General features: G+C 35.3%; 1 protein-coding gene, 1 non-coding gene and 1 pseudogene across 2 annotated transcripts; 2 read left to right on the top strand and 1 right to left on the bottom strand.

Annotated features, from left to right (window-relative positions):
* Positions 1 to 46,416: 46,416 nt before the first annotated feature.
* SCN2A (sodium voltage-gated channel alpha subunit 2) lies at positions 46,417 to 140,862 on the top strand. Its single transcript, XM_045842778.1, is given in 29 exon segments — positions 46,417 to 46,488; positions 47,430 to 47,575; positions 48,096 to 48,410; positions 49,285 to 49,403; positions 58,758 to 58,847; positions 59,569 to 59,697; positions 60,267 to 60,358; positions 61,237 to 61,509; positions 64,337 to 64,400; positions 65,931 to 66,072; positions 66,211 to 66,417; positions 67,761 to 68,048; positions 77,026 to 77,373; positions 81,890 to 82,022; positions 86,504 to 86,742; positions 96,691 to 96,864; positions 98,772 to 99,128; positions 104,405 to 104,884; positions 114,381 to 114,501; positions 118,321 to 118,475; positions 120,543 to 120,716; positions 122,293 to 122,415; positions 124,714 to 124,995; positions 126,418 to 126,471; positions 130,808 to 130,945; positions 131,304 to 131,408; positions 135,207 to 135,477; positions 137,075 to 137,509; positions 137,512 to 140,862. Coding segments are annotated over 27 exon segments (6,024 nt in total). The 5' UTR covers positions 46,417 to 46,488; positions 47,430 to 47,575; positions 48,096 to 48,143; the 3' UTR covers positions 138,276 to 140,862.
* On the top strand, positions 93,154 to 95,256 carry LOC123821445 (annotated as a pseudogene).
* On the bottom strand, positions 99,368 to 99,473 carry LOC123814483. The gene has a single exon (XR_006784923.1). It is a non-coding gene; the product is annotated as a small nucleolar RNA U13 (small nucleolar RNA).
* Positions 140,863 to 144,179: the final 3,317 nt, after the last annotated feature.

Genomic DNA, 144,179 nt, shown 5'->3' with positions numbered 1-144,179 from the left:
AATTTCAACCATACTAACATTTGTATAATAAGGGTGCTATAAGGAGAAGAGAAAGAGCAAGAAATTAGAAACCTATTTGAAAAAATAATTAAAGAAAACTTTCCTAATTTGTTGATGAAATTGACATATAAGTTCAGGAAGCACAGAGAGTCCCAAAAAGATGGATATAAAGAGGACCATACCAAGACATATCATAATTAAAATGCTAAGATTAAAGATAAAGAGAGAGAGAATCTTAAAAGCAGCAAGAGAAAAGCAGTTAGTTAACTAAAAGGGAGTTCCCATGAGACTGTCAGCTGATTTCTCAAAAGAAACTTTGCAGGCTATAAAGTATTGGCAAGAAATATTCAAAGTCATGAAAAGAAAGGATCCACAACCAGCATTACTCTACCCAGAAAAGCTATCATTTAGAAGTGAAGGACAGATAAAGATCTTCTCAGACAAGAAAAACTGAAGGAATTCATTAAGAAACCATGATTACATGAAATGTTAAAGATCTTATTTAAGAAAAAAGAAAATCAAAACTATGAACAATAAAATGGCAATCAAAAATTAAATCTAAAAAACAAATTAAGCAAACAAGCAGAATAGGAATAGAAGCATAGATATGAAGGACATTTTGACCATTGTCAAAAGGGTGGAGGGTCTCAGGGAATGGGTGAAATAGTGAAGGGATTAAGAAGTACAAACTGAAGACCTAGCTGGCATAACTCAGTAGATTGAGTGTGGGCTGGGAACCAAAGTGTCCCAGGTTCAATTCCCAGCCAGGGTACATTCCTGGGTTGCAGGCCATAACCCCCAGCAACCGCACATTGATGTTTCTCTCTCTCTCTCTCTCTCTCTCTCTCCCTCCCTTCCCTCTCTAAAATGAATAAATAAAATCTTTAAAAAAAGAAGTACAAACTGGTAGTTACAGAGTAATCATGGGATGTAAAGTACAGTATAGGAAAGGGAATAGCCAAAGAACTTATATGCATGAGCCATGGACATGAACAATGGTATGCAGATAATGATGGAGTAAGTGATGCTGGGTGGGACAGGACAAAGGGGGAAAATTAGAATAACTATAATAGCCTAATCAATAAAATATAATTTAAAAATCAAATATTAATTTCTTCTAGAGGGGCTCCCTGTAGCCAGTTAAGTTGACACATAAAGTTAACCACCATTCTTGCTTTTACCCCTAAAATTTAAAGTAATTTTGAAAACCAAGCTGCCAAAGTAAAACTGTATAAATCAGTGCCGTATATATAATATGTATAACACATATTATATATATACTTGAAAAAGTATGCATTATTGGTTTGTTGTTGCTAGCTAAATGAATGTCAACTCAAGTTGATTTCAGAATATATCTATATTCTCTCTCTCTCTACACACACACACACACACACACACACACACTATAGAACACATAGCTTGTATTTTACAATTTATTACAAAATATTCTAGATTAAATAAACATATTTAATAAAAATAAAGTTATAATAGTCTCCTCAAAGTCTCCTTCAAAGTCTGGCAAAAGTGCTAACATGAAATAAAAGTCATTCAATGGTATTTTAACAATTTTTTTCAGAACTCCTTTCAAAATAATTCAAGAACATAGTGTTGTAATTTCAACATTTATATAATTAACCCAAGATATTTATTGAATACCCATCATATTTCTAGCTTTCTTATTAGATCTTAGATGATATTTTAATCAAAGAATACATTATTGATTTCATACTGTATGACAGACATATTAATGAGAACATAGGAATCCACCCATAAAAATAAGTAAAATTTCCATGTTGCATTAATAGAAATAATGATCATAGTGTGTATCTAAGAGATTTATTCATTATTTGGCAAGTTTCTGTTGTGATACAGATAGTCTTTTATAAAGCAAGTTTATAGCAGAGAACAAAACAGATAAACATCTCTGCCTTCATGGAGTTTAATATTTTCCTTAGAGGAGGCAGACAATAAACAATATGTCAGCTAAGCTCTACAGGAGGAAATAAAAACAGAAGGGGTTAGGAGATAGTGTCACAGGTCAGGGCTAGCCTCAGGGAGGAAGAGACCCTTGAGCCATGACCAGAATTAGGGAGAGGACCCGAGTCATGAGGAATCCATGTAAGACCATTCCAGGCAGAGATCAAAAGGTGGAAACTTCCAGAAGAAGGAGCATCACTGGCATGTCTGAGTAACTGCAAAGAAACCAGAATGGTTGTAGTAGAGTGAGTGAGGGCAAGGGTAACTAGAGAATAAGTCAGAGAAGGAAGGGGGCCCAGCATGTTCAGTACATTGTTGACATTTGGACAGGCTTGACTTTCTTCTGAGGAAAATGGGTAACCACTGCAAATCCTATGATTTACAGTTTAATAGTATTACCCCAATTAATATATTAAGAATAGATATTGTTCCAAATCACTGGTTTGATTCTTGGGTTCATCCACTCTACTGTTGATTTCCTTTAAATTGTTCTTTATTTCAATTAGTGTATCCTTCTTTCTTGATGATTTTTTATGCTGTTGAGGTCCTCACTAAGTTCCTTGAGCATCCTTATAACCAGTGTTTTGAACTCTGCATCTGGTGCATTGATTATCTCCATTTTGTTTAGCTCTTTTTCTGGAGTTTTGGTCTGTTCTTTAATCTGGGCCATGTTTAGCAAAGTCAGAGGGAAAAGTAGAGAAGGAAAGTAGTTAAGAAGATATTGCAAAAATACTTAATAGAAATAATGCTGGCTTATATCAAGATAAAACAATAAAGCAGTGAGTTAGATTCTGGATACATTTTGAAGGAGAAGGTAACAGTATTCACTAAATGATTAGATACAAAGTTTGAAAGTAAGAAAAATGTCAATGACATTAAAGTTTTTATCTAAATTATTGAAAAGATAAAATTGCTATTACCTGTGATAGTAAATACTACAAGAGATGCAGAAGCTCATTTTAGACATGTTAAGCTAACATGGAGAGAATGTTGAATGCCATTTGAATACAAATCTGAAATTCAGGAAAAAAGGGCCAGGCTAGAACAATAATTTGGAAATTGTTAAAGACTATTTTCTGGGGCATATTGGTGTTCAAAAGTAGGACAATGGAAGAGAAAACTAGCAAACAACACTTAGAAGAAGGAATCATGTGTAGATAGGTTAGAATATAGAATGGTCCACAGTAAAGAAAAGTGAAGAAAATATTTCAAGAAGGAAGTAAGCAATGTTTTAAGTGCTTTTTAATATTATAATTGAAATTACATTACTGAACTAAGTATGAAGAAACTGGATCAGGCACATGACAAATTATCCTCAAATAAACATTGTGTTATTTTATGGTTTTCTTATTCTGCTGATCCTGGTCAGATCTGGCTGATCTTAGCTGGATTTGCTTGTTCACCTGCATCAGCTCTGACACCAGCTTGAAGCTAGTTACTTGTGGAAGTTCACAGCTGAAAAACCTGTCTCTGCTCTGTGTGGTCTCATTTCTTCCACCAGGCAGACCCAGACTCATTCATATGGTGATCAGAGAGGGATCCAAGACAGTAAGCAGAAACAGTAAAAAATGTTGAGGCCTAGACTTAAAAGGGAAATCGTATCACTTCTACTGCATTCTATTGCTTAGTCATGAGGTCAGCCCAGATAAAAGATGGCAAAATAGTGTCTACCTCTTAATGGTAGTCACAGTGCAAAAGACATGAATATAGGAAGGAGAAAAGGATTGTGACAATATTACAGTGAAACTACAGTGATTTTGACAACATATTAAAAATTAAGAATGCAAATATGTTTCATTACTATTCAAAAGGTGTCACTTATCAATATTGAATTCCCTGTTTTATGATTAGTCAAAAGTGAAGTTATATGCTGGAAGTGAATATATGAAAAAAAAGTTTTAGGTAATTACCTAGTTGCTGACATCAATTGATTTTATGTCACACAATCCTGTGGTTCTCAGACAGGATTATTGTATCTGTAGGAGCATGTGGTAGCATGACGGAAGGACACAAAATCCCAGGAAAAAATAGAGACATCTTCCTAAAAGTTAAAATTCACCTGAAAAAATAATAATAAAATATTATTTTAAGAAAAATATTTAAATGTTATATAAATTATTATAAAATCCCCATGATTTTAATAATAAAGTGTGACTTTGATGATCTTTCATGTCTGTGGCATCTCTGGCTCTAGTTTTGGGCCATTAAAAATGCTTTGCTGGAAAATTTTCAAAAAGTTATCATAACTTATGTGCCCTGGTCTTGTATAACAGTATCCTATGTTTTTGCTGAAAACTTAAGTGATAAAATACTTGAGTGTGCATATTTAAATAATTTGATATGTCAAATCACTATATTTATTTGTTCAGTCTTAATAATATATTTTAAACACAATATAAACATATCTTAATAGTATTGTAGAAATAGGAGTAAGGTAAAATTTAAAGAACCACATTTGTTCCTCTGACTTGCTTGTTGATTAACTCTGGACAAGCTACTGAAGAACAGGCTTAGATATCCTCATCTGCTAAAAGGAGGCACTAAATGCTGGAAAAATATATGTAATATAATTTTAACTAGGATAAAATTAAGTACTTTATAAAAGATTTAAACAAAGTGTGACTAATAATCATATTTTTATTAAATAGGTTCATCAGCATTATAGCTTCTGATCAACATGCATACTAGATATTCTATAAATAAAATATTACCTAAATGTTTGTATCTTAGATACTTTAGATATTATGACTTATTCTGGATGATTTGGAACTTTTGAAAATGAAATTTATATCAAATATTTCAAAGATAGCATTTCAAACCAGTTTAAGACAAAATCCCTTGAGTTCTGGAGTTGGTTTTCAGCACCATGGACAGAGCTGCAGCGTTTTGGCTGTAGCAGCTAATGAAAGACTTTGGAATATCAAAACACTAGGGAGAATTTTAGTTCATACACCTGTCTGATATATTTACCCAATGAAATATTACTCAGCCACATAAAAGAAGAAAAAGTTATGGTTCTCGACAGTGTGGAAGGACCTGGAGAACATTATGCTAAGTGAAATAAGCCACTCAGACATACTATGTGATTTCACTCATGTGTAGAAACTAATGAACAAAATAAATGAACAAAGTACATACAGGCTCATGGAGAGCAGGATGACAGCTATGAGGGTTAGGGGTGTGGATGGATTGAGCAAAAAGGAAAAAGGACTCATGGTATTGACTATATTGAGTTGATTGAGGGATGAGGGGAGGAAGTTGGAAGAGGATATAAAGGGAATAAATGGTAATGGATAAAACACAATAAACATAAGCTGTTAAAATTTTTAAAAAGAAAAAATATATCACAAAACATAAGCTGATGCGTGTTTTAACTAAAGGAGAACATGGAGAAAAATGTTCTCTCATTGGTCAGAAGGAAAAACTGAGCTTGAGGAGACCCAGAGCATGAGGTCCAAAGTTACCCAGTGGGTCAAAGGCAAGAGCTGAGGTCTTCTGACTTCCAGCCCAGATCTCCCCTTCTGTGACCTTCCACCACTTCAATGCCCAAGGCAACAAGTTAGAAAAGTGACATTTGGATCCTGAATTGAGAACAACAGGGCTCTGTTTCAATCTTTTATGTATACATGTATATATGTATATACATGTGTATTCCCCTTTATTACAAAAAAAAAGACTTGGGAGAATTTTAGTTCATACATCTGTCTCCAAATTTGAATGACATTTAAAAAAAATGAAAGACTGTCTTTTTATTTCAAAATTTTAAGAATAAACCAGGGTTTCACAGTTGACCATAGAGAAATTAATTTAAAATATTTTATTGATTGCATAATATGTATGCTCAATTAACTCCTGTTATTTACTAAATGCATTCTCATTATAATTTTTTCTTATTCCCCTAGAAAGATATAACTACACACTGTAGTATACAATAATTATCAAATTTCATAGAGGGTGTAATTTGATAGCTGTATAGTTTGAAATACCTTTAAAAGCTGGGTTTGATGAAAGATTTTCTAGTTTGTCTTTTAGTAATTTCATTGTCCTGTATTGGCTCTAACCTTCAACATCCCCCCCCAAATAAAAACAGTAACATCATCACACAGAATTTTTCTATAAACAAAACCTACACAACTTCTCCTCAAAAAGCTATCCAGTAAAGACAAATTTGACATCTGAATTACTTTATAGTGGATACATATTATTTTTACAGATGGTAAATAAAGTTAAATAAGTCCTAAGACAAGCATGAAATGTTTAATGATATATGAAAAGCTTCCATTTAAATATAAAGTAAATAAATGTAACTAAATTCTAAAAGTAAAATCACATATTTTGAAAATTAATACCCTAATGTTTCTTAAATGTTTAATATACAGTTAATTAAAGTAGTTGATTTAAAATACAGTGGAATTATGGACTCTACACCACTTCATGAGACATGCTAAATGAGGCATTGTCAAAGGATCTTGAATGGCTATGGTTCCACTTCTGGCCAGGAGATGGAGCTATCATGTAAGACGCCGCCTTACATTTATTTATTTATTTATTTCAATGTAGCATGCTGCTTTCTAACAGTCAGTGGATACCACCGAGCGAGTGTCAGCACAGAAAGCTAAGGCAGAAGCAGAGAGGGTGCTGAGACCATCGTTTCCTGTGTTTTTTTTTCTCTTTCTCAGTGAGGATGGAACACATGTGAGATTTTACTTTCTGCTAGTCGGAATTCTGAAGAATTGCCTTGGAGACTATTATATTCAACATACGTATGGATTCTGTGCTATGATATACAATTTCCTTTTTTCAGGTAAGCCATCATGATTCTACCTTTGACCTATCGAAGAATTGTTATTTATGTTCATGAAAATGTTTAAAATAAAACATGTGCTTTGAAAACTTGGATTCAGATCTAAAAGATTCAAAAGCTCTAAATCTAGCTATTCTGTGTTTATAAATCTCCCTAAAATGAAATGAGCTCCAAATCCAGCATGCTGTATTTTAATATTTGTTTGACTTTCTGGCCTTCAGTGTCCATCTGTGACTACTTGTGTGGCCTTTGAAGGTAAAGCTTTCAAAGTGAAGACTGGGTCTCCCTCTCGCAAGGAAAATAACTGCTCCTTCATGCAGTGAACAAATTGTAGAGATGTAATGAAGCAGATTAACATGGCAGTGGCTTTGCCACAGCCCAGAGCTGAGCATTCTGAGAGCAGCCTCAGAGGCATGCCACTTCCAGAGCCTAAAGGCCTTCTGAATCTTTCCTGCCCATAACAATGGTGTGGCTGATTTGTGTCTTTTTTCTCCTTTTTAGAAAAATATGTAAGTCATTTTTTCCCCAATGAATGGAAGATTTATGTAGTGTTTAATAGACTGGGAATGATAATACAGGCCTCCTCCCTTCAGCATAGATGTAAGGAGTAAACTGAAAATAAATTAATTGCTAAGAAATGGATTTCTGTAAGACCTTAGTGAATTTGTGATGATAGGACCGTGGCCATCAAAAATAGTTGATGTTGTGTAAGGCATTCAACATTTTCCATTATTTTTGGTCATGTGACTTTAGCTGTGCTAAAGACTGGAATGACTCAGGAGCTAGAAATCGCATGCAACAGCTCTGCTTCTCTCTGCTTCTTCTCATGCTCTCCCTTAAATCCTCTTTTCATTATTATAAAATTAATAGGAAGAAAGCAATATAGAAATTCTGCATTTAAAAATCCAAATTCCATTTAGATATATTTAAAATGAAATTTTAAATATTTAAACTTAATTTTGTAAGATTGTTTTTTAAAGCCTCATTCTCTTCTTGTTGGAAAGAGCTGTGTGTGCGTGTACGTGCATGTGTGGAGGTGGCAGGTGGCGAGGGTGCATCAGGACGTTTCTATCTCACTCAGCATTTTCCTGTAAAGAGGGAGCTGTGCTGTGTCAGAGGTTGTGAAAGCTGTGTAGAATGATTATATGGGATGGTATGAACCACCAAGAAAAATAAATCCGTTCTTTTGACATGTGGTATGTATAAAGAGATTTAAGTTTGATGTGTTTCTACATACATGGGAATTTCTAGAATCACAGATCTTTAGCATTTTTCTGTATCATCATTTAAAGAATAACAGTGAGAGATTAAGTGAATTTCCCAGAGCCACATACTAAATTAGAATCAGAGGCAAGGCCAGAACACTCATTGGCACTTTTCGATGCCTTTCTTTCTTTCTTTTTTTAAATTTAATCTTTATTGTATTTTTTACATGAACATTTAGTCCCCTTTCAATGTCTTTCATAGCAGTAACTCAGTTTACCTCTAGTGTGAATTTAAATGGCATACAGCAGGTGTGCTGAAAATGACTGTGTGTGCATTTGGGTAAATTCTATGAAGTACAGTTTCTTTCAGTGTACATGTTACTCGATGGCACATTGTATGCAGTGTTCAATTTTCTTAAGCAAGTTCCTTGACAAGATATACAAGAAAACTAAAACGCACCTATGACAACTCTCTGTTTCTTAGCATTCTTCTTCCTCCATTTGATGAGGTATATTATTCTACTCTATGCCCATGAGTGATACGCATGATTACATACCAGCTTGCAGCTCCATTCCTCCTGCCTAACAGAACAAATTCTTCATATCGATTAGTCTATCTACCCTTACAAGAACATTTATCATCTTGTGCCTTGTCCTTCCCTCCTTTTGTCTCTTGCTGGGCACAAGCTACACACTACTCCTTCTATATCTTAAGAAAGGAAAGAGATGAAAATGTACCACTCCCACATACAGTGTTTATGGAATACCACACACCTATCAAGAATTCTCCACTGTAGATACTGAGACATAAACAGGGGCATGGAGTTAAAATGAAAATCTGCATGTACATATAGTACTGTAGCACAAAATATTATAAACATGAAAAGGAAGATGAGAAAGTGGATGGGACAGGTATGTGAATACCTATCTTGTACCTGAGTGCTGTGTTATAGTTTTTGAGATTCAGAATAAGCCAATAAGAGATTCACCAATGGTGCATGAGGAGCTCAGAGTGAGTTGAGTATAAATAAATAAAAAGTTGTTTATTCCAAACACAAAGGTGAGGTAAGCAAATATAAGAAAATAAAGAACTATAGGGCATTTTATAGGGGAATTATAGATAATGTTAAAAATCCAATCTGATTGAAAACCGAGGGTAGTTTTTGGTTTTTTGTTTTGTTTTATAGGGCATAAAAGTAAGGATAATGAATTTGGCTTTTGATGTTATACCTTTGACATACTAACAAGTACACTCACATAGATATGTTCTATCTGGTGGAAATTTTATGTTTTAATTATATTAGATTAAAATATTAGATTAAAATATTAGATATTAGATTAAAATATAAAGCTGAATATATGGGTAAGTATGAAGCTGTGGAAAGAATTAGGTCACATGTAAATAAACATCTTTGGGGAATAAAAGTGGAGTGAAGGTGACTAGGGGTATAAATTTAAGATTAGGTGGGGTAAAACAAATCTAGGACAATTGCTAATTAACTGGAAAAGTAATGGGAGAAGTTGTAGGAATAACAAAGCCACAGGAGGCAAGGCAGGTAAGTTGATAACCAAAATATGGTCCAGAAATGGTAGAAAACCCATAATGTCATTGGTTAATAAGACAATAGGGTAGTAGCTGATGGACTTCATTATTATTAGGTCATGGGTGTATTTTAAAGGGCTTAGTAGATTTACAGAGACTGGGGCTCAGACTGAGGACTAAACAGGACTAAAACTGAAGAATAATTTCAGATTTTAAGACTTTTACCAGTGAAAGAAAGGAGATAACATTTTTTAATTGAGGGGTAACATATTGTTGAGGGAAAATTGATTTTAGTTGGGATTAGAGAAACCCCAGCTCCTTCATAGAGTAAGGCTATTAAGTCAGTAAAGAAAATTTTGTAAGGGAGAGAAGAAATAAAAAAAATAAATTGCAGTCTTACAGGAGATAAAAGAGGGAAGGTTCAAGAACATTTTTTCTTTGAGACAGGAAGATGCGGTAGGAGATGATATAAAGGAAAGCAGATGCAATTCACTTTAGGTGCCGTGTTCTTGGAAATTAAATCCTGTCTGTAAGAGAAAATACCTCTTCTATTTAAATCACTTGGATCCTCAGAAAAGGGTATTTGTAGCATATGGACTTTCTGGGAAAAATAATTTATCTTCAGTAGCAAAATACTTTCTAGCAGAGCACATTTTTGTCACTTTAATCCTTGAATTGGGAACTAATAACTGTTTTACATTAGCCTGCTTGTACATACTTCAGTTGCATATTTCTTATTCAGAATGATCTGTTTTCATAAGATTAGACCAACACATGTCTAGTATGGGTATCCAGGTTGATTATTAAGGTCTGGTTTGCCAGCATCTGAATTAGTTATTCAAGCTCTGGCCTTTTTCTCCATCAATTTCATTAGCACTTTCACAGGAAATGTATAAAAAGAAAAAGAAGTCAATTTAATTACACACTTCCTTCCCTAACCTCCTTTACAAAGCTTCCTTCCAGAAGTTCTTTTTCCTATTGACAGATCCAGAATCTTCCTGCATTTTTCCTAGAACCAATGTCTAAGCATCCCCTTGAACCCACATGCCACTGACTGGCAATGTAAGGCCTTAACGAACACTCAGGCATGATCAGGAATCTCTTTTTTCACAGACACATCTGTGAAATCATAACTGTTCTCAGTTCAGATTAACTCAGTTCAGATCAGAATTGGCAGAGAGAAATATCACTCCTTGTTTCTGTACCCAAATCTATTGGGCTGTATGGTGAGCCTCACACATTAGAGTGAAAAGGCAGAAGTAAGTATTTAGGTAGAAACACAGATAAAGATAAAGATAAAGATAAAGATAAAGATAAAGATAAAGATAAAGATAAAGATAAAGACACACCCCTTTTCTCGCCTCAGGGCTTACTGTGAGCAACACTGTAAAGTCAGACTTCCCCTTGCCTATCAGTGTCTGTCCTACTCTTCTTCCCCTGAGAGTCACCATTAGATATTCTCATAACAACCTTATTCAAGTACTAAGACTTGGATCAGATCATCTTTATGTCCCTTTAGGTCCCAGCTACTAAAATGTTAAGATGAAATTTAGATTTCATTTGTGTGGTTTTTTAAAGGAAATTTTGGGTCATGATTGTCAGCTGTGGAACTAAACTCATCCATTTCAGAACTTGATGTTTGTTTGTGTCCATCTTTTCTTGATCAGCAGTGTGGCACTTTAGGGGGTGTGGATGGGATAGCTGATGATCTGAAGCAGAAACACTAACTCAAGTTCAATTCTGTTAACAGCTGTTGTGCACCCACAAGAACATCATGAACAACACTTGGTACTAGAGGTGCTGAGGTATATGCTCACCATGCAGCAAGCCAGGCTCACCACTTCTCAGTTCAGAGTCCTTTCAAAGAACCAAATTCTGTGTTTGGTTTTGTTGTTGAGTGTCTTTGCAAAATATTTATTTTATAATTTTATAATAGGTTATAGAACCCTGAAACACCAATCCAAAAGAACTTAGTGCACCCCAATGTTCATAGCAGCACAATATACAATAGCCAAGGGCTGGAAGCAACCTAGGTGCCCATCAGTAAATGAATGGATCAAAAAACTATGGTACATTTACACAATGGAATACTATTCAACAGAAAGAAAGAAGAAGTCCCTACCCTTTGCAACAGCATGGATGGAACTGGAGAGCATTATGCTAAGTGGAAAAAGCCAGGAGGTAAAAGACAAATGCCATATGATCTCACCTTTAACAGGAACCTAATCAACAAAACAAACAAACAGGCAAAATATAACCAAAGACACTGAAGTAGAGAACAGGATGACAGTGACCAGAGGGAAGATGGGAGGAAATTTCAGAGGAAAAGGGGAAGGGTTTGCAAGAACAAGTATAAAGGACACATGGACAAAAACAAGGGGGGAGGGGTGGAAACGGGAGGGAGGTAGGAAGGGCTTAGGGGGTGGGCCAGGTTGGGAGTGAAAGGCAGAAAACTGTGCTTGAATAATTAAAATTAAAAAAAATTAGACATAAACAAACAAACAAACAAAAAAGAAGACACAAAGCAGGCCTTAGGATAATGTATTTCAGATTTCTACTCAAAACAAACACACTAAAAAGTATATATTAAGCTCTTCTAAAATTTCTTTTGAAAAATTTTTCTAAGGCTACAGCCACTTTTAACATCAATTCCAAACCACTGTCACATGCTACCAATAGAAAAAATATACATTTCCACTACTTTTTCTGATTTTATCACTTTTTATAAATTATTAATGCATTTTATTCAGGGTGCTTTAAATATTGGTGATAGTTATAAACAAATTTAACTCAAAGGGAAACTAATTAGAAAAAATTTAAGTATTTTAATTACACTTTGAATTTTAAAATACTATAGATTTGGATTTTGCTAACAGCTACTTCACATGTCTATTACCTTTAGAATATAAGAAATATGATTTCTATTTTTTTGCTTAAATACAGTAATACTAAGATTTTTGAAAAACAAGGTGGTGTATGTATGTTGGTGGGAAATCTTGCTTTGGAAGTCAAATTCAAAAAAGAAGACTCATAATGCCTATAAAGGCAAATAAGATCTTTAAACATCAAAATTGTAATTTTATATTATTTTGGTTTTAAGGAACATTAAAATTTTACATACATTTTGATGATGATAAATACCATTGACAATATACTAATACCTATTGAAATATTATTTTTATGTAGGGAAAATGGAATGCATTAAGAACATGAAATGGAATTATATTAAAACTCAAAAATAAAAGCTACTGACTTATCTCCCTGTAATTTTCATATATTAATGTCATCTCCTCTCACTGCCTTTGGGTTTAGAGGAATCAAAAGTGGTGGAAGCAGAGGTGGAGGTGGACTTTGCAAATTTTTCCTGGTAATATTCCTTTAAACTTTTAAGTCAAGAGCTTCATTTGGAAGAAAACATAATTGCTAACTACATTAATAACAAAAAAAATCTTTTCTAACATGTAAGGACCTTTTGTTATTTGTGAAAATTTTTGAAGAAATTGTTAAAGAATCATGATTATTTAAATATATTTTATCTCTCATAATATGGTAAAAGATTTTTAGTGTGAGAAAATTATTTTAGTTAACTTTTTTCTACTCATTAAAAATTATGTCCATTCTGGAATAAAATGATTTTAGGAAGCAATAACCCTTAAGAAGTGCTTTGAATTTTTTTAATCATTGTTACATTTTAGAACGATTGCCTTGTATTGGTGTCTGGGATCAGTTGGGATGATAATACACTTTCAGTATGAGCACATAATGGTGGTATTAACAAATAATATGCAATTATGTGATTGCAAAATTATGCCCTGGTACATTTTGCTTTGGGTGATGTGTATAGGAGAGTGACAATGGAACAGCAAAGACTTTATTAGGCTCATATGAAAGATAGTTTATTGTTTGGCATATCATAATAAATTTATAATAAGATTATGATAAGAGAAGATTAACGCTGTCTCTCCTCTCTGAGTAACTGATGTCAAAAGGTGGAACATCTAAGGGGGCAATTGCGACAGTGTCCTTATCAACCCAGCATTACCAGCTGGGATGTTTGCCTGTTTTTCTGAGTCTTCCCTGGATTGAACAGCTGTGGTGGTCCTGCAGTTGCAGGCAGCTAGGAGGTGCCAGAGAAGTTCTCACTGACACTGGCTGTTTCCTGCATCAGTGGCTCCAGAAGATTGGGAAAGCTAGTTGTATAAACAGAGTGACCATAAAGTGTATCACCTAAATCACAATGCGGTTTGTTAATAATTTCTCTAGAACAGGAGTGAATCAAGACTATCCCAAGCAAACTGTGATATACAATCACCCCGTTTCTAATAGCTGGAAAAGAGGAAAGTCAAAAAAAGGGCTATGCCATATTTTACATTTAATTAAACTACCTCCAAAAGTGATCTGTGATTTAAACTAGGTGTTTATGTGCTAGAAAGTTAAAATGTAAAGCAACTCGTTAAGTTAGATTAAGAGCATGAAAATAAGGAACCCAGTTACTGTTCTTGATAAATCCACCAACTGAAATCTCTAATGACTCTTATTAAATTCTTTTATCACCAAGAATACATAACTGTATGAATTTTGAGCCTAATTTCCTAGGGAAGTCAACTGTCTACAGAAACAACTATTTGAGTAAATATATGCTATTATTACCAACCTAGACTCAGAAGAAACCAAATGTGGGAAATCCTTTTGCACTTGATATAGTCTGTCCACAGACTTTTAGAAAAGGACCTACATTGATGACTTCTGACCAGTTCTACAACACATCCTGAGGTCCATAGCTTCCTACAGCCCCAGAAATTTTAAGGTTAAATGAGATCTATTAAAATAAAAGTAATCATTTTTACAAAACCTACAAAAATGTTCAATTCTGGCAACTTCAGAGACTGAATAAACATGAAACTCCTTTATCAACATCTAAAACTCAAGCTTAAACTAATACAACTGTTTTTTAAATACATAGTTAAACCCTGACTGGTGTGGCTCAGTGAATTGAGTGCTGGCCCACAAACCAAAGGATCGCCAGTTCAATTCCCAGTCAGGGCACATTTACTGGGGCTGAGTCAGGTCCCCAGTAAAGGGCATGTGAGAGCCAACCACACATTTATGTTTCTCTCCTTTTTCTCTCTCCCTTCCCCTCTCTCTACAAATAAATAAATAAAATATTTTTAAAAAATAGATAATACATACATACATATATACATACATGCATTCATACATACATAGTTAATCTCCTAATAAATAAAGGGAAAACTACAGTATTCAGAAATAAAGATGTAACTAAATTCCTGAGTGATAAACATGAAAGCTGACACAGGGATCTGGGGAGTAGAAGGGGGTTATATTTTATTTAGAATGTCTAGATTTTCATACAGCTTTGTTTTAAAGTCTGAGAAAATATACAGATGAGTTTTTGAACTTCGTAATGTGGAGAACTGAAACTGAGAACTGCTGTGTAGAGCACAAAGCCTCAAAGAGTTGTATTCTCACTGAAATAAGAGTTAGAACATATAATAGTCTTGTCCAGGAATTCAAGGACACTTTTACCTGTTCTGTCTTCTGGAGAAAAGTATTTTAGGAAGGGATGTACAGATAACGTCTTATAAAACTGTGCACCTGAAACTTACATAATATTATCGACGAATGGTATCCCAATATAGTTAATTGAAAATTTAAAAAAATGTTTTTAAAAGATTTAAAACTGTAGGATTTCTTCACATTAAGTGTAATTTGAATATATACTGTTCTATGAAAAGTAAGTCCTTGGTGTCTAAATTAATGTAGCAGTTGGTATCAGGCCAGTATCTTATTTATTTATTTTTTTTAATTGTAATTGACATACAATATTATATTAGTTTCAAGTGTACAACATAGTAGTTAGACATTTATGTAACTTATGAAGTATCTCCCTGATAATTCCAGAACCAACGTGACACCATGCATAGTTATTACAATAATATTGACTATATTCCCTATTCTTTACTTTACATCCCCATGACTATTTGGTAACTTCTAATTTGTACTTCTTAATCACTTCACCTCTTTCATCCAGAGGTGAAAACCCTCCCTCGCATCTGACAATCATCAGTTTGTTCTCTGTATCTATGAGTCTGTTTCTGTTTTGTTTGTTCATTTATTTTGTTTTTTAGATTCCACATACAAGTGAAATCATAGGGTGTTTATCTTTCTCTGTGTTTCTCTGTTTCACTGAGCATGATACCCTCTAGGTTTATATCTATGTTTTAGCATTTGGTAAGATTCATTCTTTTTATGGATAAGCACTATTCCATTGTATATATGTACCACATCTTCTTTATCTAGTGTTCTATCAATGGACACTTGGATCACTTCTACATGTTGGCTATTGTAAAGAATGCTGTAATGCACATATGGATGCATATATATTTTCAAATTAGTGATATGGATTTCTTTGGATAAATACACAGGAGTGGAATTTTTGGATAATAAAGTAGTTCTATTTTTAATTTTTTGAGGGAGCTCCATATTGTTTTCCACAGTGGCTGCACAAATTTTCAATCCTACCTACAGTGCACAAGGATTCCCTTTTCTCCACATCCTTGCCAATGCTTGTTATTTGCTGATTTATTGGTAATAGCCATTCTGACTGGTGTGGTGTAATATCTAGTTGTGGTTTTCATTTTCATTTCTCTGATAATGTAGACCAATATATTTTAATACTTGACAGAGGCAACTATAAAATAATGGAAGGTCATTTCCTCAAAACTTTAGATCTCAAGAAAACTTCACATAAACCCACAATTTAAAAAACTACTACATGAGAAATAAGCTATTGTATGGATATTCAGCAGACATAACAAAAAGATACAGAATTAACATCCCAGGAGCTTGTGATAATAAAATAATTAAAAATGAAGTATCAGTAAGCATGTTTCAAATTATGAAAGTGTTAAGAAATAGAAACAAAACTCTACAAACTAAAGATAGGCAGATATTGAAAAAGGACACCAGACTTTTAAATGAAATTAGTAAGAGTTAGCATTTAAAACTCAATTTATGGGTTAACAGATTAAATAGAACTAAAATAAGAAAAATTTGTAGATGTATATAATAATTTACCTAGAATTCATTAATGGTATTATTGATGCAAAAAGGCATAATATGTAGAACTAAGTTTCAAGAACACCAAAGAGATATTCTAGAAAAGATTGAGATAATGAGGGAGATTTGATATTTGAGAATAATAGCAGGAAAATTTCAGTACTGATGACAGACCTCTCTTTGGATAGGAGCATAAGACAGATGATGAGAATGTCTTCAAACCCAGACAAAATTCTTTAACCATTTGAGAAATTAATATTAAAAGTGCATAAAGTAGGAAATGTTACCTGGGTCAATTAAAGGAATCTGCCAGTAAGTGGCAAGAATGCACATCCAGTTGAAGAGACTAGACCAGAGAGTAATTGAAGAAGAACAGCAGAAGGTCCGGGAATGAAAGGAGGCATACATATGGACCAAATGGGGAGGTTCTGGAGCAAATTACCTGAAACTACTCACATGGTTTTATTGCTGAGCAAAACCTGAAGTACCCACAGCAGCAAAATGGGATTGGTCATAATTTTGGATAAGTTTCTTACTAAACTTTGTATTCTGTTTGTTGCTTTAAAATATTCATCATGACTTCTTTTGACATAGTAGTTCAGATTCTTACAATAAGAGATAAGACATGGTACAGTGGCAGACTCCTTTGTACCTTATACTGATCCCATTCCTATCGCTCCCTTCTCAGGTAACATCTATTTTCAATTTCATGCACAATCTTTATATTTTTAAGTTGTACTCCACAGAACTTGAACACACATATAATATGGAGCCCTGTTTTATTTATTTTAAAATTTTTATACAGTGGTATCATATTGCATCTTTCTACATTTTGCTTTGCTCTCAATATGGTATTTTTTTTGTTTGGCTTTTGTTTTTAGAATTGATCATTTTGATACACAGTCACATAGCTCAATCACTTCAACTGATGTGTAGTTTTACATTATATAAATGTACCAAATTATTTACAATCTCACAATGATGGATATTTAGGTAACCATCACATTTTTTTTACTTTTATTAAACAATGCTGCCATAAACATCTTTATGTATTTTTCTTCATTACATATGAGTTTGTGCAGGTAAGTCAATGAATTTCAAATACACCCTATTTGACAGTTTTCACCCCTTTGTTTTTGACTATAGTCCAAATAGTCAAAATTCCAAATTTCCACCACCAACATTATAATAATTATAATCTGCTTTATTTTATAGAAGGTAAACTTGGTATAGTATTTTGGAGAAAAGTAAATGGAAAAATTCTCAGTGAGACAAGACTTGAGATAAAACTTTCAATTCAAGGTCACCGTGAGACTTACACAAAACATCTTGTATATATCAGAGTTTACTTCAAGCTGATAACTTTAAGCATATGCAAAATTTCTAGCCTTTTGGTTCCACTTTTTTATGTTTTCCATGTCATAATCTACCTCTTTTTATGTTATGTACTCATTAACAAATTATAGTAGCTGTAATTATTTTTTATACCCTTTGACTTTTACATTACAATTAAGTGGCTAGCATACCACCATATTACAGTATTAGAATATTCTGAATTTGTCTATACATTTATCTTTACCAGTGCATTATATATTTTCATGTTTCCATGTTATTGATTGGTGCCCTTTCGTTTCAAGGTAAAAGAATTCCCTTTAGTATTTCTTAGAAAGCAGGTCTATTGGTGGTGAACTACCTCAGCTGTTGTTTGTCTAGAAAAGTCTTTATTTCTCTTTCACTTATGAAGGGTAAATTTGCTGAATAGAGTATTCTAGGTTGGCATTTTTTTCTTTAATTACTTTGGATATATCACCCCACTTGCTCCTAGCTGACAAGTGCACTGACTGCATAATTGAAGTTCCCTTTAGGTTACAGTCTTTTTTTCTCCTGCTGCTTTTAGTATTCCATTCTGTTCCTTGATATTGACATAATGTGTCTTGGGGAAGATCATTTGGGTTAAAATTATGGGGTGACTTATTAGCTTCATGAACTTGGATGTTCAAATCTCTTCCCAGGTTTGAGAAGTTCTCAGCCATTATTTCTAAAGATACGTTTTGTGTTCCCTTCTCCCTTTCCTTCTTCCAGAATTCCAATAACACACACTTTCTTTTTATGGTGTCCCACAGATTGCATAGGCTTTCTTCACTCTTTTCTTTCTTTTCTTCTAATTGAGTTATTTCAAGGGTGTGATTTTTATAACTCACAGATTTTTTATATTTGGTCTATTCTGCTGTTGATAATCTCTATTGCATATTTCATTTCATTCAATTGAATTCTTAAACCCATAATTTCTGTTTGGTCTTTTGCATGTACTAGATCTCCCTCTTGCTGCTCTCAGATGCCTGCCCAGTGACCCAGCTGAAGAGTAGGGACACTGTGTGGGTGCAGCACTCAGGCCAGTTCCAGGGGTCAGCAGGCTGTGCACTCCCAGGGGTTCCTGGGTGGATTTCCTGGTCTCCAGAAACCATTTGCTCTTAATGCCCTCTGTTATTTTTATTTGCTGCTGCCTCTATCCTCTTCCTTCCTCCAGTCATGAAACTTCCAATTTACTAGTCCAGAGTCTGCAAGAGAGTCTCTTTAGCACAGTTCCATATAAAGGGGGAAGCTGGGCATTCACTTACCCATCTCTCTTTCCCCTGAGGAGAACTCATGGCTGAGAAGGTCTCACTTAACTCTAAGCTATGCCACATTGGGGGTGATGTGATATGGGCAAAGGTAAGCTGTTCCTCCTACCCACTCCATTGCACCCCAACCTGGACTTCAAAGGCTCTCTTGTCTGTGGAGGATTTCCCAAGTCAGGGTTGTTCTGGTGCTCCCGGACTGTGGCAGAGACGAGCTGGAATCAGTCCACAGGCTTCTGCAGGGACCACAGCTGGTACTGAGTTCTATCTGCTTATTTCCTGATGCACAGATGGGTGAGATTCCTCCCAAGTCCCTTGACATATGGTTCTGGATTCCACAATTCCCACAGAGACACTTTTGTTTCTGGAATGATGTTGAATTTTTGTTGTTGAATGGAGTACAAAAATACAAGAGGTGTTTAATGCCACTGAGATGCTGACATCACTTTACTAAACTAGGATTTTGAAATTACCCAATTTAGCTCTTCTAGACAGTTTTCATGCATGTCTTCATCTAAATCTCTCAACTTAAATATTGTCCTTGTTAAAAGCCAATGTCTTTATGTAAAGAATGCTCTAACATAAATATACAATTTCATTATTAGAAAATATTTCACTTTCCACTCCAAAATACACTGAAAAAAGTTTCCACTCAATATATTTTTGTCCTCAATAGAATCCAGTGTTGCAGTGAAATTTTTTTATAATACCCAGTGCATTACACAATACATATGAACTTTTGTCCTAATTATATCCAATTTACATGTCATTTCTATTATGTTTTCTGACATTTTCATATGCAATGTCACACTTTCCTCTGTACTTCCCTTGCACCCTGCAGCTTTGTTATACTTGTTATATGTGGACTAGCCAGATATGTGTGCACTTGGGTCATCTCTTATGTGAAAATGTGCACTGTATAAGAACAGACGTTGTATCTTAAGTTCTACCAAGCTACGCAGCACCTGAATATACTGCCTTCCATAGGAGGTGATCAATACATCTGCTGAGCTCTAGTCATTTAAAATTTCAATCAGGATGCTATTTGAAATTTCTTACTTTCATGACATAATTATGTTCTACTTTAAGTGACTTGTTAAAATAGTTCTCAATGGTTTGCTTTAATATAACTGCCTTAAGTAGCTTTTAAATTTAGTGTCATAGCAGACTACCTGGTGATTTGTAAAAGGCATACATACAGCATACATAAAATTTTTAGAGAAAAATAATAGATATAATGGTGGGGATCTCTCTCTCTCTCTTTCTCTCTCTCTCTCTTTCCTCAAATCTCAACTGATTCATAAGAAATTTTCTTATTCCATGACTAACTTTTATAATCAATAACAGAATTAATCAACAGTAGTCATTCACATACATTTTATACACACACAGATACCCACAGTTTGTCCCATCCAATCATTATCTGTCTTCAAAAATTCAACCTAAAAAAATAAAATGACTTAGCTTCTATAAAAAGTAGTGATTTCAATACTGTTGATATCATGACTCAGGGAATGTGTATCTTATAGGATATTTCAAATCCTTAACTGCAGAATGGTTTACAACAACACCTTGCTCAGCCATTCAGTTTAACCTCTGATCCAGTGTAGTTTATCATTTTCTCCTGAGCTGGTTTCTCAAATTCTTGGCCTTGGTTTACTCTTCAAAAACATCTGTCCATTATTTAAGACCAAAAAGAGATGTAAATGAAACAAAATATATTTTAATAAATCAGTGTAATACATTGTAGAAGAAAATTTGGAGACATTCTAAGAAAGTCTAAGAACATTCTGAGAACATTCTAAGAAAATGTAAGTTGATTTTGTCTATATTACTATCTTAGTTTTTTTAACCTCTCAGTGTCCTTGATCTGTCCTTTCTAAACTTCATATTCATTTTTTTTCCTTATTTATATACCTGGTAGTAAAAAGCTCTTTCTTTCATGAAGTTTATAAAATTCTTCATGACCTCATGCAGGCTTTGAGAGGGCAATTTTGTTCTCATAATACGAGCAGCTGGACTTGTTTAAACACGACTTGACAGACCACTTACAGCTCAGTCAGGGGTTAGCCACATATGACCTTCTATAGGCTCTTTTGTTTAAAATAGTTGGGAAATAAAGAAGAATATTTTATGACATAAAAAATATATTATATGAAAATTGAAGGTGGGTGTCCATAAATAAAGTTTTATTGGAATATCCATGTGCATTTCTTCATATATTGCCCATCATTATTTTCATGCTCCTATGACAAAGTTGCATACTTGCAACAAAGATCTTGTACCCACAAAGCCAAAAACACTAAATGGCCATTAAAGGAAATGAGTTGCAGACTTCCAGTTTATATGCTGACATTGTAATACAATTGTAAGGTACAAGCATTCAACAGTATTTAACTTTCTGGAAGAATGATCTTCTACAGAGAAATTACAGATATAATCTATTAATTTCACCATTTTAGTTGATTCTTTTAGCTTTTCTAGGTATATAATTTTGTCTGTAAATAATTATAAATATAACCACTCTTTTACAATATTTGCTCTTAATGTTTTCTATAATTCTGATAAACATTTTCTCTTAGTTACATTGGCAGATTTTCCTGGAAAAAAATTAATAGTAAAAGCGTCTAGCTTTTTCCTAACTGTGATTTAAGTATTTATAATCTTTCACCACTAAAATATATTTTTATCAGTATTCATAATGTTATGATTTCACTGATATAAATTTGAATTGAGATAAACTTTAACACATAAGGAGATTCCTTTCACTTATTACAGAGGCCATTTATAATAATTATAAGTAAATGTGAAAATGCCTTTTTGTCATCTGACTATAGTTCATAATTTTTATTGATCCATTGACATACAATATTTCATTAATATATTTTCAATATTGCATCATTTTTGCATTACTATTTTGGATGATATTTTTGGAGCACTTTTAAATTAAGTAACTGATGAATTTTATGAGAGTTTTACATTACTCATTTGTGTTGTTGATTGTAGTTATTTGTTTTTGGTAGTTTTACTATCAAATTTATATATTTTCTCAAAAACCTTTTGAGCAATTTTCTATTTTTCTATGCTTTGACTCTGTTTTAAATTGTGGAAATAAGTGGCTTTTTAAGAAGTGATCAATAACTCATCTATGAAACCTTATCATTATTTTAAAATAGTTTAACATATTTTGCAATTCATTTCCTTATAATTTGCCTGGTCAAGTTTTCTACTTCTTATACCATTGTAACAGTTTCATTTACATACATGTTATTCATTTCATAGAGAACTCCAAAGATTTATAAAATTTAAAATACATTTTATAAGTTTAATGTTTTGTGCTCAAACAATGTGGGGTTAGGCCTACATATTTTACTTTCCATTGTTTATCAAGGTAGGATTATTTTGTTTGTTTAATTGTTTATTCATTTCCTTGCTGCTTTGTTGCTACATAATTGATCAGTTTTAGAAATTGTAAAGGAAAGTTTTCTCTGTATGGTACATTTGATTCACAGTTATTAAATTAACATAACATTATTTTTATTCAAATCTTCACTGCCTTTACTTTGTTTTCATATATATTCTCTCAAAAACTAAAAGAAACGAATTTATGTCTTCAACAATTATATTGAATTTGTAAGAGTTGCATTATACTGTACTATGATTAACTTTATAAATATATACCAATATATATTTATTAGAAGATTTACCTTTATAAATATAAAACTATCTTATTTATCCTTTTAAGTTATTTTTGGCTTAAAATAAATTTTGTCTCTAATAACATTGTAAAACCTACATTTTTGTTTGTATTTGCCTGATATATTTTGGCCCATTACTTATTTTTAATGTTGGCAATTTGTCCCATGCTTTTTTAAAATAAACAGCAGCTGTTCAACTTTTGCTTCGTGATCTAATTTGGTACTTTTTGTTATTCAATGTGAGCAAACCAATTCACAATTCATTACCATAAGTGTTAGGTATATTTGATCTTGCTTCTTGTAACCTGTTTTGTGGCTTCTACTTTTATTCTTTATTATTTTTCCCAACTTGCCTCTTGGACTCTGTCAACTGTATTTTTTTTGTTTCTTTTTTTCCCTCTGATTTTTCTAATTATTTGGAAAGAATATACAATCTTGTTTTCATTCCATTATTTTAAAAGAAATTGTCAGCATCACAAATGAAACAGTATCTATTAACTATTCCTATATAAGATAAAAATATTAAATTTTATTTTCCTGTCCAACTATGTGCTAATTTTTATTTTTTTAAGATTTTATTTATTTATTGTTACAGAGATGGGAAGGGAGAAAGAGAGGGAGAGAAACATCGATGTGTGAGAGATACATCCATATGTGCTAATTTTTAAAAATATAATTTAGGCCCTGGCTGGTGTGGCTGATTTTGTTGGAGCATTGACCCATAAATCGAAACATCGCAGCTTCAATTCCTGGTTAGGACACACACCAAAGTTGTGGGTCCCATCTCTGGTTAGGCCATATACAAGAACGCAACCAATGTTTCTTTCTCACATTAATGTTTCTCTCTCTCTTAGCACTGAAAAAATGTCATCAGGTGAAGATAATATATACATATATATATAGTATCTAAAATTTGCTATTTCATATTAATTTAAAGAATTGTTCTTTAGAAGTGCATTGTTTTATAACCATGATGACAACGATGATTTCAATACAGCACTGTGGGTTAACTCCATGTCCTAACTGAGTATTTTTGTATATTACAGTTTCCCATTCTTTCCAACTTTGGTAGGGCTGAAGTATACCTTAGAGTCATCTTTTCAGGAAGTGTACACTGATGATATATTTGCTTTGCTCTTGCTGTGTGACAATGTTTCTCTCACACCCTCCAAAGAAATGACAATTTGTTGGTACACAAATACTTTTCTCTAAAATTTCTTGTTCTTTTATTTTCTGATATCTAATATGAGGAAGATAAGATGCAACCCAAAGTTTGCTTGTGCTTTTTCTCTCTTTGGACACTAGCAATTTTTCACCATTGGAAACTTGAAGGACTTGTATCTTCATTTTTTAACCTTCTCTAGCTTAACAGGATATGTCTAGATTTTTGTTTATTTTGATTAATTTATCTGTTATTTGATGTTTCCTTTTATTTATAGACTCTTTGGATATAAAGATTCCATTCTATCTTGATATTTGAAATTATTACAACTACTATGTTTGGTTTGGTTTTTCCTTCTAAAATACATTCCTTAATTAGAGTACCTTCTGGGCTTTTGCATCATGTATCATTTATTGTTTTAATAAATTTGTGCCTCACTTTTCCCTCTTCTATCTGTGGAAACTTCTTGAGCTTGACTTCTATTTAGTGGATTTAATTTTCTGTTTTCAAATCTGCTAAGTTTGCTGTTCATATTGTACTTCTGAATTTAGCTATTTTTAAAAGTATCATTGCAGCTTCCAATTGGATTTACTTGCTAATTGTCAGCTTTGTGTTCAGGCTTAAAATGTCTTCTTAATCTTTTTAAATTATATTGTATTGATTATGCTATTATAGCCATCTTGATTTTCCCCTTTGGTCTCCCTCCACCCAGCACACTGCACTCCCTCAGGCAATCCCCGCCTTGTTCATGTCCAGGGGTCATGCATATAAGTTCTTTGGCTACTCCATTTTCTATACAGTACTTTACATCCCCATGGTGAGTCTGTAACTGCATATTTGTACTTCTTAATCCACTCACCTCTTAACCCATTCCCCCACACTCCCCTCCCATCTGGCAACCAACAAAACACTCTCTATATTCATGATTCTGTCTCTGTTCTTCTTGTTTGCTTAATTTGTTTTTTAGAATCAATTGTGGAGGGGTGGGGGGAAAGGCAGAAAACTGTACTTGAACAACAATAAAAAATATGTAGGTATAAATATATCATTAAAAAAGAGAATCAATTGTGGTTAGGTTTATATTATTTGCCATTTTATTGTTCATAGTTTTGATCTTTTTCTTAAACAAATCCCTTTAACATTTCATATAATAGTGATTTGGTGATGAACTCCTTTAGTTTTTCTTGTCTTCTTATTCTTAACTGGAGTAGTTTTTAACATTAGCATGTCCTTTTCTGCTACTTGTATGTAGTAATTCCAATTCCTAAGCAGATAGCTGCACCATTTATTAAAAACATGCCCCTTATTTTGAACAATGACATTTTTTTATATTTCTGGCAACTTTCCTGTTTTCTGGTGACTTTCCTGAACTCATCCTGACACAGAAAATTCTGTACTGTGTAACATGGGATTTGTGATGGTTTTATCAAGTTATCTTTAGTATCCCATAAACGTAAAAATCTTTTAGGTAGGAGAAACGTCTTTAAATTTCCAGTTATTATAACTTTGCCAGTTCACTGGTGCAGTGGTCAAAGGAAAATAAGAGTTAATCAAGGCAAGGACTGTGTAGGTTCAGCAGCCAGGACTGCATCCTCGGAAGTAAAGCATTATTTCCTGAATTCAGTTGCCTTCATGGGGAGCAGTATTCCTGTTCTTTATCTGGCATGGCCGTCTGCACCTGTTGTAAGCTGGGCACAGATTTTGCCATCTGGTGGACATCTCAAAAATATTGTTGAAATCTTCAGTGTCCTACTATTGCTGCAAAACATATTCTCTTTCCAGCCCTCGCCATGGGGTGCCATTGTAATTATTGTGTTCTACGGGCACATCTTCCACTTATTTCTGAGTTACAGTGATTGTCCTCATGCCCACAGCCCTGCAAAATCTGGCTTTCCTTCCACCTGCTCCTGCTGCAGTAATCCTAGAGAAAGACACTTAGGGCGTGTGCAGCTCTTTCTTCCTCATTCCCAACTATGACACACATTTTCCCCCTCAACTCATTTCAGAGTGTAAATGTTCTTTGCACTGCACCTGGTGGATGAGAAGGTGAATTGGAAGGAGAGGGATTAACTGTCTGTGATCAAGGGTTTTTAGCATAAACTAAATGCCTTCAAATCCTGAGATTATTCATGAATCAATAAAAGAAATATAATAGACATATTCAATGACTCTAATAAATATGTTTGTTTATTTGCTTAATAAAAAACAATTCTCATTTTCATCTTTCAGTTCAGATAAACTTTGTTCACTATTTTTTAAACATCATAGCTTATTTTTCTTTATAAATAACAAATTATTACCAGTGTAAAGAAGTAAGAAAATCAGCCCTGGCTGGCGTAGCTCAATGGATTGAGCGCGGGCTGGGAACCAAAGTGTCCCAGGTTCGATTCCCAGCCAGGGTACATTCCTGGGTTGCAGGCCATAACCCCCAGCAACCACACATTGATGTCTCTCTCTCTCTCTCTCTCTCTCTCCCTCTCTCTCCCCCCTTCCCTCTCTAAAAAATAAATAAATTAAAAAAACAACAACAAAAACAGGACTTTAAAAAAAATAGAAGTAAGAAAATCAGAACTCTGGTCCCAGATATGACAATAACTACCTAAACTGTTAAATTCTATAAGCTTCTATTTTATTACCATTAAAATGAAATAAGTGGGCAACATTCTTCCTGAAGTGCCTTCTAGGTCTATGTTTCTTCCAGTGTATATCAATACCACCATTGTTGATGACACCCTGTTTAAAAATGGAACCTGATCAACAAAACAAACAAATAAGCAAAATATAAACAGAGACATTGAAATAATGAATAGACTGATGGTAACCAGAGGGGAAGGGGTAGAAGGATAATGGGGAAAATTGGGGAAGGGTCATCAAAGAACAGGTATAAAGGACACATGGACAAAGCCAAAGGGGAGAGGATCAAGGGTGGGGGGCAGGGATGGGTGGGGTGGTGGGAGGGAGTGGAGGGTGGGAAATGGAGACAACTGTACTTGAACAACAGCTATAAAAAAGTTAACTGTTGAAATAAAATTACCATATCAGTCTCTCTATATATTAAAAAAACTATAGAGTAAATCAACAAGAAAGGATGCAATTATTTACTCATTTAAAAGATAAGAGGTTGCTCAACACTCCAGCTCTGAATTATTAGTAAGATAGAGATGTTAGACACTAAGTAAATACCAGTGTGCTGTTAAATGGTTTAACCTTGGGTTGGCACTATTAACTTTCTCTGAGCTATTAATTTTGAATTGTTTGCTAAAATAAAGTACACAAATTATTTCAGTGGTGGTACACATCTGTCAGGTGAGACTGATTCACAGAATGCCCCACATGAACCTTTTTGCTGCAAATTATCTCTAACAGAATATTTTTGCAGTTCTATCACCTCCTCTCACATCTTGCCTGAGCATTCCATCATTTAGTCACTCTGCATCACTGTGTAGGACACTGTGCTTTCATTGTTTGGAAAAGGAAAAAAGGATGATCTTTCAGTCACACTGAAGTGCTGGTTTGTGATAAATAGTAACTTCACTGTTTCTCTGCATAATCTGTGCAATGAATAATTGCACATAATCTGTGTCTTTTGTTGCTTTGGTTATCTCTCAAATGGAATGGCCTTTATTTTTTTACCTGCTAATTATTGAAAAATATCTCAATTGAAAAAATGTAATATAAGTTCTCAAAGTCAATGAATGTTTTACTCAGACATATATGCTGACTGAAAATGGTAGAAGGATACAGACTGTGGGTCACGAAATACCATGTACACATTTTGTTCTTCTGTGTGTGTGTTTCATGCCCATCTCCAATAATTGTTGGGATTTTTATAACATGCTCCCCCACCCTTCCTCTGAGGAATCAAGCTGCCTTCTGTTGAATTTTTAAATAAATGTGGCTTTTAAAAAGTTATTGGCTTTTTTGGTGAATCTATAATTTTGTTTTTCTTTAAATAAAAATTCCACTCACTTTTTATACTGGTTGACTGTTTAAAATGTCAAAATATTCTTTCTTAATACTATTTTTATGTTCATCCAGACTAGCAAAATTTAAATCAAGGAAAAGGTTTTTTACTTTTTAATTTCTTTTTAATGTAATTTTAAAAATATTTTATTTTAGTTAATAATTAATCTAATTTCAACACCCTGTCTGGAAATATTATTTTGCTTTTTGCTACAGAAAAAGAGTCTATAAGAGTCAAATGAACTGTGGAAATAGTCACCTATGCTTAAAAAAGCATATACCTTTGTAGTATCAAATGCTATATCTATTGTCCAATCAAACTTCACTCAATTTTTTTTCAAAAATTTATGTATCATGTATTAATGTAGAAGAACAAAATCTCATGAAAGAAGAGTAAGCCAAACTTGCCAAAAATAAAATAAAAAGCTTGCTTGCTACAATCAGTATGTTTGAATATTTAAAGTGCAATTTAAATGCTAGGAGGTTGTTGTCAAAACCCATGTTAATATTTTATTAATTTAGGTGGCAGGAGGTTTTTGCCACATGGGTTGTTAGATCTTGTCAGCATTTATAAGATCTAACTCTAAATACTTAGAGTTCCTACATGTGAATCAAAATGAACTCCAATGGCTTACCACATAAGATTATATGCTACATAGTATGTTATGCACAACTGACCATCCTTTTCCTTAACATGAAGGTAAGATAAATCTGCCACCCCAAAACTGTAGAGCCTGAGAATTTTGTTGAAATTACACACAGATCAATTATTGCAGACAAGGGCAAAAACTAGACTGGCTTTGAGGATTCTGTTCAAGGCAACACTTTTCAGTCCCTTATTACCAAGTTTTCAGTTTTAGAAGGGAGAAAGAATAACTTGTTTCTTATCTATTGACTTTATTACCATAGGCACAAAAGCACTGTTTATATAGGTAGCAGTGTACATAGCAGAATTACGTGGACTTAATTTTTTTTCTTTTAAAGAATCAGTTTGATTTCCAAAAACCATTCATTGTAAGTTTGTATCTGATGAAGAGATCCCAAAATCTAATTCAATTAACACCAGAGCAACTCAGAACTAAAAGAGATTTCAAAAGGTAACAAAGATCAGCTTTAACATTATACAGAAACCCATGGACATCATTCTTAAATCAAAAAAGAGAGTTTATTAGAGTCAATGCCTAAATACCTGCAGTTAATGGAACAGTTCATAGAGTATTGTAGTAATGGGACAGAATGTGAATCCTCTAAAAATATTGAAGCCGCACATGACTTCTATTTAGCATTGGAATGCTTTTTGGTCTGACCTATGGGCATGAATGTGTTATTGCTGAAATTCCTACCAAAATTTAACTTAAAGGGAACTATTGTGTAAGACTGTTCAGCATTCCTATGTCTGTCAGTACCCTTAACCTTAGCCCACACTTCAACCGATTCATTCAAATTTTTTTAATGAAATAATCAGAACTATTCATTGTCTATCATGCCCTCCTCTTCATCCCTGCAATTAAAACAAAAAATATTTATTCATTTTTGGAGATGGGAGCAGAGAAGGAGAAAGAGAGGGAGAGAAATATCAATATGTAGTTGTCTCTCCCATGCCCTATACTGGGGACCTGGCCCTCAACCCAGGCATGTGCCCTGAATGGAAATCAAACCAGTGACACTTTGGTTCACAGCCCATGCTCAATCCACTGAGCTACATCAGCCATGGCCCTGCAACATAATTTCCAACTGACTTGGGTTTCTTCCTGCAAAAGATTCCTCACTATTATCCTTGTTTTCAGTCTTCCTCTTGCTTCAATATCTCAGGGCAGAATAATTTTTCAACATAACTTTCCTTCTTTTTTCTCAATAAATATGAGTGCCTTCACATGAATTGGACTTCAAGGCAGATGAAGATTTGTGATGACTGGGGGGGCCCGAGAAGGTGTCTGCTTCCTGTGCATCAAGTCCCCCAAACAAGAACCTTGGAGTCATCTTAAACCTCTGTGTCTCCTTCTCCACCACTGTGCAGACCTTGCATTTTATTGAAACAACTTCAGAAATGCCCAAATCATCTCCTTACCTCATTGCTTGCCTCATTTTGCCCTTCATGCTTTCTTGTCTGAGCTCTTACAATAGCCTTTAATCTTACCTCCTGCCTTGAAGAGATTCATATTCTAGACCTCTTTCATAGGTACACAGTGATATCTAGGAAATAAACCTGATTGTGTTGCTTTTCTGAATAAATTCTCCAGCGATTTCCTGTGTCCTTAGTGTAAAATCCAGGTTGCCTCATTTGCACGTAGGCAACTCCATCCCATGGAGTTCACACTTCAGCATGAGGTTCTGCTGCACGTAAAGCCTGGGAGGTGGCAACGTTCACAATCTGACCTAAAATGAAGTCTTGACATTTTCACTCTGGAACAGGAAAGAGAGCCCTTATAGAGCTTTTACAGTTTGCACAGGTGATTTCAGTAACCACACACACATGACAGTAAAGAACTCAGACTCAGACCTCAGGTTACCCCTGTCCAAGTTCTGGCTTCTCTGCCACCACAGTGTCCCTGGGCAAGAGGTAAACCTCTTTGGGACTCACTTCATAAAATAAGGTTAATACTTGTTCCTACTTCACATGTTATTGTGAAGACTGAATTAGACAATACAGTGTACACATAAAATATTTAGTAGAGTACTTGGCTTTAATAGGATTTCCACAAATATTTGTTTTTGTTGACTAATCAAAAAATTTTGGTTATTAGGATGTTCTATTGTGTTACATTTTTGTAGTATTCAGTAGAAATTTTTCTTAATTTTAAGCCAAAGTTGACCTCCCACGAGGACATTATATTCTCTTTTATTCAAGTGGGGGGGTGCTAATTTAAGAGTGAGTGGTCCTATACATGTAAGAATTAAACCTAAATTTGTGTGATTATCAAGATTAAATCTCTATAATTTCCGTATTTTTATTATTAAGATATCTTCTGCAAACTACCAACAACATCCATCTATCAGTGACAATTCAAATAGCCTTATCATTCTTTCCTGAATTTTCCAATCCCATCTCTTCACTTCTAACATTTTAAAAATAATATCTGACACAGGAATTAGCTCAAAAGATTGAAGTGACCGAGTACATTTTATCTTCTTTGTTGTTAATGCAATTTAACTGTATTTTAATCCATTTACACTTTTTCCATGTACTTTATCTTATTCCTTTTGATTTCAAAGTTTAATAATCTCTCCTTTGTTCTTGACCCCATTGTGTCCTCACATTCCAAGAGAAAAATCCCTTTAAGGAAGTACTCTCTCTACACCTTTGATTTTTTAAAAATTAAATGCATTGGGGTGACATTGGTTAATAAAATCAGACAGGTTTCAAGTGTACATTTCCTTGATTTTTGATTCTCCCTTAACTCCTTTTGTTCTGCCTTCAGGCAAGCATGACCTTCTCATGTTGAAAAATGTGTGCTTTGGTTCTATTTGTTTTCCCTTAACAGTGCATTTCTTAAACAAGTTTTGTGCACCTAGTTTCTTTTTTCTTTATGAGCCACTGTTGCTTATTTGTTTTCACTGTTGTGCTAAAATTGTAGTTTGAAATATGTATTATTATTCTCATATTAATGTTTTCTAATATTTATTTTGTAACATACACTTTTCTTTTTGGTATTTCACTGAAAAAAAAAAAAGCTTCAGCAAGCAGTCATTGACTTTTGGCATTGTATTTGACACCTTCTCCATCTGGCTTCTATCTCCTTCCTTGACTAGATCTGCAACTTGATCTAGGCAAGAACCTCTGCTCCAGTTCAACTAATCTTTTCATTTACTACTGTCCCGGGCTACCTAGTTTTCTCTAGTAGGCTACAGGCAGACATGCTTGGGGCTGGCCTTTGCTCATGATTTCCCTTCCAAGTGGAATGTCCTTCCCTTTCAGGCAAACCTTTACAGTCCAGAGTAAGTTCCACCTCACCCAAGAAGCCTTTGTTCATCACTTCAGCCCCCAATGCCTTTAATTTTTTATGAATGGCAAGAGATAGAGAATAAATTCTTTTGGGGGCCTGGGAAGGGGTGATCAAAATATATAAATTGCAATCTTGCATCTGTTGTTTATTTGCTATGGCCACTGACATACGCTGGCTAAAAACTTAGTTCTTCCATCTTTAAAATAAAGTTATTCATACCTCCCTGATCTACCTCCTTAGATAGTTGTAAGTGATAAATAAAATAGTGTATATAGGCAATTTACCCTGGCTCAATTGGTTAGAGTGTCATCCTCATACACCAAGGTTGTGGGTTCAATCCTTGGTCAGGGCACATACAAGAATGAACAACTGAGTGCATAAATCAGTGGAACTACAAACTTCTCTCTCTCTCTTAAAATCAATGAATAAAAAAAATTAAATAAAAACATTTATACAATTTTTAAAATTCTATTCAAGCTTGACATATTATAAAAAGTCATATGTTGTTAGTTGTCTTGTCTTGCTTTGTTCTCTCATGCTGTTACTGTGTTACTGGGCTGAGTACATTTATTTAATTTACATATGTTTATTTTTACTACCCAATTAGGTTTTGAATTTTTTCTTTAATTTCCATGTGTTTATTTTGATTACTAAATTTGGTTTTAAATTCTTTTTTAACTTTATTATAGTGGTATTGATGGTGTTATGATCAAAGATTCAATAAGAGTGAAATTTCTTAGAGCTTACTATCTTAGAGGCATAACTGGGTTTGCACCTCCCAATAAAATGTGAATCCAGAGAAGCTTATAGCATATTTTTATTCTGGCCACTTGGAGATAATAAATTGAAGGTATCTGGTAGAAACTGTCTTCTGAAAGATGATCAGCAAGAGAAAAAACAAAGATGATTTGCTTGTCTCAGCTTGCCTAGGTCTGGCTTAGTATAGTCACACAGACTTATTAGGAAACAGGAAGTCAAAGAAAGGCAGTCACACTTGGGCTCATGCCACTTTTTAAATAGAAATACAATTTGCAAAAAAAAATATGCATTAGCTTAAGTTTTGACAAATATGTTGAATAATACTTATTGGATAAATATATTTAATTTGTTTTTTATTCATCTATTGATGGACATTTGAACTGTTTCTTGACTTTGACTAATATGGAAAAAGCTGCTATGAACATTCTTGCATAGGCTTTTTTCTAAGTTTGTATTTTCACTATTCTTGAAATTGCCAACAGACTGGATGAAAACAAGATCCAGTGACACTCTGTTTTCACCACACACATTTTAAGTATAACAATACAAGCAGGTTGAAAGTAAAAGAACAGCAAAAGATATAGCATGTAAACACTAAAAAAAAGGAAACTAATATGGTTATATTAGTATCAAGTAAAGTAGACTTCAAGACAATGAGTACTAAGACAGATTTTAAAAATTATCATTTTATAGGGTAAAAGGGCCTATTTGTAATAAGACATAACAATCTTAAATATGTATGACAAAATCATTGAATTCCAAAATAGAAGAAAAAATTGGCAGGGCTAAAATGAGAAATAGATAAATGCACAATTATTGTTCGAAATTTTAATAATTTTCTCTTGGGAGATAATAGAACAAGTAGAAAAAATTAGTGAAGATACAGATGACTTGAATAATGTTATCAATTATCAAACATGAGAACTTGATTGACATTTATAGAATATTACGACCAACTCCAGATTATATGTTCAAGTGTACAAGGAACACTCACCAAAGATTATATGTTAAGCCATAAACAAGTCTCAATTCATTTAGAGTATTTGACTACAATGGAATGAAATTACAAACCAATAATAATAAGCTATCTAGAAAAAGCCCATATTTTGGAAATTAAGCGACATATTTCTAAATAATTGATCCTTGGATCAAAGAAGAAATCATAATGAAAAGTAGAAAATGTTTTATAATGAATGACAATTAGAATAAAAAATGTTTTAAAAAATCTTGGTGTTCATGCCCTTTATCCATTCTATTCTCTCAGGAACTAATTAATCAAATTAACTTTCATTCTTTTTTAGAACTGAAGAAAGGGATAGGCAGAAAAGCAGACTGAAGGCTGAGAATTATAGAGATCATGCCCTCCATCAACCAATATTTTTATTTTTCTAAAATTGTTATTAAATAACTGCATCTTACTGAACTAATAAATATCCTTTCAATGTCAATAAACACAATGCTAAACACTTTGGCAATTTTCCCATAATAAATCCCATGTGGGAGTGTGAATGGTGCTCCCATTTCCATCTAATGAAGCAATAGCAGAAATAGTCTGGATACTGTTCATAATGACAGAGATTATAACTAAAGAATGAGTATTAGGCAATTAAAGAGTTGAATAGAAACCAAGGAAAGTTGTGAAATCTCTGTTCTGAGACCTGAGACAAAGAAATATGTCTCTGATTTTAGTTCAATTTTCAATAAATATAAGTGGTCTGACTAAATGATCTCTTGGAAATCCCAGCTTCCACATACAAAACCTACCCTTTTAGTTAGCGTTGGTTATTTTGCCAATGAGAGGGAAATTTTTGCTCAATGACATAAAGAAAAGTAGGAGGTCAATGCTATGTCAAAGTCATATCATCTGGCTTCCAGTCAAGGTAGCAGTGTAAGCAGACATGGGTTGCCTCTTTGCACAACCACATCACAATTAAAACTAAAATGTAAAACAACCATCACTCAGAACTGTCATAAACAGAGTTGAATGGAAGTCTGACAACCAAGGATTTAAAGAAACCACATCCATCTAAGCTAGTAGGAGGGGTGCAGATGCAGAATGGGCTGGTCTCTGACCCATGTATGGTGGATAAAAATCTGGGAGGGATATCTCAGGAGTGGGCAGGCCCAGACCCACATTGGGCTCCCCAGCCCAAGGTTCCTTTTGTAGGATCTTAAGTTCCTACAACTTCTGGCTACAAATAACAGTGGGGATTAAGTCGATGCAAGAAACGACTGGAGCCTCAAGCAGCTCCTCTTAAAGAACCCACACACAGACTGACCTATTCAGACTCACTCCTTCTGAGCTCCAGCACTGGGGTGCCATCTTGAAGGGCGCCAGTGGCATAATGGGAGAGACTGAAGTGTCTGGCATCAGGGTGAGCAGAGGCCATTGTCCCTTTTCTGATCCCTCTCCCAACACCACAGAGCCACCAATTGGCAGGCTGGTGCCATATTTGAGACTCCAAGAACCTAGCTAACATTATTTGACATGCCTTAGAGATCCTCAGAGACCTCACCCCACCCAACTTACGGGCCCATTCAAGCTGCCTTTCTATATGAATGGTTGATCTTGGCTCATGCTTCACAACTTCTTAAATCCTCTCAGACAAGCAACAGCTGGCCTCAGTGAACTCCAGGCCCAGTACTAGCAGCAGCCAGATTATTTTCACAGCTTAGCTATGTCTGGAAATCTCCAAGCCCAGCACAAGTAGCAGCTTTCTTACGTTGCTTTATATTTAGTAAGGGCAGTCCCAAGCAAAACACAGGTGGGGGCTGACATTGGTGTGCACCACCCAGGAAGCCCCATGGCCAGTGCATCCAGTGGACAGCTACAGACCATGTCGGAGCACCACCACACAGTCCCTGCACAACTCTTCCTCCACAAAGGGCTGAGGTTGGTGGTAAGTGGTCACACCCAAATATTGCAGCTGACTGGCCTGGGTAAATCCCTCCCGTTGATCTGCAAACATCAACCAAGGCTCAACTACAAGAGGAGGGTGTACTCAGCCCACACGAAGGGTACACCTTGAATGCCCAGCTTGGGTAATAGTGGAGGCTGTGCCACCGGACCCTATAGGGCACCTACTATATTAGGGCACACTACCAAGGCATGGAGTCAAAGGAGCTCTACCTAATACATAGAATCAAGCATGGGGAGGATGCTAAAATAAAGAGACAAAGAAATATGGCCCAAATGAAAGAACAGATCAAAATTCCAGAAAAATAACTAAACGAAATGGAGATAAGCAATCTATCAGATGCAGGGTTCAAAACACTGGTTACAAGGATGCTCCAGGAATTTAGTAAGGACATCAGCAGCATAAAAAATATCCAGTCAAGTTAAGGATACACTAATTGAAATAAAGAACAATTTACAGGGAAACAACAGTAGAGTGGATGAAGCCAAGAATCACATCAAGGATCTGGAACATAAGGAAATAAAATACAATGAATCAGAACAGCAAGAAGAAAAAAGAATCTGAAAAAATAAAGATTGTATAAGCAGCCTCTGGGACAACTTCAAGAGGCCTAATATTTATATCATAGGTGTGCCAGAAGGAGAAGAGAAAATGCAAGAAATTGGAAATCTATTTGAAAAAAAATGATGAAAGAAAACTTCCTTAATTAGGTGAAGGAAATAGACATTCAAGTTCAGTGAGCACAGAGTCCTAATCAAGTTGGGCCCAAAGAGGTCAGCACCAAGACACATCATAATTAAAATGTCAAACATTAAAGATGAGGAGAGAATCTTACAAGCAGCAGGGGAAAAGCAGAAAGTTATCTGCAATGGAATTCCATGAGACTGTCAATTGATTTTCAAAAGAACATTTGCAGGCAAGAAGTATTCAGAGTGATGAAAAGCGAGGACCTAAAACCAAAGTTACTCTATTCAACAAAGCTATCATTTAGAATTAAAGGGCAAATAAGTTTCTTCTCAGACAAATCTAAAAGATTTCATCATTACCAAGCCACTATTACATGAAATGTTAAAAAGACTTAAGAAAAAGAAGATCGAAACTATGAACATTAAAATGACAACAAACTCACAACTATCAACAACTGAATCCAAAAATACAAACAAAAAAAACTTAACAGGTAACCAGAACAGGAACAGAATCATGGGTATAGGTATCATTTGGAGGTTATCAGCTAGGAGGAGAAAGGGGGAGAAAGGGGAAATGGTGCAGAGATCAAGAAGCATAACCAGTAGGAACAAAGTAGATGGGGGTGTTAAGTGTAAAATAGGAAAGGGAGAAGCCAAAGAACTTACATGCACGAACCGTGAATGTGAACTAAAGGTGGGGAGGATTGGGGCAGTGAAGGGGAGTACCGAGCAGAAGGGAGCAAAGGGAAAAAAACTTGGGACAACTCTAACAGCATAATCAATAAAATGTAATTTAAAAGTAATATCTTCCAGTTTATAAGTTATTTTATTTGGAAGAATATTTTCTTTATAGAACTCAAACCAATCTCTCTTTTCTCTTTGTCTCTCTCTCAACCAAAAGAAATTTCAGTTTGCAATTTGTAATCATGATTTGAACTTTTCAAAACCCATATGAGTCATATCTTGCCTTTTGATAATTTTCAAATGACAAGGCTATTTTATAGATCAGTTCTTGCTTTTAATGATTTCAGTATATTTTGTTTGATTGGGACTGAAAATAATAAATGGGAAATGTCATCTGAGTACTAGCCTGGAAATGAATATGGAGAAGGCAAATGATCACATCACTGCGGGGAGGCAGTATGTTTTCCTGAGCCTTTTGCCCTTTTCCTTCCTCAAGCCTGCTGTTTTCCTGCTGTAGTTTGCAGATGAAATTGGTGAGATGGAAATCACATGATCTGACATATGTGGGCTTTGCATTTATGTACATGGTATAGAGCTGTTCAAAACTTGTAAGTTCTAGCCATACTTTTATAATTCATATAGATAGAGTTATATGGGGAAACTTTAAAATATAGATCACTTCTTTTCATTTAAAATTCCCTTTCTCCTTTTATTCCTGCAGGCAAAAAAACCTAATATTTTCATGATGTTAAGAGAAAGAAGGAAATAGCTTTGCCTAAAGTGCTTTGTCATTCAAAAATATTTTGCTTCAAATAATATGAATTCATTCTAAGAGGAAACTTGTGGATTTGACCAAAATAGGAATTATCTTCATCCTAAAAAGAGGAGGAATAGAAAGAGGAGAAGAAAAAAAAGGCAAAGCTAATGGGTCAAAGAGATTCAATGAACTTAGTTTTGGTCTCTCTAAAATGTGTTAGGAGTGTGAATAGCTGCCAGCATGTTAAATAAACAAGTGCATTTTTCACATGTCAAAACCAATATATATTTTACACATGAAACAAAACAAAAAGTTTTGTAGAATACCTGGTGTGTGGTTTATATCTCTTGGTGGTAGCATGTCTTTTTAAGACTGCATCATGGGACAAGAAGAATACCCATTTTATAATCTTTTAAAATTTCAACAACTAACCCTAGGCATTTTGATAGGCAAAATTTGGTTTGTCTGCTCCTCTGATGTTGAGCTGCTTCTATCTGCTAAATCTGGCTGCTGTACTCGCCATATCTATAATGCTGTTCTTGGGTCCACCCTGCAGACAGCCATACAGATTTAGACTTTTTCTGAGCAGCCAGGCATGCTATCCTGCTTTTTGCAATCCCCTTCTGTGCTCAGGCTCAAAATACTGAGAGGCAGTGAGTTTTCCTTTATTTCTGGCTCGATTGTTGCTTCTCAGGTCTGGCTTGGGCTCTGATCTTGACATTTATGTCACAGGTGTCACCGGTGAAACTGCTGGGAAACCAGATGGCAGGCCTAACTGAGGATGGCATCATCTGCTGCTGTACTCATTGCCCCTGCTACCTGCTTGTCTTTCTTCTTCCTGTTGATGCTATTGCCTCCTGTTGTCATTTTCATTCTATCAATGTTATTTACCTTACTGCAGGCCTTTCCAAGTGTGAATACCTTTCTGTACCTTTTTTCATGCATTCCCTCTGCTTGGAACCCTGCCATCCACAAAAGCTCCTGACTTGGCTGGCTTCCTTAAGTTCTTCGAGGGTTTTTCCTTAAATGTCACTTCCTTAGCAAGACTTTCCCTAAGCATCCTATTTACATTTACAACACTCTCCTCCTTCCCAACTCCCTAGCCTGATACTTTTTTTCTCGTTCTCTGGCATTATCTTTTCCTATAGCAGTTAGTAGGACTTGCTGTATTCTATGGTTAATGTACTCATGTAGAGTCTCTAACACTATGACACATAAAATATAAGTTTCATGAGGGCAGAGTTTTGTCTGCACTTGTCTGTTTGGTTAATTACTGTATTCTAAGCATCTGGGAAAATGCTGGCTGTTGGTTAGCACCCAAAAATTGTTTGGTTAAATGATAAACTGCATAGTGAGTTATGAAACATCAGACTTTTCTAGCTTCACATTAATTTTGCTTAGTACAATGGTATGTGTTGAAGAGCTGAAGGACATAGGGAAAATCAGATGAGAAGCATCTGCTATGTGTACTGGGTATTTTATTTATCTTTTTTAATCCTTACTGTAATCTAAGTCCTTTGTCCAAAGAAGCACAGCTAAAAATTGGTAGAGTAAGGATGCAAACTAGTTTTTATGGCTCCACAGTTGCAACCTTTTCCTTCAAAAGCATGGTGTCTACCAAATAATAGTAAGTCAATAAGAGTCCTTCAAAATGAATGATGTTTGCGTAAATCAAGTGTAGCTAGGAACAGAGTGCAAAAATGCTTGGTTAAAATGGAATCATTAAGTTAGCTCCTTAATAAGTGACAACCCCCCAAAAAGGAAATCTAAATCTACCATAGGTGCTGGTGGGGATTGACAGGAGATAAGAATGAAAAAGAAATTTGGAGGATTCTCTAAATGTTGGGGAGAGAAAATTTGTACTTTATATGTATGGTAACAGAGAATGGTTAAATCTTCTTGGGTAAGGAAACCAATGTAAGATTATTTATACTTTCCTTAAAATTTAACTAGACACAGTTTTGGAGATGAATTAAGCAAAAAAGGTATATATAAAGATTTATTCAGATGTTGACACTGCATTCTTTTTCTTTAATTATAATGAAAATTCAGAAAATGAAGAAGAGATTTTGTAAAGAACATCTTCCAGAGTCACTGCACCGGTAGAATTGATAAGATTCGGAAAGGCAAATAAGTGGATCTTGAACTTTTCAGGCTGGGAATCTAAGCTAAAGGGCAGAAACAATCATACCTGTGCATACGTGCATGTGGGATGTGTACGAATGTGGTGTGTGCATGTGTGATGAGTGAATGTGTAATGTGTATATGTGGGATATGTGCATGAGTGCATGTGTTATGTGTATGTGAGACAGAGAGGACATGCAGTGGAGAGAGTAGTCTGACTTTAGGTTAGGGGCATGTATTAGAAACGGTAAGGTAAGCTCAGACTATGGAGGTGACATAAATGTATACAGAAACAAAAACCTCAGAAGCTTCAAATTAGCTTGGCTTCATGACATGTAAGTTATATTGGAGAGTAAAAAGAAGAGTGTATTCAGGGAAAACAACAAGAAAGCCCCTGAATAAATAGAGTTACAGCTGTAATTCATTGATGATTTACTGGATGGTTTATCTCAGGTGAGGTACTATGCTGGATACTGTGGAAACCACAAAGAAAGATAAGCAAGATGAGATGGTAGGGGCAAGAGGCTTTGCATAAATAACTTTAATAAAACATAGAAATGACAAACCACTAAGGTATCTCTAAAAATACAAAACAACATCAACATTTATTAAATGTCAACTATGTCCCAATTATAGTGCTTCCTTTTTTCATTATAAATTTATTTCATAAAACTCAAAGCCAGCCTTCATTTCTACTAATGAGAAAACTGAGGTGCAGAAAGTTCAAGTCTGATCCCAGCAGTGGTGCACTAACCCCACACTAGAAAAGGTATGCAGGGAAACTAAGTTATTCCTGGTGGGTCACCAGTTTGTTTAATAGCAGTAAGCCTGTGCTGTTCTATAAATATCTTAGGTATAAATAGGGATCGAATGACTTAAAAAATCACATATTTAACACAACCCTTCTCAACTTCTGTATCATGTACATTTCTTGCTTCCAAGGGAAAATGGTACAATCAAGTGTATCTAGAATTTGAAAACAGACACTCGAGTTTAAATGCTGGCTCTGTGTGGCAATGGCAATAAACCAGAATCACCACTACATTAGAAAAGTGACAACACTACTTCTTTCACAAAATATTATAAGAAATAAATGACATAACTAATACCAAGAACCAAGGAGAGTAGCAGAATTTAGGTCCTGTTAACATAACATGAAGAAATACATCCGTGGTTTCTCATGCTGTCATTCTCTCATTTCTAGCTCTCCCTCTCCTGACAGACACAGGCGGGTGTGTGCACACACACACACATGCGTTTTGAATTTAGGACACTTTGGAATGTAGCTATTTTTTTAGCATTGTTTTCCATTCCGAAGGCCTTCTGCTTCTGGCTCTGCCTGCTTGTTTTCTCCTGAGGAAGATGCCCACACATTCCGATCTACTACCCCCCAGGGGAGCTCATAGGCTGCCTTGTTCCCCTGTTGAAGAGGGGGGACTGAAGCGGAAAGTTTTAGGTAGAAGTCCTCAGTGAAACAGAGGAATGAAGATACTTAGCTGGAGATAATATTTAGCATTTGGAACACATAGAAATATCTCACTCTTGTGGGGACGATCATACTTTGAGAAATCTTCCTCAACTGATGATTAAGATACAGAAGTGGAATTCTGTGATTCTAGTATAATCTAGCCATCAAAAACAAACTGACATGTAATAAGATTAGAGGTGGCCTTCCAGCTGATAATTCATTTAGGAAGGTTTGTAGTAGTTGTGGGTGTCTATTAACATACATTGCATACATCTGAAAATTAAGAAAGGATGTAGAAACACGTGACGAGTTTACCTGCAATAAAATAAAATGCTTTATAAGAATATAGATATATCTCATTATATATAACTTTTCCCCAGGAAAGTTGATTGTAAAGTGATCATTAGTACATTGAGTAATTTTTCAGGGATCATCATAACAACATTGGTATGCACTTCTATTAAAAACTGAATATTGCTCAACAAATATTATATGAATATGAAGTACTGAAAATAAGGGTTTTTATATTGTAAGTGAACCTAGCATTTTAGGAGAAATGACAGTCTATCTTAAAAGTCCACACTGAGTCTGTGCCTGCCTTTTCTGTGATGCTCTGTTCCTGATCTAGCGTGGAGAACCTGTCAGCCTGCTTGTGCAGAACGTTTTCCCTCTCATGGAAATTGTTCGCTACATAATTGACCTAGTAGATCAAGGTTTAGGAGTGAAGGATTTAAAAACACACACAGAAAGTGACGATCAGAAAGTTCATGAGAAAATAGACTTGAACCTATGGATTAAGAAAATTAGAAAAAAACAGAAAATAAATCTTCTGATAATATTTAGCATATCTTTTCTTAGTTTTTGATTTTAACATTATTCTAATATACTAAAGAAAACTAAAAATTACAATTGTAAAATAGGATGAAAAGATCAATTTCAGAGAAAAAGACATTCCTTAGTATTGCTCAGCTTCCTAACTCAGAAACAAAAGCCTCTGAGATTTTGAGCACTTATCCACAGTTATTAATTATAGTATAAACTATAACTACTTCTTTATCTATGAGATTAAATGAGCCAATAATTTTCTTGGTATGAATTTAACTTTAGAGTACTTATTATAAATGTGGATCTTTGTTGAAAGAGTCGTATACTATTTATTACCACATATCTTTCTTTTGCATTGCCTTATCTTTTATATAACTTTAACTACTATTTTTTGTAGATGTCATCATATGTAATAACATGGTTTAGTATTTCTTTTACATTGAAATTTACAAAATTAATTCTCCTTTTTTACAAGTGAGAAATGTAAAAGAAAGAAGGCATGGAAATGGCAACATAGAAATGTCAGCAAAATTTAGAAATCTAATTCTTAATGTTTTTTTCCTTTCTGACTACTTAAAATAATATTGTTTGTCTTTCCATTATTTATGGGTCTCCCAAATATAGTGTCTGGACTTAAAAATTTTGTATCACAAAATCTTCTGTCTGAAAAGTAGTATAACTGGATGAAATTTAAAAACCATGTAAAATGTCATTTGACATCCTCATAAAACATCAGTACAGCGTTAACAAGGATCAGAGGAAATGAAGGAAAACTAATGTGCTTGACTTCTGAAATTTTTATCCTGGGAAATCAGAAAAAAGAGAGTATGATTCTAATCTCAAATCTACATTTCACAGAAATCTTTTTAAGATGGAAACATATTCAGGTGTTCCTCATCTTAGGTCTTGCAGTTTTGAGAAAACATTTCCTGTTCACCCTTTTAAATATCCTAAGACATATTAACTGGCTTGGATCAATGGGAGAGAAAGAGGTGACCCTACAACTAATATATTATCTAAGTGTGTTTCTGAGAGTGAATGATACTGGGAAAACAGCTGAGAAGCATGGTAGAATAGTTAGAAATGGGGATTCTGTAGCCAAAAAACATGGGTTCAAATTCTGACTCTACAACTCACAGCTGTGAGGACTTATGCATGTTGCAAATTATTTAATTTTTGGTACCTCGGTTTCCTCATGTTTCAAGTGGGGATACTCTCGGTATCTACTTTATCATGTTGTTGCAAGAAATGGTTCTATTACTTTTTAAATAGTGCCCAACTAAAAGTTAAGTAACACAGACACTGGCCCCCAGTGTCCGTGGCATTATGGATGAGATACAAGACAAATTTACATGGACTACTGAGTCCTTTGGAGGAAAAGGGATGGCACGGCCACTCTCTCAAGGGGAGAGTGCACTGACCCTTACCTTGACAGGTTTTTATTGGGTTTCAATTTGCATAGGAATACAGGTAAAGTTCATTAATCATTGTCAGGCAGTAAGGATCAAACAATAGATATCATACAAAGAACTATGAGGGCTTATTCTGAGTCAGGGTCTGTTAGCTAAAGGGCTATAAAACTTTGGGAAACAAACTCATTTCCTGCTCAGACCCTTATCATTTAATTGAGAGCATTCTTAGCAAAGCAGGTTTCACAGGATTTTATATATTCTTTCTCAGGCCTGATCACCCAGGGAACCCGCCCTTTCCACCACAGGGCTACATCACCCTCTGTTATTGTTTCAGGCTTAAGTCAGGCAGGGGAAGTAAGGTACCCAAGAGATTAGGAGATTTCTCACAGACAGAATGAGGACTAAGCTATGTCAAAACTGAGGAGGAAGGGTCCATCACCCTTTGTTGCCCCCCAAGTCCTTCCCTGGGAGCCCCCTGTGATCCTGCCTATCTTAGATTGTTCCCCCCTTGGGGAATCTTACCCATCATTGGCTAACTGATCAAGCATTGGAGGCCATGCAGGGTGAAGTAAAAGGAGCAGAGGCGGCACCCCTGCCAGGGAGATAAGCTTTGTCTCCTTAGTGGCTTATGGTCTGAAGGTCACTCACTCAGCTTTAGCTGTGTGGGGGTTACAGCTTCTGAAACCAGGCAGGGAGGTTCCCAACAGTTAACACTATGTGTTATTATTATGCTTACTCTCCCTCAAAAATATATCTGACAAATCGCTTCATAAATTTTGAACTCCTTAATTAATTTTTTGAAATAGAATCTTTTGTGTAACAAGTTAGCCTATTGTTGAACATGTCTGTAAAAAGAGGCCAGAATAGTCATATATTTATTTAATAAATGATGCTAATGCTCACCATAGAGATTTGTGAACTATTTTTTTACAATAAGGCACATTCCTTTGGGGGAGGAATCTTCTAAATATCTTGCCTGATTTCTAAGTCCTAAATATGGAATATTAATGAAAATGGTGAAACTAGAACAAAGAAAGAAATACGTTTATATATCCTGATGTCAGAATGTTACCAAGTAGTGAGTCACTGCAAATGTAATGGACACGTGAACGCAAGTGGAAGAAGGTGCACTTGTTTCTGTTGACCAGTATCAGTGCCCCCTCTTCTAGTAGTTCTGCTTTAGACAAATGTTTTTGCACCACCATCACAACTGGATTGTCCATAGGTTTCAAGTGAGGTTTCCTCCCAGTTCCGAAGGTGGGACATTTATTTGGCTTAGGGAAAGCCAGTCAAAGCAGAGAGCATGGATTACCTTGGACAGAGTGACGACTGCAGGGACGGGCATGTGTTTCAACTGGACTCAGTGAGATACAACATGAGTTTTTTTGAGTATTTTTTCCTTTCAGGTTTAAGTCTGGGAAGTTGAGAGTCTGGAGCTGCTACAACGTCTTACTATAATGAGGAACAAATCTCTAGAAAGGCTATCACCACGGAAATCAGAGCCAGAGGATAACTAGGTGAAGGTAACATCAGTTGAGCTCCCGAATCATCCTCAGCCAAAAGCTTTCTGTAGACAATAAACCTGACCCAACGAATAACTGTCCTTCCTTCCTTTCTTCCTTCCTTCTTTCCTTCCTTTCTTCCTTCTTCTTTCTCTAAGGTCAACTTGAGTCATTCTTTTGTCTCTTATAACCAAAAGAAACTTGCTATAGTGACTAAAAACTTCTTTTTGGCTATATCTTCCCCTTGTTAATTTCCAACAAATATATAGTTAATGAAAGTGGGAAAGCTAGAAAATAGGCAAAAAATACCAATTTAATAATTATGACTTTTTCTGATTATCATTAGTACCACTGTTTGATTTTTACTTAATCTTTGTTTTAGGCTTTGACTGCATGAGCAGGTGTTTCTTTTTAAGCCTCAAGTTCACAGATTTTCGGTGTCAGACTTTGAGTTTGAATTCTGCCTGTATGATCTCAGGTGGCTTTTTCCTAACCTTGGTATGCTTGATTTCTTCAGTTTTCAAATAAGGACTATGAGCATGTTTATCTGACAGGGCTGTGGGGAGAATGAGACAATATAGCACATGCAGACATCTTAGCCTAGTCAGTGACTGGCACATAGTAAACCCTCAGATCTTAGCTATTAGTTGAAAGATTGGATTTAGGATCCCATGGCTTTTCCATGTTTTTTTTTTTCTGGTTGTTTTTCAGTCACTTAAATCAGAGATAAAATAAAATTGGTACCTCATTAGATTAATTTTACATCGAGAGAAAGCTAACTTGTGTAACACACAGGCCATCTCTTTGTTGAATTAGCAAAGCAGTTTATTGGATTTTAGATACTCAGGGGCTGAGCCCAAAGTTAAATCACTGCATGTAAGCCTTTCATTAATATAATTGCTGTTTTATGAGTTTTTATTTTTATCCCTTTGTTATTTACTTTCTTCTTACTTTTAATTTGAATTGCTTGTGTTGAATAAATGACCTCTGGATTAGCAAATAAAAAGCACGAACAGAAGAATTATTAGTTAACAAAGTGAAATCAGCAAGATCAGAGTTCCATTATTGAAAGCTTTAGGCTGCTTTAAACACCAGTTTCTATGCACACTGTGAGAGGGTTCTCTTATAGCTCCTCGCCCTCTGGTGGTAGTTATAAGAATGTCATTTTGTAGTCCCTGCACAGGAAATGCCTCTTCTTACTTCAATTACCAGAATCCCTTTACAGGAAGTTAGGTGTGGTCTTTGAAGAAGAATTAAAAAAAATGAAAAAAAGAAAAAAAGCATGATGGAATTTTAGCTGCAGTCTTCTTGGTGCCAGCTTATCAGTCCCAAAATCTGAGTATAAAAGATTCTGCAGTGGTAATGTTTTCATATTCTTATTGTGCTTATTCTTTGTGATGCTTCTATACCTTTACAGTAGAATCTTTGGGGGAATCTGCAGAGGACCACTTTCATTTTGAAACTGCTGGCTGCATGTTTTAGCATGTCTCTTTTATTAGAACATCCAAGCATGGCAGTTCTCTCTTGCACACCCCAGGGAGGAAACTGCCAGGCCTGTCTCCAGGCAAGAGGGCCTCTGGGGCTGGGTGAGGAAAATGATGAAGGATGTTTGCAGGCAGTGTGGTACTGAAGGCAGTCTGCTAGCTGGTGGCTGAAAGGTCCTACCTAGTCTATTGCAAAAAAAAAATGTGGAGATGGTACAGTGGCTTACGTTATTTTAGATTTCCCTGTTTGAGCTATCATGTTACAAAAGTCATCCAGATATTGATGAATTTTACTCTTAGGAAATGTACTTCATATAATTAAATAGCAATTCTCAGTCCTGTAGAGTGGGGGTTAAAATGGATAGGCATTTTGAAATGAAGGAAAAATAGATAAGTGATTGAATGGAGATGGCATTCCAGAGTCAAGATTTCGGTTGTATATTTTTTAAAGCATAGAAACTCCTGCCACTGATTCAGAGATAACATTTGGAGTGATTGGTGTGCTCTGTTGAGTTATAGATACAATCCAGTAAAATGTTATTGGAATACAGTAAACCGTAATTTATGTCATTGCAAAGACCAACATAATAGGAGTGCCTAAAGGTTGAACTATGTTCAACTGATAATTTTTTCAAATCCAAAGATGCTCTGTAAATTTTATGAAATGGGCACTATTTGAGAAAGTGGGCTGTCTCCACAGTATTTTTAAGGCACTGCATATGTGTTAATTTAAGAAGCAATTACACTAGCTAACAGCAGGTTCCTAAACCAGGGGTCCAAGCTCCAGACCTCTGACGTGGGTGACTTCCTGCCCAGGTTGGCAGGAGCTGGATCCCTTCCTGTGCCGCTCCCGAGCAGTTCCAAACACAACCCGGCATTCCCGCTCCTTCCTGCTCCCTCGTTTTCAAGCAGTATCCACCTGTGTTTCCTGGTATGTCAGGATTTCCAGAGCTTTTTACCAGGTGCGTTGATTTTAAATAAGCTCTTAAGGGTGGAAAAGTAGACCAAAGGGAGCATAGGGGAAAAAATAAATAGATACGTGCAAGATCCCTACGCAGCCCGGGTTCTACAATTTTGGGTGATGATTCATTTCTTGTTTTGGATCTCCGATATTTTTTCAGAAAGGATGTTAAAAAAGATGGCTGCCAAAATATTCACGCAAGTGAAACAACAAGCACAAACCAGTATCTTCCTTTTCCGAGATCTAAATCAGATATTTCCACTTCAAACATTTTGGGAGTGGGAGATGAGACTACCTCATAGGCATCTACTGAATACATTAGATAGATCTCCATGCAAGCAAGTGAAGGCATGCATGAGAATTCCCTGCATGCCACATACAGCCTCCTTACTAAAGTATTGTTACAGATAGTTTGGTTTATGTATTTTATGTCAATGTCATGCAATTGCCACAGTCACTTTTTTTCCTAATGACCATTGCTTTTTTCTCTCTCTTTTTCTCTTTGTCTCTTGTCTCCACAGTACTTTCTTATGCAAGGAGCTAAACAGTGATTAAAGCAGGATGAAAAGATGGCACAGTCAGTGCTGGTACCACCAGGACCTGACAGCTTCCGCTTCTTTACCAGGGAATCCCTTGCCGCTATTGAACAGCGCATTGCAGAAGAGAAAGCTAAGAGACCCAAACAAGAGCGCAAGGATGAGGATGATGAAAATGGCCCAAAGCCAAATAGTGACTTGGAAGCAGGAAAATCCCTTCCATTTATTTATGGAGACATTCCTCCAGAGATGGTGTCAGAGCCACTGGAGGACCTGGACCCGTACTATATCAATAAGAAAGTGAGTTCTTAAGTTGCCTTTACTTCCCCTACTTACTAATTGGTTCCAGGCTATTCCCAGGGATAGCCGGTAAAGAATGTTGTGTCTCCTCCTATCTGTCACAGGCAGCAGTAGGATGCTGGGTGGGCCCGACCATGGGAGGACTCCATTATCTTAGAAATTCTTTGGAACCTGAATTTGAACCTGCATTCCCAGGACAGGCAGAGAACTAAGGAGGCATCCTGCAGAGTGAGAACTGAGGAAGGGCAAAGTCTATACCTTGCAGCATGGTGAAGCAAAAAGTGAAAAAAGGAGTAAATTTTTCATATGTATGTTTTACATTTCCATGAGTAGTGTCTAAATGATTCTTTAAGCCCTTGAGCTCTATATAAAATATTTGGATTTTCAGCAGGGTTTTAGCTTCATTCATAGACTTTGCCCTTTCCATGGCTCTCCCCAGAAGATATACTAGCAGACAAATTGCAAGTGCCCAAAAAAGAGTTGGATCCAAAAACACACTTGGAAAACCCTGAAGTTCTTGTGAAAATATTTTTAACTGAATAAGTAATCACATTTTATGCTTTTCATGAATTATAATTATAGTTTTAAAAAACTGGTATCAAAACTTGATAAAGATGCTAAGAATTTCAATGGCATTGACTACAAATTTTCTTTATTTTCTTCTTTAAATCCCCATGTCACCAAATTTAGGAGAATTTATAATACTCAGAAAGAAAAAACACACCTATTATCATGTCATATGTTGGTAATTAGTATGTTACTACTTTATTTTATGAGGCTATATTTTTAAATAACGGTCTCACTTTCTTCCTAAAATGTCTTGATGTGTATTCTAAATCCTATTTTACATGTTGTACTTTTTTTTCTTTTTCAGACATTTATAGTATTGAATAAAGGGAAAGCAATCTCAAGGTTCAGTGCCACCTCTGCCCTGTACATTTTAACTCCCTTCAATCCTATTAGAAAATTAGCTATTAAGATTTTGGTACATTCATATCCTTTTTTTCAAATAGTCACTTAATATGATTTTGCTCTTGGACTGAATTACTGAACTGGGAATGTTTCCTTTAATATATGTGGTTGGTTGGCAATACCATGTACTCTTTTTCTTTCCTCTTACTCAACAGTTAGCATACTACAAAATAGGATCAGAGGTAAGTGAAGCAGTTTTCCTCATGCTCCAAGTATTTCTCCTCTTCCTGGCTCACTACTTCTTTCTTCTTTCCTCCTCTGCTCCCTTCTGAATTGCCTGCTACATCCAAGTCTTTTCTATGAATTTCGACCATATTACCAGGTTCTCCTATTACAAGTCTTCCTCTTAAAATTTTACAATGTTATGTAATGGGTAAACTTCATGAGCTAATATTCTTTACTGCTTCTATGTTTGGAAAATATTTACATAATCTGAATTACACAATTTTTTAGACTGAATTTTACTACTTTCTGTTTCTCATTTTAGCATTTGAAAGCTTTAGATTAGTAAATGTTTACAAGTATGACTGTGTACACTCTAGCCTTTTCAAATATTTCTCCAAATTCTATTCCCAATAATTTTCTATCTCCCTTCCTTTCTCCCTTCCTTCTTCCCTCCCTCCCTCCCTCCCTTCCTTCCTTCTTGCCTGCCTGCCTGTCTGCCTGCCTCTTCATTTTGTCATTTGTTCCTATGTTCTATTCAAGTCACAGGTCCTGCTACAATTATCTCTCTCCAAAGATTTAACACCTGTCTATCCATTTATATTCTCATTTTTTCTTCATTCTCCCTATTGGAGCAGCTACTACTTCCTAGAAATAGGACTGATGCCACCTTGGTGGCAAATAGTAATTTGATTTACTCCTGAAGGTTACATAGAGTAGTTGTGAATGATAGGTTTTATTCCAGGCAGGGACTGTGGTCTGCCTGACAGCCAGCCCTAGAAAAACTGAGAAAGCAAAGGTTTGGAAACCTGGGGCAGTGCCAGGCAGGGGCATTGCCAGGAAGAACACAGAAGCATGGGATAAGCACTGATGTGCATCAGGAACCAGAGTTAAGTTTACTGAAAGGGAAACTGAAATTTAAGCAAAGCCTCAGATAAGACAACTTCTAGTGTTGTATCTTTAGAACAGTGGTTGCCTGGGATTCCATGACATGGGCAGCCCAGGACCTGGCTCTAAGGCTTTCAGTGTAGAAGCTCATTGCCCCTAGCAGGCCCAGAAAATATTTGAATTAGATTGAGGTGCAAAATTCAGGAGGTGGGTTAGCATAGTACCCGGAAATTCATTTCAGTGTTGGGTGGAGGGACTGTTAATTATGTCCCCAGACTTGCCTACCATTTTTGTAAGTGATTTCTTCAGAGGCCTGGCATTCTAGAATTTAATCTCCTTCTAACCTTTAGTTCATTCTCCTCCCACCACCTCAAAGTTTTGTATGGACATCAACCTATTTCAATTTGATTATTTTTTACATTTTAAGATTTAATAATGTCTTCTGAATTAGCTAAAGCAATATGTTTCCTTATTGTTTTTTAAGTAAGAGAGCCTAGTTGTACAGGAGAAAAAAAAATGTCTTTAACTTAGCATCAGGAATGATTAATAAAGTTAAGATGTAGATTTGGGTCTCCTGAATTATAAATTGTGCTCTGTTATTAGGTTTCAAGTATTTATAATGTGTGCACTAAATAAAACATTTCATTAATTATTTATATATTTTACAAATAATTATATACCCCCTATGTCAACATTATTTTTACATGCGATTATGTGAAAACAGAGACTTAGTCTAATGTTTTGTTCAGAGTAGACACTGGTAGAGTCTAAGTTGAATAAATGACTAATGAACCAGAAGTTAGAGAATCAGATGCAAAATGGAAGCTTTAAATAGGTCAGAGAAACATATTTTGTCCTGAATCTGAATGATGAGGTGGAATTAAGAAAACCCGATATTAAAGAAAAAGGCAGCTTTTTGTTTTAAAAATGTTGCAAGGAGATCTTTGAGAATATTATGAAAGCTATAATCTCCCTTCCAAAAAATCTTGGGACATTAGGGAACCCAAGAATATTAATGTAAGCCCTCCTAAAAAGGGAAATCCCGAGTGGTAGAGGAGGAGGGCAGTTTCAAAAGTTCTGATCCGAACACTGGGGACATAGTTCATGCTGGGGGTTTCTCCAGGAATCAAGATACAGCTTGAATCTGAACCTTGAACCTGAACCTGAACCCTGAACCTGAACCTTGCTCCAAGGAAAACCACCAAGGGGCAAAGTTGTTAGAAGGCCTGCAGCACTGCAAACTGAACTGCAAAGGCAGCCAGGTAGACCTATTAATATCTGCCCAGTGATTGACTCCCCCAGAAGCTTCTCGACTGGTTTATAGCCACAAATATCTTCCAATGTAGAAAAGGTAGATTTTAAAAAATCTCTACTTTCCTGAATTAAAACATTTCAGATTATTTCACATTGGAATGGAGATAATAAGAGAAGAAAAGGCAGGTAGTCTAAGATAGATAAATTTTTCATTATTTCTGTGATAGTGGTAGGCTTGATAAAAGATCCTAGTAAGCTTTGATATATATAATACTGTACAGTTTGCAACAGATTTCCCCAATGGTTTGGTGTTTTATTTCTCACAATGCAAACCCTACGCTGAAATCTTGATTTTTCTGCCTTCAAGCACAGTGCTCTTTTCAGTAAATTAAAAATGCTTAAGGGTAGTCACAGTGGGTCACACTCAACCACAGGACAGGTTGAGAGATCATTGTCTATTCATTTTATTAGTTGATAAACCAGAAAATAACCACTTACAATAAAGAAATTTGTATTTTGAACCCAGACTCATATCTCTATTCAAAATGAAAATTCCAACATGTTTTATGAAGAACTGTTTTCATTAGAACTTGACGTATATCAAATTAACTTTGGTCCTTGATTTTGACAGAATAGGTTATGTTTACTGTATTTTTGGCAGGGTATATTTTGAAAACTGAAAATGCTTTTGCTGTGCCTAGTGTCTTATTTTGATAGTTACATAATATATGGTTATAATTTTTAGTTATAAAAAGTTTAAAATGATCTATCATCCTTAAATTTTCAATCAGAGTTTTAAATATGTTTCATGTCAGTTTTTATGCTTTTAACTTCATATGCACACTCTTTTCCATTTTGTGCTCATTATTCATTTATATGTTGATTTGCAAATATTTACTGGGTACCTACAACATGGCAGATGTTCTTCTAAGCATTGGGGGGCAACGTTGAACAAAACAAAGTCCCACTCTCATGCAGTCACATTGATGTGCATGTGTGTATTTGAGAAGAGAAAGATAATAAAAATAAATCATATGTCACCTAGTGATCAGTGCTATTAAGCAAAATAAAGCAGTATAAAAAGAGAAGAGTGGCAAAGTCCTATTTTAGATCATATGGTCAGAGAAGTTCTCTCTGAAAAGATACCCTTTGAACAAACATTCAAAGGGTGTGAAGGAGTGAGATGGACACTTAGAGGAAGAGTAAATGCAAGGGGACTAGCAAATATGAGGGTGAAGTATGAAGGTGGAGGTGAAACTGGGGTGTTCAGGAATCAGCGGGGAGTCCAGTGTGACTGCAGCAGAATCGGAAAGGCAGGGAGTTGGAGGAGGAAAGGTCAGTGAATGTGGAGGTCAGGGACTGGAGTTGCAGGCCATGGAGAGGACACTGAATTTACTAATGCAGCAGGAAGAGATGACTAAGGGGTTTTCAGCAGGAGTATGCCATGATCTAACTGGCATTTTACAAAGTTCACCCTGCTTCCTAGAGAATAGCATGCATGGAGGGAAGGTGTCAAAACAAAAGATTGGAGGTCTACTGCCCTTCTGAAGTCAAAAGATGCTGGTAGCTTGGACTGTGGTAGAAACAATGAAGATGGCTAAATGTCATCAGATTTAGATGTATTTTGCAGAAGAGCTGACAGGTTTCATGGAGCAATTGGATGTAGGATATCAGGGAATGTGCAGAGGTAAGGCTGAATCCAAGTGTTTAGTCTGGTCAAGAAAGAAAAACGAAGTTTCTGTTAACTGAGCTCAGGGTGACTTCCAGTGCATCAATAATGGTGAGTAAAATCTAGAGCTCTGATTTGAACATGCTATCTTTTAGATGCCTATTACACATTCTGTGGAGAGGTGAGAAGTTAGATGAAAATGCAAGTTCAGGAATGGGTTGTACTGGAGGTATGACTTTGAGAGATGTCAGTGTACGGATGGTATTTAAAGTCATGAAAGAGACACTCCAAATCACACAACTAATGCAGAACTGGCTGTCATTTACACAGGGGAGGAAAATGAAAAACAGCTTTTGCTATCAGGAAACCAGCATTCAAATGCCACCTCTGAGATTTATTTTTAGCTATTTGACCTTGGGCCAAGTCACTCCAACTGTTTTGAATCTCAGTTTCTCTGTCTATGCAATTGTAAGCATAATTTATACATCATTAATAAGAAAATGTATGAGAAGTCCCTAGCACCACAACTAGCACTTAGCAGATACTCAGTAAATGGTAGGTATGACAACTATTATTGGTAGCAGTAGCAGCCACTATTGCAAGAGTAGCAAAGGAAAACTCTCATATTGCTTAAGGAATTCTACAAATATTTCTGTACAAATCACTACTCTCTTAAAACTTGACTTGGCAAACAAAATGTTTATATAGCACAAGAGTTCAGAGCTGTAAGAGACCAAAACATTGTACAGCGAGTCTCATCTTTCTCATTTTGTAGATGAGTTCATTGAGTTTCTAAGGCTTTATTATATATCAATGGCAGAGCTAAAAACTTCAGACCAGGTCTTCTGATTATTAGCCTTTGCTTTTTCCATCCAACAGAAGAAAATCCATTTTTAAATCCTCAAGTATAATTTACTGGGGGTTTAAAAGTATAATGTCTGTCTCTGAATTTAAAAGGTTTTTATTGATTCCAGTTTATTGTTTCATTACATACAGAGTGAGCTTTTTAGCACATCCCAGAATTGTACAGTATCTATGCAGAAATTTAAAACTTCATGGTTGTCCATGCAAAGAACTATATAGGGCTCTGGAAAAGTGTGAGAACAACTTATAATATCTATTTCCCCTGCTTTAAGTGCTCAAAATTTGTCACATAATATCACATAGTTAGAACATTGTTAATAATAGAATGAAACAACTCAAGAGTTAACAATATATATGTAACATTTAGTTAATATTTCTGCTGACTCAGAAATAGGCACCAATGTATAGAAAGAGACCTATCTACACTGCTTTGAATTCTCCATTACTATGTTCAAAAAACTGCTAACATAAAACTCTTCTACCTTTAGTTTCTATATTTTTTAAGTTAAAAATTCCCCTGAGCGCTAGCTGTTGTGGCTCAGTGGATTGGGTGCTGGCCTGCGAACTGAATGGTCGTTGGTTCTATTCCCAGTCAGGGCACACTCCTGGGTTGCGGACCAGGTCTCCAGTTGAGAGTGTGCAAGAGGCAACCAATCAATGTATCTCTCGCACAATGATGTTTCTCTCCCTCTCCTTCTTCCCATCCCTTTCTTTAACAATAAATAAATAAAAAAATATTTTTAACCCCTCCTGAAACTTATGGATATTATATATCATTACAAAGTCTCTGAACAGAAGTTCAAACAATATCTTTCCCTTCCTTAAGAATGACAAAGAAATACTCTACATTTTATATTCAATTAATAAATGATTAATAATCATAAAAATAATTGTATCCTCTAAGAGAAGTAGTCATACTGTTATCTGCATTTATACAAGAAAACTGAACATTAAAGAATTAGAGTGCTTGCTGAAGCCCACATGCCTGGTAAGGGCTGCATCTGATCCACTTGCAGTTCATTGCTTTAAAGCTCACGCTGCTTCACCCTACCTAGGATGATGCAGAGTTGGGCATGCCTGTACTTCCATTATCCAGATCCCACACCAAGGGCCATAGTAACCTTTTTCAGTATAAACTTGGTCTCTCCTCATTATGTACACACAGGAAATATTTTAGATTTGCCTTGATAAAATAACATAGAGGCAGATGAACATGATACGATATAAGAAAAAGGTTCTTTTTAATCTATGAATTTCTTTATATAAAACATTAATAAAATATATTAACCTTTTCATTTATACTAACCTGTCAGTTGGCAAATCTAAAATATTTCCTGTGTGAAATAGCAACTGTTTAAGGGTGAACAGTGCAGACATTGTTTCTGCCCTTATTAAGTTAGCATTCTAGTAGAAATGATCAACATTAAAATTAGTCTTTGGAGGAATTGTATAAGATGCTACCAGATTATACAGCCCATATATCTAAATGTCAGGTGCTGTTGTGGGTAGCTTTCTACTAGAAATAGCTTCTAATCAGTATGCAGAATAGATTGAAAGGAACCAAAAATAGATTCAGAAAGATCCACTTAGAAGAAACTGCAATAATCTAGGTTAGACTTGATACATACCTAGACCATGTGGTAATGTGGGAATGCAAAAAAGTTGACTGGATCCAGAGATAGCAGGTAGCATTGACAGTGTTTGGTGCTGAGCTGTATGTGAAAATTCAGGGAAAGATAGAAATTCAAGATTGTGCCTTGATTCCTGGCTAAACCATAGGACATTTTATAAGATACAGAGGTGTCAAAGGAGCAGTTTTGTTTTGGGGGGCAGTAGACAGAGAGGCTGAATGAAATAATTTTTAGTTCAGTTTTATAACTCAAAATTAAATAATTTTGAAGTGTCAATGAGATCAACGCATGTGGATTTCATATGGACAGGCAGGTGCGTGGAGTCCAGAAGAGAGGTCTAGCCTGGAGAGAGACATTTGAGATTGGTGGTACTTGAGGCCATGTTTATTGATGAATTCTATTCTACTAGGATGAATACAGCAGCAGAGGAGGTGGGGATTGGTTGAGATAGTCTATGTCCTTCTTTTCAAAAAAGAATTACAACATTTTTAAAGATATGAAGAAATTGTTACCCATGAGTCATGAAGAAACCAAGGGATTGGGACCTTCTGAAGCAAAGGCAAAAGAACATTATGCATTGGAGAAGAATCATCTTTGTGATGACTACTAAGCAAGCAAGTCAAATAAGAATTCAAAATTATCCTTTCATTTTTAGTAACACAACATGGAGAGTTTTGTCTTCAGAAGGAAAACCACTAGGCTGAGAAAGAGGTAAACAGCTTTTTTTTTAAGAAGTTTGGCTATGGATGGAGAAAAAAGTTGGGACTGAAAGTAGTTAAGGAGGATTGTGGGGTACAAGAAGATATCCTCACTCTATCTCCCTAAGATAGGAGAGACAAGCAAGTTTTTAAAATTTTATTTATTTATTTTTAGAGTGAGGCAAAGGAAGGGAGAAAGAGAGGAGGAGAAACATCAGTGTGTGGTTGCCTCTCATGCACCCTCTACTAGGGACCTGGCTCACAACCCTGGCATGTGCCCTGACTGGGAATGGATCCCACAACCCTTTGGTTCTCAGACCAGCATTCAATCCACTGAGCCACACCAGCCAGGGCTGAGACCTAAGCAAGTTTATGTTGATTGGAAGAGGCCAATAGAGTGGGAGATATAAAAGATAAGAGAAGAGAGGTTTCTGAAGTATTTCGGAAGAGTAGGATGTGTCCAGAGTATGGATTCAGGGGTTGAAAACTTCTTCCATTGAAACAAAAAGGAAAAAGGACTGGTCCCAATACAGAGAGGTTTGTCAGTTTGAGGGTGGGGGTAGAGATATGTTATCTCTTATCTCAGAGACTTAGAAAATAAGGTCATCAGTTTGAGGTAGGAGGGAAGAAAGAAGAAGATTGGATGTCAGAGAAGCATGGAGAATATTTGAAATTATCTTTGCAGAGTAAGAAATGGAGCTAAGTGGAGAAATACAGGACCGTGTTGAGGGCCCTTGAGATTGGGAAGCATGCATTCATAATGGTGCCAGCTGGCCAAGGAGAGTGATTTTCTCCAGGAGGGCCTAGCAGGATAACAGATCTCCTTTGTGATCCTCTAGTTTCACTTATTAATGGCAAATCATCTTTAATTTTACCTACTTTTTGTTTGTTTTCAGCATTAAAGGAAAAATATATTTCTTCTTTGAAATGGTATTTTTCTGTATTCTCTAGGTTGTAGTGCCCTCACATGGCCAATCCAGATCACTCACATATGATTGTTTTCACATGCATGCCTTTGAATTAGCTGAGGATTAAGCATGTGCCATTTAGTTTGTACTAGTAAAAACGAAAAATCAATCATTGCTCTAACTAAAGCCCATTGTAGTGCACAGGTACTTTCTTTCTAGTTTAATGCCACACTGGCTACGCACTGTCCTATTTCACCACACTTGAAATTGTGTTGATATTTCGTTATGTGCAAGTAATGTGAAAATGTATAATAAAAGTAAAGAGTGAGAAGGGTTATGAATAGCTTCTATTTATTCTTAAAGATTTTTCTAATTGTGTCTAAATTTACATTGATAAAGGTTGTTCTTTTGCATAATTGCAACTGCATCCTTGTGCTTTCCATTCAATATAAAAGAAAGTCATTTCATTATCTGACTGCCAAACATTTTCTTAAAGAGTTTTGTTGTTTTTCAGAAAAATGAAGGGAATTGACTATTCCACAAAAGCAAAGTGAGTTGGAGTGAAACAAACTAGACATTTGCTATGAGTAGTGTTCTCTATGATTTAGGAAGTCAGAAAAGCAGTTTACTTAGCATTTACTGTATGTCAGACACATTAACTATATTGTAAAAGATATTTAACATTTTTTATCCTCACAGAAACCCTGTAAAATAGTTATTTTTTTCACTTTTATAGTGAAGTGAACCAAGGTTCAGGGAAATTAACAGATAATTTGGCCACAATTACAAATCCAACAAATGTCAACACTAATACCAGCCATTTTTTCTTACTATTCAGAATTTTATGAGTAATTACAGTATATTCTATACTCAGAAAGGATCTTGTAAAAGACATTTCACCATGGTGACCCTTAGAATGGAAGTACAATGCATTTATTTATTCACTTGAATTCTGTTGAATTTTTCATGCTTTGCATACATGCTGAACTTGCAGTTGTGGTTGAGTGAGTTGAGTCTGTCATTAAAAAAATTAAACTGGTAAATTATTTACTAATGAACGCATTGCTTTATATTTAATCTTTGTAATGACTAAAATGCACCAAATTGGCCTCAAAACAGTTGATGACTTGGCTTGACATGACCTAGATGTGGGGTTGTTGAGTGACAGAAATGGAAAAAAACCAAACTCACTAGTAAAAGGATAAGGGTGTAACAGCTCTAAACTTCATGGTGGCAAAGACATGGCAGTGCGTGAATGTGAGATTTTCCATTGAACTTTGTCTTCCTTGACGACACCCTACTTTATTCAATGTGCTCATTATGTGCACCATTCTTACCAACTGTGTGTTTATGACAATGAGTAATCCTCCGGACTGGACAAAGAATGTGGAGTAAGTAGAAATGTATCCTTTAATATTCTCATCCCTTTTTATTTCAAATTGTGCATTTAACAGCTTGAGACTCCAGCTTCTTTAACAAATCATACTAGCTCCTCCAAACCAGACAAGTTAGATAATAGTTGAAGTTCATTTCAAGCACTAATTACCTCTAGGTCCAAGTTTGCAGTGGTGATTCATTTAGCAGCTCAAATTATCACACTGGTTTGCTGGCAAATGTTTGTAGCTCTCTATCTTTCTTATGGGTCTCAGTGTCTTTTGAAGACCAGAGATTACTAATAGCCAATGATAAAAATTATACCTAGTTTGTATATTCCTTTTCTCATGGCTATTACTTTTCTATTTTATTTGTAGATATTTCATGTGTCTTAATAATGCATATTTTATTGAACACCACTACATCATTAATTATTGGATTAATACCTATTTGCTTCAATCAGACCAAAAACCAGTGTATTTTAGATAGTATCTTCATATAGAAACATATTATTCAGGTCTTCAAATTGATGTAGCAAATACAGTACTCATCTAGTTACAGTCAAAGAGAATGTCTTTCAAAATGTAATGTTTCTTTCTGTCATAAACCCTGCCTACACTCTACATTGTAGGGAGCCACTTAGAAACCTCTATTTTTTGTTGTTTAAGTTCCTTTTAAGATATTTCCATGTAAATTACCTACTAAATCTTTAATATGGGCTTGACTATTTTTTCTCAGGTATACCTTTACAGGAATTTATACTTTCGAATCACTTATAAAAATACTTGCAAGGGGCTTTTGTTTAGAAGATTTCACATTTCTACGGGATCCATGGAATTGGTTGGATTTCACAGTCATTACTTTTGCGTAAGTATTTTAATACATCTTCCATCCTGGAAGAGTAAGTCATTGGTGGGAGCCTACACTGTTTTTCTCCTTGGTGGCTTCCCTTGACAGATCAAACATTTTTCATACTTATCCTATGAATTTAAACTATTTTTCCTCCAATTAAATGACCCACTTTGGAGAAGATAGGAACTATCATGGTAATTATATGGCTGTCATTTCAGTTAGCACTGTAAAATAACAGTTTTCCAAGTAACAGAGATGATGATTGATGACAATGCCATTTTCCTCTTAATTGGGAAATCTGGTGGCAACACTCATTAAGGTTGAAAAGGTCTTAATGTAAGACCAACATAGGCTTAGATTTCCCTAAATTCTGAATAACTCTGATTTAATTCTACAGGTATGTAACAGAATTTGTAAACCTAGGCAATGTTTCAGCTCTTCGAACTTTCAGAGTCTTGAGAGCTTTGAAAACTATTTCTGTAATTCCAGGTAAGAAGAAACTGGTATAAGGTGGTAGGCCCCTTATATCTCCAACTGTTTCTTGTGTTTTGTCATTGTGTTTGTGTGTGAACTCCCTATTGCAGATATGTGACAGAGTTTGTGGACCTGGGCAATGTCTCAGCGTTGAGAACATTCAGAGTTCTCCGAGCCCTGAAAACAATTTCAGTCATTCCAGGTGAGAGCTGGGTTAAACACCGAGGCTGAGTTGAGCTGCGCTGGTGCTATAATCGCAGCTTTTGTGCATAAGCTTTATTGCTTGTCACCTATGGCAAAGAACTATGTAAAAAAGCAAGAATCAGTACATCACATTTTGGATGGATTTGATTCATTGCTTTTACTAGTTGCTTTCTTTAAAACTGTTCTAAATCAGCCTTTGAGTTTAACGAGTTTTTGCATGAAGCATTTGCAGTAACAGGCTACCTGGTCTGCATCCTGTAACATCAAGCTTTCCACATAGAAGCTAAAGTATGAGACATTCAAACTGATGCAAATTTGACCATTTAGGTCAAAGACTGGTAATTTCCATACCTCCAGGTAGATGAAAGAGCAAAGGATAGCATGAGTATTGCATGGGGCTCAGTTTTCAGATGTCTTCCTTTTCTAACCTATATTCAAGCTTGCAGAATTTGGAGACATATAACCTTATAATTCAGTTGACTTGATGATTTATTACTACTCTATTCATGCAGACTTTTCTAAAATCACTAAGAGGTTAGGGAGTAAGACATCTGCAAATAAAAGCAAAATATTTACAAAAGGTTGATGTCTAAGCATGAATAAAAAAACCATTATTTTGTTTTAAGGAGCATTTGGAAGTACACTTTAGTTCATTTCCATTTACAGTATTCTAATGAACATACAAGTTCTGCTTTCATTCATTTTCACCAGCTAGCAGGCTTTTCATGAAAATGTTATTCAATTGCAAACTTTACTCTAATATTCTTGGCATTCTGCATGACATCTTTATTTTCCAGGACAAGCTCATGATGTTTTTGTTGGTAAAGTAGCTATTAAATGGTGTATTTAAATTTCTCCCTCTGATTTTATTTGCAGGCCTGAAGACCATCGTGGGGGCCCTGATTCAGTCAGTGAAGAAGCTCTCCGACGTCATGATCCTGACTGTGTTCTGTCTGAGCGTGTTCGCGCTGATAGGGCTGCAGCTCTTCATGGGCAACCTGCGGAACAAATGCTTGCAATGGCCTCCAGATAATTCTTCCTTTGAGATAAACATCACTTCCTTCTTCAATAACTCATTGGATGGGAATGGTACTGCTTTCAATAGGACAGTGAGCATGTTGAACTGGGATGACTATATTGAAGATGAAAGTAAGATACACTCTTTTATCCATTAAGTTGTTTAGTCCTTTAAATATTAAAAAAACACATATTGGAAATTGTTTCAATTTTTATGTGAACCAAATGACTTAGACCAATTTAAGATAAATCAGTACATGTGATGCAGAAACTAAATGATATCTTACTTGTTTCTCTTTATCGGTCAATCAAGATGATAAAAGTTATCATTTGAAAATGTGTTATCTTTTCCAAAATCCATGTTGAAAGTGACACCATATTAAGCTGTATTCCTTTGGTACACACAGATCAGGAGTTTTCAATCATCTTAAATAAATCAGTGGTTTGAACTATTCAGAATTTTATGCTGAAATGTATTGTTAAGTAGACTGAGGAAAATTAACTTGGCCCTATTTGGTTGACTCAATATATGTATTGAGTCTATACCATGTATCTGGAAATAGAGAAACCATTCACCAAGATGAAACTGAATTTGTGTGCTCATCAGAATGTTCAGTGACCCCAATCCACCTATTAGCGCATTGCTGATGGAAATTGTTAACTCAAAACCTACCTCTATAAAATATTCTTATTCCAATAGATTCTTTTGGTGTCAGTCATTGTTTTAGATTTGTTTATCAGTATAGTTCGATTTTATTTTTAGGGATGGGCATCAAAATAAATTTATGATGCCATATACTTTAGTATTTCTTACCAATGAAACCAACCGCTCCATCATTTGGATTTCCACGTCCCACCCTCTCCATGTACAATTAGCTAGTCAACTTCCATTGATCCAATTGATACTCCGCTTGGGATACTTATTCTGAGGTATCTGTCATGGTTTTTAGAACCATATGAAATTTTATCCCTTCTCACATTGTATTAATATTTTAAGAGTTAGTATTCTTATGAAGAATACTTGTAAAGATTTATATTGGGGAGATTAAGATTTGTTGGAATAAATGAATAAACAAAACAAATGACTCCATTATTTATTAAGTTTTGAATTTATTAATATTATAATAACTGCACAATGATAATTTTTGCACATAAATATTTTCTGTATTTCTAATTGTTTCCTTCAGATGGATTTTTGTTAATAGAATATTGGGGAGTCAAAGGTATGACCAGGTTAAGGCTATGAAGTCAGTGTCAAATTGCTCTCCAGAGAGTTCAGACCACTCACTAATACTAACCTTTACCATATTTTAAAACCTTTTGGTAGAGGAAATGTGTATCCCCTTGTGTCTAATTAACACAGTAAAATTGTAAAGATATGTTTATTAGTATCAGCAGCATGTTACTTATTTATATAATATGAAATATTTGTTGATATTTTTACCCATTGTTCCATCAGGTGATACTATATTTTAAGGAATTCATTTCATTTATTAAGTATATTAACACTTTTTTGGCAAATATATCCTCCAGCTTGTTTTTCATCTTATCACTTGTTTTTGATGCCTGAGTGATTTTGACTTTTTTGGCAATAGCGTCATTAAGTTTTTAAATTTTTATCTATAGGTTAAGATAGAAAATAAATTTTATTTAGAGGGAATAAAAATATTCACCTAGATTCTGCATATAAAGCATCCACATATATATTCTACATTTAAAGCCCATATCTACATTTAATGTATATATTCTACATTATACATGCTTTATATCATATTAATACACTTGTTTTTAAATCTTTAAAAATCTAGAATTATTTTTGATATATGTTGTGAAGTAAGGATTAAAACTTTTTTACAAAATCATGACCCAAATTTCCCTGCATAATACATTGGCATATTCCTTGAATATAGACTCTAAGTATTCCTAAAAACAATCATAATAATTTTTGTGAGATATGTGTATGGTTTTTTTAAAGTGTGCATGTATGTGTTTCTACATGAATATGTAGATACATGTGCTCATGTATGTATATCTTGAGATCATCTTTGCAGCATATTAAAATTATATGTAAGGTATTCCATAAAAATAAGGACTAGATATAGTTCTTATATAGTTTATATTCTCTGAATATATATATATCCAGAGAAACAAGTTTATTTTGTTCATTTGAAAGATAGTAATCAAACCAAAACCCAAAATAAAACAGTTATTTACAGTAACATAGAAAGAGCAAATACCTAAGCCCACTTCTTAAAGGAAATTAAGTTAAAATTGGTAGGAGAATGATGCCTGAATCTATTTGAAATCCAGGCAAGCAGTATTTGTAAAGTAAAATTTTATTTTCATGAAAGCATTTAGAAGCAAGTAGGCTTACCTTTCTCTCACTTTTTTTTTTTTTTGACAAGAAGACAGCTTCAGTTTGGCACCTCTTTTTGAAGTATCTGAAGCAATTTGAGTTTCTATTTACAAAATGCTGATGTGAGAATGCTGTTATAATTATTCCTTCCAAAAATTTTAAAACCAATTTTCTAAATGTGTTTATTTAAAATGTAATAGTCAGCCCTGGTTGGAATGGCTCAGTGGATTGAATGCTGGCCTGTGAACCAAAGGGTTGTGGGTTCGATTCCCAGTCATGGCACATGCCTGGGTCAGGTCAGGACCCCAGTTGGGGGTGTGTGACAGGCAACCACACATTGATGTTTCTCTCCCTTTCTTTCTCCCTCCTTTCCCCTTTCTCTATAAATAAATAAATAAATAAAATATTTTTAAAATAAAATATTATATCCTGATATATATATATTATCATTCAATTATTATTAAAATATTTTTATTTAGCCAGATATATTTATTATTTTAGTCATTCCTTTACAGTTGAAAGTTACAAGCTTTATTGTCTAGATACAATGGCTAAAGTGTTTTGAGGGTTTTTTAATGATTCTATTCCTCATTCTTTAAATAGGTCACTTTTATTTTTTGGAAGGGCAAAATGATGCTCTGCTTTGTGGCAACAGCTCCGATGCAGGGTAAGTCATGTTTCATATTGAGTCCAGCCCACAGTGCTCCATCAGCTTCAATAACCTGCCACCTCCCACCCACCAACCCCTGCTCACTCTTCATTCAAAGCCCTTCATAAATTCTCCTTCATGCTGACTCTCAAAATAGCTGGGATAAGTGTGGGTTCTCACTTCCTTCACACACTCATGTGCAGTAATTATTTTTCCATACTAGGTCACAGCTGACCTTCCAAATTAGTCATTGGGAGATAAAAAAGCAGAACATATATACAAAAAGCTTAAGTTAGTAGAGTTTATAAGCATGTACTTTTATAACTGTGACGTTTTATCTACAGGGCGGAGCAAAGGTAGGTTTACAGTGGAGTATAGTGAGTACACAAAACTAAGTTTATTTTTGTATTATTTATTAATTATCATATTATTTTCCTTGTGAACAACTGTAAACCTACTTTTGCCCCACCCTATATGCTAATGTGGTCTCCATGGTTGACAGTGTACAATATCTGAGGTAATGTCAGATATATATCCTAGCCTACTGTAGCAATAGACTGGAGAGTTTGCATAGGTTCAAATCCTAACTCCACCATATAATATTACATCTCCTTGCCTTGTAGTTTCCTTATGTGATAAAGGGAACTACATTATCATTATATGTGATATAATTATAGGATGGCTGTAAGAACTAAATGGATTAGTAAATGTACAGCTACTATAGCACTCAATAAGTACTTTTCGTTGTTCTTTCCATGGAAGATGAAAGTGTGGATATTAGTAACTAATACTTGAAGCAAAATTCTCAGTGGTTAAAGGCTTTGCATTTGGCTCAGATGTGAAAAATTGTACTGCCTTTATTTTCAGATCACAGTGATAAGTAAAACAGACTACTTTTAATTCCTTGGCTGTACTATACTAAATGCTTTACGTACAATATCTTATTCAATGTTTGCATGTTTGTGAGACACGTTCTGTTATTAGAACTTTCTCACATATTAGGTGCCCGAAGATCAGCAAGGTTAGGAAACTTGCCCCAGATTACGCAGCCCAGAAATGTCAGGTACTATACTGAGTACAGGTCAGTTTCATCATCAGGGTCGTGTGACCTCTTTACTGTGAAGAGTTACTTCCTCCTTTCAGGGTTCCTCCACCGATCTTTTTTTCACCCCTTTTCTCTACTCACACACACACTTCTTTCTACCTCTATATATCTTCAGTGAAAATTAATTTTTTCTATGTAGACTTATTTTTCTGTTCATGTCCACCAGTCTCTAAGGTTATTAAACATGATATGACTGCTTTTATATGGAGATGTGATAAATATAGTAATGTCAATTATGAGTCATAGAGGAATTCACAAATAGACAATATACTCTGTTATTATGTAAATCAGTCCACATAGTGCTGGGTTAAATGCTGGGTAAGGTGAGAGAAATCTGCTTTCGCTGGTGTTGTATTAAACAGGAATTGGCATGTATAAACCAGAGAGACAGACAGCAGGCTTGCAGTTACTGACTTCCTCTCTCTGCTTTAACCTAATTTCAGCCAGTGTCCGGAAGGATACATCTGTGTGAAGGCTGGTAGAAACCCCAACTATGGCTACACAAGCTTTGACACTTTTAGTTGGGCCTTCCTGTCCTTATTTCGTCTCATGACACAAGACTTCTGGGAAAATCTTTATCAACTGGTGAGAACAGATAAAATTATTCTTCTGGGAAGCATGAAATACTGAGATGAAGAGAACTGCTCTAAAATACTTTATTGCTTAGAGTATGAGCTCGTAACGTACTATATAATGTAGTAAAATATCTCTTTTATTTTACAGACATTACGTGCTGCTGGGAAAACATACATGATATTTTTTGTGTTGGTCATTTTCTTGGGCTCATTCTACCTGATAAACTTGATCCTGGCTGTGGTGGCCATGGCCTATGAGGAACAGAACCAGGCCACCTTGGAAGAGGCAGAGCAGAAAGAGGCTGAATTCCAGCAGATGCTTGAACAGTTAAAAAAGCAACAAGAAGAAGCTCAGGTATAGTTAGCAAACATTGAGCTCTTTTGTGTTTATATCAATTCTTGGACCACACTGTTGAGGTCAGTGGCATTTAGGAAACAAAATCAGAAGTGGTTAAATTGACATTTGACATGTGTCATATGTGTTTGGTAAATGCTAGGAGCCTATTCGGTTATTTGGAGATTATCATTTTATTTTGATGATTACCATCAATATTAATGGCATCAAAACATGGAGATTTATGATTGCTTTATTGACACTTGTTTCTCCCTGTGACTGTTCACTTACCCAAGCTCACAAAGTAGTTAGACCAACATGCCCTCAATCAGAGTATTCTCTCAGTCTGGGGAAGAGGAATTAAGTCATAGTATCACTAGACTAAAGTAACTATACTAAAGTAGACTATAGTAACTATACTAAAGTATAGTTACTTTAGTATCACTAGAGGTGGGAAAGGTCAGAAAACTACAGTCAAACAGATTATTTTCTAGAGTCTGGAAAGAAAAATACCCCTTCAATGTTGATTTTCTATTTGAAGAGTATTTAAATGCAAGTTTGTGGATTGCAGAAGGAAAATACTGATGTGTGAACATAGTAAATCACTACATACTCTATTATATTTGCTTGACTTAATGGCATTAACTAATCCAATTGCCTGTTTTGGGGTTTTTCTTTGATCTTGATTACAGCTCTCTTTTAACACTGAGTATCCCAAATATGGAATCACAGCCAGATAAATAAAATATACTGGAGTTGCAACAACAAAATTGAATACTGCTTCTTTCCAGAAATTGGACTATCATAATTCACAAATTTATTCAGATGCCATGATCTGGGATTTTCTTATGTATAATCTTCAATATGTTTTTGTTGTGCATTTCTTAGTGTAGTGATTTAAATCAAAGAGGAAAAAAGTTCATTAAAATTAAACAATACTTGACATTAAATTTGGTAATTTAGACTGGCACTAACAGTCATTGTCAAGTGAAAGTGTGATCGATCAGGGTAAAATAGGAAACCTTTAATTCTTAAATTCTTTCCTCCTTAAGATACTGTTTAAATCAGAGAAAAGAATAATGTTATGACAGTTAAGTGCCTTCTTCATATTATTACATAATTAGGAAGCATAGTGTGAGGCCAGAACTTGAAGGTTTTGATCAGTTACATGTATCTTCCACTAGTCTGTTAATTTTAATTCTTTAATTGGTGTAATGGCAATGTATTGTTTTCCAAAATATGTACCAGAATGGAACATTGTTTTTCAAGATCATATTCATGATGCTAAAGGTAAATTAAGCAGCAACATGGACAGAGTTCCTGAAAGTTTCTATGCAGTCACCATTGACCTCACGCCCTTCTAGGCAGCAGCTGCAGCAGCCTCTGCTGAATCGAGAGACTTCAGTGGTGCTGGTGGGATAGGAGTCTTCTCAGAGAGTTCTTCAGTGGCATCAAAGTTGAGCTCCAAGAGCGAAAAAGAGCTGAAAAACAGAAGGAAGAAAAAGAAACAGAAAGAACAGTCTGGAGAAGGAGAGAAGGAAGACAGAGTCTGCAAATCTGAATCTGAAGACAGCATTAGAAGGAAGGGTTTCCGTTTTTCCTTAGAAGGAAGCAGGCTGACATATGAAAAGAGGTTTTCTTCTCCACACCAGGTAAAAATACTAGATAACATAAACTGCATTTTCACAACAAACAATTTTTAAAGGTATGCCAAAATTTGATAGAAATAAAACTGCTTTCCTCTTGTTGCAGAAAAGTCACTCACACGCGGGGAAGATGATGAAGCACAAACTTTATTACCCGGGGAGCGGGGCTCAGAGGGGAATTCTAAATTCTGAGCTGAAAAAGCTGGGTTAGGAGTCCTTTTTATATACCAGTTACACAGGCAGAAAGGGAGGGGGAACCAGCTGCTGAAAGCAAGCATTCAGAAGCAGGAGCAAGGTCAGTGGCCTTGAGATAACCAGCCGTTGCCTTGGTGATGACTGGTCAGCTTCTACAGTCCTGTGTGAAATTTTGCAAGTGTTACAGTTACAGAGGAACTTTTGGAGTTTTTCTTTTCCTGCCACACTCTGGGTGGCAGAATGCTTTTTGAATGGTAATTCAGAAGTGTTGTGACTGTGAACTCAGAGAATTTGTGAGTTTTACAATTATTGATGTAAAAGAAACACCTAAACTTGTAGAGAATTTTTATAAGAGTTAAATTGAGGACATATGTGGATATTGCAAGCATATGTTCAAGATACAGTCTTTCATATAAGTCAGCCTTCAGTCCCTGCTCAGATCACCTGACCTGGGCCTTGAGAACTGAAAGCACCGAGAAATAACAAGGAGGCAACACAGGTGACTGTGCTATTCACTTGCATTTTATTAACACAGATTTGCTCAGCTTTTATTGCAGATTTAATCTAAATGTATACTAACCTAATAACAATACTAATCAGAAATAATCAGCAATAACATCACATGAGAGAACTAGGGGATAACAAACTGGCATCCCAGAGTCTCAGTCTGCAGGCCTGGGAGACAGCATGGTGAGCAAGGGAGCCGTCAGTATCTTGCAAGAAATAATGTCCAAAACCAGGTGGGCAGCTGGGCAGGCAAAGTCCTCAGTCCAGCAGGAAAGGGTCTCTGGTGGCCAATGCCAAAAGAGATCAATGTGGCATGGAATAATACTCTGATGTGTGGAATTCAGCTACCTCAGCAGTGGTCTGGAACCTGCCTCAGTTATACTCTTGAGAGTTATGTACTCCACCCTTTGGAGTCTCTTGATAAGTGTCTTGGCACCTCTGATGGCAAGTGTGGACTTTCCCCAGGAGCCTCTCTGTGGGTGGTCCCACTTTGCAGACATGGCTGTTCTGATCACATGTGCAGATATCCTAGGTGTATCTCCTTGCCAGATGTGTCTAGCATGACTTAGGTAGTTTCCCCTAGAACCAAAGTTTCATGGCTGACTGGCAGCCATCTTAGTTGACATGAGTGACTCCACTTTGTTTTATATACTTTATGCTGTAGTAACCAGATCATTGCCATTTTACTGGTCCTGTTCTCCTCTGTGGAGAAGCAAGAGTTCACTTGATTCTGAGAATAATCGTTTTGCAGTTTCTTTCATGCACTTGAATTAAGGAAGGAACATAAGGAAGACTACATAAAGGTGGGAGAAAGCAAGGTGGGGATCATATTATAAACTAATTAAAGTTATGTGCTCTCATAATGTAGAAGAAGGGTTTTGAAAGGGTGATCAGATATTAGGATGAAGAGTCGGAAAGGGGGCCATTTCAAAAGTGCGTTAACTTAAATGCACAGAAACAATGGACAAGGCCTGCTTACAGCAAAGATAAGCCTTTTATTAAAGAAGTTATATGCTTGGAGCATGATTACAACCCAGATCTGCCCAATTAGAAATGTGTGATCAGATCACTCTGTGAAGTTACATTCCATAGATCCCCTTTTCTTCCACACAAATTTTGGACCCTAGGAAAGCATTTTTAGAGCATAAATTCCACTGCATATGGGAAGGTTTGTGGTTTTGAGGTTTCATTAAAGATTCAAACATCTTGGAACAATTCTCCATGTAAGAAGGTATCAGTAGGTGTTTCCCTACCCTTCTTAGCTACTGTGCCTAAACTAGGTGAACTGAGGGTTTTCTGAGTGGCAGGTTCTTAAAAGAGATCTGTGAATTCTTTCAGACCATCTGTGGGGCTGTTCCCATCCACGTGCAAACTTCATTTGAAGAGTGCTTTTTTTTAATTTACCAATTACAGTTGACGTACAATATTCTATTAATTTCAGATATATGACCAAGCAATTAGACATTTATATACCTTATAAAGTGATCATCCCAATAAATCTAGTACCCATCTGACGTAATATATAGTTATTACAATATTATTAACTATGTTCTTTTTGCAGTCCTTTACACCCTCATAACTGTTCTGTAACTACCAATTTGTATTTCTTAGTCCCTTTACCTTTTTCATCCATCTCCCTAGTCCCCCTCCCATCTGGCAATTGGCAAAATGTTCTCTGTATCTATGAGTCTGTTTCTGTTTGGCTTGTTCATTTATTTTGTTTTTAGATTCCATATGTAAGGGAAATCATCTGACATTTGTCTTCTTCTCTCTGACTTATTTCACCCAGCACAGTCCCTATAGCTCCATACACTTTTTGCAGAGGGCAAGATTTCATTCTTCTTTATGGTTGAGTCATATTTCATTGTATATAAGCACCATTTCTCTTTCGTCCATTCATCTATTGATGGACACTTAGGTTGTTTCCATATCTTGACTATCATAAGGAATGCTGCAATAAACATATGGATGCATATGTCTTTCTGACTTAGTATCTTGGGTTTTTTTGAATAAATACCCAGAAGTGGAATTGCTTCTGGGCCTTTTTTGTCTCTTATTATGTAGTCTTTGTTTTAAAGCCTATTATGTCTAATATAAGTACAGTTATCCAGCTATTCCTCTCCCTCCAAACCCCATTTCCATTTTCATGAAATATCTTTTTCCATCCCTTTGCTTTCAGTCTGTGTGTCTTTCATTTGTAGTAAGTCTTTTGTAGACAGCATATGTGGGGTCTTTTTTTTTGTCACCCACTTAGCCACCATATGTCTTTTGATTAGATCATTTACTCCATTTGCATTTAAAGTAATTATTGATATATATATGTGTTTATTATCATTTAATTATTATGTGTGGGGTACACAGAGACCAGATATTGCTTGCTTGAAAGGTTTTAGGAAACTTGACAGAATGAGCCAAAACAGACCATTTGTATGGAAAAGTCACTGGAAATGGCTTGGATGGACCCAAAATTTGGGTGGGGTCTCAGGGAATCACCAGAGAAGGCTAAACTCTGTTAGCAAGGTTGATGGGGACTCAGATACAGCACCTGCCTGCCAGCTCTGTGAGGGAGAGGGCTTGGCAAAGGAACAATAGCTTCTGCCAACACTTCTGTTTGGGAGAAAACTTCCCTTCCAACTCTCGTTCTAATGCCAAACAATTTGATTCCTCCCTGTATGTCTCTGGCACCTTTCAAACTGCTGCCCCAACACCGGAGCTCAGAGTGACTGAATCTGAGTAAGTGTGTGTCTGGGCCCTTTATAAGGAACTAGGACTCCAAGGTCCCTCCATCTCACTCAGCCACAGTCACCACTAGTTACAGCTAGAAGTTGTGGGGACTTCTTTTCCCAGGACTGGAAGCCTAGGCTGGAAGTTCTAGTGTGGGCCTGGGACCCCTCACTACTCAGAGAGGACCACCATCACTGAGATATCCCTCCCAATTATTGAACACCACATGTGGGTATCAGTCGAACTCATTTTGTGTCTCAACCCTCCTTCCAGTCTTGATGTGGCTTCTTCTTTAAGTCCTTGGTTATAGGACTTCTCTGTTCAGCCAAATTTCATGCAGTCCTCAATGATGATTTTTCTAGAGTTTAGTTGTAGTTTCAATGTAGTTGTGGGAGGTTTGAGTGCTGTGTTTACTAGGCCACCCTCTTGACCCGGGAACCTCCTGAAGACTGCATTCTTCATGCCCCCTTCAAGGGGAACCAAAGCAAACTTTTTCTACAAGTGTAGCCAAAATTCCTACATAGCCAGGCACTGAGAAATATTTATGATACTAAATGAACAGTGGTGTTTAATTGCACTTGATTTCTGTCTCATGTTTAACATGGGACTGACATTGAAAGAATACTGTGCTTTATATAGTAAATATTCTCTGCATACCTCTGACTTATGTACCAACACAAACTGTTGAAACTTTGAAATTTAGGGTCTTTAATTGTCTTTGAAATGACTAAGAGAATAATCAGAAATACAGTTTCTCAGAAGACAATTTCACCAGTAGTGAGACCTTAATATCTATATAACAACAATAACAACTAGAACAACAACAGTGACAGCAATGGTCATGGCTACACTTACATAGTGCATTACAGCTTGCAAATATAAACTCTGAACCCCTCATTGCAGCCTCGGTAGGAATCATAACCATCATCTCCAGTCTGTAGATGTGAAGGGAATGGGTGGGCTGGTTTCTTCATTAAGTGCATATCTTATGCTTGGCATTCCTTTCCCACAGTCATAATTAATGCTAACAGCTATGCATAGTGTTATTTTCACTATTTTTTAGGCTCAGTGAAGTTAAATAATTACCCAATATCATATAATTATTAAAGGTTGAGGTGGTATTTAAATTTAGCCTGACACAGAAATTCTTTAAATTTCTACTTTATCCTAAATAGGATATCCTAAAGGAAAGGTATCCTTTCCTTTATCCTAAAGGAAAGGATACCTTTAAAAATGGATAACAAAAGTTAATTTCATTTAAAAGATACATATATTTAGGACTATACTTGCTCTTCACACATTTAGTAGTGTATACAGCCTAAACTTATGTTTAATATGTGTGAATATTTTATAGGTCAGTCTGATTCATTCTAAGTCCAAATAACATTATGAAATAAATTAAAGGATTAGTGGGTTTAAGTTAATATTTAAAATAGAATTTGTTTTTAAGTAAATACCAACATGTACTCATTCTCATTCATATTGTCATAGTCACTGTGATTCCATCAGCAGACATTAATCTTCATAAATGTTAGTTCCTTATAAACCAAATCCCCTTTTTATAACATTGGTCATTTTGAAAAGAAGGAAGGGCAGGAAGGGCTAGGGAGCAGGAAGAAGGGGTGAAGGCAGGTTATATGAGGTAAACTTTCCTAAATTTGAAACTGGAAATTAGCAGTTACCACAGAGTCTCTCTAGTTTGCTTTATTTCAAATCCAATAAAACTAATTATTGGAAAAATAGTTACACCTGAAAAGCTTAGATTCTGCCCTGCCTCTTTTTGCAAATATTGCTCACAGATATAACATTTTCCCAGGGCTGTCTTCTTCACACCTCCATTTCCTAGCTAGTTGGGCAGTGCATCCGATCACTGACTTACACAACTTGGAATGTCTGACTCGAATTGATATTTGTTTCTTAAGTGGTATCTATTTTTTTAAAAAAGAGAGAAAGACTTCTTTTAACCTGGTAAAGAAATAGTCAAACAAATAGCTAAGAAAATGGAAAGGGAAATGGAGAGAGAGAGAGAGACAGAGAGAAGGGAGATGAAGGAAAAGAGAGAGAAAGAATGAGGGATGGGGAGGGGAGGGAAGAGAGAGGAAAGGAGAAGGGAGAGAGGGAAACAGAGAATCTTGAATTCATACTAATCCTACGTTGCAAGTTCCTGGAAGTAATACTGAAAATATCAAGCTAGGTAGGAGTTCCTAACCTGGGCACAATGATGAAAGTTCCATTGCTTTTGTTAGATTTTTCAAAGGTCCAAGACTCCAAAGTATTAATAGCTATTGTTTGACATAATGGAAAGGCAATTGTGTTGGTAATCATTTCTAATCTCATTTTGAAAAAAAAAATTTAAAGTGGTTTTTACTGCAAGATTATAATTTTCTCAGTAGAGTAGGTGAATTGTTTGAAATATTTCTTGGACTTATTACTATAGAATAAGGGAGACAAGGAAGTCAAGTGTTCAATCTCTAACTGAGTCTTAAGAAAATCTGGATGTTTTATTTTGAAAGCTTTTAAGATATAGTTAACCTTCTTAAGTTGTTATTTTCCTCCCTATTTTACAATCAACCAAGAAGTTTTGTGTATTAGATATTCATCTGGCATGGCAGATTTCTCTTACTGACCATCCTTTATTTATGGCACAGTATTTGATTGTAATGGATTTACATAATTAATGTAAGCAATAGAAACAGATAGGACACAGTTATTTTTCATATAGCTATCGTGTGAATTATGCTCTTATATGGCATAATTCACCTTTGAACCTTGAATCTTATGTGCAATTTTTAACTTATTTTCCTCCAACACTTCTACTGCCTTCAATTGAGTTGGGTACTGTTGCGAGGGTCACCGGCCAACAGTGACCACGGAACACTGCAGATGGCTCAACGATAAACACTCGAGAAAAAACACATACACAGAGACAAACTAGTTTCTGTGGGGAAGTAGGGACGAAATGGCCACCCCTCCTAGTGGGGAGTGCGCCAATTTATGGTCCATACCTGCTTTTATTGGGCTCATTTTGCATAATAATTCAGGTAAAGTACAGTACTCATTAGGGGGAAGTAAGGAACCATAGAAAACAAGGAACTCTGCCGGTCTATTTTGAGTCAGTGTCAAAGAGCTGTAAGACTTTGAGGAACAAACTAACTTCCTCCTTGGACCCCTTTCATTCAGCTGAGAGCATTCTAAACAAAGAAGGTTTCACAGTAATTTACATGTTCTTTCTTAGGCCTGATCACCCGGGGAATCCGCCCTTTTCAGCACAGAGCTGCACCACCCTGTCATTGTTTCAGGCTTAGGTGGAGCAAGGGAACTAAGGCAACCAAGAGATAAGGAGATTTTTCTCCCAGATGAGGAGAACTCAGGCTATGTCAAAGTTGAGGAGCGAGGGTCCATCACCCCCTTTTGCTGCAGCCCCCAAAGTCCTTCTTTTGGGGTGCCTCCCAAAGTGATTGTGCCTGTCTTAGGTCATTCCCCCCTTGGGGAATCTTACCTGTCTTTGGCTAACCGACCAAGCTTTTTGGGGTTCAGTTATGAATAAAGCAGCAGAAGCAGCATTCCTGCCAGGGAGATAAGCTTTTGTCTCCTTGCTGGCTTACAGTTCCAAGGCTGTTCCATTAGCCTAGGTGGGGGTTTCAGCTTCTGATACCAGTCAGGGTGGTTCCCAACAGGGTACTGGTTATTTAAAATATAAACTCTTACTAAAAGTGATATATGTAAGTAATTTCTACTTTTTTTCTTATCGCCAAGCATTTCTTGTCTACTTTTCTTTTTGACCAATGATAACCAGTAGGTTACAAATCCTGTAGCTGTTATGTCCTTATAGCTGACTCAAAGTCCCTTGTGAAGAGAGAGACATGAAGGAAATCAAATAGTCTAAGACAGACTTAAAAATGAATTAGTTATATGGAAAACAGTAAATCTTACTAATGAAGTTGATAATAAGATTAAAAAAAACAGTGGAAACAAGAATAGGAAAAAAGACTTCTGTTGGGGGACCATATCAATCTTCTTAGATGTGCTTCTTTCTGTAAACAGTGATAGGATCACATAGCATAAAACAGTGTTTAAAGTTTATAGACAATTACATATTTTATAGGCATTATTGATAAGAATTACTCTTTAGCTTAAAATAAAATTAAAAACATTACTGGTCAGGAAATGTAAAAAATTATATAGGCATAAATAACAATTTTAGGTAATTTAAATCCTTTCAAGAGAAAACAATCAAACTAATAGTATTTAAATAACAATATTAGTATTATTTCTATTAATAGTCACAAGAATCCAACTAATTATCATAGGAATCCAACTCCAGCCTTGTTTAATTTAAAAAAATGAAAGAACTTTTTTAGATCATAATAATATCAGTGAGTAGCTGTAGGCATGGCTAGACCCAAGTGCTCAACACATATTATTATGACCAAATATTTCTCCATATCTCAGCCCAGGTTCCTCCAATGTGGTGGCAAGATGACCACTGCAGCTCCACACTTAGGTTCAATATTTTTACCAACTCTAATTTAAAATGAGCTCTTTCCAACAATTATGAAAGAAAGAGGTGGCTGCCAGTGGACCATCTTTAACCCATTCTCTATAGTCATAGGTACAGAATACACCCATTGGCTATGTCTGGGTCAGCGTCTTGTCTAAGCAGCATTTCTCAAGGATAATCAGGGTACTGTCAACAAAAGAAGGAGAAATAAATATTAGATAAACAAAAACAAGTGTTCACTACAGGGAAGTTATAAAAGTAGACTAGTAATAAACAAGAAGTGATTTATTGTGATCAGTGCTGCTGTGCTTAAGAATCCAGTAAACTGCACAATGGTTGTGACAATGTAACCATTTAGAAAATTGTTAAATGACTGTGACCAGATACTTAGTGAAAACCAGGTTTTTGTAAATATGGCATTCTTCAGATTTCTTAAGATAGAATAGTGAAAATCAGGGGATGAATCATACAGTTCGTTCACCTTGATTGTTTAATTTATTCATGAAGACATTATAAAATATGCAAAGAGCAAGGAAGAAGATTCTCCTTGTACTGTAATTAAACAGACCTACTAACAAGATGAATCTTATTTTCCTCCATGGTAAGATCTGCATCAGGGTGCGGTCAATAGTGAGCTCTTACTGGCTTCAAAAAATCTAAATGTAGATGTTTATTTAATTGCTTTCCATTGGATTATTAAATTGGATCAACTTCTAGACAGGTGTCTAGCAAAAATTTTAGTTTGCAGTGCCAGTAATGGGACTGAACAATGTTGAGGTGTGCCAGTGACTATCTTAATGGGCAAAGTAAAAGAAAATGACAGAAAATGAAAAACGAAGGAAGGGGAAAAAAAGAAAGCAAAATGAAAAAGGTGAACCTGGCAGAGAGGTTTCAACCACCAGCAGTTACCAAAGGAGCCTCTGGTTCCTCCTGTCCAATGATTGATGGGTAGATAGGTAAACAATTCTGAAGCAACCAATCAAGTCTTCTATTTTTCAGGATGCCAGCTCTTAATTCTGTTTATCTGTTTTTTGTTTCCTTTCTTGTTGGTCCTAGTCTTTACTGAGCATCCGTGGCTCCCTTTTCTCTCCAAGACGCAACAGTAGAGCGAGCCTTTTTAGCTTCAGAGGCCGAGCAAAAGATATTGGCTCTGAGAATGACTTCGCGGATGATGAGCACAGCACGTTTGAAGACAATGACAGCCGAAGGGATTCTCTCTTTGTACCACGCAGACATGGAGAGCGGCGCCACAGCAACGTCAGCCAGGCCAGCCGTGCTTCCAGGGTGCTCCCCATTCTGCCCATGAATGGGAAGATGCACAGCGCAGTGGATTGCAATGGAGTGGTCTCCCTGGTGGGGGGCCCATCAGCCCTCATGTCTCCTGCGGGACAGCTCCTACCAGAGGTGAGGCGAATGCAAACCACAGCTGTTGGGAAGGGAACTGGGGAGGGATGGAGCAGGCTGAAATGTTTTCCTTTCCACATCTAAGAATTCTGCTGGTTTATTGTTCAAAGGCCAGGGTTGGTTCGACCAAGCTATAAACTTTTGTCAAATTCTTCTATTCAGACTTTTCTACAAACTATTTCAAAATATAGGTTGGGTATAAACTGTTCCTTCATCATTATTACTAGTGTGTAGCTCACCCCAAAGCACGGCAACAATTTACCAAACATAGTGTTCAGTAAAATCAAGTTAAGTGTAAGAAATGATATTGATACTTATTTTAAGGACCTTGTTATCACTGTTTTTTGGAAAAGAGAATTTGATACTTCCACCAGAAGTAGATACTATTTCTAAATACATCTAAGCCCTGCAGAGCTCTTTCTTTCTCTTTGCAGGTCAGAGTGTCACCAGATTTTTAGTGCCCACTCAGGTGACCCCAGTGATTGTAGAATTGTGTGTAAAGAAGTCACTCAAAGTACCTGGTAGTGTCATGAGTTATAATTTTTAGAGAAGATTTCAATTTTTTTATAACTGTTATGAATTCTTTTTGGTAAGCAAAGGAGCCCTAAATCAAGCCTATGGAAAAGGGTTTCAGCTGAATACTGGACACATAGGTATATAATATTGGCATTTCCTTTGTAAAACATAGGCTGTTCAACTTTGGTATTAAATAAGATTTCATTTACCAGTGTAAAAATATTGTAGCAATGTCATTTGGTTGTATTTTACAGTTTGATGAATCATATTAAAATCTCCTTTGTATTATTATTTTTTACACATTTTCATTTATTATAATTAGACAAACTCTTTAAGCCCCGTTAAAATTCTATGAAGTGAGTTTTTCACTTGCCTAATAGAGGAGCTTCTTGCCCTGCATTATAGAAATAACCATTGATCTTCTGTTGCGCGTGGGTCACCGGCCAGCAGTGACCACGGAACGCTGTGGATGGCTCGACGATAAACACGCGAGAAAAAACATGCACAGAGACAAACTAGTTTCTGTGGAGAAGTAGGGACGGAATGGCCACCCCCCCTAGTGGGGAGCGCGCTGATTTACCGTCCATACCTGCTTTTATTGGGATCATTTTGCATAATAATTCAGGTAAAGTACAGTACTCATTAGGGGGAAGTAAGGAACTATAGAAAACAAAGAACTCTGCTGGTCTATTGAGTTGGGGGTCAAAGAGCTGTAAGACTGAGGAACAAAATAACTTCCTCCTAAGACCCTTCTCATTCAACTGAGAGCATTCTAAACAAAGAAGGTTTCACAGTAATTTACATGTTCTTTCTTAGGCCTGATCACCCCGGGAAATCCGCACTTCTCAGTACCGAGCTGTACCACCCTGTCATTGTTTTAGGCTTAGGTGGGGCAAGGGAACTAGGTAACCAAGAGATAAGGAGATTTTCTCCCAGACGCTGAGAACTCAGACTTTGTCAAAGCCGAGGAGCGAGGGTCCATCACCCCCCTTTTGCTGCAGCCCCCCCAAGTCCTTCTTTTGGGGGGGCCTCCCAAAGTGATCGTGCCTGGCTTAGGTCGTTCCCCCTGTGGGGAATCTTACCCGTCTTTGGCTAACCGACCAAGCTTTTTGGGGTTCAGTTATGAATAAAGCAGCAGAAGCAGCATTCCTGCCAGGAAGATAAGCTTTTATCTCCTTGCCGGCTTACAGTTCCAAGGGCGTTCCCTTAGCCTTAGCTAGGCGGGGGTTTCAGCCTCTGATACCAGTCAGGGCGGTTCCCAACAATCTTCTTTACTTTTTTTCTCATGGTCTCTTTCCACTGCTTTCTCCCAGAGAACTGTCCAAGTATCCTGGAGTCAAATCAAACCATGAAAAACGAACTTTGAAGTGAAGGAACCAGGAAGAATGCAGAGGGAATGGGGACTTCTCTTTAAAAATAATCATAGCTAACTATATACCAGGCATTGTCCAGAACACTTTACATGTATTAATTCATTTAATCCTTACCACAAGCCTTTGTCACAGTTACTGATATTATCCCCATTTACAGAGGATGAGACTGAGGCCTGTGAGTGGTGGAGCTAAGATTTGACCCCAGAATGCTGGCTACTGAACCTACAATGTATCCATATTGCAATATTGCCTCCCATTGAATATTTTTAACTTTCTTAAATGGAAAAGGAGATAGCTAAGGAAACAAACAGTTTCATTTTGACCCAATGTTTCTCAAAATATACTTCACCCTCAGACAACTTACATCAAAATTCCTGAGATGCTTCTTAAAAATGGAGATCCCCCTTTCTTTTACCCTTGGCAACCACCATTCTCCTCTGTTTCTATGAGCCTGATGGTCAAAGGGTACATCATTTCAGTTACGCAAGATAAATAACTTCTGGAGATTTACTGCAGAACGTGGTGCCTACAGTTAATAATACTATATTGTATATTTAAAATTTGTAAAAATGATCGATCTTATGTTAAGTGTTTTTACCACAAAAAATAGCACCAATAAAGGGAATGAGAGGAAACTTTGGAAGGAGATGGAAATGTTTATGACCTTGATGTTGGTGATAGTTCAGATTGTGTACCTACGCTCAAACTCATGAAGATTTATGTGTGAAATGTATACAGCTTTTTACATGTCAATCAGTCCTTAATAAAGTGGTTTAAAGAAAGGGAAAAAATGGATATTCCTGGATCAATCCAAATGTACTCAGACAAAAAACAACTGAGAGAAGCAAAGTCAGGGGAATCTTCTTCCTTGAGAAGCATCCCGCATGGTCCTTACACATAATAAAGTATGAGCATCACTGGTCTTGTTAATGGAGTAAACAAAAATGCATACCTTCATTGCATAAGTACACAGAAAATGTCAGTCTGTCAGAAAGCATTTAGCATTTATCAGTAATTTACCATAAAGCTCCTGTCCTATCAGAAAAAATGGACAAACTCTCTGAAGGCAAATTGGGGCCAGTTTGAAGCAAAGCCTGGTGTGATCACTTTATTTCCAGCTCTCCCATGTCTCTTCCTTAATCTTGCATTCAGGTTCTGTGAGGTAGGGCACGGTGGTACCTCGTGAGCTGAAGGTGCAGGCAGAAGAAGTCAGCTTTGAGGGACTGTTGAGAGGACAAGAGAATAGAATGTGAACAGCTGCAGGCAAATGACACCCTCCAATGCACACAGCATCTTGTACTTTAAACGTATATTCAATTTAAGCAATTTAATTTTAAACATTTCCTCAGTAATACCATTCCAGGTTTTGGAATCTGTCATTAAAGACGAGACATACCTAGGATTTTTGCACATACAGTGCTATATGGAGGAGAAGGGACTAGATGACCTACCTCTAAGCAACCCTACTTTTTCTCTAAAAACTTTGCCTCTCTCTGACCCAGCAAAACATGTTAAATTTTGAGTGACAACATTTTGATTGAAAGAGCTTCAGTTTCAGAGTTATTTCTTTTTTTCATTAATTTTACTTCTCTTTTACCATAAAATCAATTGTATGTGTCATATATGGATGTTCATCATCATTAATGACAATCATATCAATTGAGTGGAAACTTTGTTTTTTAATATGTATACAGTAGAGGAATGCAGGTTGATAACAATAATGTTCCTCATATTATAATAGGTCAAAGTAGATGAGCAGGACCTGTATTGTTATTTTAAAAATAGGGAAACTTTTCAGAGAACTAAAAATAACTTATTATTTATTATTGGTACTCAGACCTGAATTTGAAATGCTCATTTTGCCTTTTTTTCTGTGATAATTAACTACATTGTTTGATCTCTCAAAGTAGGAATAAATTTCTGCCCATTTTGAAATTCTGATGAGCTCATTTTGTAAAAGTACCAAATCATCATATCATTGTTAAAAATCAAAGAGTACCTCTCTGCACTGAGTGGTGTTATCACCTTAGACTTTCAATGCCAAGGATGAGTGGTTTTGTGGATGGAGTTGGGTTTTGTTAATCAATGTAAAAATGTTATAGATTAGTTCTAATATTTAGTTTTATTACTAAGGATGTTGGGAGTGTTACTTGTGTATGATGAACAGAAGCATTTTATAGTGAATTCACATTTTAAGGAAGCTATTACTGATACTATTCTTTTTGTACATTAAACCCCATGAATATATGTCTATAAAGAGCTAATAAGTCAACTGGAAAGTAAACCAGGGAACAATATGTTTCAGTCTGGCATTCTTGAAGGAATTCATTGATTTGCTATCTATACGATAGCAGGCAAGGTCCCTCCCACCCAAAGCTCTAAGATGAAATAACTGGAAAAGTCCATCTTGGTTGCAAACCCAGTCATTCCTTAAAACTAAGAATCTGATGAGCTTCCAAACACTTCCCAAGAATGATGATTCCTGCAATATTTTAATAAGCTGTTAACATATCGTTAGAGAGAGAACTCATGGTGAACATTTCGTTGAGTTGCGCATATTATAGGAATGCTTTAATTTTCACTGCCCTTGAGAATAATGGTTATTTCACCTGAAATTTTATTTTTAGGGGACAACTACCGAAACAGAAATAAGAAAGAGACGGTCTAGTTCTTATCATGTTTCCATGGATTTGTTGGAAGATCCCACAGCAAGGCAAAGAGCAATGAGTATAGCGAGTATTTTGACCAACACTATGGAAGGTATGTCAGAAATCTCACAGCATAGCTACTTGGAGGTGCTTTGGTAATGATGAAACAAATTCATAAATTCCAAGAAAATTCTTTCCGTTTTAATACCACATCATCATTGTGTCTTTTACTAAATGAAAGTAAAATCCATGTACAACACTTTATTCTACCATCTATTATAGATTTTTACATTTAGCATCCAGGAAGCTACTACAAATTCAAGGTATACTTAGAAGACTACTTTCATAGATTAAATACTGAACTGTTGAAATTTGTTGTGTGCGTGACATTGAAAGGAGTGTAATGAATGTGCTTATTTTTATAGTGATGCAAACCCATAACCCATTTGAATTGAATTGACTGCTTGAGACACAAGTTATAAAATCCTCTGATTTACCCAGAAATGTAAATGAAAAAATGTAAATTAGGGTTTGATATAAATGTCTTTGAAGCACAGTTTTCAAGTTTTTGTAGAATTACTTTCGCCTCTCTCTAAAAAGAGTTTTATATCAGCATTCTCTTTCTTTACAGACAATTTCTGAGTAGCTAACATATTGTTTAGAGATCTGGATTTTATAAGGCCAATAGGAGTTTGGGTACTTTATCTGTGATCAATTCTTGACTCTGAAATGCGTTATATGTGTTAGTTTGTGACTCAAAACTTCAGTTTCTTCATCAATAAAATGTGGATAATGATGATGTTTAGGCATAAGGTTGTTGTAAAATTGAGGCATCATATGTGAAGCATCTGTGTATCTGGCATGTAGAAGGCAATCAATAAATATCATTATTATTCATTGTTTTATTTTTGTTGCTTTGGTTAATTTACATGTATGTACCTTTCTATATTCTAAGTGAACTGGAGCATCAACTTCAAGTACTTGGAAAATAGTTTCATATAAAATATATTCTACCCTCCTCCCTTACCCGCCTTCCCCCTTTTCTCCTTTTCTCTCTTATAAGCCCTCCCTTTCCAGCCCCTCCCAGGGGTTTGTGTGTGTGTGTGTAGATGTGGCATAGGAAAAAGGAAGATGGAGAATGAGAGAGAAAGAGTGGGAGACTGGAAGAGCTCAAGTGCACATGACTTTTTAATTTTTTTATTGAATTTTAGAGAGAGCAAGGGAGACAGAGAGAGAAAAACATCAGTTTGTTCCTCCACTTATTTATGCATTCATTGGTCGCTTCTTGTATATGCACTGACTGGGGATCAAACACCCAACCTTGGAGTACTGGGGCAACGCTCTAACTGACTGAGCTACCTGGCCAGAGTCTGTGCATATGACTTTCTTATCTTTAGTTATAGTTTCTCTTAACATTGGATTGATTCTTAGAACAATTACTTTCCAGTCTGATTGGAAAAATCCCATGATACTAACATAAGTACCCAAAACCTGAAAGTCACAACCAGAAAAAAAACTTAGAGTGTAGATAAAAGCGTATATCACAAACATATCAGTATCGCAACACCCAGTTTCCGTAATGCAGTATCAGAAATCTTTTCACTGATTTCTATGAGATATTAAACTCAGTACGTTCTTCCCCAACCTCACCTGCATTAGCTTGCACTCCTTCTCCCCCCCAGCTGCCAGTAGCTTGCTCCTCCCTGTCCCTCCAGGTAAATCTTTTGAAGATTCTCTGGTCTGCTCCTTGCCATAGCAAAACCACTGAGAGGAAGCTGCCAGTGGTTCTGCTACCGATGTCAGCAGCATGTCTGCTCCCTAAAGCAAGAAGTAGAGAAGGAGACAGGGTAAGTCTAAATCAACAGTCCTACTTTGCACTTCTGATAGCATTACATTTGGGCTAATGTAAGAAACACTTAGAAAACATCAACCCACTGCAAGATGGAACTTGTCCACTCAATGAGATACAGAGTTCCAAATGAGCGCACCCACATCACCTCCATGGGCATGTGTCCCACAGAGTCGCTTAGGAGGAAAGGATGTCTTCAAAATAAATACCACTGAGGAAGCAGGAGACTGTTTGATTTTATTATCTACAGAACTTTTGACTTTGTATTTTTGTGAGGGACAACAGCTAAGTCTTTATTCAGTTTCCATTGGTTGTATAGAATGAAAAATTTACTGTATTCAATTATATCTAAACACTTTGAATGTGACATTGATCAAAGTTTGTTGTTAGCAATTCTTACCATACACATGCATACTAGAGCTGTCTTTTATATTGATATATATTTTTTCTTTTTCCATCTTTTTTGTTCCCTGATAATGGTGGAAATGTTTCTTGAGTTGATGTAATCTGTTTATTTGTGGATCCTTTCTTCTAAGTCTAATTATGATTTAGTTCTCCCTTTCTTTTTATGAACCAGGCTTGTTGATTCGGCTGGCAACTTTTGTTTTCCTTCTCTTGAACTACAGCCGAGCCTCCATCATCCAGGGTAATGAATATCCTCCTACTTAGTGAAACAATAGGAAATGAGCAAAAATGAATTATTTGCCTTTCAAGTTTTTCAAAATGCCAAATATGTATAGAAATGTTTCCTGGCAAGAATAGTGGGAAGGTGAGTTAGAAGCACCTAAGGAACTGAGTAGGGCCAGCTGGAGTGTAAACTGGGCCGTGAGTGATTCTCAGTATGGATAACCCTCACAGGAATGATGGAGTGACGGCTGTAGTTCTCTCCTGAGCGCTTGTTTTCAAAACAAATAAAATTCTCCTTTTTTGGCATGAATAATTGAATAATTTTATTTTAGAACTTAAACAGCTTTGCTACACCTTTTCCTGGTATCAAGAAGAAACACATCGGCTGAATTTCTGCTTTTCAAATTTACTCTGATTTATTTTTTCCTACATTTACTGTTTGCTTCTGTTTATCTAGTAACTGACAGGTAGCATTTAAAAAAATACTTACTCTCTGTACACAAAGAAATTTTTGTTTCTTTATTGTTATTTACTATAAATGATAATGTCTTTTTATCTTTAGCATACTCATAAGATTATTTGGGAGTCTTAAGAGCATCTACAAAATAACCAGTGCATAATAATTATATTTATATTTTCCTCTGATAGATATAACTCAACTATATTACTTACAAAATTCCATATTAAAAGAAATACAAATAAACTGTGCACTGGAAGAATTTCAATAACTAAAGAAACTATTGAAGAATCTATCTCTAATGGATTTTGTTAAAAATAATTAAGAAATTAATTTATTTTAGGGGAGTATAAACTTTATAGCATTAGTTAGTAGTGACTGTTTATCAGTAGAACAAAAAATCATTACCTGTTGTTGTGTTTGTCTATTTCATGTGCTGTTTCTTCCCTTTCAAAGTTTAGTTCCTAATAAACTATACCAGTCATAGACTATACGGTTGCCACGGTAGTAATACTGAAGTGACTTACCGGAATCAATCATCCCATAAATGAAAGAGGAATCTCTCCCTCTATTTTAGTGCTAAGAAGTGGTGGTCCCATTTAACAGAGTAGGTGGTAGGATGTGCAGCAGTGATATCACCAGAAAACAAGTTCTGCATGGTTTCCCCACTTAAGAGTTTGTTAGAGATGATCTTACCAAAGAGTGTAGATCACTTCCCACTTCCTAATTCCCTAAAATCCTGTTCCAATATTTACCAAGTTTCAGTATTTTGAGTATCATTTTAAAGATATGTGCATTTCTATCTGCTCTTACCCATTATTTAGTTAAAATTCTTTTTGAAATCATTGTACTTTTTAAAAAAGTAAGGTATTTTAATATGAAGTTTTATATCATAGGTTTGATATGATAGTTACACATTTTAATAGATAAATGCATGCCATGAACATTTATGAATTTTACATACATTCCACCTAAAATACTCTTAGATTTTTACCAGTAGTATGTAAGTCCATTTTGTGAAACATAGATTTATTAAATAGTGAGGATCCCAGTTTCCTAGAGTGGATATTTCCTGTTATTTTATACCCTCTAGTTAAATTAAGAAAAGGAATCTTGTTGAATAATATACAATCCTATATCTAATGAGGCTTAATTAGAAACTTTATGGTTAAGACTGGTGCACTGACAAGCTATTTTGCTAAAAGACCCATCAACATGCATAATCCAAGGAACTGAGATTGAGCATGACTAATAGTTTTTAGGATATCTCTTAAGAGGAGTTCTTTGAAATATATATATATATATATTTAATCATATATAGTCTTGCTTTATCTGAATCATGGCTGGGTTTTCAATATACTTAACAAAAGTCCTACCCATTAGTTTCTGACAGATTCTAAGATAATTATCAGATGGTTTAATACTGCAGGTAGAATCTTGGAAACAATACTTAGGCAAGATGAATTTAGAAAGTTTACTAGCCTTTCTGTGCCCTCTTCTGTGACAACTGATCTATTATAAATGTTTTCTTGCTCCACCATCAGATTAACCAATAATGCTTTTTAATAACTTCAGTTTTAAAAAATCAGTTTCAATTTAAACCAGTTTGCTTAATAGAAAGTAAGCAGGTTTCATGAGTATTCTAACTTCTTTCTTACAGAACTTGAAGAATCCAGGCAGAAATGTCCACCCTGCTGGTATAAATTTGCTAACATGTGTTTGATCTGGGACTGCTGCAAACCATGGTTAAAAGTGAAACACCTCGTCAACCTGGTCGTGATGGACCCATTTGTTGACCTGGCCATCACCATCTGCATCGTCTTAAACACTCTCTTCATGGCCATGGAGCACTACCCCATGACGGAGCAGTTCAGCAGTGTGCTGTCCGTTGGGAACCTGGTAAGGCTCACTGAGGGCTCCTTTTCCTTTTCCAAGATTTCATGATCATCATAATAAACTTTATTTTCAACTTAATTAATATCACTCTCAAATTAACTATGAATTAATTTGGCCTTGTATATCTGGACAATGAAAGTTTAAATGACAAAAATATGTATCACCACAGTTAAGCAGTACAAAAATTTCAAAGATTTTATGTACAATTTGTTTTAGATTTAAACTCAAATTGCCCATTCATTAGAAAGATGATTTTGAATGATGGAGGACACTGGTCTATAATCTAAAAATCATGATGTATTTTTCAAGTATTTAGAATAGATTTTTAGGACATGTGTACATGTGCCAAACAAATTATAAAATATACCAAGTCAGATAACTTTAAAATACCATTTATAAATACCTGAAGATGGACTCTTTGGGGAGGAAATATCACATCGTGGTTATCATTATCTGTATGAATTTCCCCTGTAAAATTAGCAATTTATAAGTGATGATTTTTGCATATATTTTTACCTAAAATGTGTATGAACATTCATTGGATACATGGTAGAGTGATAGAAATAAAACTAGAGTGATCTTTACATACAACAAAATTAATAAATCACATGACAAAAATAGGAGGCTTATTAAGTTCTCATGTACTTTCCAGCTTGATATATAAACATCTAAACAGGTTGCATATAGATATTAAATAATATATCCTAAAGTATAAAATACAATATTTTTAGACTCTGAAGTAACAACTATGTTTTTTGTTATATTCCAGTTTGGTCTTAACTGACCAAGGAAAATTTAATATATGCTTACCACTTGTTTTATACTAGGAAACTGTACCAAATAGTTTACATGAAATTCTTCTCTCTAGGTTCCTTCCTACAAAGTTAGCCCTCAGGTAGATATTGTGAAGGCCTGCAGTTTACCCTTGGGAAAATGGTACCCATGAGAAGCAGTGGAAGGTCTGAACCCTGTACCATAGACTATGAAAGCTACTTCAGCGACTATTGTAAGCAATAGTCAAAACTCACAGAACTTTAGAAAAGGAAAGCACAGTAACATTACCTAGTCTAAATTATCATCTACATAGGAATCGCTTTAACATTATCTGTAAAATATGAACAAGAGATGAAATAAAGCTTTATGAAGGTGGGTCTTAGTAAACAGCTCAAATGGCCTTAAGCAAAAATGAGAGTCTATTACCTCAAGTAAGTGAAGTCCATTTGGGCATAGCTCCAGGTTTAACCTGGCTAGATTCAGGTTCTCAGTCAATGTCATTGGGTGTCAGTTTCTTGCCCTAATTCTTTCCAGTACATTTCCTTCATCTCTGACTAAGTATTCTATTGATGGCAATGTTCTACACAACTTTTATCATACCAACATAGATCCCTGAATGGAATACTTGTACTTCCTAACTAGTAGCTATAACAGAGGCCCGATAATTGAATATTATTGGCCTGGTTGGAGTTACATGACATTTCTAAGCCAATCAGTTACTCTGGTTCTAGGTTTATATGCCCATTTGGTGAAATAAGAACCCTATCTTATCACTGGAGACAGAGTAAATGAGTAGAATTATGAAGAAAAAATTAGGTCTGCTTTTACCAGGAGAGAGAGTAGTTGCTGGAAAGACAAACAACGAATGGATGATTCAGTGTGGGTTTTGTCTCATGTGTTAAAGAAGGTAAATTTGTGTTTGAGGTGAATTATGGCATAGTAAAATATACAGAGACAGGATATGTATTCTTCTCAAGTACATATGGAATATTCCTCAGGATAAGCTATATGTTAAGTCATAAGGCAAACTTAAGATCAAAGTCACATTAAGTACTTTTTCCTGACAAAAAAATAGAATGAAATTAGAAATCAATAACGGAAATAAATCTGTACCCTGACTGGCGTGTCTCAGCGGATTGAGCACCAGCATGCCAACCAAGAGGTCACTGGTTGGATTCCCAGTCAGAGCACATACATGGGTTGCAGGCCAGGTTCCCAGTTGGGGTTGTGCAAGAGATAACCTATTGATGTATCTCTCATACATCAATGTTTCTTTTCCTCTCTTTCTCCCTCCCTTTCCCTTTCTTTAAAAATAAATAAAATCTTCTAAAAATGAAATAAATTTGGAAATTTTACAAATACATGGAAATTTTAAAAAATACTTCTGGATAACAAGTGAATTAAAGAAGAAATCACAATAGAAATTAGACAATACCTTAAGAATGAAATGAAACACACCAAATGGAAACTATGGAGTGCAGATAAAAGTGTTTTAAGGGAAATTTATGTTGTAAATACCTGTGGTAAAAAAAAAGATGAAATATCTCAAATCCATAACCAATCCCCTTAGGATCTACCCCTTAAAGAACTAAAAAAAAAAAAATCTAAGGAACTAAAAAAAAAATAAGAAGAAGAGCAAACTAAACCCTAAGCTAACCAAAGAAACTAAATAATAAAGAATGAAAATGAATGAAATAGAGAATAGGAAAACTATACAGAAAACCAAGAAATTCAAAAGTTGATTCTTTGAAAAGTTCAACAAAAATGGCAAATGTTTAGCTAGACATACATAGATAAAAGACTCAAATCAATAAAATCAGGAACAAAGAAGAAAGAGGTGACCTCACTATAGACCTTATAGAAATAACAAAGGAGTATAAGGAATATTACAAACAATTGCATGCCAACAAATTATATAACATAGATGAAATGGAAAAATCCCTAGAAAGTAACAAATTACTGAAACTGACTCAAGAAGACTGAAAATCTGAAAAAGACTTTAATAAGTAAAAATTGCATTAATTGAGAAAATGTTCCCACAAAGGCAAGCCTAGGCCAAAATAGTTTTACCAGTTAATTCATTGAATGTTCAAAGAATGAACACCAATTCTATGTAAACTGGTCCATAAAAAGAGAATAGGGTTTGGAATATGAAGCCAACAAAGATAGAGAAATTGGAAAAAATACCTTGGGCTTCCCTTTGAAACCCCAGATGGCCTATGTGTTAGGAGTAAAAACTATGTCAGAGAACCAGAAGATTTAACTAGGACAAAGAACAAACCAAAATAGCCCTGCCCTAATTAAATATAAAACCAAGGTAAAGTTTCAGGTGGCCAACCTATAGTTTAACTGCCTGCTAGAATAAAAATCAATACTCTTCAGAGGAAAATAATTGAATCAAAATTCTCTATAACACATCACCCACAGCACATAAAAAGAATGTATTATGTGAAGAAATAGAAAAATGTGACTTACAGTAGTAAGAAAAAGCACTCAGTAAAATAGACCCAGAAATGACTGAATTGATAGAATTAACAGAAAACATAATTTTAGAGGTCCTATTATGAAAAAAGGATTTTAGAAGAACTATATATGTTTAACAATTTGAAGGAAAAATGGTCACAATAAATAAACAGATGGAAAATATGAACAGAAATAATGAAAACTATTTAAAAAACCATCCAGACATTTTAGGAGTGAAGCATACAAATTCTAAAATGAAAATTTACTGGATGTGTTACTGGTAACCTGGGTTCTTGGGGCCTCCCAGGACAGAAATCAAGAGTGTACCCACAGCATTAGGACTCAGGCAAAGTTTTATTGAGTAGCTCATGCTGGCAAGAGAAAGAGCGTCCAAGGGGATGGCTGTTGCTCCCGCAACAAAAGCTAGGGAACAATCTTAAAAGGGTTGAGGCAGAAAGGATGTCACTTAAGCCTGAACTCTAAGTATGCAGAGGCGGGCCTCTGGCACCAGTGCAGTGGAACTACATAGCTCTTTAGGTGTCCCATGTCTTATTAGCATGCTGAATCTCAATGGAAGCTGTGTTTTTTCTATTTTAAGGAGGGTAAGGTCACTCTGGGGCTTAACTGCACGTGCATTAGGACTGGGAAAATCCCTTTGCCTGGTAAAGTGGTATCTGCTGCCGCTTTGTCTGGTGCTAATTAGGCACAGGGTTTGAGGGAGGACTGACAGAAATCCCAGTCTTATCTAGGAGAAGCTTCTCATGTTTCAGATGGGTTCCTAAGAAAATTGCTGATGCCGTAAGCAAGGGTTGTTAAACTTAAAGCAAGTCAACAGAACTTATCCAATTTGAACAGCAGGAAAAAAACTGAAAGAAAAAATGAACTTGAGTCTTACTAATCTGTAGAATAATTTTGAGGGCTCTAATATTTGTATAAGGGAGACCTAGAATGAGAAAAGAGAGTGAGGAGGAACAAAACAGATATTTGAAGAAATAATAGCCAACATTTTTTCAAAACTATTGAAAAATATTAACTTAGCCTGAGTGTCACAGGTGGGCACAGGTAACTGGATATTGGTGATCGCAGACAAAGAATTGAACTGAACACACAGAAAATTTATAGTAGAAAGAGAGAGAGCAGATTTATTAAGCGATGGTACACTCCACAGAACATGAGAGTGTGCCAACTCTGAGCATAGGTTGACCTCAGGGGTAGGAGGGATTCTATTCTTGTACGGCAGATATTGCCTGGCTAGTTTTGGCGGGGTTTCATTGTGCGTGTACAGTAGTTATATTACTTTAAAGCTACTGCGCATGTGGTCTCCAATGATTTTCCTTGATTGGCCACTGGTGAAGGGGGCCATACAATGTTAATTTATTATAATGCTATTATAATGAAGCAAGAGTCATGTAGCATCTTCTGCACACATGTGTTCATGATTCACCATGATTCAGCGATTTTCCAGAAAGTGGGAACAACCGGTCTTAGAACCGGGGGCTCTCTGTCTTTTATTGGTGTTCTTTGTCTTAGCCATGGGACACATCCAGAGTTTCTTCCTTCTCATCTCCTGCCTCAAGAGGGAAGGGTAGTTGGGGGCTGGGTGGAGGTGGGAAAAATTGGGAGAAATGGGGATATCTGTAATAGAGTCAACAATAAAAATAAAGAAGAAAAATAAATAAATAAATAAATTATAAAACTTCAGTGAACACGAGCAAGGATAAATACAAAGCAAACTACATGGAGCACAGCTTAATCAAACTGCTGAAAAGAAACTTTGAAACAGCCAGAAGAAAAATACTAACGGTCTTGTACCACGTAACATTTCACACAAAGACAGACCACACCTAAGATGGAGGTCCCGTAAGATTATAATGGAGTTGAAAAATTCATATCATCATAGCATTTTGCATTACATTACACAAATACTTACCATTGTGTTTCAATTGCCTGCAATATTCAGTAAAATAATATGCTGTACCAGCTTGTAGCCTAGGAACTGTAGGGGAACTAAATGTTACCATAAAATATGTCTCTTTTGCATAAGAATTATTTTAGATTGGTTAGTTTTAAGAAACAGTTGACATAGGAGGAGCTCTGTAAACAGTAGAAGTTACCCTTTGTAAAAGACATTTACATCTGTAAGGGAAATTTTAATTGGAAGGATGCCTCTCTGCTGTACCTGGAAGAAGGGGATGACTCTCTAAAAATGCTTACCACTGCAGAAGACAAGGACTTAAATTTGTATAACAACCTAACCCTTGTTTACTGTGCTTTCCTGGTAACCTTTTATAATTGACTCCCCAAATGCTAACATCTTTTGTCTCTAGCTGGAGATGGCATGTAAGGTGGTGACCTCAGCCATTTTGGCAAGTTACTCAGTTTTCCTGGATGTCCTATGTATATATATTATTAACTGTTTGTTTGTTTGTTTTTCTTCTGTTAATCTCTTCTATTGCAGGGATGGCTCAGCCAAGAACCCAGAAGGGTTTAGGCAAAATAATTTTTCCTCTCCGACAGAGTAATAAGCTATATTATATAGTCTAGGTGTGTAGTAGGCTATATCACTAGGTTTGGTAAACACACTTTCTAGGGCTGCAAAACAACAAAGTTGCCTTAGGACACATTTCTCAGAGTGTATGCTTGTCCTTAAGTAGCACACAACTGCAATACACAAAGGACTAACATAGAAACAATTCAGGCCCTAAGAAAGTAGTCTGATGAAAGAAAGGAAAAAAAGAAAAAGTTAACCCATATTTCTGCAATGAAACTGTCTATCAAAAGCTAATGTGAAATAAGGATTTTTAATATAAACAAAAACTGAGAGAAGTTGTTGCACTGGAATTATGCTATAAGAAATGTTAAAAAAAAAAACAAACCCTGGATGGTGTGGCTCCATGGATTGAAAACCAACCTGCAAACCAAGAGGTCATGGGTTTGATTCCCTGTCAGGGCACATGCCTGGGTTGCAGGCCAGGTCCCCAGTTGAGGGCATACAGGAAGCAAGCAACTGACATGGATGTTTCGCTCCCTCTCTTTCTCCTCCTTTCTCCCCTTTCTAAAAATAAATAATAAAATCTTATTTAAAAGAAAGAAAGAAGCGCTAAAAAACTTACTGAGTGCTGGGGCAGCTGTTCTAGTTGTGGTCTTCTCAAGCTGTGCACTTACACTCAAGCAACCATGTCTAAGGAACCTTCCGTTGGCATTGATCTTGGCACCACCTACTCTTGTGTGTGTGTCTAACATGGAAAAGTGGAAACAATTGCCAATGATCAGGGAAATCAAACCACCCCAAATTATGTTGTCTTTACTGGTAGAGAAAAATTGATCAGTGATGGTGCAAAGAATTAAGTTGCAAGGGATTCTACCTACCCAGTTTTTGATGTCAATGCTTGATTGGACATAGATTTGATGATGCTGCTGTCCAACCTGATACAAAGCATTGGTCCTTCAAGATGATCAATGATGCTGGCAAGTTCAAGGTTTAAGTCAAATAGAAGGGAGAAACAAGACGTTACTATCTAGAAGAGGTACCATCTATGGTTGACAAAGTTGAAGGAAATCAGAGAAGCCTACCTTAGAAAGACCTTTACCAATGCTGTTGTCACAGTACCCGCTTACTTCAGTGACTCTCAGTGTCAGCCTGCCAAAGATGCTTGGACTATCGGCAGTCTCAATGTACTCAGAATTATCAATGAGCCAACTGCTGCTTATGGCTTACACAAAAACTTTGGAGCTGAAAGAAATGTGCTAATCCTTTACTTGGGAGGTGGCACTTTTGATGTGTCAGTTCTCACAATTAAAGATGGAATCTTGTCCTGGCCTGTATGGCTGAGCTGGTTGGAGCAGCACGCTGTGCACTAAAAGGTTGTGGGTTTTATTCCTGGTCAGGGCACAATCCCTGGTTGGGGTGGGTACGAGATGCAGCTGATTGATATCTTTCTCATATAGATATTTCTCTCTTTCCTCCCTTCCCTTTTTGTAAAATCAATAAATAGATCATGTTTTTTAAAAATATGGAATCTTTGAGGCTAAATATGTAGCTAGGGATGCCCACTTAGGTAAGGAAGACTTTGCCAACCAAATGGTCAACCATATTATTGCAGAGTTCAAGCACAAGTATAAGAAGGACATCAGTGAGAATAAGAGAGCTCTCCGTTGCCTTCATACTGCTAGTGAAAGTGCTCTCTCTTCTAGCACCTAGACCAGAGTTAAGATGGATTCACTCACTCTATGAAGGAATCAGCTTCTATACTTTTATCACCCATGTCCAGTTTGAAGAACTGAATGCTGACCTTATCTGTGGCACCCTAGATGCTGTAGAGAATGCTCTTTGGGATGCCAAGCTTGACAGGCTCAGACCTGTGATATTGTCCTGGTGGGTGGTTCTACCCATGTCCTCAAAATTCAGAAGCTCCTATAGGACTTCTTCAATAGAAAAGCGTTGAGTAACGGCATCAGTCCTAATGAGGGTTGCTTATGGTATAGCTATCCAGAGAGCCATTCAATCTGGAGACAAATACAAAAATGGTCAAGATTTGTTACTGTTGGATGTCACTCCTCTTTCTCTTGGCATTGAAACTGCTGGTGGAGTCATCACCAGCAGTCCTCATCAAGGGTAATAGTGCCACACCCACCAAGCGGACACAGACCTTCACTACCTGCTCTGACAAACAGCCTGGTGTGCTCATTCAGGTTTATGAAGGTGAGCATGCCTTGACCAAGGATAAAAACCTGAGTAGCAAATTTGAACTCAGGCACACCTCCTGTACCTTGTGGTGTGCTTCAGAGTGAAGTCACTTTTGATATTGATGTCAATGTCATCCTCAATGTCTCTGCTGTGGATAACAATACAGGAAAAGAACAAGATTACCGTTACTACCAAAAAGGGTTGTCTGAGCAAGGCAGACATTGAGCTCATGCTCCAGGAAGTTGAGAAGTACAAAGCTGAAGATGACAAGGAGCAAGACAAGGGTGTCTTCCAAAAAATTCCTTTGAATTCTATGCACTCTACAGGAAAGCAATTGTTGAAGATGAAAAACTTCAAAGCAAGATTAATGATGAGGACAATCAAAAGATTCTTGACAAGTGCAAGAAAATTGTCAACTGGCTTGATAACCAGACTGCAAAGAAGAGTATGAACATCAGCAGAAAATGTTGGAAAAACCCTGCAGTACCAATCCCATCAGTACCAAGCTGTACCAAAGTGCAGGAGACATGCCAGGAGGAAGGCCAGAGGTCTTCCCTGGTGGTGGGACCCTTCAATCTGGTGGTGCTTCCTAAGGGCCCACCATCAAAAAGGTTGATTTAGCCAAGCTCGAGCATAGATTCAGCATTGTTCCACACAAAACATCAAAGGACCTAAATTTGTAGCAAATTCTATAGCAATTTGCTACAGTTCTGGAGCTCAGGAGGTATGCTAGACTTGAAAAATAGATCTCAAAATTTAAACTTACTATAAAATGAAAATTAGAGCAAGAAGGTCCAGGGCAGAGACCTCTGAAAAAATTCAATATTGAATAATTTGTTAGAGGAAGGAAAATATTATGGGAGGTATGGAACATTGATGCAAGAAGCAGAAAATATTTTTAGGGAACATGGAAGAGTGAAAAATGTGAAGTACTCCTAAAAAGGCAAGCAAGGTAATTGCTAAAACTTTTTATTGAAATTAGCAATGGTGATGTTGGTTATGTTGGTGACAATTGATTAAAGCGTTTGTGTTTTCTGATAGATTGAGCAGTAAGTTGAAGAAATGGAAATAATAAATATGGACAAATACACCCTCCTAAGGAAGTTAGGCTAAGAGGAAAGGCTAGATGGTGGTAGCTAATAGGGGAAGTACAGTATGTGGAAAGTTTTTTTGATGACATTGGTGGTAGTTTTAAGGTAGAGAAGGTCTATAGTCACTAGCAGGAAGAGGCTGAAACTACAGATTAATTGAGAAAGCAAATTGTTTCTGAAGTTCAAAGGAGACACATGACATAGTTGGAGAAATTAGAGCAAAGCAGGGACACTTTTTTTCATTTCTAAGAAGAGGAAAAAGGCCAAGCATGGGTGTGGATATAAGTAGTTTGCTAGATATGAAGAAACAAAAAAAGTTCAGGTTGGCTGACTTCCATTGTCTCCAAGACACAGAAGTGCTAAAAGTGGAAGATAAAGGAAAATGGTTCAAGCTATGTGGAAGAGAGAGAAAATTTGAAACAGTTAGTTGTACAGAAAGAAAATGGAGAATGGAAAATTCTACTTCTTGTGCCCAGGAGTTGTTTTCTTTTTATGCATTCTTACCATCTGAAAAACTAGTGGTGACCACGTTTATCACAGTTTATATGAAGTCCTCTTAGCATCAGCCTTGCTTCAGGGGATGTGGGAGGAGACTGACTATTAGATGATTCCTTGGTGAGTTTTTGGAAGGCTAGGGAGATAAGAGGCAGAGCCAAGCAGTTCATCACTATGACTGAGCTAAATCTTCCATATAGCAATATAAACATAGGAATATTAATTTTATTGTCTTAACTCATGTACTTTTTACCACCTGGTAAACATAGTAAATAATTAATCATTGATCTGAATGCAAGCCCTCCAAGGGTATAATTTGCTAGGCGTAAAGCAATTTTTAAAATACAGAATTGTGAATTGTTGGAAGTAAATTAAATTGCTCAATAATTATATTTATGTTTTTAACATTATTCACTCATGTAATAAACATTTCTCATTTAGGTCTTCACTGGGATCTTCACAGCAGAAATGTTTCTCAAGATCATTGCCATGGATCCATATTACTACTTTCAGGAAGGCTGGAATATTTTTGATGGTTTCATCGTGAGCCTTAGTTTAATGGAACTTGGTTTGGCAAATGTGGAAGGATTGTCAGTCCTTCGATCATTTCGGCTGGTAAATTAACTGGTCGTATCCATAATATTTTTTAAATTAATTTAATTATTTTCCACCCTTTTTAGCAACTATAGTGAGATCACATGGTTATAAGATTATATGAATACATTTTTAAAACAAACCACTTTGCCCCAAAACCAGATGGTAATTTCTTCTATATCATAGCTCAACTATGATAGATAAACTACATTCAGATAAATGGCCAATTTCTTCTTAGTAATTAAATGGCAAGGCTAATGAGGAAGGAGAAAAAAAGAAGTGATAGATAAACCCAAATCACAATTAAACAACACAACATTCATTTCTCAGCAATGTGGGGTTTGTTGAACTATGCATAAGGCTTGGCTGGAATTTAGGATGGACTCACTTTTCTATCAGAAGTTCAGTAATTGGACAGTTGCCCACTTTTCCCCATAGAAGTCAAGACTCAGAACTGGATAGAGTATACAAGGGAAATGCACAGAGCTCTCCACACGGCTACTTCAGCCAGCTCACAATGTCACCAATCCACCCTTCAAGAAGAGCTACCTGTATTATATTTTGTTAATTTTAAGGAAAGGATCTTTCATTTGATCTTTTATATTTTATATGTATCTTTTAAAATTAAGAGACAAAATGTCACAACATAGTTCCATTTAAAGTTTGATATGCTTTATTATGCTGTTACTTTGAGTAGGCTCCAACTTTTTGTGATTCATGTCAAATAACAGACTGTAGATAGTTACTAAAGACAGGTGCTTAGGTAACTTATCATAAAGACAATTAGTTTCAAAACATTGTTATGAAGTCGGTTTAGAATTTCCCTTACCATTTTCAAAGTTCACATTTGTGTTGAGACCCTTAGAACTGTGGGTTCTTTCCCTTGTCTTCACAAAGAGCTATGGATCTAATTTGAAGTCTGAAGGGTGCAAAAAGTAGAACAAACATTAGAATAATTATATAAAAGTAAATATGGACAAGTACTTTTCAAAAATATTTGGTAAATCTCCATGATAATGGATGCAGTCTGAGGAAATAGAAGCATAATATCATTAGCATCCAGCTTAGAGTGTCAGGCTCTTTTGCATTAATTATTCTCTAAGAATAAATTAAAGTTATGGTGCTTATATTTGATCCTTTGAGTCACTCAGAAGCCATGAAATAATGCACTACTCTTAAACTGACATTTATTGAAGCATCAGAAATAAGATGCTGCTGCTGTTTAACTATAAGTGACATTTTAAAGGCCTCTATGAGATAATACAACCAATGAATCAGGCACAGTGGTGGAGAGCCATTTATACACTCTATTGAGTTATTAAGTCAAGGAAGACATAAAGGCTGAAAAAATAAACATAATAAATATAATAAATCTTTAAAATACAGCCTAATATTACAGCCAGCTAAAGATATAGTAAGATGAAAGTAATCTAAAGATTTTTAAAAATTGTTTTTCTTTTGTATCTTATATAATTTAAGTTTTAATTTTATTGGCACTTTTGCATTTTAGCATGATATTTCCAGTACAGTGAAAAAATATATCCACTTTGGGCTTTTAAATAATAAGAGCCTCTATTTCTCTGAAACAGTCTCATTTAATTAATTACCATTAATCTTAAATACCTCAGTTCCTTACAGAAAAACAAAGAGAATATTATATATGCTTATGTAAGATTCTGAGAAATTTGGTGTGCCTTATTCTTAAAATGCCAATAAAAACCATACAATGTAATTATTTTATTTATAATATAGACTATTTCCAAATGAATAATACCCAATGATATCAAATAAGCTGATACATTTTCTAGATAATACTGTGACACAAAAATAATCCATCACCCTACAATTGAGACATTGTAGATTTTCCACATAAATATTTATACCTTTAGATGACAGGACAGTAACAGCCTTCTTGATTTTGTTTCCAGCTCCGAGTTTTTAAGTTGGCAAAATCTTGGCCCACCCTGAATATGCTAATTAAGATCATCGGCAATTCCGTGGGGGCCCTGGGAAACCTCACCTTGGTGTTGGCCATCATCGTCTTCATCTTTGCCGTGGTCGGCATGCAGCTCTTTGGTAAAAGCTACAAAGAATGCGTCTGCAAGATTTCCAATGACTGTGAGCTCCCACGCTGGCACATGCATGACTTCTTCCACTCCTTCCTGATCGTGTTCCGCGTGCTGTGTGGAGAGTGGATAGAGACCATGTGGGACTGCATGGAAGTCGCTGGCCAAACCATGTGCCTTACTGTCTTCATGATGGTCATGGTCATTGGGAACCTTGTGGTATGTAAAAACTTTTTTCTCATTTTTAAAAAATATAATGTAACCTTATAAAATTATGTTCAAGTGAACAATGTTTGTATGTGTTTTCTTTATCAAGGCCATTTCCAATTCTCAAGTACTCATCATGGAAGAGCCAGGTGTAGACTACTGAAATTCATGTATTATTTTTAGAAATTTTTAATTATTTATATTGTTCCTATTGAGATATAATTGATGTATATAACATAAATTATTTTTCATATTAGATGGGTAATATGCCAATGTCATAACAAGGCTTGAGGGAAGCACATCTCACATAAGAGCATGAACACCCAGTCATCACACTTATGGAGTACAAAAAAGGAACTGTGACATAAACTCAGGATACCATTTGAGCCGAAGTTGTTCTTTGTCACCAACACCACTTGAAAATGTTTCAAATTGAGTTTCCCACAAATTAGAGTTAAAAAAAAAATAGTGATCCTCTCAGTCCATTAAGAATACATGAGGTTTTTGGTGCCTAGAAAATATAGTACGAGTAAATAAGATTGACTCAAAAATCACTTATTATCATTTCTATGTAAAATGAACCATGACCGGCAGCTCTGTTGAGTCCTGGATACATGGGAAAAATACATGACAGGAACATATATATGGCACAGTGATAGGACATTTACTTAAACAGGTATAAAAGTAGAAAGTATCTAATATCTGTCAAAAATGTAAAAACCAAAGGCTGTAATATGTCAAGGTCACAAAATGGAAAAAAATACAATGGCAAGAATCAGCAGGAAAGGTTTTGTCAAAGAGTTTGGACCTGAAATATGTTTAACTGAGGTGTAAATTTTAACTTGGCAGGAAGAAAGGAAGACCTTTGAAATCAGGGAACAGTGGACCCAGTGCATGGAGAACAGAGGACGTAGACTCTGTGGGAAAAATTAGGCTCTTACACTCTATATTTAAGCAGTTATACTAAGTTGCTTGATTAGATCCCATCCAAGTGTAACAGACCAAGGATTTTGATAGGTAATATTATAGAGTATGTAATTTTTAAACTTAATTTCATTTAACATAAAAGTTCCCTCAAATTCCCCAAATGGAGGGGGAAAAGGAGGGAAAAGAGACAAAAGATTATCATTTTATTTTTATATGTACTCAGATTTACTTGGTATAGGTTAGATAATGCTGACGTATTCTTGAGGTAACAAGAAACATGAACAGTGGCTCAAAACAGCAAGCATTTATTGTCTCATAGTTTCTGTGGGTCATAAATCAGAAGCAGCTTAGCTGGGTGGTTCTGGCTTGAGATCTATCAGAAGATGGTACCAAGATGTTGGCTTGGGGCCCAGTTATCTTAACTGAAGCTGGAGGATCAGCTTCCAAGAAGACTCACTCTCATGGCTATTGACAGGGGGTCCTAGTTACTTATTGACTTCAGTTCCTGTCCACATGGACCTCTCCAGTGGGTTGCTAAGTATATTCATGACTTGGCAACTGGTTTCTCCCAGAGCAGGTGATAAAAAAGGAGGGCAAGGAGAAAACCCTCTTTATGTTCTAATCTTTAAGTCATACACTGTCACTCCTGCTGTAGTCTATTCATTAGAAACTAGCCACTAAGAAGAGCTCACACTTAAGAAGAAGGAACTACGCTTTAACTTTTGAAGAGAGGAGTATCAAATCACTTGTAAATATATTTTAAAGCTCACATATTCCGCAATTCAACTTGCTTTCAGAAAAGTACAAGATTCCGTAGAACAGAAACAAATAGCCATAGGGTTAAACAGAATAGAAACAAAGAAAAAGCCATTGGTTTGTATTAGAGATTTGATTATATATTATATAATATACACTATGAAACATATTATAAATTACATATGAGTATAATATATATGACAAAATTGGAAGAAGAGAAGCAAATCTAGAGAACTGAGTCCCTGATGACAACAATGCATGAACAGGTCAGACCATAACAGGAATTCATAGTGGCAGTAGGAATTCCATAACAGGAATTCATAGTGGCAGTGGGAGAAAGTAAGTTTGAGCCCAGGTGGTATAGAGTTTAATTTATGAAAAGGCTGAATGTGCATAACAAAATTGGATTTTTTTTCTGTAGGTTATTCAAAGCTACAGATGGCTTTTTATCAGGAAAATAAAAAAGAGCAAGTGGTATTTTGGTAAAATTTATGTGCCAGGAAAATGCAGAGTGGATTTAAAGAGAAAGAAACAACATATCACATGTCTCCTATTAGATTACTGAAGATGCAGCTCTCTAATATGTCATTGTACAAAGGATTAAGATTGAAAAGAGAATTTCAGGGAGTATCTATACCTATGGGTAGCATTTAATATTAATTTAGATAGCTATATATGCATAAAAATAGAGTCTGTAAAATAATCATTTCTGTCTACTGGCATAAATTTAAAATCTATACCTTTAAGAAAAAAAATTAAAGGCTATTTTTTCTTTTTTTGACTATCAATTTTTAAAAAGTTCCTTTGTTTTGTGATATACTGGATATATTTCTGGAGTACCTAAGGTAGTAACCTTCTACTTTACCACTGTTAAGAAAATGTGTTCAGATCACATTTGCTGAAATAAGATTAAATTAACTTGATGCACTGCCTCCTACAATTCTTCTTTCCCATCCTCACCAAAGAGGGAAAAGACCCCCCCCCCCCCGGCAAAGCTAGCACAACCCCCTTTCAAAACACCTGAAGTCCACATGGGGCTCCACCACAAGTGGTGAGTGATCACTGGCATACCTGGTCCACAGGCAAGGTAGAGGCTGGGCCACATGCTGCTCTTCCCCAGGCCAGGATTTTTTTGTGAGCCATTCTTAGTTTTTTGACATTAGGGCCAGCGATCATTTTGTAGGTTCAAGGCAGATTTTTCAAAAAAAACCATGTGACATTTTGAAGATTGCTACTTCTAGAAGTAGCTGACTCAGTTTCCTTCTCCAAGTGAAGGAGGAGACTTGGCACACAGAAATGACCTGAAATTTTGGGTTCTTACAAATTATGATGGCAAAAGTATTGATATCCATAATGTATTTCAATCTTGGACCCAAGATGGAAATTATGGTAAGACATTTATTACAAGGAACTAATTTGGGGGACCTATGAAAGAGTTGATTGCACTCAATGAGTTAGCATCTTATGAAACAGAATCCAGGGTTTCAGTCCCTGAGTGAGCTTGTTGAACTGTGTTCCCTTAACTTGCCATTGATTTCACCAACTACCTTGGTCAGCTATTATGCACATAACCTTTGGTAAGTAACAAAGGAGATCTAGACAAAGATCAAACAGGGCTCACATAAATATTTTAGGAAAATAAGATAAACTGAATGATAGTATTACGGAGGTAGGTTGGGTCATAACAACAGCTAAACTTTCTCAAGGGTTTACTGTAGGCCAGTAGTTGCATGAGGGCCACACAGATTCTTTAATTATATCCTTACAATTATCTTATAAGCTAGGAACTGGGAAAAGTATTATATTTATTTTACAAATGAGGAAACTGAGGCTCAGGTTGGTTTTGCCATGTAGTTAATAATGGACGGAATCTCAACTCTTTCCCAGCATTCTAATTGTAATAAGGAAGAAGGGCAAGCAATTTAAATATAATAAAAATGACACTTTTACAAATAGATAACTTGCACCAATAGTAAGAAGATCAAAAATAAAATGGATCTCACTCTGAGAGGCTTGACTGATTATATTGAGAAAAATTTCCTAATAGACAAGGATATTATGTTGATAAATCTTAAGCAATCAAGTCCAGAAAACAATATGCCACCAATATTCAGTTTTATTATGGATAAAAACCAAAATTGAGGGCTTTCTCTCTCTTTTATCTATTTTTCATCTAAATAATAAATCAAACACATATCACAATAAAATATAGATTTATTGGTAAATTGCTGATGTAAAGGAGCAGACCTTAGTGTGAACACCAGTGGTCCTGGCACAGCAAATGAGAGATGCGTCAGCATGGACTCACAAAACTAAGTGCAGTGGACCTTGCACGTTGTATTACCTTTCTTACCACCACCGATTATACTAAATACTTAGACAAAGGAACTCAAAGCCTCATTAGTTTATTGGAAAGATAGGAATGTAGTAAAAATGCAGCATCTTTTTCACTGGAGTTTTACTTAAAATCTGTCCCAAGGTTCTCCTTTTGTACTATTACTTTGTGTCTTTGACCTCCTTTACTGCTGTATTTTTCTTTTGTTCTGAATGGTTGAATAATGAAGAATTCATGGACATTGCCAGTCAAATCCTGAGAAAACGTATATGATTTAGTCTTGTGCCCATGGGCATGCCTAATTCCTTAGTAAGTTACCTCTTTTTGAGAACACAGTGTATTTATATTCACTAATCTTTTCACTCATTCATACCAGCCAGGCCTATTTTGGGAGATGCAAGTTATAGGCTAACTAGTGGTCTTATTCATGGGAATACCTTTACCCCACAATTTTAAACTCAACATTAACATCATTATCGTATAATAAGCACTCCTTTGTAGTATTTTAAACCATTGTATAAATCTAATGGCCATGATTTTTTTAAACAAAATATAAATAATACGGATTTTGATCTAATAAAAAGCATATTTTTCTTTCTTTTTAAAAGATTTTACTTATTTATTTATTTTTAGAGAGGGGAAGGGAGGGAGAAAGAGAGAGAAACATCAATGTGTGGTTGCCTCTCATGTGGCCCCCACTGGGGACCTGGCCCACAACCCAGGCATGTGCCCTGACTGGGAATCGAACCTGCAATGCTTTGGTTTGCAGCCTGCATTCAATCCACTGAACTACACCAGCCAGGGCCTAATAAAAAGCATATTTTTCTTAATCTGGCAAGTTATCTAGGTGGGAAAGTTGGTAAATACACATAAAATCAAATAATTTAATTATACTGAAATCACCTCTGGTATTAAGTATAAAATCATGATAAATTATTATTGTCCTGGAAAATCCATTTGGGCAAATTACTTAGCATCCCAAGTAAAACTTTTTCTTTCTTTTTCAATGTACTATTTTCTAGATAACTAAGATTTCTCTTCTAGAATGAAATTTGATAAAGACATACAACAATGGTTATAGTAATTTTGCAATGACTAAAAAGAAAATAATAGAATCATTTGATATTAACTAGGTCTTTATTTCATTCACTTTTTTCCAGGATAGTTTATTATGAGCTACAGAAAAATACCTATTACCAAAAAATTAAGTTTAAGAGTAATTTTGGAAAACATAGAATGTTTGGTCACCTAGTTTTCTATTGTGTTTTAGGTCCTGAACCTTTTCCTGGCCTTACTTCTGAGCTCCTTCAGTTCTGACAACCTTGCTGCCACTGATGATGATAATGAAATGAACAATCTCCAGATTGCTGTGGGAAGGATGCAGAAAGGAATTGATTATGTTAAAAGAAAAATACGTGAATTTATTCAGAAAGCCTTTGTTAGAAAGCAAAAAGCTTTAGATGAAATTAAGCCTCTTGAAGATCTAAACAACAAAAAAGACAGCTGTATCTCTAACCATACCACCATAGAAATAGGCAAAGACCTCAATTATCTCAAAGATGGGAATGGAACAACCAGTGGCATAGGCAGCAGTGTAGAAAAATATGTCGTGGATGAAAGTGATTACATGTCATTTATAAACAACCCCAGCCTCACTGTGACTGTACCAATTGCTGTTGGAGAATCCGACTTTGAAAATTTAAACACTGAAGAGTTCAGCAGCGAGTCAGATATGGAGGAAAGCAAAGAGGTAGGAATTTTTAAATTGAAAAGATATTTTGTTATTATGCTTTAAACTATCAGTCTGTCAGACTATTTTAAAATTATATATTTCTTTCTATAAGAAAATGAGAATTATCTACTGGTACATTTTGTATGGAAAATTGGTGATAAATTGATGAGAGATTAAAATATAGCTAGACAAATAATATGCTAATTTTTCAAGTATTTACTATTTTGAATTATTGATAATGTTAATATGCAGATGAGTATGACTTGTCTAAGTATTTAAATATAATTTTAGACTTGTGAAAATGCCTCAGATTGTCCACCTTCTTCCTTTTAATTCTCCCACAATGATGGTTTTTTCACCTGTACTAGAAAAAATACTTGGAGAGAGGGTACTTCCAATTCTGATTTTGCTACATTCTTGGCTCTTATTAAATTTTTCATGAGAGTATGTGATCTTATTTAGTTTGCACACACATACTTATTCATTGAAAATCTGATTGGAATCTTGGCTTGACATTTACATATAACTTCATGTTTTTTGAAGTTAATAATTTTTAAGGGAGTAAATACAGTGATGAGGAATCGTGCTGAAAATATTTTTAACCCTACTCAGTCCAATGCATGATGTCTTAAACAAAAAGCCATAATATATTATAGAATGTAAAAGTGTGAATTTACCAACTATAATAAGAGTCTTGGTAATTAAAAGTATTCTTTGATTTATCAGAAGAGCATGAGTACCAAAGTGAGTATGATTTTGGTTTGTGTGTAGGTTAATAAGCACAGAGTTGGGAATAAAGATAAGAAGGAATTAAAATTCTTAGTGTTTAATAGTTTAACTATACAAAAATATGGGCAGTTTTCCCAGTAACTAAAGCTTGTATAACAACCAAAACCAAAGATTTATCCTTTTTTTGTTGTTTTAATTGATTGACAAAGAAGATAAACACCTCTATTATTGTTCTCATTCTAAGAAAGATGATTTGGGGGAGTCTGAAACACTAATGGATAAAATTTAAGTGGTGTAACAAAGTCACAATAATTAGGAATCAGGTAACAAATTTATGAGCAAAAATATATTTCTAACAAGGGAACCTTAGATATTTCAGTCAGTACTCCTATATCTATTCTATGAAATTACTGAAGAACATGCTATTTTCAATTCTTTCTTATTTACAAGACAGGTAGTAATTGAGTGATTAGGTAGAAGTAGATGTTAAGTATAAATTCAGGGAAAGTTTAAACATGGGTACTAAAATTAATATATAAGTAATAAGGCTAAGCTACTAGCTTCACAAAATAACTGATGAAATTTAAGGGGAATATTTTAAAACCTTATAGCCTGGGGCAAAGAATTGCTGTCATTAATTGAACTCAAATGTGTACTAATAAAACCTTTATTTTAAAATTGAATATGTTAAGATGTTTTAATAAAATTTTCAATAAACATAGTTGCTGGGGCTATGCTGAAAGGGCAGGACTTAATTTCTGGTGTTGTATATCGCTAGAAATAAAACTGGGTCAAGTTTTGATATACATTTCCCTCTTTTTGTTTTGACATTATTCCTGACAGTTAATACTTCCCTAATTGTAAGGGAAGTCAGTTTTTATTTTTATGTATGTTTAATTTTAAGGTAGCATAAATTACAAAAAAATCAAATGTTGAAGCCATCAGTCAGTTTAAGCTTTTGGCTGTTTGGTATGTTTTGAGGCGTAGCTGACATTGTGTCTTCTTTATTCAGAAATTTTAAAGCCCAGATCTTCTTCAAAAGACCATGTATTTTGCCTCACCTCAGACCATTATGTTTGACATCTATTTTCTGTTTAAATACTCCAAAATAATATATATGAAGCCAGTACTTTGGAATTGGTAACAGAAAACTGATCTTCCCATTGTAAATAGAATTATTTCATTACTTCAGCTGTAGAGTCCTTTCAGTACCTCCCACCCTAGAAAATGATACTTGGGTGTTAAAATTTATTATTTGGAGAAATTTTCAGTTAAGGATTTATCTCAAACTTCCTAAATATAAGCTCATAAACTAATAAAAGAATAAAGCAATACCGTAGTTTAGGATGGGAATATGTGCAGCTGTTAAACTTTTGACATTTTATCTGGTAGCTCTAACACTAGAAAACAAAATAGAATTGAAACTATCAAAATTCAAAATATTCCCACATGAAAAATTTTTTTTAGTGTTCTGTCTTCAAGTTACTTTCATCTGGTCCTCTTCTTAACTGGTGAGATGGGATTGTGCTGTTAAATATCACATGTAGAGTTGTAAGAAATGGTATGAGGGTTTATTGATATTCTTTGCTAAGTGGTCAGAAACATTAAAAGAAAAAAGTGGAGCAGTTTTTAATGTTTGGAATGCCTAAATGACTTTTTTTTTATAAGGTAAATTAACCAAGTGGATGCAGAAGTTGTTTAGGAGTTTGAGCTAAATCCTCTTCTATTTTGTCTTTGCCAAATTTGTGCGATTCTTTGATAGTTCTGTTGATTCTCTAGAGTATTTCATTTTAAATTCATGTCATAATCAAGTATGTTTTAACTCCTATGTTATTTTTACTCTATCTAATGTAATTTCTTTTATACTTTGTGATTTTGAATGATTGATTTTTTTGAGAGTTTCAATAATGTTGCAGGCATGCTTGAATGATTTTTGGAAGTGAAATTTACTAGTGCAATATGGTGACCTTCACTGCTTACCATTCTTACTTCTCACAGGGGTAAAACCAAGCTGGAGCCATCAAGAGTGCAGCTCCGTTGTTTTTTAACCAGCCAGAGGCTCGTGCCACCACTTTTGCCCAGGTTACCCAAGCAAGTTATACATATATAAATATAATCAATTTCTAAATGAATTATGACTGGCCTGCATGTTACTCAGCTACATTCCTTGCCCATCCATTGGCAGTAAAATAAAAACGTGCACAGCTGCTCTTATGCTGAGTCATAAAGCATGGTCAGGCAAGTCTGGCAACCCAACTTCTAAAAAAATAATTTTTAATAGAAATTACATTGAGTTTAAGGTAAAAGTGCATGCCTTTATGGATATTTAATTTCCATTTAACATTACAGAGTTTTGAACGTGCTAAGAGCCTAAAGGAGAAATGTAGATGCTCTTTGAAAGACTCTTGCAGAAAAGCTTTTTCTTGCCATTCTCCCCTTTAAAATTTATTTTTCAATTACCCTTTTTTAATATAGGATCAATTAACTGTACTTTGTTGGTAATTTTTTGTTCAGTGGCATTACATTTTTCTAAGCATAAACTACAAATTAAAGCCATCTTTTATTCATGTGTAAACTTCCTAAAGGATATTTATATGTTATAATAATGTAAATGAATTAGAATGTTTATGTTTTGGCTACTAGCAGCATGGGTATAATTTTTATCTGCTTCATTTTAGAGAAAATGGCATTGCTTTATTTAGCAATTGACCAGAAGTATTTTGCATTTAGAATATGATTCCTTTGGAAATTCTCTTGTTTATCCTAAAACTCCTAAGACTTAAAAAAAAACTATGTTTTTTGGTACACCAAATAAATAAAAGAAACAGTCTCATAGGTAACATTTTCATTCTGAAAATAGATCTAGAATCCAACTTCTTTATCTTGTCCTTCTCAGTCCTTTGTGTAAATGTCTGTCCTCTATTTTTTCCAGACCTGCTGGGAAGCTTTCTCCTAGAGACTATTATTTTAATTGCCATGCACTATAGACATCTATATAGGAAAAGAATTACTGTGAGCTTTTGCTCGTTTGGTCTTTTTTAAAAGAAGGAAACTCCCTTGTCATGTGACTATGGAAATGAGTATAACACTGTTCTATGAGATCCATTTGGTGGATTTTTCATTTCCTGATGTTGAAATCACATTTTTGCACTAAAGTATGCTAACCAAATTATTCAATCTAATTTAATTATTTTTTCCAGATTATAAATACTTTGTCACTTAGATGCAGTTTCTTTTCCTTCTGTCATCAAAACTATAAAAAACCCTACCATAAGAATATTTGCTTCTTTGAAGGAGCAGTGATCATGCCATTCTTGGAGCATTTTCTAATACTTTGGAACAAAATGTTCAGTCACTGGAACTCTAGATAATGCCTCATATATTGAAGGAATTATATATAAAATGAGACCTGTGGATTATAATTGCTCACAATGAAACACATATACACAAACACTGGAAAATTTATTTTTCCTCTTATGTGTTAATATTTCAGAAAAGCACATTATTTAACTTCTTGGGACAATGCCTTGTTTACCCCACTTTCTTGAAAAGAGATAAGATCAGTCTCCTTATACTCTGAGTGTCCCATTTTCCAAGTTACTTTGTAGAAAGGTGTATGAGGGAAAGTAGATTCGGCTTCAGTTAAGTGAAGAAAATACAAACTAAATAGGATTTAACTGATTTAAATAGACTTCATTTAATCTCAACTCTCACATTACTACTGTTTCCAATTTTCTCTAGTAGGTCTCTGATCCTCCTTTGGGAAACACAATCTACTTCCTAAAAGAGCATACATACTAAATTCTAATACTTAAGGGGGTGAAGGGGAAAAATACAGGGAAGTCAGGGAAGTCTTGAGTAAGCAATGGTGGGATGGGTCCAATAAGAACACATCTCTGATTTTGTCCTAGAGAATGTGTGGTTCTCAAGGGAAAGTTTTCCAGTGGGATAGTGATTAAGAAAGAAAAATAGCTCTAAATAATGTGTAAGAACAAAATAAGCCAAAAATATGTGTGCCTTTTAGGGCACTGGTAATCTGCTGAGGGGCAGGTCATAAGGGTGACTTTTGCCATCCCAAGAAAAAGATTTCAGATTCTGCGATTTATATATCAGAAAATTTTTGAAATGTATTTGTTATAAAGAATAAAAGATTTTCTGGATAATGTGGTACCATAATAATGATGCTATTGATATTTCCATCTTCCTTATCAAGAAGGTAACACCAACAATTCCTTTTGAGTACTAAAGTGTGACTTTGGCCTTGAGCCTATCCCAAAGCAAGCAAAAGCATCACTTTCATTGTTTCAGTGTTAAGACCTTTCATGTAAAATGACCCAGAGCTCTTTAAGTACAGATTAAAATTAGAATCCTTGTGGAACAAAAGATTGCCATTCTTGGAAACCAAAATTTTAGTTAAATATGGAATAGTTGATTTAATCTCTATTTGAATGATCTTTTTATTTAAAAATCTCATTTTTATTGATCCAAATTAGAAAATGCTACTCTTTTTATAAATTATATACTATATATACTAATTAAATTTTCTTAAAAATAACTTTATAATGAGAAACATGTGTGCCTATGAAAAACTTAATAGGAAGTAATGTTTTCTCTTCCTTTTCCATTTGATTATTTTTACAAATACTTTTATTTTCTGAAAGACTATTATTTTAGCATGTTGATGTTTAATAATTTATCAATGATGTTGAAAGTAAAATAAGTGCATGTTTAAAAATACAAAGTGAAATATTTGTGCCTCAATATTTATTTATTAGATTATTAAGAAAGTATGATTTTGCCCTGCTTAATTCCTATGACTGTAATTACCCAGTTCTTAGAAGAATCCAGCAGGTTTTAAATAATAGGGGCCCTTTAATGAGATTTTTCACTTAAAAAATGTTTAATATTTCCACTTGAAAATAAATGAGTGCCAATGCTATTCATAGCAAATAAAAAATTGCTATCCTTATTTGATATTAATTCTATTGGAGGACATTGGAGTACATTCATATTTTGTTAAATATGAATACTTTAATGAAGTAATAGCTATACTAACAATATCATTCAGTGTACTTGTTTGCTGATACATAAGCTCAGATAATAAAAAGAGAACCTAACCATCTAAATCTAGCAAAGGGAAATAGAGAACTTGTCAACTACAAAACTTGAAACTATAGAATTGTTTTTATTTTTCGCCACTTAATATTTTGACCTTTTACTCATGTGGCATTTGTAGTGACTGATGCCTCAATTGATTACATGCAACCTTTATTTGAACAAATTTTTAAGTGTATGTGTACCAATTTTTCCATGTAATGATGTGTGTTTGACAGTTCTACCTGGTGAATTTGCACTTTTGTTAGGATTGATTATAATTTTGACCTGTCTGAAACTGAAGATTTTTATATTTTAATTTGGTTCATTTGGTTTTCATAGGCACTTTACAAATTTTAACTGCTTTAGTCAACATATTTTATAATATTATGATATTTACCACATGTGATTTTTTTAAAAGTCATTGAACTGAGGTTGTCAAAAAGGTTTTATAAATCAGAATTTCTTGCCTACCTCTTAGGATTATTGTTTAGAGTAAGCCTTTGTTCATGGAATATTCCAATATATCTTTACCTCTTCTCTACATGAATATGAATATGAATATAACCTGAACTAATGCTAAGGTGATGGTCATGAGACGTAGGACTCAGAAATATGACAAGAACTATTTTAAACCTACAATGTTTAATTATATACCACATCTACTAAATGTTTTAAATTAATAAATATTGGGTTTACATATGAATCATCAAGAAATTCTCTAGGGAATCCTAGCAAAATGGGATACAGAGGATCTAGAATCCAGGTACTGACTCATCATGACTTTTGACAAGATAATTAAAGCCCCATCTCCTTCCCTAAATAGATACTGAAATGGGTAATGTTGAGGATTAATGTGCAGCTTAGATTCTTTATTTGTAAACCAAGTAAGGCTCTTCCAATAATTTGTGGGACAGATAGGTCCTGTATTGCTCAATATCAGAAGAAAGATGGAAAAGGATGAGATTTTCTCCCCTTAAAGAGGTTCCATTCACGTGCTGGGATTGTAGATCCATGTACACAGAATGAAAAGAGAGAAAACATTGTTGAAATGATTGGTTTAGTATTCTTGACTCCAGAGTTAAACCACAGTTTACTTCATAGACTCATCTCAGGTCAGAAAACTGGGAGCCTGGTGTTGAAACAGCACTCTTAATTCTGAAAGTTGTTGGTCATTACTTACACAGTTCAGAATCTTGAAGGATTTGTGTTACTCTGCACCTTAAGTCAAAATGTTATTTGTATCCCCTTGAATGTGAAAGTAGGAATTAGATAGGAGGTGTTAAAAACAGTTAGTGGTGGAATAAGAGCCCATTTAATAGCCATTCATTCATTTCTTCACACAAACATCTAGTAAGCACAGACATTGGTGACAGGTACTAGAGATATAGAGAAGTCAAAAGGATGATATTCGCTTCAAAAGAGTAAGTCTGGTGAGATATTTTCTAGAAATACAAAATACTCTGTGTTGCACTTTTGAAAAAGTAATAACAACATAAATACTTTGCCTCAATAAAAAGCACCTATTAATTCTTTGTTAATACTAAGTCACTGCTAAATGAAAGGATTGAAAACTTGATATTGCAGGATCTTCTGGAAACATTTGAACATTTTGAACAAAAATTCCCTGAAATAACTTGTCTGGTGATTTGTCGTAATCATTGTCAAGAGCTAACTTTTATTACGTTATGAAGTCCATTCATTCATCCATTCATTCATTTGTTGTTAAACAGTATTTACCAAGGATCCTCAGTATTCCCAGCCCTGATGCAGGCTCCCAGGCAGCAGCTAACCAATGCCAGCCTGAGCATGTGGAGCACCCTGAGTGTGGGTCTTCACTTTTCACTTGGGCCGACCCCCAGGTCTTCCTCTAATCTGTATTTGTAGTGCGATGCTGGTTCCTAAAAGCAATGTTTTCCAACTCTTATTGTGGGTTGTCTGTAATTAGATCAGAAATGAGTGTGCTTCAGTTTTTCTGATTATTTATATTATGTTTCAAAGTCCTTCAAATGATAAGACCAGCATTTTCAAGTGCCTAACATTTAACAACTTCATGTGAGTCAGAATGTTTGGTGAGAAGGTAATTAAGTCATTTCTTAGTCATGTATGTATATAAACAAGGCTACACTTATCAATGACAAAGAACAGGAAATTAGAAAAAGTAAAAAAAATTAGGATATTTGTAATAAATCTCACTTTGATATTTCATCTTAAAACAAAATGTATTTAAATTTTATTGACAAAGATATTATAATTGAGTATATGTCCAGTATTGTGATATCTTTGATGAGTAGAAACATAAATCAACAATCTACAAGAACCTTATAATTTATAATCCTTGATTTAAGTAATTTGAGTAAAATAAAAAATAATCCCCAAACTAGTTCTAAGAAGGCAGATGTGTATGATATTTACACTTTTATCATCGGTATTGTTAAATTACAAAGGACAAAGCATTTCCAATCTCATATCATCTATTAATATAATACTTTATTAACACCACTTGTGAAGTAAATGTTTTATATAAGGAAAATTATTTTCATACAATAAAGGAAACACTTTCCCAGGATAATGCATATAATTCTTAGGCCAAATGTGAATAGGCTGTTTCTAGTGCTAACTACAACATTTATTTTATAATAAGTTCAGCATACTTCAACATGCATTGTACCATGTGCTTTCCTCATCCTCTTTATAATATAGCTCTTATCAGCTCAGCCATTTCCTGATGTTATGCATAAATGGTAATAACATTGTAATAGGTTTGAGAATGCTGTGGCCCAAACTACTCTGATTCCACCTGGCACTCATACCTGGCCCCGTGTCATTCCTGCCGCATTTTCAGACCAGATTAAAGGCTGGAATGCCTTCATTTATGCTGATCCATGAATGACACGATTTGGCTACATAAAGTTGGTTGCATTTCAAGGTTTAAAACAACTTATTTCTAGTATATTTTCTTTTAGTGGTATTCGATTTAACCTAAAGGAAAACAAAACAACCAAAGAATGATTTCTGCCTGTATTAACAAAACAGGTAAGAGTGCCAGAGTAACAAGTAGTTTCCAAATGCACAATGAAACATAGGAGTGCATTGGCCAAAGAGAATGCAAAATGTCAGCTCTTGCTATAAAGCTAACAATGTGCTGCTCTTTTCAGAATTAGAAAATTATAAAATATATTTAATAACAACTGGAGGTATATGTTTTCATGTCAATGAAAAGTGGATAAATTTAGAGTGTTGCTGTTTATGTGCTCTGAGCAAATCTTTTCTGCATTTGACATGAAAATACACTTATGCAGCTTTCATTGGTTGGGTCACAATTTTAGAATAATACACTATGCCATTTGCAAACTAATTTATAAAAGCAAGATCACAGACAACCATACAGCCAATAGCCTTCATAAGCTCTCTGAAGGCTTTTATTTCAGAATCTCTATACATGGGGCTTAATCAAAATTTACTGAAGTTGTTAGCACCATATTTTTAAAGACAAAAAATGTCCTGTGGTGCTGTATCTAATCTTGTGACCCCCCACTTCTACTAAAGCGGACTGGCATTATGTTTAGGATATTCTTAAATTACAGATCAAGGAAATGCATCCTGAAGACTTGAGAGCACACCTTTTGAATTTTTATATTATAGATTAAAGAAAATATTTTAAAAGCTTTTCTGTGGAATTGATTTTCAGAAGCTAAATGCTACTAGTTCCTCTGAAGGCAGCACAGTTGACATAGGAGCTCCCGCAGAGGGAGAGCAGCCTGAGGCTGAACCTGAAGAATCCCTGGAACCTGAAGCGTGTTTTACAGAAGGTAAGAGAAACAACACATGCGCGTTCACGAGACTTCTCTTAGCTCTCCATCTGTTCTCTCTCCCCACTCTTTTAAATCATCTATGTCTATCTAACAACTGTTTATTTGTTTCTTTCACTTTTTCTATATCAAAGGAAAGATGACTTTTTAAAAAGGTAAGATTCAATTTATGTAATCAGATATTCTTATTTTTGTGGATCCTGTTCAACTTTAAGAAATGCTGCTGAGTTTTTTGATGGCCTTCTAGAGTACCTAATAGAGGAGAAAACCAAATCAAATGATATCAATCTCTCTTGAGCTTTATAAAATAAAAGAAAAAATGTAAAAGTCAAAGAATTACCTAGTTTATTTTTTGCTGTTTAATCAGATTATAATGGTTACTAACCGATAAGGATGCATTTGAAATTGTCCTTAAATGACCTGTTCTGTTAAGATCAAAAGTTTTTTTATTCGTTCTGGATTATAATAGATAATTAAATGACAAAATATATTATGGGCTAGTATGGGACACACGCCATTGCATTGGAGTAATCTGAAGAGGATTTTACGAAGAAAGCTAAAAGTAGGGTATTTGAGGTGTGGATCAGTTATCTCTTGAACAATAATGCTGTGTATCAAATCTCCCAAAACTTCTTAGCATATACAACAAAATTTTTTTATCATAATCCCATGGCCAGCTAGCTAGTTTTGCTGATAATGGTTGGGGTCTCTCACAAGTTTGAGTCCTTGAATGAGACAATTAGGGTGACTCAGCTCCGTTGTGCTTTTATCTCAGCCTCCCCACGTGCCTGGGGTTGTTCTCCCGGTGCAGGCTAACAGGAAGAGGGGGGAACCTACATGCTGAGGACTTGTCAAGCTCCTGCCGGTGTCAGGTTTGCTGCTGTCCTGTTCACCTGGCCAATCCAGATTCAGTGTGGGAATGCACTAATAATGATATAAAAACACATTAAAAAGTAGTGTAAAGCCTCAGGGCTCAAAATTCTTTACATTTCTTATATAAACCACTGTTGTAGACACAGAAATGTTTCTTTAAATCCCTGGGAATCACTTCATTTTAACTCATTTTTTAGTTAATTAAACAGCTATTTAATAATTCATACTATGTCTTAATCTCAAATTCAATACCATATAGTAGTTGCTAAAGTAAAAGTTTATTTTAATAATAATTACTGCCTCAAATGTTAGTAGTTTATTACAACTAATTCTAAAAAAGTATCATTTGGGTGATATATGTTTATCTTATGACTTTTAAAACTGTTTTAACTGAAACTTTAAGCTATTTTTAAAAAATGCAATTATACAGACACAAAGTATCAATAGATACTTTCAAGGTTATTACAGAAGTTTGTGTTGCATACACTTACTGATTTTGCACTTAAATGTATTGGTAAAAATAAATATTTAAATATTAATTATCCATTTTAAAATAATTTCAGTGAGAGAGCTATTTGTTCAGCATAAATTGTGAGGGAAGCCACTCTTTTTTATTTCCTTCAAACAATCTGCAAACATTTCAGTGTAGTTACTTGATTACGAAAAAAGTCTATGACTCACAGAACATTCACATGGTAAATCATGAAAATTATGTCTGTAGTATTAGTTATTACTCTTTCCCAGACAATTAGCTTATTTTAGAGTCATAATATATGCATAGTAATAATTATGATTCTAAAAACATTTGTCTTTTATGAACTTGAATTTAGCATTTATAAATGAAATATTACCAACATAATAATTTACATAATAATAATGCAGAATACATAGATACCACCAGTCAACTTTAATGATTTGGAAGTGTGTGTCTTATTTGCTTCAGCATTTTTATTTAAGCATAAAGCAGGCACAGGTCAGGCCCTTTTGCACTCCTTCCATCTCAGAGGTCTCAGTCTTTTGGCATTTACTATTCTAACTGATACTGGTCTTTTTTTGGTGAAACAGTATTTTTTCATCTCATACCCTTTTGCAGGGGAAATTAACTACAGTTTCATTTAATTAATTATAGTGAATATTTTCAGCGCATGTAATTCTTCTTAATCCTCTTGGAAACAGCTGTGAGAAACGTGTCTTGGCCTCAAAGAAATAATGAATATGCCCTGCATTTCTTAGATGATAAACTAATAATATTTAATAGCACTTCATTAAGTTTTAATGAAACAAATGATATGATCTGGCTGGTTAGTTTATAAAGTAGTACCTGATAAATATCTAGGCAATAAAATATTATGCCCCTTGAAGATGAGGTATTCCATTTTTCTATTCCTTAAACAAGAGCCCTCTGTCATGGGTAAAATGCTATCTCCTGACTCCTCTCTCTCCCTCACACCAGAGCCACCAACTTATATGTGCTGCCAGTTCCTGTCAACCCAGCTGTACCTTTTGATTCCTGACCATTGTCACCACCATTACCCTTGCTTCAGCTTTCTCTAATGTTCAGTTGATTGTATCTCCCAGACTCTTAACTCCTTTTCCATCTTATTCTAGCTATCCAATTCTACAAATAGGCTCAAACAATTCTAAGTCAGTGTTCTTATCTGGTAAATCTTCATAAGTCCCACACCCCAAAAAATCCTTTAATGTTTTCCCCACTAGACAGCAGATAAAATTTAAATTTTCTGACTCATATTTCAAGTCATTTTTTCAGATTGGCTTTAAGTGTGTTTTCTAGTCTTGACTCCTATTCTCTCCGTCACACAACTCTCAGAATTCTGTCTCACTGAGTTTTACTTGTGTCATTGTTTCTGTAACCCTTTCAGGCTACATGTACTAGAACTGGTTCTTACACATCCTTTGAAGTCTAGTCTCAAATCCATTACTTCTGTAAAGCTCAATATCAGAAATTAACCTCTGCCAATGAACTCTCACAATACCTTATTATTTATTTTTTGATAATTTTTGCTTTTTATAACTATAGAATCTGTGAGCTAGCCTCCCCTGCTTAAAATGCACACTTTGGCCCTGGCCAGGTGGCTCAGTTGGTTGGAGCGTCATCCTGTACATCAAAAGTTGTGGGTCCAGTCCCCAGTCAGGTGCATACAGGAGGCAACTTATTGATGTTACTCACATCAATCTCTCCCTCTCTCTCTCTCTCTCTCTCTCTCCCCTTCACTCTGTCCGTCTCTAAAACCAATGAACATATCCTCCGGTGAGGATTATAAATAAATGAAATGCACATTCTTTTCATAGTATGTCTGTATTTTACAAATTCTAGTATTATAATTTGTCCAATACAATTCCTTGAATATAGCAGGTGTTCAATAACTATTTGTTGACAAGCCTTGGATCTAGTAGTCCACAAATTACACAAAGGTGTTTATTACATTGTTGCTAATAATAGCCAGAACTAAAGCAACATAATTAGTCAATAACAATGGAATAGTTATATGAATTCTGGCTAAGTCTGGAAATCTTATTTAGAGGTATTGTAAAAACTTTTATATTCTATTTACTTATAATAAAAAGGAAATGCTTATATTATATTAAGTGAACTAAATAGAATTTAAATATACATAATATTCATGTATGAATGGAATCACTCATAGATAATAGGATGGAAATACCAACTTTTGGTGATTTCAGTTTTCTATGTTTTTCTATGTTTTTCTAATGTAATATAATCCATTGTAATAGTCCCATAAACATAAAAAATATGGAATGAATGATTTAAAAACCATATAGATGATTTCTATTTTTATAAGTGAAAGCCATCTTAAAAAATGAAATCACTTACAAGGTATCAGGTAGCGTAGATGAATCTCCCACCAACACAAATGTGCATAATCAAAGGCTATTCTCTTTTTCATTTCCTTTGACGCATTTTAGACTGTGTCCGGAAGTTTAAGTGTTGTCAGATAAGCATAGAAGAAGGTAAAGGAAAACTGTGGTGGAACTTGAGAAAAACTTGCTATAAAATAGTGGAGCATAACTGGTTCGAAACCTTCATTGTCTTCATGATTCTGCTCAGCAGTGGGGCACTGGTAGGTGACATATGATTTGCTTCTTTACCTTTACCTGAGATCCATTACCTTTCCCCTCAATGAATCTCCTATTGCATGTTTTTACCATAAGTTGTTGGTGGGGCTGAAAGACTGCATGATATTTTTAGCATAACTGGAGAGGCTCAATAAATAACCTCAATAAATTTATTGTTCTGGAGGAGGCCTCAGACTGAATCAAACTCATAACAGTATGGTTTTATATATTTAAAGAAGGATCTTTTTTGCCCTGGCTGGTGTGGCTCAGTGGACTGAGTGCTAGCCTGCAAACCGAAAAGTTACCAGTTTGATTCCCACTCAGGGCACATGCCTGGGTTGTGGGCCAGGTTCCCAGTTGGAGGTGTGAGAGAGGCAACCAATTAACATCTTTGGCAGTGATGTTTCTCTCCTTCTTTTTCTTCCTTTCTTCCCCTAAAATAAATAAATAAATATATTTAAAAAAAAACACAGGAGGATCTTTTTGACTTTCAGTAAACAGAGACAGTTTTTATTAAGAATGGCTATGTAAGCATGATATGGGATTATCAAACTGCTTAACATTAACTCCAGTGCTGCAGGGAACTCACCTGTTTTGTTCATGCTGATTCAGTTTTCTGCCTTTTCCCTCCACCCCAGGCCAACCCCCCAGGCCTCCCCACCTCCCTCCCATTTCCAACCCCCCATTATTGTCCATGTGTCCTTTATAATTGTTCCTGCAAACCCTTCACCTTTTCCCCCTGAGATTCCCTTCCTTCTCTCCTCTGGTCATTGTCAAACAATGTGACCAGTTTTCCCATTGGGGAAAAATATGGTTGTATTTCTTTTATTTTTTCAATCAGTGAGTAGTGTTTGATGAATTCATTTCAATATGAGGATATGGCATTGTATATGGAGATTTCTAAATCCACCTCTGATTTGATTTCTAAATCCACCTCTGAGAATCTTGCATCTTGTCTTGTATTCAGAACAAAGAGGGTCAGCCCTGTGTTTTTAAGCCAAGTAAAAAAAAGCAACTGAGAACTCTCATTAGTGACTAGTGTCATCGTAGTAGTAGCTCTTGATTCTCATGTACACCCAGGCAAAGCTCACCAAAGTACATCAATATGGTAGCACAATGGCTTCTGAACAGCTTCTACCTTCAACTATAAATTGAGCTGAAAAGCTTCTCCAAGGATGTCCAACACATGGCCCACAGGCCACATGTGGCCCAGGATGGCTGTGAATGTGGCCCAACACAAAGTCGTAATTTACTTAAAACATTATGACACTTTTTTTGTGATTATATGTCACAATGTATTTAATGTGTGGCCCAAGATTACTCTTCTTCTTCCAATGTGGTCCAGAGATGGCAAAAGGTTGGATATCCCTGCAAGCCCCTTGTGCTAAGCCCTAGTCCAAAGTCTAGATTTCCCTTTTCTTCAAAAAAGAAAATTTTCCTTTATTCTTACTCCAGACCACCAGGTTACCCTCAGAGATTTTCCTGTAAGAGGATTGAATTAGATAAACTCTCTTTTCATTCCAGAAGTCCCAGGGACCCCTGTAAATGAGTCCCCCAACCCTTTCCAAAGAGCTCTGCAAAGTCATGGCAGAGGGAGTTTCTAGGCATGCCCTGATTGTGTGTGTGTGTGTGTGTGTGTGTGTGTGTGTGTGTGTGTGAGAGAGAGAGAGAGGGAGAGGGAGAGGGAGAGAAAGAGAGGTTATAATCCATTTTCCCTCACTTTCTTTGCATCTGCAATAGGGAGAGGGTACATTCCAGTGACGCTGCACTAAATGAAGTAGATCTACTTGCAGTGATTCTGTTATAAAGAGAAGCAGCTGGCAGTCAAAATTTTTAAGCTTTTCTGAGGTACCCTAATAATGAAATTTTGAAATTATTTAAATTTATTGGTTGATTGAAATGCCCAGTCAGCAGTCATTTGCATGGAGATAATTATATAACAAAATGCTGCTATGGGAACCACAGAGCCTTCCAGCCTTTGGCACCTGAGCAGAGATTTGCAGCATATTTTTTCTAATAAGCTCAATGAAAGTTTATGGCAATGAAATTTAATAAGATTGTTTTACTTACAGGCCTTTGAAGATATATATATTGAGCAGAGAAAAACTATTAAGACCATGTTAGAATATGCTGACAAAGTTTTCACTTATATATTCATCCTGGAAATGCTTCTCAAGTGGGTTGCATATGGTTTTCAAATGTATTTTACCAATGCCTGGTGCTGGCTAGATTTTCTGATTGTGGATGTGAGTATTCTTCACTTTCTTGTTTTATTCCATTGGCAGGTGCCGATGTGTGTCAGTCCTCACAATGGTGCCTGGAATATATACATATATATGGCAGAGACTGTATAACACTGGAATATATATATATATATATATATATATATATATATATATATATATATATGGCAGAGACTGTGTAACACTGTCTGCAGGGGCCCAAATATGAGTGATGATTCCCATTTTCCCAATGATAAAATTCCAAAACATTTTTTGCCAATTTAAATGCATATGCTTTCACAGATGAAACAGTCAAATGCTGTGTAATTTTAATTATTGATTTAGTTTCAATTAATATTTAAATTCCCAAGTTATACAAACATGGTGATGTAGAAGGGATGGGGGAAGGAAACAGATTGATGCTCACCATCAGCATAGAGGAGGAGAATGTTGGAATTTTCAGGAAAGCACCATCTGTTTAATAGTGCATTGTAAAGGGAATATTCCATTGATTTTAATAATTTCTTGACAATTAAAAACAGATTTTGATAAATAAAATTTATATATCATGTTAACAAAAGAGAAAAATAGACACTTTATTGGAGAAAATTATTTTTTGCAGTTTCAGGTGAAAAAAATATCAACTTCTAATCCAGTAGGGGGTTTTTAATCACCAAACAGAAGAAAAAAAAAGTATAAGAGACAATGAGAATTGTTGGAATTTAAGAGAGAAAAATATCTTTGTTTTATTTTTCCTACTCTGCCTGAAGCAAATCTACAAATAAATATAACATATAAAGTTGAACATTGAATTATAGCAAAAGTTTTCTGTCAATAAAATGACAATAAATAATATTTTAAATCCATATGTTTGGACATTACAAACAATGGAAAAATATACCAAGATTATACCATTTTTTATTTGTATAATGAGCTTATAGATTACACTTTTTCTTTTCTTTAGTTTCTGTATGTGGTTATGATATATTGGTAAATTTATAATAAAAATCATGTAATTAATATAGCTATGTAATAATAAAGGCATTAAGCCAACACTATATGAGTATAAAGAAATTCTTAACTGAAATCATAATTTCTGAATGTTTTTGTGTTCAGACTCACCAATGTTTTGTATAGTTGTTAGTGTACTTGCACCAAGTTTTAATTTCCCTTTCAGGTCTGGTAAATAACATGAGAAATGATAAACTTTTACAGATCTGTAGATGAAGATTGCTTATATATGTCATTATTTTTCTTGCTTTACATTTAATTTACAAAAATGTTCTGGTCAAGAATCTTGTAAAGAGAACATGTATAGCTTCTTTTTTTTTTGTAAGTTTATAATAGTGATTCTAAAAGTGTGGCTCACAGACTAGTATCATTAGATTCACCTGGAAACTTTAAGAAATGAAAATTATGAGGCCCCATCCCTAACCTACTGAATCAGATTGCCAGGGATCCATCTGTGTTTTCATAAGTCCTCCAGGTGATTGTGATGCTTACAAAAGTTTGAGAACTGGTTTATTGTGCAGAGCAAGGTTGCATTGTGTAAGCTTTCTTTGTCTGTATATAAAAAAAATTGTGTTGCTTTTTTCTGTAGGTCTCATTGGTCAGCTTAACTGCAAATGCCTTGGGTTACTCAGAACTTGGTGCCATCAAATCCCTCAGAACACTAAGAGCCCTGAGGCCATTGAGAGCCTTGTCCCGGTTTGAAGGAATGAGGGTAAGACCAATGCTTTTGAGTTTGTTGAAATTACAATTAAGAACACACAGACATTTTGTATGTAGAAATGACACACCTGTGAAGAATTTGTGTCTTCTACATTCTTACTGACATAGCCAATCAAAAATATTTGTCAGACATCCATAAACTTGACAGTGTTGGGGACACTCACAGAATATAATGTCTGAATGATTGTTTCTTACTAGGTTTTTCACTCTGTGAGAAATCTCTATCAGATTGTGTAGATTTCTGATGTGAGTCAAGATTAATTACATAAATTCTATTTATAAATGTGCAAGAAATCCCAGTCACTGTAATTTAAAACACCAAATCATTTCTCATCATTGCTTCATTGCTCCATATGACTGACATGTTTTGAGTCTTGTAAAGTCCAAATCTGGCATTTCAGCTGTCACACACAGGCTGAGATGGCTGAAAAAGTAGGTCACCTGTGGAAATGTAACACTCATTTAGAGAGGTGGTGCAAAGAACAGAGATGAATTTGTGCTGTCCTGTGTTCTCCCTGAGGCACAAAACCTGAGACCGCACACCTCAGCACTGAGGAAATGATGATATCATGTCATGGTGGATTTAGCAATTTAAAAGGGAACTTTTTAAAAATGATGCTTTTTGTGATATTTGAAAGTAATTATTTGGGGCATTCTGTGAATACTGCAAACACAACCAGAAATGAATGGTGTATATAGATTGTGTTTGTGTACACATAGTTGCATGGAAAGGAATCATTTGCCTTTAAATTCTTCTCACATTACGAACTTAAAAATGTTGTTTTTGAAATAGTATTTTTCTTGTAAAAAATGGATCAAACTTTTAGTACTAGAATAATTGTCATATTTCCTATACCCAATTTGAATATATAAAAATCTAAATCCTCAGTCCTTCCATAGATTTGACTATCTTGGAAAACACAAGTATTATTTCTTTGTTATCCAGGTTTGAAAGAAATATTATAACTGCATTAACTAATTATCTTCTCACATTTGCATTAGCAGAGCATTCCTTGCAGTGAACTTAAAAATTAAGTCTCAAGGCTAAGCACCTCTGGATTATGAGAGAGTTGAGACTGTAACAGTAACTGATATAATAAGTTCTTTAATAGTTACTTTCACTTGAAAATATATTAAAATATTATACTTTACTAGACAGGATCCAGGTGCCAATTGGCAGATGAATTGTGCCTTTTGTCAAATACCCATTTGGTATTATTGCTATAAAATATTGTTACTCATCTATTCATATGTGTGTATATATTTTCTTGTACCTTTTCCCGTAAGAGATTTGAGGAAGGCTAATGCATTCTTATATTTTACACATCTATTCACTGATTAAAGTTTATTTCTGATGTAGTTTAGGTGTACTCATATAGAACAAGATATTTAGCTCAATGTTTACATGAGGAATAATTAAGAAATGTGCACAAAAAAGTTCCTTAAAAGCCATGATTGATTGAGAAAGCTTCAAGTAGCAAAGCCATCAAGTGAAACCGTTAGACTCAAAATGCAATATTTTATGAAAATATAGATACTCATAGTCAAGCCAATGTTCTGAGTACTGTAGTCTCTCATTTTAAAATTTTCCAATTTTCTTCTGAAGGGGTTTCAAAAAAGGAGGATCCTTGTGGCCAGAAGAGTTAAATAACCTGCTCAAAGGTGCAGCTAATTTGTGATACAAACTAGACTGCCTGACTTCAGAACTCTTTCTCCTCATCACGTGTTCAGTTGTTGTGCTTCAGTCTCTTTGCTCCAGAGTATTTGTTTGTAGGGTGACCCTATTCTGCATCGCTTGGGGCAGTCCTGCCTTACACTTGCTTTCTCCGAGTGGTTATTATTAGTGTTCCCATTCACCCTGGAAATTGATCATAATGCGTTCTCTTTTACTCCCAAATTTTGGATAGTAGATTTTATGGTTTACCTGAATTTTTTTAAAAAAAATTATAATAGTCACATGATGATATTACTTCTGTAATCATGTCAACATTTGTACTCCTAATTAGTCTTTGCATTTATAATTAGTCCCATTCTTCAATAAAAATTGGATAGGCACGTGGCCTTACCTCTTGACAAAGCATTCTACAATATAAAGTATATCATATACTATTGCAAAGTATAATTAAAAATGTTAATTAGAGCTACCAGAGACTAGTTTCTTTTCAGTATTTAACCTTAAAAACAGATGTATTTTCTATAATTTGACTGTCATTCTTTTTAAAAATAGGGAAAAATAAGTAAAATTTGTTGATGACTTTTCACCTGTTTTTCCCTCTCATGTTTATGCTAGGTTGTTGTCAATGCTCTTTTAGGAGCCATTCCATCCATCATGAATGTGCTTCTGGTTTGTCTAATCTTTTGGCTGATATTCAGTATCATGGGAGTAAACCTCTTTGCTGGCAAGTTTTACCATTGTATTAACTACACCACTGGAGAAATGTTTGATGTAAGCGTGGTCAACAACTACAGCGAATGTAAAGCCCTCATAGAAAGCAATCAAACTGCCAGGTGGAAAAATGTGAAAGTAAACTTTGATAATGTAGGACTTGGATATCTTTCTCTGCTTCAAGTAGTAAGTAACCACTTAAGTATGCTCTCTGTTGTATTAGTTTAAAAAATCTAAAATTCTCTCTCCGTATTTGTAAACACATACTTCTTCAGCCCATCTGCCTAGATTCTTCCTAAAAATGAACTGAACTAGGTTTCCTTCCCGTTGTTGAAAATGGAAAGCTCTGCAAAATTTACAATCTCCCAGAGTGTGCCTTAGACCCCAGTACCAGTCCTTTGTTAGTGACTTTTTAGGTGGGTTCCCATTGTTTTTCCCCCGTTCTTACTCTGAGCAAAGTAAAGACACAGTTGCTAGGGTGGGGTTGGAAAGGTGTGTGTGAAGAGTAGTAGATTGCTGTGTTCTTTCTCAGGTAGCCCAGACTATGGATACCCTCATCAAGTCTCCACCCACCCAAACTTAATCACCACCCTTACCAAAATGCCCCACCTTTACTTCTTTTCCTTATTTTGTGTTGCTTATGCTATTACAGGTTCCCCCGCTTTCCCCCCTTTGCCCCAAACTCCCCACATTTACATCTCTTGCACAGACTGCTACCTCATTCCCATCTTCCTCCTCCTCCCTCCCTCCCTTCCTCCCTTCCTTCCTTTCTTCCTTCCTTCCATCTGAACACTTCCAGATAGGAAGACTGTTCTCTTACAAATGAAAACCTTCTTTATTAAGTCTATTAATGTTGATATCAATCCATAACAATTAATTCAACTTCTCAATTACCACCCTAACTTATGTCCACCTGCTTCCCAAGATGATCCACCCACACAATAACCAACACTATATGACTATTGGAAGGAAAGATCCTGTGGCACTAAAGAACTGGAAAAATGTACAAGACATTTGCTTTCCGGATTACTATGTCCACACACAAAAAAGCAAATACTTAAAAGAGCAGATTGCAGTTGAATATAATGCTTATTTTCAGATACAAACCTGCTTCTTATAGAATGCCTCAAAATCACATATTCAACAATAGTGACAACATTTTCAGGAACAAATCATTATAATTAATTATTAATGATAATACCTTTTAGAACAGAATTCATAGGGAAAAAATCACTAAGATTAAACAATGCACCACATTTTTCAACTTGTTTGATGCTAGTACTACACCATGGTATTACTTTACAAATTTCATGTTACATTCTTGTAGATACCTCAGATTGTTAATAATTGCTTTTATGATAGCTATTGTTATATCAGTAATTAATTACAGGTGTTAAAGATGTATATAAAGATGTTATAGAAGAGCATAAAGTTGAAGTAGTTTCAAAGCATATGTTACAAAACTTTGCTCAAAGAGTTTGGGTATTAATTCCAACTTATTGTATTAAGCTGTTTTAAATGAATCTCATTCTATGAGTCTGATACTTAATTTCTTTTATAAAATTATAATTTGTGGGATAAAAAATTAAAAGATGTGCCTTTTTTCAGGCCACATTTAAGGGATGGATGGATATCATGTATGCAGCTGTTGATTCACGAAATGTAAGTCTACTTTGGAGGAAAAATTGCTTAATTTCATCCAGGGAGTATTTCCACAGTGTTTCATATTAGTGATATTTTCCATAAAATAAAACTGTGAGTCAATTTATAGAGTACATCTATATTATGAAAATATAATACTCAACCTTACATTATTTCTTTCAGAGATACTGAGTATTTGATTTGAGTGTTTACCTTTACTCAGTGTGAATCCTTTAGCATATTTTCTAGTATCAAGCATGACACCTGGCACTTAAAATTTTGTTGACTGAATCCAAAATGAAACATTTTAGTTTTGCCTCCGATAGTTACAGTCCTTTGTGCATTAGAAGCCCTCACAGGCACTTTATTCTTCTCTCCATTTAGGTTTGCTTCAGTTTTTGACCTTGTAATAAAGTGATCTGGCTAATGGTGGAAAACACAAACAGAATAAAAAACAAACAAAACACTTATCAGTGTTTCCCTCTGGGAAGTGAGATTTTTGTGGTAGAAGAATGGAGACTTCACAGTCTACGTTATACACTTCAGCACTTGTGAAATTTTTTTGTGCCATTTCCATTACTTTCTTACTATATAACAATGAGGCAAGAAGGACATTGATTTCTGATATATCACCAGAGCATATTAATTAAGCTTAAAATGTTACTCACCTTACATCAACAACCAGGTTTACCTCAAAAGAATCCCTGAGGGTTTTTTTTTTAATCTTATTTTAGTAAAAAGGAGAGTACAAGAGCTAAAATCTCTGCAGTGTATCTGTAAGTGCTATCAGGAATCACATTTGAGGGCTTTTTGAATAATAGTAAAAATGTGTTCTTTATTACCATTCATTATGCTAAGGATTTTCTTATTTATCTCAATTAGCCCTAAGCAATCACCTTATCATGTAGTTGATATTCAACTCTGTTTCACCACGGAAGCAAAGAGGTCTGACGGATTGAGCAGTAGGACATGTGTTTGAACTTTGATCACAATAGGCTCATTACTGCTTTCTAAAGTAGTTTTCTACCTATCTGATTACTTCATTTAAAGTTCTCTCTCTGTTTTTATTAATAACCTACATGACATGCAACTTACTTTCAGTTTTTATATCAATAACTTAACATACACTGTCTGCTACCTAACTCCTTGTCATTCAAGCATTTTACAAAAGATGGTATCTAATTGCCCACTAAAATTATGAAAAGTTGCTCACTTTTACTCTCATTAATCCACAGAGAAATGCAAATTTAAGCCAAAATGAGATATCTCCTACACACCTACCTGATTGGCAATATTAAAATGTTTGGTAATACCAAGTATTACCAAGGAAAAACACTACTAAAATCCATACACTTTGCTAGTGAGGAAAATGTGGATAAATATTCATTTAACAGTTAAGAATTATCACATTATTCAGTAAAGTCTAAGATGTTCTTTAACCCTGCGATTCCATTTTTATCTATATCCTATAGAAATTTGTTCATATGGTTAGGAGAATCTATGTACAAGAATATACATAATTTTTTTTGCACTACAAAGAACTGTAAACAGACTATTATGCTAAGTGAAATAAGCCAGTCAGCAAAAGACAAATACCATATGACCTCACTTATAACTGGAATCTAGTGAACAAAATAAACTAAGAAGAAAAATAGAGACAGAGACATGGAAACATGGAACAGACTGACAGCTGCAGGAGGGGAGGAGGGAGGGGAAGGGTGGAAGGAAGGGGGAGTGATTAGTCAAAGAACATGCATGAATGTCCCATGGACAAGGACAATGGAGAGGGGATGGACTGTGGGAGACAGGGGTGGGCCAGGTGGAGGGGGGATAAGTGAAAAAATGGGACAAATGTAATGACATAAACAATAAAAAAATAAAAAACTATAAACAACTCAAGAGTAGTAGAAATGGACAAATAGTTGAATATTCTCCAGTGATAAAATTATATATAAATATAATATACACAATAATGTGGATGAATCTTAAAAATATAAGAGCTATAAAAATGTGTTTACTAGGTAACATGTAGACACAATTAACTTTATTGTTCAAGAATATGTACTTAGGAGGCACAAAATTCAGGGAAACATTTCAAGCTGCTCTTGTCTATCAAATAAAGATGATAAATATTTACTATCTCTGGACACCCTTCCAGCCTTTCTCCTAAAGAAAGTCTTATACCAGATTCTCTTTGGTTGATGAAAGAATTAGACTAAACTTGCTTTTAATCTTGGAACACAGACCAAAAAGTCACTTTTACCCATATACTCTATACAAGTGCTGTCTGACAGAACTTTCTGTGATAATGGGGGGAAAAAGAATGAACAGGTACTTAGGTGTTAACTCTCAAGAAAAAGCAGGAAAATAATTACCATAAAAGCCAAGATAAGACTGGTGTAGCCACTGTGGAAAACAGTATGGAATTTCCCCAGAAAACTGAAAATGGAACTGCCTTTTGACCTGGCAATTCCACTGCTGGGATTATACCCTAAGAACCCTGAAACACCAATCCAAAAGAACCTATGCACCCCAGTGTTCATAGCAGCACGATTTACAATAGCCAAGTCCCCATCAGTAAGTGAGTGGATCAAAAAACTATGGTACATTTACACAATGGAATTCTATGCAGCAAAGAGAAAAAAGGAGCTCCTACCCTTTGCGATAGCATAGATGGAACTGGAGAGCATTATGCTAAGTGAAATAAGCCAGGCACTGAGAAACAAATACCATATGATCTCACCTTTAACTGGAAAATAATCAACAAAAGAAAAAAAGCAAACAAAATATAACAAGAGACATTGAAATTAAGAACAATCTAACAATAGCTGGCAGGGGAGAGGGGACAGTGGGGAGAAGGGTTTTCAGGAACTACTGTAAAGGACACATGGACAAAACCAAGGGGGAGGGTAGAAGCAAGGGAGGGAGGGAGGTTTGGCTGGGGTAGGAGGGAGTGGTGAGGAGAAAATTAAGACAACTGTAATTGAACAACAATAATGTAATTTTAAAAAGAACAAACAATGGTAGGGTGATATAAATAAACATTCTATGTAACTTTTAAAAAAAAAGTCAAGATAATGATTTCCTCTAACAGGGATGGTAGAATTTATGTTTGGGAAGGATACACCAAGGGTTTCTGAGGTCCTGACAATGTCCTGGGTTGTGAAATTCACTTTATAACAATTTATTACATTTTACATGTATATGCTGTACATTTATATATATATATATAATATTTAATTAAACATTTTTTAAAGATCATTTAAATTACTTTCTACTACACATGCACATAAATGAAAGTCTCATAAAAAATGGACCTTTTGAAGTGTTCTGGCATTTCCTATTTTACTCAGTTTCATTGGAAAATAATATTATGTTGGCCATTACCTTTTAAAGTGATTTCACGACACAGTAGGACATTATCTGCATCCATTATCTCCTGTGACTGGTTGGTTACCTGTGTTGGGAGGACAATATCCTGTGAGACCTGAACTATAGATTACAGCCAAAGCACAAACCAAATATCACACCTTTTTTTGGATCAAAAGTGTCCTGGGCAAAAGAATGTATCATACAGAACCAGTGCTGAAGGGCTACTTGGTAGGATGAATCAACAGACTCATTCAAAATGAGAAGATCCTACTGATGTACCTATACCTATATCCACACATGCCTATCAAAAGAAATGTGTAATAGAAATAAAATGTTTATGCTTAGTTATTTTATTACCATTAGCCAAGCACCATTTTAAGTAGTTTATATATATTGCTAATATATTTAACCTTCCAACTACCATATGAGGTTTAGGTTTTATTATTTCCACTTTACAGATGAGGAAACTGAGTCAGGGAGAATGTTAAAGGTTTTAACATAACATCTCTTTTTTGGGAGGAGGAAATTCTTACTTTGCATACCTTATTGGGGTCTTTACTTATAAAGCACAGTCATAATCTAGGCCAATGATTTTTTACTGATGTGCCACAAGATTTTTTAAAGCATGCAATACCTAACTAGTCATTATTCCCTTACTAAACATCTTTCCCCTTAGATTGTCAAATTAAAAGAACAACAACAACCAATACAATAATAGCCATTCAGTGTGAATGAATCAAAATTGTACCGGCTTTTTGTCAGATTAGCAAAAAATATATTCTGGATATGTGCTGCAGAATTGTAGTAGCTAGTTAATATGCTCCTTGAGATGAAAAACATTGAAAATCACTAATTTAGGCATGTATTGTGTGAAAGTAATTTTACTGCCAGTGATTGAGATATGCTTTGAGAATTGAAAATTCATTGATTCTTTTTTATGAAACAAGTATTAGGTTTAATAGCTATCATTCTTTATATTTTGTAGGTAGAATTGCAACCCAAGTATGAAGACAATCTGTACATGTATCTTTATTTTGTCATCTTTATTATTTTTGGTTCATTCTTTACTCTAAATCTTTTCATTGGTGTCATCATAGATAACTTCAACCAACAGAAAAAGAAGATAAGTATACTAAAACTTCATCTTTGCTCTAAAATTTGAAATAACCATGTCATATTGTTTCCTTTTGGCTCCAAAATATAGTCACCAAAATGAAAAAAAAATTCATAAACTATTTTGAGAGACTTAATTAGCTATAAGTTTTTAAGTAATTTTAATTAAGATAACATATATTAATATATCCAGTATAAAAACCTGACTGACTAATATGGCATAACTTATGTATTGAATCTCTATAAATACAGATATAAATTAGCAACATTAGTATAGAATGTGGGGCCAATTTTTACACAATTATTAAGATGGATTGTATAGCTAGCAAATGACATGATTTTAACAAGTTTTATTTTTATTTCTTTACTTTGGAGGTCAAGACATTTTTATGACAGAAGAACAGAAGAAATACTATAATGCAATGAAAAAGCTGGGTTCGAAGAAACCGCAAAAACCCATACCTCGACCTGCTGTAAGCATAACACTCTCATTGCCAGTGAAAGCTGTGCTATCTATCACTCTCACAGCTCAAGTTGTTAAACACTAGTTTTTGTGAATTTGCAAAACAAAGCTTATCTTAGCAATGTGACTAGCTATACAAGATAGCCTAAGTATATGTTTTTATATATGCAATATATATAAATACATATTTTATATACAGACTTACAAAATATATAAAAATAAAAATGTCAGACTTAGATACCAATAGTATTATATAGGCTTGATATCATTGAGGACCTTCTAATAATATGGAGAAGAAAACATGTCCATATACAAGGCGGAACCGAAAAAGCCAGAATTTATTTATAAATAATAGTCTATTTATTCTTACATGTTTAAACCTCAGTCACCTTCAAAATACTCTCCATTTGATGTAATATACCTACTGAGACTTTTTCCCCACTACTCAAAACAGTTGTCAAAACACTTATTTTGCCTATAATTAGACAAAAAAAAAGTGCTGAGCATGACACTTGGGTACTTCACTATTCTAGGAAGAGGTCAATCAATGAAGGAAGACATTGATTAATAAGGCAATTTAAATAGAGATAAGATTGAGGAAATTAAAAAAAAGAGGCTGTTTACATCATTTGGAATATAGATTTACCTGGATAGGGACAGTGATGTATGTGAAAAGATCAGTGCATTTAGCTATAACATCATTAGTGATAATTTGGCAAATTAGGAAACCATATAGTAAAATTCATCTTATTTGGTCATTCACTAAATGTGTACTATGTTAAGCCCTGACTGGTGTGGCTCAGTGGGTTGGGCATCATCCTGCAAACTGAGGGGCATCACTGGTTTGATTCCTGATTGGGGTACATGCTGGGTTGCAGTACACCTCCCTGGATGGGGATGCATGCAAGGCAACCAATCGATGATTCTCTCATATGTCAATGTCTCTCTCCTTCTCTTTCTCTTTCCCTTCCACTTTCCTTAAAAATAATAAAATCTTTTTTAAAAGAATGTAGTATGTTAAGCATTTGGAATTTAATACTAAATAGCATATAGTCAATTTGGTGCATCAAGTAGTAATTGAATAGTCACACCAATAGAAATATCCAAGAAAGAATATACTTGGCTGTGAGCTGGTAAGGGCGGGGGCGGGGGGGGAGTTGACTAGTAGAGAAGTTAGAGAAAGATTCACTGAAGTGATGCATGAGCTGAGGATTGAAGAAAAATGAGAAGGTGTCAATAGGCAAACTGGAAAGAGAAAGGCCCTTTAGGAGAAGGAGAATGCATATGTGAAGGCCCAGAAGTAGGAAGGCCAGTAGGGCTGGAGCGTAAAGAACAAGTATTCCCTTGAGATGTGTTGAGAATGACAAGATTAGAATGAACCATACTTTACTGGGCTTCATAGGGCATGTTCAAGATTTTTTTTTGTCCTTAGAGCAATGGAAAACCATTGAAGGAGACCTGATCAGTTTGACTTTGGAAAAATCACTCAACCAGTATTAGCAGAGGCAGTGGTTTTGCATGTGGACTGGTTTTCGAGCTGTCTCAGAGGTAACAGGTAGTCCAAATCAGAGTGCTGTGGAGATGAATAAAAGTGGATGGATTTGTGAGCTATCACATCAGTTAAATTAAAAGGCTTGTCTACACAATGAATAAGAGAAGTGAAGAAGAATGCAAGAAATGTGACTTAGGAGTTTCTGCCTTACATAACTTAATGAATAGCAGCATCATGCAGGACATGAAGTAGACACATGAGTGGAGAGAAAACTGGAGATGCTAGTTTACAGAATTTGACAATCGAAAGGAGGTGGGAGTTTCTGAAAGAGAATGAATATTTAAAAGAAGCAGTAAAATAAATTTTTTTAAGATTGAGAGTTTAAGATTGAAGCAAAGCAGAACTTCTGGAGAGAAAGAGATTTTTTAAAAAGACTAAATATAGAATACACATGCACAGGATATGGCTCAAGGACAGTCAAGGTCAGATTTAGAGAGGAAAGGGAACTGAGTCCTTCGATGAATTTGGACTAATATATAAAAGATAGATGTGGAAATTAGGATAATAACAAATGCAAGATTAAGTAGAGGAGTTACTTCACATCAATTGACTTTGATGTTCTCAAAAAAGAAGTAAGAACAGAGAGCAAGAGGATGGGAAATTTTTGAGAAGTCTGAAACTATCCTGGGAGCAACTGAGGGACAAAGGGTTTTTCATCATTACCAAGGATCAAGATAAGGTAGTAGAACATAAATATTTGGTGAAATGAGGCCTCCAAGGGTATATAGGTACTTCCAGCAAGGTTCCTCCAGCATAATCTACACTCTGGGATTTAAATTGGAGACAACAATGACTGGAGATTAGAGTTGTACATGGAGGTGACCCATTGGTAAACTACATGAGCACCGGCTCTAAGATGCTTTTCATTGATCATACTAACATGAAAATAAACACCAAGTTTCTGATTTTAAGCAAATTTGAACCTACCACATGCTAGGTGCTGCATCTGAGAGAAAAATGGCATTGCTCTGTCCTTGCAGAGCCTCCAAAAAGTAAAAAATTTAAGTTAAATAAGAGCAAATCTTTGGCCATACAATGTCATATTTGCAAGCACATTTTCTGAGAGCACAGAGTGCTTAAAACTGAAATCTGAGATAGAATTCACCAGACAGAGAACAGGTGGCAGAAGTCTGTTTTAAACAGAGAAGACAGATAAACAAGGTACAATGATATGATAGAACAGTGGTAGAAAATATCAGAAAGTTAGAAATAAAAGGAATATAACCAGACTTGGTAAAGCAAACTATAGTAAACAAGAAGTAAGAAGGAAGAGTTTGGAACTGGAATTGGATGGATTCATTAAGTTCAATCCAGCAGGCTAGATATGTATGTACTCAGAGGAAAAAAAAAGGCAAAATATAACACACAGGTGGTGAGGTCGGTTCCAGTATAGAGAATCCAGACCTATGAGCATGCTCATCTGGGAAAGCAGACACCAGCAAAAAAGGAAGAAAAACATGGTAGCAGAACTGGTTTACAAGATGAAGACCTAATTCCATAAACAAGACATGAGGCCAGTTGGTAGTTGGAAATAAGGTTCTGAGTAAATAGGACAAAGGTGGAATTTCTGAATTGTGAACTATAACTTTTTAAAGATAATTTTATTCTTACAGAAGAGTTGCCCCATCTTCACCAGCTTTTTCTTATTTTAACATCTTTCATAGCCATAGATCAGTTATCAAAATGAAGACATTTACCTTTGTATAATACCATTAAGTAAAACATAGGACTTAATTGGTTTTCACCAGGTATTCCACTAATGCCATTTTGTTTGAACTATAATTATTATCTCAGCCAAACCTTAGGGTGGAATTTAAGATGCTGTGCCTTTTGAGAGAGAATACAAAGGCAGAAACTAAGAAAAAATGACAGAAAATTCTGGGTTAATGACAGAAAAAATGACAGAAAATTCAAAGTTAATTTTGATACCTACACAGGAGAGAACAAAGATTTATTTTAGTGGCAAATATTTACTGATGATCCACCATACACATGATGATGTTTGGGACACTGAGAACATAATAGGTGATTCTTAACATAAAGTCAGTTTATAAAAGTCTGTGTCATGAATAGTATGAATAAAACTAATGCATTTGGAAACAGTTGGATATTCCAACATATCCACTTTTTCCAAGTATAAAATAAACATGTGTTTTTATAAGGCTGCATTTTCATGTTGCTGTATTAAAATCAGACAAGTTGAACTTGATTTTTTTCCCACTTTCTAAATGAAGTTTTACATATTCTTTATTCCAGAACAAATTCCAAGGAATGGTCTTTGATTTTGTAACCAAACAAGTCTTTGACATCAGCATCATGATCCTCATCTGCCTGAACATGGTCACCATGATGGTGGAAACTGACGACCAGAGTCAAGAAATGACAAACATCCTGTACTGGATTAATCTGGTGTTTATCGTTCTGTTCACTGGAGAATGTGTGCTGAAACTAATCTCTCTTCGTTATTACTATTTCACCATTGGGTGGAATATTTTTGATTTTGTGGTGGTCATTCTATCCATTGTAGGTAAGGAGAGGTACTTTTACTTGGTTTAAGGAAGTTAGTAATGAAAATTTGTATTTTAAAACTTTGAAAATGGTTCTCACCAATCCTTCTTGTTCATCCAGAAATTTCAAATAAAAGTCTAACAGTCCATTCTTTAGCTTATCATTTCTTTAATTGCATGCCGAATGTGAACTTATGTGTGAAAAAATAATTTATATTTTTCAGCTTTCATTTATCATCTCATCTTATTTTAGAAGAGAGTAACTGCAACTTTGGCATAATAGTCATATTGCTGTTGTATAGACAAGTATTGGTTTGAATAAACAATTCATACATGCAGACACATGTAAATCATCAGAAGTAGTCTATAAGTAAGTCCATAAATAAGATCTCCCTGATAATTAGAATAGTGCACATGTGTGTTTATATATAATCACATGCATATATCTTTGAGTTAAGATAGTTTTCTGTTGTCTGTAATATTCTTCAGAAGTAGACATTTATTCAGAAATTCAAAACAGATCTATTATCTTCAATACATATTATTTATGTGCAGAATATTAAATGAAGTGCTAGAAATATATTATAAGGCATTTAAGACAAGTTTATTTCTTTTATGAAATAAGAATATACATGTGGAGAGAAGAATAGCATCGCATTATTTACATACTTTCTTTGGTAAAATAGAACTTTAAAGAAATGTCCCATTTCATATAATTCTCACAAAAGTGCTGTGTAATAGTAATATAATGAGTAAAGGATAAGACCTGCCCTGGGGCTGGCCTATTTCTACTATTTACCAGCTCTGTAACTAATGGCAGGTTACCTCATTTCTCCAATCCCTGGTTTTCTAAGAGATATTTCTATAAAATGTTGATTAAATGAGATTATTTAAGTAAATGTACTTAGTACTGTGCTTAGCACAAAGGTTTAGTAAATATTAAGTCAGAAAGAAAGAAAGAAAGAAAGAAAGAAAGAAAGAAAGAAAGAAAGAATAGAAGAAAGAATGGAAGAAAGAAAAGAAGAAAGAAAGAGAGAGATAGATTATCACCAGTTCGTGACACATAAAGTCAAAACCAAGGGCCAGGATTCAGTCCCAAGTATGTTTCCAAAACCCAGATTCTCCCCCGTACAGACTTCTACCACCTCTCCAATAAAATGGGTCACAACCATCTCAGAAGAATAAGAATTCTCATATTCCTGATCCAAAATCACATGCTTTATCCATTAGTTCTTATGCAAATACCAGAACTACTATTTTAGAAATATAACTCCATTTCTGTGTTTGACAGCCATATATTTTGTTACAATTTTAGACTGTCAGTGGTTGAGTATTTCTTTAAATAGATGTTTTTCCTTGAACTAGGAAAAATGGCTGTAATTACCTTTGGTTAGTAAAGAGATTTTAACATTAGACACCAAACCAACCGGTTTTATTTTGCTGAACAGATATTGCAGGTGGTTAGTGTATATATGTGTGTGTGTAAATGTATGCACATACCTAATTCTCATGCTTCTATTTGTAAAACTAGCTAATGTTTATCTTAGCAATGTAAATTTTCATTTGCTGCTGCTAAATATAATACTATTTTTGTTGTTATCTCTTGGTTTTCCACAGGTATGTTTCTGGCTGAGCTGATAGAAAAATATTTCGTGTCCCCTACCCTGTTCCGAGTGATCCGTCTTGCCAGGATTGGCCGAATCCTACGGCTGATCAAAGGGGCGAAGGGCATCCGCACGCTGCTCTTTGCTCTGATGATGTCCCTCCCTGCGTTGTTTAACATCGGCCTCCTGCTCTTCCTGGTCATGTTCATCTACGCCATCTTCGGAATGTCCAACTTTGCCTATGTTAAGAGGGAAGTTGGAATTGATGACATGTTCAACTTTGAAACCTTTGGCAACAGCATGATCTGCCTGTTCCAGATTACCACCTCTGCTGGCTGGGACGGATTGCTAGCGCCTATTCTTAATAGTGGACCTCCGGACTGTGACCCTGAAAAAGATCACCCTGGTAGCTCAGTTAAAGGAGACTGTGGGAACCCATCTGTTGGGATTTTCTTTTTGTCAGTTACATCATCATCTCATTTCTGGTCGTGGTGAACATGTACATCGCTGTCATCCTGGAGAACTTCAGTGTTGCTACTGAAGAGAGTGCAGAGCCCCTGAGTGAGGATGACTTTGAGATGTTCTATGAGGTGTGGGAGAAGTTTGATCCTGATGCCACCCAGTTTATAGAGTTCTCCAAGCTCTCTGATTTTGCAGATGCCCTGGATCCTCCACTTCTCATAGCAAAACCAAACAAAGTCCAGCTCATTGCCATGGATCTGCCCATGGTCAGTGGAGACCGGATCCACTGCCTTGACATTTTATTTGCCTTTACAAAGCGTGTTTTGGGTGAGAGCGGAGAGATGGATGCCCTTCGAATACAGATGGAAGAGCGGTTCATGGCATCAAACCCATCCAAAGTCTCCTACGAGCCCATCACAACCACTTTGAAACGCAAACAAGAGGAGGTGTCTGCTACCGTCATCCAGAGGGCTTATAGACGCTACCTCTTGAAGCAAAAAGTTAAAAAGGTTTCGTCTATATATAAGAAAGACAAAGACAAAGACAAAGAAGGTGATGGAACGCCTATCAAAGAAGATATCCTTAGTGATAAACTAAATGAGAATTCAACTCCAGAGAAAACTGATATGACACCTTCCACCACTTCTCCACCTTCATATGATAGTGTGACCAAACCAGAAAAAGAAAAATTTGAAAAAGACAAATCAGAAAAGGAAGACAAAGGGAAAGATATCAGGGAAAGGAAAAAGTAAAAAAAAGAAACAAAGAATATTTCATTTTGTGATCAATTGTTTACAGCCTGTGATGGTGATGTGTTAGTGTCAACAGGACTCCCACAGGAGGTCTATGCCAAACTGACTGTTTTTACAAATGTATACTTAAGGTCAGTGCCTATAACAAGACAGGGACCTCTGGTCAGCAAACTGGGACTCAATAAACCAGAAAATCAGCATTGACAGGAGGTTTCTGTTTCACAACCAGCTGACACTGCTGAAGAGCAGAGATGTAATGGCTACTCAGACTATAGGAACCAATTTAAAGGAGGGAGGGAAGTTAAATTTTATGTAAATTCAACACGTGACACTTGATAATAGTGATTGTCACCGTTTATGTTTAACTGCCACACCTGCCATATTTTTACAAAATGTATGCTGTGAATTTATCCCTTTTTTTTTTAATTCACAGGTTGTTTACTATTATATGTGACTATTTTTGTAAACGGGTTTACGTTTGGGGAGAGGGATTAAAGGTAGGGAATCTTTACATTTCTCTATTGTATGAGGATATATTTTAAATGAAGGCATGCTGCACTTCTCATTCACACATGAAAAAAATCACATCACAAAAGGAAAGAGTTTACTTCTTGTTTCAGGATGTTTTTAGATTTTTGAGGTGCTTAAATAGCTATTCATGTTTTTAAAATGTCTCATCCAGAAGAATTTTAATGTGCCTGTAAATGTTCCATATAATTCACAAGCATTAAAGAATTGTTTTATTTTTACATAATTCATTATATGTACATGTATATATGTATATATGTATGTATGCATATATGTACATATATATGTATACACATGCACCATTACATAATCATTCAGAGTCCCAGCAGCATGACTATAACATTTTTGATAAGTGTCCTTTGGCATACAATAAAAATATTCTATCAGTTGTTTCTAAGAACCTGAATTGACCAAAAAGCATTTCCCACCATCACTTTATAAAGTTGATTCTGCTTTTTCCTGCAGTATTGTTTAGCCATTTTCTGCTCCTGGTAAGGTTGACATAGTATATGTCAATTTAAAAAATAAAAGTCTGCTTTGTAAATAGTAATTTTACCCAGTGGTGCATGTTTGAGCAAACAAAAATGATGACTTAAGCACAGTATTTATTGCATCAAATATGTACCACAGTAAGTATAGTTTGCAAGCTTTTGCCAGGTAATATGATGCAATTGGTTCCATTATAGTTTGAAGCTGTCACTGCTGCATGTTTATCTCACCTATGCTGCTGTATCTTACTCCTGCCACTGTTCAGAAGTCGAATATGGGAAGCCATATGTCAGTGGTAAAGTGAAACTGGTTGTTCTACCCAGACCTCATTCTTCACGCCATGAAGCAATAGGTTGCAGCAAAGAAGAGCTTCTTGCTTTTTATTCTTCCAGTCTTGACTGAACACTCTATGGTTAAAAAGCCCAACTGTAGAAACATGTTGCAAGCCGCTTAAATGTTAAAAATATATGGTTAGAGTTTTCTAAGAAACTATAAATACTGTAAAAAGTCCATTTTATTTTGTTTTCAACCTTTTGTACATAAAATAAGAAATTAAAAGTATCTTCAGGTTGATGTCACAGTCACTATTGTTAGTTTCTGTTCCTAGCACTTTTAAATTAAAGCACTTCACAAAATAACAAAGACTAAGATGCAGTGTAGATTTCTGCTTTTTTATTAGTACTGTAAACTTTGCACACAATTCAATGTGAAACAAATATCAGACTGAGTCCAATGTTTATTTGCTTCAAATAGTAATGCCTTATCATCAAAAGGCTTAAGAAAAGATCAGTTGATATTCTTGGCATTGCTTGAATCAGATGTTTCCACCTAGTCTTTATATTGCTAAGTCATCAGTCTTTTCCAGTGTTTGTTTATACAGATAGATTTTATTCTTATTGACCCACATGGCATTAGAACTCTATCAGATATGAAATGAGATCCAAGCTTTTTTTCCCTCCACAGGACCAGGTAGTGAAATTATTTTACCAGTTACAGCAAAACATTTTGTGTTTCTTTCACAAGCAACATTAAATGTAGATTCTTTATACTAAAGCTATTGACTTGTAGTGTGTTGGTGAAATGCATGCAGGAAAATGCTATTACCATAAAGAACGGTAAACCACATTACAATCAAGCCAAAAGAATAAAGATTTTGCTTTTGTTTTTGTATTTAATTGTTCTGTCTTTGTTTCTATCTTTAAAATGCCATTGAAAGGTAAATTTCTATAATGTAAAAATGATCTATCAGAAAAAATAAATGTAAAGAATACATATGAAATATAATAATCCATCTTTAAAATTTTTCATTGAATGGAAATTAATTAAGAGGACTGTACTGAATATCTAGTTTTAATATTGGCCAAAAACCTAGATATGGTATTGGGCAGTGGAAAGTCATAAAAATTAATAAAAAATTGACCAACATTTTAACTCGTGCATCCTTTCTCCCTCCCATCTACCTGCTGTTGTTATTTGTTTTGTTTTGTTTTGGTTTTCATTTTAGTTTCTTCCCTTTGCATTGTATACTTTTCCATCTTTTCCTTGGGGTATAGTATTTTTCATTCAAAGTATTCTCATTTCTTTTCTGTTTACCAAATTTCTTACTTTTTACAATCTGAAGATAACAGATTTGTGTACTTAAGCCCCTAATACTCTATTGTCACTATAAAAAGTCAATATATTATCTATTCATTTCTACAATTTCCTTGCCAACAATTCTAAGTGAGCTTAGATCTCAAGACTTCATAATATATTAACAAAATGACACAGATTTGGTTTTCCCATTTCATAATGAGCAGTTTATGAAATGTTTCTCAGCTGGGATTACAATTTAAAATTAGCCAAGAAGCTTTTTGAAAAAAAGTGGCAGTGCATGGAACAAAACCAGACCAACTGCCTGAGCTCATGTTTCTGGGGATGAGACATAAGCATCCATTTGTTTAAGGCTCCTGTTAGTGTTGATTCACATGAAAGAATGACAGTCAATGATCTAGGGTGTTCTTGCCCAATAGGAAAAAATGTTCTACAGAAAATGCACTGTTCCCTTCAGAGATTCATCATCAGGTACAAAATGAGGTTCCCAATATAATGGCTTTGGGGGTGTTCATCTTGTAGTGTGACATTGATACACTTATATCAGGGCTTCTCTTCTATGACTAGTTGGTGGAAAAGGAATTTTGTAAGAATAATTCAGAAAGAGTTTTCAAATTATACATACACACTCACACATATAACATGGCACTGCAACCACCCTAGTACATGCTGCATGAGATGAATATGGGGCTGGTTTTGGAGAGAGTATGGATTATAAAGTTGCCCCCCAGATGAACCCTGCATGTCTTGTGTAAGAACCATTAATCAGGACCAACGGGAGGCAGCTCACAGTCACCATCATAAAACAAACATTCAATTTGTCCTTACCAAGTCACAAAGTTAAACAAGAAAGATTCCCGTTGTCAACTTCTCCATTTTTGAACACTTCTCATCATCACTTGTTCTCTTGATCTCAGCGTAATATAGATTAATTTACAAGGAGAAAGGAGCAGAGAAAATAAGAGAGGGGATAAAAATAGAAGGGAGAGGGAAGAACAGACAACAGGGGAAAGGAGAGGAAGAGAGAGCAGTAAAAGGAATGGGAAAGGCTGCTACATAAATTATACTAAAAAAAAGTCTTGCTGTTAATATCTACAGCAATGCTGGAGGTAGGGAAAGAAAGAAGAAAGAAATTTTGCTTAGTTGTCAATACATTAAATACACCTTATAAATATGCTTCTCTTCCCATTCTTTTTAACAAAAAAAAACAGCTATGAAAAAAGGTGAAGAGGACATTATGCAAGTAAATATTACCATGATTGCATGGATAGTGAGTGGTCTTTTACTGAACTAAGTAAGTATTCAAGTGTCTACTACATATCAGCTTTGTGATAGGAGCTGAGAGATCAAAGATGACATTAACTGTCCAAAGAAAGCTTGTGATGAGAGATGAAGAACACTGAAAGTCATGCTGGAGTCTGGAATTTATTCTGTAAGAAATGAGCAGTGATTAATTGCTGTTGAGCAATAGAATAAGCAGTAAAGCCAGATACATCTGTCCCTATTTAATCTGAGAGTAACAGGCTGTGCTGCCCTTTTGGCTAATATTTTACAGAGATCTCATTTTCCCATTTCATTATTTCTAAAGATGTCTGTGTTCTTATCTTTTGATATAGGTTTTTAAAAGAATATACCTAGATTTAAAAAACATCAAATCTGACATTGTCTCTTAATAGCCTATCTTAATCTACTCACATTTAATTTATATATAGATATATTTTATCTTATTTTATCTACCTTACTTAATGCTTTTTTCAAGTTTTTTTCTTAATTTCTTTCCTCTTGTCCTCTTTTGCATTAATTTTATCTTTATTTTCTTTCCCCCATTTCTACTTGTTGGGAAGACATCCACTATCTTTTGTTCCTTCTTTTTGCCTGGCTTCTTTGTACAACTGATAAGTTTTAAATTTTAACATGCATACTTAATTAGTGAAATATAACCAATAGTTATACCCTTATCTGCAACAATGACATTTCCCTAAACTAATTACATAACATTGTTCACCTCATATGTTATTTTTTGTCTACTATTTCAATTCTACCATGTCTGACATTAAACAAATTAAACAGTATTTTTATTGTGAATTTGTATGGGCAATGTTTTTTTATTTGTTTCCTCAAGTTTGCTTCTTCTGCCTACCTCATTATTTTGTGCTCCATTTCCTTTCATGAGGTATATAAGAAATTCTATAAGTAAGGTCTGTGAAGAGCAAAGCTTTTATTTCAGTCACATTTTTAATAGATTAGCTTAGATTATTTTGATGTTTTTCAAGTTTTTAGTCTAGCTATGAAATTACTTTTATTAATCAGACTCAGTTCTTTTCTAATATAATTAGAAAATTCCTGTACTTACTAATACTTATAATTCATATAATTTTAGGGAAATCTTCTGCTTTTAGCATCACAAAATTTTCTCCTCCTATATTTTTATTCTCTTCACCTTGATTTCCTGAGTTACATTTTGAAATTTCTTTTCTAAATGTTTTAAAGATTTTATTTATTTACCTTTGGAGAGGGGGAGGGAGGGAGAAAGAGAGGGAGAGAAACACCAATGTGTTGCTGCCTCCCATGTGCCCTGCACTGGGGACCTGGCCTGCAACCCAGGCATGTGCCCCAACTGGGAATTGAACTGGTGACCCCTGAAATGCAGTCTGGCACCCAATCCACTGAGCCACACCAGCCAGGGCTACATGTTGAATTTCTAAATTTTATTTCATGTTCTCTTTTTAAAATTTTTTTTAAAAAGATTTTATTTATTTATTTTTAGAGAGGGAAGAGAGAGAGAGAGAGAGAGAGAGAGAGAGAGAGAGAGAGAAACATCAATGTGCGGTTGCTGGGGGTCATGGCCTGCAACCCAGGAATGTACCCTAGCTGGGAATCAAACCTGCGACATTTTGGTTTGCAGCCCGCGCTCAATCCACTGAGCTATGCCAGCCAGGGCTTCATGTTCTCTTAATGTTTCTCATTATTTTATCTTTTCTTAAGATTTTATTTATTTATTTATTTATTTATTTATTATTTATAGAGAGAGGGGAAGGGAGGAAGAAAGAGAGGGAGAGAAACATCGATGTGTGAGAGAAACTTCAATTAGTTACCTCTTGCATGCCCCCAGCTGGGAACCTGGCCAGCAACCCCAGCATGTGCCCTGACTGGGGATCAAACAAACCCTCGACCCACAGAGGCACTCCAGCCAGGGTTTATTTTATGTTTTAACTTTATTTTGTATTGGTTTCAGGTGTACAGCTTAGTGGTTAGACAATCATATATTTTACATCGTGTTCACTTCAATATGTC

The sequence above is a fragment of the Phyllostomus hastatus genome, unplaced genomic scaffold (assembly GCF_019186645.2).
Source record: "Phyllostomus hastatus isolate PE091 unplaced genomic scaffold, TTU_PhHast_1.1 phas_contig_1, whole genome shotgun sequence".
NCBI classification, from domain to species: domain Eukaryota; kingdom Metazoa; phylum Chordata; class Mammalia; order Chiroptera; family Phyllostomidae; genus Phyllostomus; species Phyllostomus hastatus.
This window is presented reverse-complemented; position numbering and strand designations above follow the sequence as displayed.